At 40.3% G+C, this 144,179-nt stretch overlaps 1 protein-coding gene across 1 annotated transcript; it reads right to left on the bottom strand.

Moving 5' to 3' along the window:
• Positions 1–42,491: 42,491 nt before the first annotated feature.
• anapc1 (anaphase promoting complex subunit 1) lies at positions 42,492–109,725 on the bottom strand. The gene is made up of 53 exons (XM_061965892.2): positions 109,578–109,725; positions 105,076–105,315; positions 103,065–103,229; positions 102,937–102,979; positions 102,766–102,863; positions 100,404–100,486; positions 100,242–100,315; positions 98,129–98,274; positions 97,832–97,989; positions 95,503–95,628; positions 89,233–89,457; positions 87,932–88,036; positions 87,716–87,806; positions 87,316–87,381; positions 87,094–87,231; positions 85,644–85,787; positions 83,564–83,624; positions 79,238–79,293; positions 78,979–79,110; positions 78,803–78,877; positions 76,724–76,846; positions 76,447–76,616; positions 68,509–68,600; positions 68,283–68,431; positions 68,067–68,145; positions 67,644–67,680; positions 67,376–67,452; positions 65,955–66,133; positions 65,727–65,813; positions 65,489–65,628; positions 65,292–65,410; positions 65,031–65,161; positions 64,817–64,957; positions 64,563–64,715; positions 64,072–64,153; positions 63,861–63,952; positions 63,562–63,696; positions 63,380–63,462; positions 62,138–62,216; positions 61,978–62,052; positions 61,849–61,901; positions 59,841–59,988; positions 59,567–59,763; positions 56,075–56,161; positions 54,404–54,521; positions 52,216–52,293; positions 52,034–52,101; positions 51,821–51,959; positions 48,944–49,030; positions 46,517–46,612; positions 46,252–46,441; positions 43,433–43,558; positions 42,492–43,356 (listed from the first exon to the last, which is right to left on the bottom strand). The coding sequence occupies exons 2-53, from the start codon at positions 105,289–105,291 to the stop codon at positions 43,229–43,231; spliced, it is 5,940 nt and encodes a 1,979-aa protein (XP_061821876.2). The 5' UTR covers positions 105,292–105,315; positions 109,578–109,725; the 3' UTR covers positions 42,492–43,228.
• Between the last annotated feature and the right edge of the window lie 34,454 nt (positions 109,726–144,179).

Here is a 144,179-nt window from a genome sequence, read left to right as displayed (position 1 = left end):
GGATCTCAGGAAACAGAGTGGACCGACACCAGCAGATGACATGGCACCCCAAACCATCACCCAACCATGCAAATTTTGCATTTCCTTTGGAAATCGAGGTCCCAGAGTCTGGAGGAAGACAGGAGAGGCACAGAATCCACGTTGCCTGAAGTCTAGTGTAAAGTTTCCACCATCAGTGATGGTTTGGGGTGCCATGTCATCTGCTGGTGTCGGTCCACTCTGTTTCCTGAGATCCAGGGTCAACGCAGCCGTCTACCAGCAAGTTTTAGAGCACTTCATGCTTCCTGCTGCTGACCTGCTCTATGGAGATGGAGATTTCAAGTTCCAACAGGACTTGGCGCCTGCACACAGCGCAAAATCTACCCGTGCCTGGTTTACGGACCATGGTATTTCTGTTCTAAATTGGCCCGCCAACTCCCCTGACCTTAGCCCCATAGAAAATCTGTGGGGTATTGTGAAAAGGAAGATGCAGAATGCCAGACCCAAAAACGCAGAAGAGTTGAAGGCCACTATCAGAGCAACCTGGGCTCTCATAACACCTGAGCAGTGCCAGAAACTCATCGACTCCATGCCACGCCGCATTAACGCAGTAATTGAGGCAAAAGGAGCTCCAACCAAGTATTGAGTATTGTACATGCTCATATTTTTCATTTTCATACTTTTCAGTTGGCCAACATTTCTAAAAATCGCCTTTTTTGTATTAGCCTTAAGTAATATTCTAATTTTGTGACACACGGAATTTTGGATTTTCATTTGTTGCCACTTCAAATCATCAAAATTAAATGAAATAAACATTTGAATGCATCAGTCTGTGTGCAATGAATAAATATAATGTACAAGTTACACCTTTTGAATGCAATTACTGAAATAAATCCAGTTTTTCAAAATATTCTAATTTACTGGCTTTTACCTGTATATGCAAAGAGTGCTGTGCTGTTTTGGAGTGTTCACTGCAAAAATGAGAGTCAAAGATATTTTATATGACAGGAGTGCTGGGCTGTTTTTAGAAAAATACAACAATGCTATTCAAAGATCCTCTTTATAAAAAGGAGCGCTCTGCTGTTTGTGACGATGTATTGCAAAAATTCAAGTCAAAGATCCTCGATTTGAAAATAGTGCTGTGCTGTTTTTAAAGATGTACTGCAAAAACTCAGTCAAAGATCCTCTATATAAAAGAGCAGCTGTTTTGAAGGACCCGTGCCAAAAATGCTAGTCAGAGATATTTTTATATGACAAGAGTGTTGTGCTGTTTTCAGAAAAATACTACAACAACTCTATTCAAAGATCCTCTATATAAAAAGGAAAAGGGGTGCTTTGTTGTTCAAGAACATACTTAAAAATGCCAAGTCAAAGCTCCTCTATAAAAAGAGTGGTGTGCTGCTTTCAGAAAAAATACAACAATGCTATTCAAAGATCCTTTATATGAAAGGAAAATGGGCGCTTTGCCATTTAAGGACATACTTAAAAATGTCAAGTCAAAGATCCTCTATAAAGGAGTGATGTGCTGTTTTTAAGCACCCACTGAAGAAGCCAAAGATCCTTTCTTTGGATGACGATGTCAGACACTTATGTCAGTGTGATGTCATCGGTGGGTTGGTGTGAATTTGTAGACGTGGGATTTTTTTGGATTTTTGTCAATTTTCCGCACACTTGGTGGTCTGCATCATGGCGGCGACACACACACACACACACACACACACACACACACACACACACACACACACACACACACACACACACACACACACACACACACACACACACACACACACACACACACACACACACACACACACACACACACATCTGGTCCAGGTGAGTCATGCTGTGACAAATCCTTCTTGGAGACCCAGGACCTCTTCCTGACCCACCCTAAAGTACTTGATGTCAGTGAACGCACCATTGACTTCATTAATTAAGGCAAACCTCATCCGGTCTTCCTAAAATACGTTCTTGTTTTTAACAGCAAAATAGACGTGGAAGCTTGTGTGACTACTTTTAGATACTACTAGATTTTGGGTGTACTGTTCCTTTAAGACAAACTATCGTTATTATTAGCTGTGTGAACCAAGTCTTGTAAGCTTCTCACCAAATGGTCTCATTACAAATCAATAATAATCAATACAGCCAGCTGACACCAGCTGAAATCAATCAAAAAAGCCCCAACTGACAAAGAAGGCGGGGCTTCAAGAGGTTCAGCCATACTGGGAAACATCGCCCTCCTGTGGCAGACATGAGGAAACACACTTTCAACAGAAAAAATACTTACAAAAATAAATAAACAATAATAATTCTCTTTTTTAATGAAGTACCAAATCAACAATATGTTATTATTGTATAAGTACCTAAACACACGTTACTCAAGTGGGGAAAAATAAAAAGTGCAGCACATCTAACATTTTCAACAATACGTTAAAAATGTTAGATGTGCTGCACTTTTTATTTTTAACGTATTGTTGAAAATATAAAAATATAAAACTAAAATATATTCAATAGGTGGGAATATTTTTTTAAAAAGGAGGACATTTTTGGGGGGCGTTCACTAAAAAAAAAAAAAAAGTGTCGTTTTCCCATTCAGCCAGCAGATGGCGGCAGAGCTGGACAACCATGCAATTATCCATGCTGCCACCGAGAGGCGCTACAACACTACTGTGGAAAACAAACAACAATATGGGACTTTATTGGCGTTCTGCATTTTCGATATGATTTTGAATCCTGTTGGGAATCACCTTTATTCAACAAAAATATTCATGAAAACCATTTTTTTTTTTTTTTTTACAAAACAATGTTTGCTAAATGCCAATATTGACACTTTTAATGCGAGGTGACATTCGCCTCGTGATCCTTTATTTGTTTATCCAAAGTAAACCATATGATAGGAGTGCTCTGCTGTTTTATGGAAATCACACACACACACACACACACACACACACACGCTCTTGTATTTGTCACCTTCTTGAGACCTCTGAAAAATGCCTACCTCTTTAGGACCACCCTTTCTAAATATATAAAGCTTTGTATTTACAACATTAATAATATTAACATACTATGCAAATATAAAAAAGCGTGTTGTGGAAAATGAGTTGGAAGTTTACAAGAAAAAGGTCACAATTTCACAAGAAAAACTTAGAATTTTGGCAGTATTATAATAAGTCATCATTTTACTCAACGGAAGTCACAATTGTACAAGAAAAATTGAACATGTGTGCGATATGATAACATTTGGAATCTTACTCAACAGTCATGATTTTATAAGAAAAGCTTAAAATGTTGGCAATTTTATGAAAATAGTTGTAATATTACTCGACAAAAGTCACAATTTTACAAGAACACTTTAAAATGTTGGCAATATTATAATAATAATCGGAATTTTATTTGCCAAAAGTCATAATTTTACTCAAAAAATGTGACTATTTTACAAGAACAAAACAATTGGCAATATTGTGATAAGTCTGAATTTTATATGACAAATGTCACCATTTTGCATTAAAAAGTAATAATTTTACATTAAAAAGTAATAATTTTACGAGACAATATTGCAATATTACAGAAACAGAAAGAATATGAGAAATTGTTTCCAATTTTATAAGAAAAAAGTCGACACACTGTGAGAAAAAGACTACTATTAGTTAATTTTTATTCATTTTATTTTTTTTGTAATTGTTTTTCAATCTTCATTATTTACTTCAAGTTATTACAGTGTGTCTCTATATACATATTGTTTTATTTATTTATTTAACTTAATTTTGGCCAAAAGAGGGCGCATTTCAATTTCTTACACACACTTGTTATTTCATATGTTGACCAGAGGGGGAGCACTTTTAAAACCACACAGTCAATTTGAAAAATCCCTCCTTTTTGGGACCACCCTCATTTTGATAGATTTTACCACCAGGGGTGCAAATGAGACATTCTCTATTAGATGCAATGGTTTTCCGTATCGGGACCATGATTTATGTCCTCATATGGAAGGTACTTTTCCTTGTTGATGTCTCAAGAAGGGTAGAAATACAAGAACACACACACACACACACACACACACACACACACACACACACACACACAAAAGTGTTTTTAACACATTTAAAAACACCCCTCATATGACAGGAAGTAGCATCTGTCCTCTGCAGCTTTATTACTTTTGACACACTGTTAAATTGTAGTGGAAAAAAGTCAACAGTAGTAGTAAATAATAGTACAAAATAACCATAAAGTAATGTTAATAATCTTAAAGTATTGATAACATATGCGAAAACAACAATACAAGCCTTCTTAAAAACTTTAAAATGTCTGCAAAATTGTTTCCTGCATCGCTAGACCTGACTTCCTGTTCCTGCCGACTCTCCCTGTCCTTTCTTTTCCGACCCAACAACACTACCAGTGTACGAAAGCCTATTGTGTGTCTTTAACCAGTTTTGTAATGTTCCTGTGTCTTTAAGTTGAAAGGTCGATCTGTGACGTCATTTCCTCTTTAAAGCACGTCTTTGTCAGAATAGCCGGTTTTCAATCAATGGTGGCAGCCAGCCTTGTGTGCGTTGACGACTAAATACCACACACACACACACACTAAATACCACACACCCACACACACATTCACATCTACCTTTCAGCAATAAAGATGATTAAAGGATTCTCTGGCCGGAATCTGTCCATAGTGTCCCAACTCTAAAAGAACTACTATCCCTTCCTTACATTGATCCTTCGAGCCGGATAGAGTTCCACCATCAGACACTATGGAGTCATCACCTGCTGATCACCAGCCCTCTGTCAGGCCAAAGAGAGACATTCGACTACCACAGCATTTGGCCCCTTACGATGTCACCCTCCTTCCCTCTCAACTGCCTGCTGCCCAAATCTCCTCACTACCAGTAGGACAACACGGTGAAGCAAGGCCAACCAGAGCTAGGAGTGCGTCAGAGTACCAGTCATCTGCTTCATCACGTCGATCCTCTCGGCGATCGCATGGGCTTCAACTGCTCCAAAATATTCCGGATGTTCAAACAGCTGCCCTAGAGGAGCGAATTAAAAGGTTTGGAGCTTGCTGACCTACAGCAAGAAATAGAGGAGGAAAGGAAAGCTGATTTGGAGGCGAAGAGATTGGATGCACAAGCTAAAGAAGGACAAAGACTACAAGAGGATGCTCACCTTGCCAAGGAGAATATGGCAAGGGAAATGGAACGGCGCAGACGTTTAAAGAAGCTGGAAAAAGACTTACACATTGCCCGTATTGTCAAGTCTTTCCTGTCGGAGTCTGAAGATGATGCAATGTCAACAACGTCAGCTCCGCCCTCTGCTGACATGCTTCAGCTCCCATCAATAACTCCAATGAAATCCGCTGCCGCTATCCCGATTACACAGCCATTGACAACGATTCCCATTCCTGTCCAAGGTGCACAAACTTGTGTCCCCACTTTAGTCATCCTCACCTCAGCGAGCAATATAAATATCAAGTTCTACTAAATCAGCTCAAACTCCCTAACGCTCTGCAGTTAGCCAAGTCATTCATGTATGACCCAAACCCGTACACGGCTGCGCTAGGGGCTCTACAAGACAAATATGGCCAGCCTAGACAACTAGTACAGAGTGAACTAGGAGCTATTCTTAACTCACCAGCCATCAGAGTAGGGGATGCAGAAGCTTTCGACACCTTCGCTCTCTCAGTTCAGACCTTAGTTGGTATGCTGCGGACTTTGGAGGGACCCCTTGGATACGAGCTTAAGTGTGGTTCTCACGTTGACCGCCTCATTAGTAAAATGCCTCCTGCTCACCGAGATGGATTTATGGAATACTGTCTTTGTCGAGGCATCCTACAGCCAGGTACCAACCAAACTTACACCCTGCCCGACCTGGCATCCTGACTCCAAGTTAAAGCTCAAGCTAAGCGCCTGGCCAGTCGAGTCACTCACCTCTACAACCCGGGGCCTCCTCCTGCCAAGAGGGAGCATAATGGTCCATGGCCCAAACAAAGAACAGCATCAGTTCTTCTATGTTCTGGTGAGACCGGTAGGAGCCAGAGCACCAATCTGACAAAGTCACAACCCTTTAAACCTAGTCCTTATTGTCCATTTTGCAACAGTAAGGAGCATTATCTCAACTCATGTCTGGACTTCAAGAAACTGAATACCAGTGAGATCAATAAGTGGATCCAAGAAGGTAACAGATGTTGGAAGTGCGGTCGTGGCCACAAAGCTGCAGCATGTACGCTTAAACACCCTTGTAACTTATGCAAAGAGACGCACCTCACAGTACTGCATGACACGATCCAAGAGTCATCTCAACAAGTCTTGATGATGAGTAACCAAACCCCCACAGCCTACCTGGAACAGCCTCAAAGCCCTCAAAGAGTTTTGCTGAAAGTTGTTAAAGTGCTCTTACAAAATGGAGACCGCACTCTAGAGACATTTGCTGTGCTCGATGATGGTTCTGAGAGAACACTCATCCTCCCCTCTGCAGTAGAGCAACTACAACTTGCTAAGCATCCTGAAACCCTTCACCTGAGAACTGTTCAACAAGAAGTGAAAGTGCTCAATGGTTCGTCAGTCAGCCTTCACGTCTCCCCCATCTTCAAGCCAAGCAAGAAATATTGGATTAAAAATGCCTTCGCAGCTGAGAATCTGAGCCTATCTCAGCACACATATCCAGTAGCGGCCCTCCAAAAACTCTACGAGCACCTCAGAGACCTTCCTTTGCTGCCTGTCCATCGAGCGCAACCGCTACTCCTCATAGGTTCTGATATGTCTCAGCTTCTTGCTCCTACAGAGCCGGTGCGAGCAGGCCCATCTGGTGGCCCCATAGCAGTCTGTACCAACCTGGGCTGGTCCCTACAAGGTCCGTCTGTGATTTATGCATCTTCCCATCAGCCTTTCTGTCTGTACATTACCACTGAATCCCCATATACCAAACTTTTCAAGAATGTGGAACGTCTCTGGCAGATCGATACTCTCCCTTACGTCAGCGAGAAGATTGCATCTCATTCCAAGCAGGACCAACAAGGTCTCTTTCTTTTACAGACTGACTCTAAGCGTGTACCTGTTGATGGTATCCAGCGCTACGCGACACCCCTGTTACGTCGCCAGCCAAGCACTATGCTATGTGCACCCTCAGATGCTGTAATGCCAAACTTGCGTAGCATAGAACGCAGGTTGCCCAAAGACCCTCACCTTGCAACCTCTTATCGTAGAGAAATGGACAAACTTATCAAAACAGGATATGTTGCTGAGATCCCTTCAGAGGAGGCAGCAAAGAGTACTGAGTCGTGGTACGTACCGCATCATATGGTGCACCACAATGGGAAGGACAGAGTGGTCTTCAACTGTTCTTTCTCCTACAATGGCCAGTCTTTGAATGATCATCTCCTCACTGGACCAACGTTGGGCCCTACTATGATTGGGGTCCTCTTGCGGTTCCGATGTCATGCAATAGCCATAAGCGGGGATATCAAGTCAATGTTTCACCAGATCCGCTTACTTGACCATGATAAACCACTCCTTCGATTTCTGTGGCGAAACATGGATAGGGAATCTAGAGCGCAGATCTTTGAATGGCAGGTCCTACCTTTCGGAACAACCTGCAGCCCCTGTTGTGCAGTGTACGCCTTACAGCAGCACGTCAGGGACTATGAGCTACCAGACTCTCTGCTCATGCAAGTGGTTCAGCACTCCTTCTATGTGGACAATTGCCTCCACAGTCTGAGTAAGGTAGAAGAAGCCAAAGCTCTATGGGTTGTACTTGTATAGCGCTTTTCTACCTTCAAGGTACTCAAAGCGCTTTGACACTACTTCCACATTTACCCATTCACACACACATTCACACACTGATGGAGGGAGCTGCCATGCAAGGCGCTAACCAGCACCCTAATTGACACTCTGCGTGAACTTCTTAGCAAGGGAGGTTTCGAGATCCGACAGTGGGCTAGCAACATGCCAGAAGTTGTGGCCCATCTACCACCTGATGCACGATCAGCAACTAGTGAGCTGTGGTTATCCAAAGCAAGTGATAACCTCCACGAACCCACTCTTGGACTATGCTGGGATTGTTTGAATGACACGCTGAGTTTCAAGCGTCACACAACAGAATCATCAGCTGCCACTCTTCGAAATGTCTACAGTGTCCTGGCCAAGCTTTATGACCCCCTAGGATTCATAGTACCATTTACCACTCGGTGTAAGGTGCTCATTCAAGATATGTGGAAGTCCAACCTCGGCTGGGACGACCAGATCCAGCCTGCAGATCTCCTTGACAAGTGGTCAACCTGGGTACGTGAGATTCCCACTTTACAACAATTTAAGGTGCCCCGTTCCTATGTACCTTTTACTGTGAACACTCCCACTGCAACCAGACATATTCACATCTTCTGCGATGCCTCCGATCACGCCTATGGGTCAGTGGCCTTTATGCAGTCAGTAGATGACAATCAGCACACCCATGTGTGTTTCGTGTTCGCCAGATCACGAGTTTCACCGAAAAAGCAACTATCCATCCCGCGACTAGAGCTCAGTGCTGCACTTACAGGAGCACAGCTGGCCAAAGTGATAGAGACAGAGCTCGGTGTCCCTTCAGATTGCATCACGCTATGGTCAGACTCAACGACCGTGCTGCACTGGATCAAATCAGAATCGTGTTGCTTCAAAGTATTTGTGGGGACTCGCATCACCAAAATCCAAACCCTAACAAACCCCACTCAGTGGCGTTATGTTGATTCTCTGAACAATCCAGCAGACGATATCACTCGTGGACTCACTCTGCAGGAAATGATCCAAGAGCACCGCTGGAATAAGGGCCCGCACTTCCTTTACCTGCCAGAAAATGAGTGGCCCAATTTGCCTTCATCTGAACTGGAACCGGATGCTACAGAGCTGAGGAAATCCGCCTTCGTTGGAACTATTACCTGTGCTTCATGCACTCAGCTTACTGATTTCAGTAAGTTCTCCACATGGAAACAGCTTCTACAAGAAACAGCTAGCTCCCTTCATGGGGCGGCTGATGCTGGTGCTTCATCCCCACCTTCCGCCCTGGATTTTCTGCAAGCCGAAAAACTTATATTGCAAAGGGTTCAAGGAGATTGTTTTCCAGAAGAGTTGAGAGCGCTCAAGGCTGGACGGTCTTCGCCTTCAGACAGTCGACTTGCATCACTTTCACCAGAATACGAAGGAGCTACAGGATTGCTCAGAGTTGGTGGACGGTTGCGGCATGCGGAGAGTTTAGTTTGGGAGAGAATCCACCCTATAATCTTGGATCCAAGCCACCATGTGACAAAGCTTGTCATAAAGGAACATGATGAAGTACTGTTGCACCCTGGCCCAGAAAGAGTTCTTGCTGAAATACGACGCAGATTCTGGATCTTAAGGGGCAGAGAAGCAATACGGAAACATCAGTATACATGTCTAGAATGTCGTCGTTGGAAAGCCAAGCCTGACATTCCTAAAATGGCTGATTACCCCCCTGCTCGACTGCGACTTCATAAGCCACCTTTCTATTCAACCGGAGTTGATTGCTTTGGACCTCTCCAAGTGAAAATTGGGCGCCGCACAGAGAAAAGATGGGGTATTATCTATAAGTGCATGACAACTCGCTCTGTACACTTGGAACTACTGGAGAATCTTGATACGGACTGTTGGAATAATTGTTTGTAAGTTATCACAAAAGAAATGTTGTATTATGAATGCTGTATTTCAAATGTTGTATTATGAATGCTGTATTTCGAGGCCTAACAAAAGGATGAAGTCTCGGGAAACGCCACTGTGAGTTCAGCACGGACAGATGGCAGGATGTGCTCAACTCCTGGAGGAACTCTCTTTGAAGTGTTAAACGAACTCTCTTTGAAGTAATTCACAAACTCTCTTCCCTCTATTTGGTCAACGCTATTTACGACACGCTGCCTTCTTGAAGTCACTGTGGACAGGAGACGGGAGGGGTTGTCCATTGTCCTCCAACTCTCTTCCAACTATTTGGTCAACGCTATTTACGAGACGCTGCCCTCTTGAAGTCACTGTGGACAGGAGACGGGAGGGGTTGTCCATTGTCCTCCAACACCTGCCCCAGCTGGATCCAGGAAGAGCCAAGCCCGAGAAGTCCTCTTCTTGGACTTCAAAGCGACCAAAAACAATGACTGTTTTACATACCTCCCCATTCCTATTGTGACATATGTTGGTGCGTGAACATGGAAGATCTGAATTAAAAGAGGAGACGAGAACCTTCTTGGTCAGAGCGTGGTGCAGGACTGTGCAGAGAGTACAGTGACCATGTCTTTCCTCAATTGAGTCCAAATTGAATTCTGTCTCTGTTTGATTCCTTGCCTTTTGTCTTGTGTAACAGATGTCCTGTATTTGAACCTGACATCTAATTGGTCCTTCGAGCCGGATTCCAACACGTCTGACGATTCCAGCATGAGTGAGTGAAACCAGAGGACCATGGCAACCAAATCCTGATTGAGGAACTGCTTTTTCTTCATTTCGGGCTGGAATTGAAAGACTGACGGAAAATCCGAGGACAAAAGGAAGGAAGGCAGAGAGCAGTGAGTACGTTTTAAATTGACGAAGAAAGAAACGACTGAGAGAAAGCGTGTGACTGAGGGTTACGACGCATAGACAAACCCTGTAAATCCTAGGCTCTAACAGGTAAAACAAACCCTGTAAATAACAGGTAAAAAGGCCAAATTAGAGGGACGTCGGAGTCCAACGTCCGTGAGTATTAAAATTTTAAATAAAAACTGAATTAAGAAAAAAACTGAAGAGGCCAAAAGACTGCAGGTAAACGGAACCGCGAAAACTGGAATCCGTAATATCCATAAACAAACATACTAGGGGGTGTCGGAGCCCACAATAATTTGAAATATCCGTGAACCATTATCCTGGGGACGTCGGAGTCCAACAGACCTAAAATGGTCTATTCAGAATAAAAAACTGAATTTTGTCCGTGAAAAAACAATAACCTGGAGGGCGACGGAGTCCGCATGTAATATACATTGAAATTTCCGTAGATCAATATACTGAAAGGTGTGAATGTGAGAGTGTGTGGGAGTAATCGCCATTAGGCTATCACTCCATATGAAAGTTGTGAGAAGTAAATAGTGGGTTATTGTGGATGCTCTAGGCAAGACACCTCCACTGGGGAACCATCTCCAGTAGAAGCGACGTGTACCACAATAATAAATTAAACCACTATCTTACAACAAAGACAAAATTAATCCTTATAAGTTTCGGCTCTGTAGGAGGCGACGGATTACTCCAAATTCTCAAAATGGAAAGAGGGACACAAAGAAACGCAGATCTAATATGGTCTATTACAATCTATTTAAACCAAAATAGAAGACAACAACCACAACGTCAGCGGTTAGACCCTACTGCATGTTGGCGTTGAAGCAGAGAAGGACATTTTGCAAGAAACTGTCCTGGGAAAAAAAAAATCAAAGTAACTCAGCATGACTGTTAAAAGACGACACCAATTAGTCATGTTGTCAGCGTATGCCATTGGTGGTAAGATCGCTGCAAATGTGTTTGTTTGTTTGTTTGTTAGTGTGTGTTTAAGTGTGTATCTTTCCAGGTACAAATTGTGTAAAAACCCTGGAGGTTCAAATAAAAATAAAAATAGGTTAAAGGAAAAAGCAAATAGGAGAATAATCTCAAAGTGCTAACGTGAGAGAAAAGTAAAAATAAATGAAGAAATGGGGAAAAATCAATAAGAATTAATGCAAAATGAAATAAACTAATGCGAAAGAGAGATAATGGGGGTATTGAAATAAGAGATGAAGAAAAGGTAGACTGAAGATATACATGTATGTTTGGATATATAAAGAGCGCTTTTATATATACAAATATATATATGTATAATTAAATAATGGAACAAATAAAAACCTAGATTAATAACTATAATAAGAGTTGAGAGGTATAGTATGATAAAATGATAAAGTGGGTTACATGTTTATTAGCTGAGGGAAGAAAAAAAAAAAAGGAGAGAAGCTCAAGTGTTGCTGACCTTTGCCCTAAGAAGTGCACTCACGCCCTCACACACCACCTTGTGTGTGTGTGTGTGTGTGTGTGTGTGTGCGTGGCGCAGTGGGGGAGGTGTGGAAGTGAATTTATTACATGTAAATTTAAAGTAGGTTTAACTTTGAAGTGTAGTATAACATTCTTAAGTTAGATTATGGGAAGAATGTAAATTCAGAGTTTAAAAGTATAGATTAAGTAGCATATAGACAGTTAAGTGAGTTTAAAACATTACTTAAAAAATGCATAAAGTAATATGTATAACAAGCATTGTCCTGAGGTTCCATGCAGATCTAAACAAAGGCAAAATAATGCACCTTGGATGATAAACAGTTTGAAAAATGCATGTAAAAAGAAAAATAAGACTTTGTAAGGCGTTTATCAAATCAAGAACAGAGAATGCTGAAAAACGCTGTAAGAACTACAAAAACAAGTTGACCAATATATTGAGACAAGCAATGAAAGGAATACAAAGAAATTATGAGGATGATGTTGAACAAAAAAGACATCTATGTATGTCCAGACAATAAACCAATCTTACAAAGAAAAATCGGTATAAGTGAGCAGCAATATTGAGCCAAGGTTGAACTCATGGCTCAACAGGAGGGATATGAATGTCCTTATACAGAAGTACTATACTTCCTATAGTTTAATTCTTATAAAAAAAATTGTATAAAACATCTATGCAATTAACTAAATAAGAGTGAAGGAAAACATTATTGTCTGGTCATAGTAGATGCATTTTCAAAGTAGTTAGAAATATTTCCTAAAGGAAAAGCAGATGTGCTGACAGTAGCAAAAGCATTATGCAAATATTTAGTAAAAATGTACATTAACATTACAAGTACAACAGGACTAACACCGTTTGAAAGATAGTGGAAAGACCAACCTGGGTACACTTAGTACATTGTAAAAAGGTCATTTCTGTTGAATCATCCAATAAGGAAAGGGAAGCAAAGTCTGGTAATAGTGTGGACGCACACGATGACTAGAGTTGAGCCAAACCACTGACCTTGGTAGAGGAGTGAATCAGCAGAAATGACACCCCAATGGCTCAGACGGTCCATAACATATGGGTTAACGATATTGGTACTGGTCGGCCCTGCCCCCCTAATATGGTTCACTTGGGAATCTGAGTAAAATGTAGAACTCAGGAAACAAAATGATACTGCACCCATAGTGAACCCAAACCACTGGCAGAATCAAGAAGTAAAATACACTCACAGGGGAGGTCGTATTAGAAGACGGGCAATGGGAGGATTCGGAGTAACCCCATTAGTGAAAAAAATGCCAGAAAACCCATGCCAGAAAAACAGTAATGGGAAAAAGTATTTGGGATTGTATTTAAAAAGGTCATATAATGGAAAAAAAGTATTTGGAATTGTATTTGTGTTATCAAAGGGACATGTTAACTAGCACACTACAAATTCCACTGTGACAAAGTTGTAAGCATACCATTTGATGGTGTGTCAAAGTTTGTTAATAATTGGTTCCTGTTTTGGTAATTAATTTGTTCCTTATGGCGGAGCAAGTGGGAAAGGCTACAAAAACTGATTGTGTTGTATGTATAAGCCCAGACAATTACTCAAGATGAGTCAAAAAAAAGTTGAATTGAAGTAATGAGCAAAACAAAATTGACCCTGTAGCTAAAGAGACAAAACAGAAACCAATATTTGATAAATATGTGAAAAAAGCTAATTATACCTGCATTAATATGCAAGGCTCTGTACAACAGTTAGGAAATGTATCATCAGATAACTGCATACACATAGTAAAAGTATCAATATTTGTACAAGAATTGTTAACACGCCTGAACAGTTTGATATCTGAACATTGGAAAATAATTAGACATGATGTAAACTGGCAAAGTGTTGTAGATCCAACTTATATTGATGGGTGTCCAAGAGGTGTATCTGACGACTATAAATTGGTAAATCAAGTTGCAGCTGAATTTGAATCATCCGTCTACTGGTGGTGTACGATTAACAAGAATGTTGACAGAATAAACTATGTCCACTACAACGTACAGAGATTGGGAAATTGGACACAGGCCGGACTTGAAGCAGTCGCTGATCAACTCGCCGCCACCTCCCTTATGGCCTTTCAAAACCGTATGGCGCTGGACATGTTGTTAGCGGAAAGAGGGGGTGTGTGCGCAATATTTGGTGAACAGTGTTGCACGTTCATACCAAACAACACCGATGCAGAAGGTAGCCTGACCAAAGCACTGGAAGGCCTTCGCACCCTCAACGGTAAAATGAAAGAGCACTCAGGCATAGATACATCTATGTGGGATGGGTGGATGGACGGTTTCGGCAAATACAAGTCTTTGGTATCATCAATTCTAGTATCTATGGCCGTGTTTGTAGCAATACTGACGTTGTGTGGATGTTGTTGTATTCCCTGTCTGCGTTCTCTGCTTAACCGTCTGACTACCACAGCGATTAGCCCAGCAGATGATAAAGCTGTTCAGATGCACCTCCTGGCGGACGATAAGGAAGATGAATCTGATGATGAGGATACCTACCTGGATGGTGTTCCTGATCTGTTTCCAGACCCGAGTAACGATGAAAAAAAAATTGATGTTGAACTCTGAGTGTAAACATAACTTTGTCGTAAGGAAATTAACCATTAACTGAAAATTGCAAGAAGACGTTATTAGGGATAAGGAGATTATGGGAGGTTTTTGCGATAAACAGGGGGGAAATGTTGGAATAATTGTTTGTAAGTTATCACAAAAGAAATGTTGTATTATGAATGCTGTATTTCAAATGTTGTATTATGAATGCTGTATTTCGAGGCCTAACAAAAGGATGAAGTCTCGGGAAACGCCACTGTGAGTTCAGCACGGACAGATGGCAGGATGTGCTCAACTCCTGGAGGAACTCTCTTTGAAGTGTTAAACGAACTCTCTTTGAAGTAATTCACAAACTCTCTTCCCTCTATTTGGTCAACGCTATTTACGACACGCTGCCTTCTTGAAGTCACTGTGGACAGGAGACGGGAGGGGTTGTCCATTGTCCTCCAACTCTCTTCCAACTATTTGGTCAACGCTATTTACGAGACGCTGCCCTCTTGAAGTCACTGTGGACAGGAGACGGGAGGGGTTGTCCATTGTCCTCCAACACCTGCCCCAGCTGGATCCAGGAAGAGCCAAGCCCGAGAAGTCCTCTTCTTGGACTTCAAAGCGACCAAAAACAATGACTGTTTTACATACCTCCCCATTCCTATTGTGACATATGTTGGTGCGTGAACATGGAAGATCTGAATTAAAAGAGGAGACGAGAACCTTCTTGGTCAGAGCGTGGTGCAGGACTGTGCAGAGAGTACAGTGACCATGTCTTTCCTCAATTGAGTCCAAATTGAATTCTGTCTCTGTTTGATTCCTTGCCTTTTGTCTTGTGTAACAGATGTCCTGTATTTGAACCTGACACGGACGCATTCCTGCTATCCTTAAGAAGATTCATCTCATGACGCGGCAAACCCTTTGAACTCCTCATGGACAATGGTACCAACTTTGTTGGTGGAGAACGAGAATTACGTGAAGCAGTTGCTTCAATGGAACCACAGTTGAGAGAGCAACTTGCAGTGCACCAGATTTCATTCCGATTCAATCCTCCAAGTGCACGGCATTTTGGGGGCACATGGGAGAGAGAAGTAAAATCCATTAAGACAGCACTCAGAGTTGTTCTCAAAGACCAAACAGTCCCTGAACCAGTATTACTGACAACATTGATAGAGGTTGAAGGCATAATGAATGCTAAACCTCTTGGTTACCTGTCTTCGGACGCCTCAGACCCAGACGCTGTCACGCCAAATCTCCTTCTTATGGGCCGTCACGATTCATCTCTACCTCAAGCAATCTACGATCCCTGTGGTCTCGGAAAAAGACGTTGGAGGCACAGCCAAGTCCTAGCAGATCACTTCTGGTCGTCTTTCATCCAGCATTACCTGCCAGGGCTTCAAGAGCGTAACAAGTGGAGGAACGATGGCAAGACCCTTTTGGCTGGTCAAGTTGTCTTGATAGTGGATCCCCAACTCCCCCGAGGATCGTGGCCTGTAGGACGGATCACTCAGACACATCCAGGAGCAGATGGACGGGCCTGGACTGCCAGAGTACAAGTGAAGAATCGCACCTACCTTCGCCCAGTCGCCCGACTGATCATGCTTCCACCTCTTGATGACGAGGACACTACCTCATAGACTTTCTCCTGGTTTCAACTGCCATACGGACAGTTGGGGGCGGCTGTGTACGAAAGCCTATTGTGTCTTTAACCAGTTTTGTAATGTTCCTGTGTCTTTAAGTTGAAAGGTCGATCTGTGACGTCATTTCCTCTTTAAAGCACGTCTTTGTCAGAATAGCCGGTTTTCAATCAATGGTGGCAGCCAGCCTTGTGTGCGTTGACGACTAAATACCACACACACACACACACTAAATACCACACACCCACACACACATTCACATCTACCTTTCAGCAATAAAGATGATTAAAGGATTCTCTGGCTGGAATCTGTCCATAGTGTCCCAACTCTAAAAGAACTACTATCCCTTCCTTAAAACCAGTGTTTGAAAATTATGCCAACTGATCTGGAAGGACAGCCCATCCAGTGTCACATGAGTCGCTACAAGAACCCTACTGAGTTTAAAAGGACGTGGATCAGGTTTTGGGGGGCCAAGTCCAATGATTAAAGACATAGATCCTTTTAACTAATGCCACTTTATTATTTTTTAGGTACAAGATCACTACTGATTTTAGTGGGTATTCTGACCAAGGGCTCTAGAACCCTATTGATTTTAATGTGCTAAGTCTATGTAGTATGCCAGAGGTGTCCAAAGTGTGGTCCGGGGGCCATTTGCGGCCCGTAGATAATTTTTTAACGCCCTGCGGCAGGTTCTAAAAATAGAATTAAAAAAAAGAAGACAAAAACATTTAAAAAAGTGGAAAAAAAGAGCATAAAGGTGAAACATAACAAAAAAATAATAATAACAAAAAATAATAACCCATACATCTTCTTCCGCTTATCCGAATGAATCAAAATCAATGTTGTTATGAATTTTTGACCTAATAAAGGCTCCAATTACTTCACAAAAAAATTGCAGGGAAAATAATGCAGATTTTGTGTGTTTTCAATAAAAAAAAGCTTTCTATGACAAAAAAGTGGATTGAAAAATAAGACATTAAAAATTATACAAACTTATAATCGACAGATAGATCTGAAATTTATCGAAAGATTTAAATGTTGAAAGTAAAAAAATATATATAACAACGTATGATATATTTTTAACACTTATATGAGTGGGGCCCTTCTGGGTTTGTATATTTACAAAAACATTTTTTGTTTTTATTTACTGGATCCAAACATGAGGGGAGCCTTAAAGGTTAAAAAAAAAAAATAATAATAATAATAATAATAATAAATAATAATAACAATAAATAATAATAACAATCAGTATATTGTATTAGTAATAAAAATGATACAAACGTATAATCGACGGATAGATCTGAAATTGATATAAAGATTTAAACGTTGAAATTAAAAAAAATTATATACAATAACGTATGATTTATTTTTAACACTTATATGAGTGGGGCCCTTTTGGGTCTGTATATTTATTTTTTTTATTTTTTTTTACTGTGTCCAAACATGAGGGGAGCCTTAAAGGTTAAAGAAAATAATAATAATAACAAATAATAATAATAATAATAATAATCAGTATATTGTATTGGTTATTCAAATGAAAACTATCAAAATGGCCCCCGCAAGCTTTAATTTATGAGTGTGCGGCCATTTGTGGCAAAAGTTAAGACACCCCTGTAACTTGGTAAATGTTCGACAGCACCCTGAAGGATTTGAAGACTTAGAGCAGGGGTATCGAACGTAGGACCCGCGGGCAATGAGCCAAAACAATTTTAAATGAAAGAAACTGCTGTTCTAAATGTGTCCACCAGATGTCACAATAGCAACTACTTGTATCCTTGTAGGGGATGCTACATATGTTAAAAAAAAAAAAAAAAACACAACAAAAAACACATGACATTAGTGCACCAGTCGATGAAAATTAGCAAACTACATAAATAACATCTTGTAATTTGATTTTGATATTTTTTTATCTTGATAGATTGAAAATGAACACCAATGAGTTGACTGATGAACATTATCACATCATTTATTCAGAAAGTATAAATAACGACAAATAAAGATAGAATACTATTAACCGCAACATTTAAGTGTAAATGCTTTTGAAAATGACGTCAGACCAAAACGCAGTGCACTGTTGCTATTGGCAACACATGTCAACTATTCCCCATTAAAAAGGCACGATGACGACGTCACTTCATTGATTTTAAGAATGGTTTCTAGTGGGTGAAAGGTCACGTCGGTACAATTAGGAGGCGTCGACTTTCACCTGAGTGTACGTACACGCACGCACACGCTTGACCTTTGCTGGGGTGTTTTGGCAGCAGCGTGGAAACGACACCAAGTCTCTGGAGTTGCCACGGACGCACGAGGAAGCGGCCATCGCAACGCGCAACAATACAAAATGTCACGTCACAGAACAATCATGTCTAAATAAAAGCACATCTATTGTGCACATGTGCGCGCACACGCACACTATTGTCAATGGAGGAAACGTGGAAGCCCCACGTGACTCATTTTTGGAAAGTCACATCCTGCTCCGCGTTATAGTGATGGTGGAGGAAGTTGAGGGGTTCAAATACCGTTGGAAATGTGAATATCAGAGCGAAACAAGGGGAACCGGTGCCCCCTATTAACCAGCAAAATGACTAAAGTACAATTTCCTCTCAGTTGCCTCGTATATCATATGAACAATTGTTTGCTTAGTTGATAGGCAACGGGACACACACATGCTGTGTCAATATTTGACTATTTTACTTGTGGTCAAATTATTTCTAAGACTTTGGGAATCACGTTCAAACGCGATATTTAAAAACAGTACAAAACACAAAATGGAACGTTCAAATAAAAACCGAGATTAGTCGTTCCATCCATCCATTTCCTACCGCTTGTCCCTTTCGGGCTGGCAGGGGGTGCTGGAGCCTATCTCAGCTGCATTCATTTGTCTGAAATTAGTACTTTCCGATAACATTCAACGCACCATGCCCCAGTAACTTCCTGACCTGAAGCGTTTTATCTTCTTCAAAGTTTACACTCCCACAGTTATTTTTTTAATTGAGTGTATCCGTCACATGACACACACTTTTTTTTGTCAATGTCCAAGAGAGGGAACAAAAAAAAAAAGAAGTGACATTCTCGGAATGTCACAAGGAAATGCAGGCAGCACGCGGTGACGTCATGCCAGTGACGTGTGGGAGGATCAGCTGAGGGGTGTTGTCTTCAGGGTCCACTTATATCGTTTAGATCAAGCTCGTAAATGGGAGTTTTGGTAAGAAAAAAAAAAGTGTTCGAACTTGTTTCACTCTCACACACACTTCCTAATACATCTACACGCATTCTTCTCGGTGTGTATACAATTCAATGCAAAGTTTGACACCGCTTCCTCATTTTTGACGTAGCCTGCATTTGTTTGTAAACGTTGTGCTTTTTAATTCATTCATTAAAAAAAAGAGCGAAGTGAGGGACTTACCTAATAACATCACTAGCGGCTTTGGGCCCCAAACTTTCCTGACTTGTGCTTTCTTTTTGGAACATGCAACTGGAGTCAGTTTCTGTTTTAAGTTTGCACTGGGGAACGAAACAAAAAAAGAGGCAGGAAAAGGCAACGCACCAGTCGGAAAAAATGCTTTCTTCAATGACTTAATCTGCAAAAAAAAAAAGAAAAAAGAAAAAGTCCTGCGTGTTGCAGCAGAGTGGAGTCGTCAAACGTCTTTTAGAGCTGCACCATTCAGTCTCTGCGTGTAAAATCCACTTCTGGTCAACCACACCCACAAAACAATCGCCCCTCCCTCCTCCACTCCCATGAATGGAAAGCGTCACCATTTATTGACCAATAGCCAATCATGTGACAGTTTTGAATTAAATTTAAATTTGTAGGATTTAAATTTTTTTTTTTTTTTTAAAGACCTGAAAGTGATCCTAGAACAGGCGTCGGCAACCCAAAATGTTGAAAGAGCCATATTGGACCACAAATACAACAACAACAACAACAATCTGTCTGGAGCCATAAAAAATGTAAAGCCTTATATAAGTGTTATAATGAAGGCAACACATGATGTGTCTATATTAGCCTACTATCAAAATGACTATGTGTCGCAGGCTGATGCAAATCTTCTTTGACAGAAATGTTAAATAGTAATATTTATTCTACATTTTTACAACATTGGTAATAAAACAAAGGCTTTTCAGAGGGTGTGATAACTCCTGGAAATGACTGGCTTAGAATGGCCAAAGGTAAAAATGTGTGTGTTCAAGTTGAAGGAAACGGAAACTACAAATAAAATGCCCTCAAATATACCTACAAACGAGGCATAATGATGCATTATGTACATACAGCTAGCATAAATAGCATGTTAGCATCGATTAGCTTGCAGTCATGCAGTGACCAAATATGTCTGATTAGCACTCCACACAAGTCAATAACATAAACATAGCTCACCTTTGTGGATTCACGCACAGCATAAAACGTTTGATGGACAAATAGAGACAAAGGAGGAAAACGCGTCTTTCCGTGGCAGCATCAAGGAAAGTTGTACATGTAAACAAACTACGGTGAGTTCAAGGACTTGCGAAATTAGGACAAAATGGCGCGCGCCAAATACTCTCATCAGTGAAGCATGTTTACAGTGGGATTTCTAACAATTAGGAAGGTTCGTGTCATGTTTGGCCTCCTACAGAAACCATATTAAAACAAAAAAATATATATTTTTCCTCATCTTTTTCAATTTTTGCAAAAGCTCCAGGGTGCCACTAGGGCGGCGCTAAAGAGCCGCATGTGGCTCGAAAGCCGACTCCCGTCCTAGACCCAATATATCAAAAATTATATATTTTACGATTCAATTCCTTTAATGTTGACACATTTAAGCATCCCAAAAATGTTTGTATAGGTTTATTAAAAACGCCAACGCAGCTGTTAACGCAGTGTTCTTTGTACTACCCAATTCTTGTCCAGAAGAGGCCCCCGCCCTTGGACAAACGTAACACCCATTCTAGATTTGACAAAAATGGAGCCTGAGTATGCATTCAACACAATAATAAATACTGAGCTCTATAAAGAAATACACATTGACTTATGCAAAAGTTGTGTGGGGAAATATCGGGGCCCAAGTAGTAAACCCTGAGGTGCACCATCAGTGTCAGCGATGCAGTTTTCTTCAATGCTCCTGTCATTTTAAGGTTGTAAGGCGTGTAATAAAAACTGTAAACAACAAAAAAATATAAAAACATAGACATAAGTCAGAAACTTTCAGGAACACCATGAGTGTCAGTGATTCTGTTTTTTGGGGTATTGTTTGTTGGAAAGAGTTTAACAAGTATATAAAAAACATTTATGTGCATCTAAAATGACAATAAATACTAAAAACTCTGTAAAAATACATATAAATACAGTATAATAAAAGTCAAGGCTCAAGAAGTGACCCCTGAGGTGCACCATGAGCTTTATCTTCAAGCTGCTGTCTAATTTATGTAAAAATAAACCTATAGATAAATATAAGAAACAACATAAATAAACACTAAACCTACCGGTAATCAAATATGGGAAGTGAAGAGGGAAAAAGTGATGCTGAAGTAGTAAACCCTGAGGTGCACCATGAGTATTTTTTTCCTTCAAGGTTTAGTCTATTTTTGGTCTTTAGGATGTAAGAAGTTTAATACGTGTAAAAAAAAAAACCCCTATAGATAGAGAAATATTCCATAGAATGGGAATAAACACTAAAAACTGTACATACGTAAGAAGTGAAGGGGTAAAAAGTGATGCTCAAGTTGTAAATCCTGAAGGTGCACAATGAGCTTTTTCTTCAAGGTGTAATCTTTTCTTGGCCTTTTGGAGGCAAGAAGTTTAAGAAGTGTACAAAAAAATAAACCTATAAATAGAGAAATATTCCACACAATGTAAATAAACTCTAACAACTCTACACATATGAGAAGTGTAAGGCATACTTGCCAATCTTGAGACCTCCGATTTCGGGAGGTGGGGGTAGGGGGGTAGGGGTGGGCGTGGTCGGGGTGGGACGGGGGCATGGTTGGGGGCGTGGCTAAAAGGGAAGGAGTATATTTACAGCTAGAATTCACCAAGTCAAGTATTTCATATATATATAGATAATATATATATATATATTTATATATATAAATAATATATATATATATATATATATATATAAGAAATACTTGACGTTCAAGGAATTCTAGCTATATATATATATATATATATATATATATATATATATATATATATATATATATATATACATATATATATATGTATTTTATTTTATATATATATATATATATATATATATATATATATATATATATATATATATATATATGTAATAAATACTTGAATTTCAGTGTTCATTTATTTACACATATACACACACATAACACTCATCTACTCATTGTTGAGTTAAGGGTTGAATTGTCCATCCTTGTTCTATTCTCTGTCACTATTTTTCGTACCATGCTGAACACCCTCTCTGATGATGCATTGATGTGTGGCACGCACAAAAGTGCTTTCATCAAATGCACTAGATGGCAGTATTGTCCTGTTTAAGAGTGTCACAACATTGCTGTTTACGGCAGACGAACTGCTTTACGGTAGACGAAAAACGTGACTGCTGTTGTTGTGTGTTGTTGCCGCGCTGGGAGGACGTTAATGAAACTGCCTAACAATAAACCCACGTAAGAAACCAAGAACTCGCCCTCCATCATTCTACAGTTATAAAGTGATTGGGCAGGTATGCTGTTTAAATTGTGGGTTAATACTCAAATAAAATATTTGTTATTATGGACCTGAGTCCGCCTGAATTTCGGGAGATTTTCGGGAGAAAATTTGTCCCGGGAGGTTTTCGGGAGAGGCGCTGAATTTCGGGAGTCTCCCGGAAAATCTGGGAGGGTTGGCAAGTATGGTGTAAGGAGAACAAGTGATGATCAAGTAGTAAACCCTGAGGTGCACCATGAGCTTTTTCTTCAGGGTTTTGTCTTTAGGATATAAGAAGTTTAATAAGTGTAAAAAAAACAAAAAACAACCTATGGATATAAAATATTACTAGCAATCTCAATAAACACTAAAAACTACTTAGCATATTAGTATATGTAATTAAATGATAGTGTGAGTTCTTTGCCCATGCCATGTAGTAATATGATGCAGTTTAAGAGGTTGTTCAAACAAGTGTTTACAAAGTACTATGAAAAATAATGATAATCGTATTGAACTTAATAAAAAATATATATTCATGTCATTATGTAAATTATAACTGACTGGACTATTTCTTATTGTAAGAGAACTGCTGATGTGAATTGTGTTGCAAATTGCAACCAGGAAGTGATCAAATGTGTTAGTAGTTGCTATGAAGTGGAAAGGGGAAGGATTAAATAAGCTTCACTTCTTCCTACTCCTTTACGGACATGTTAAGAGAAACGAAAAAAAACATATGTAAAATATGTGAGTGCATCATGTTGAAATTGCACACATCTTCAAAATAATCTTCAAACAAACCTACACCTGTGGGAAATGAAGGGAGAAAAAAAAGTGATGCTAAAGTAGTAAAAACCTGAGGTGCGCCGTGAGCTTTTTCTTCAAAGTGTTGCCTCTTTTGGTCTTTTGGAGGTAAGAAGCTTAATAAATGTAAAAAAAATAAAATAAATAAACCTATAAAAAAACAAATAATAAAAACAATGTTACGGTTGTACAGGAGAAGGAGACGGCACAGACAGGAGGGACGTCGTTTTGGCTCTATTTATTATAATATATATATATATACATACTCAATAGAATGGAGTGTGTAAATAATCCAAAATGTGTGTGTGTGAGACCATGTGTAGGACTTAACTGCTGGGAGTGTTGAGCGAGAGGTCCGGAAGTCCAAGGGGGGGACAAGACAAGCTCTGAGGTCCGTGAGACAGGCAGGAAGTCGGAGCTACAGCGAGGCCTCAAAGGCGGGAGGTCGAGATCCAAGATGCAGCCAGGGAACCAGAGGGAACACGGGGAGACGGGACAAACAGCTCGTGACGTGGGAATAAAGATAGGCTGCTGGAAGGCGACAAGGAGGAACACGAGAGAATTGATCACGGACGGGGAGAAAACACAGAGAGAGCAAGAGTGCATAGAGCTAGATATTCGACTTACTGTACTGGAACAGATGACTACGTTCTGGCCCAGGATAACAGGTTGTGCTGGCCTATGAAGGCAGGGCTTCTCGTCAGCGACAGGTGCGTTGATTGCAGATAACTGACTGCAGCTGCTTGCCGCAGCCCGCGCCTGGTGCACACATGAATGTGCACCGGTGTGTGCCCGGGCCGTGACAAATGTCAATGAACACAAAAAACTCGACACGTGTGGGAAATGAAGGGAGAAAAGCGATGATCAAGTAGTACACCCTGAGGTACTTTTTCTTCGAGGTGTGGTCTGTTTTTTGTCTTCAGGATGTAAGAAGTTTAATAGAGAAATAATACAAACAATTTAAATAAACATAAAAACTCTACATATGTGAGAAGTGATTGGAGAAAAAGTGATGCTCAAGTTGTAAACCCTGAGGTGCACCATGAGCTTTTTCTTCTGCCTATTTTTATACTCCAGGACGCAAGTACCGTATTTTTCGGACTATAAGTCGCAGTTTTTTTCATAGTTTGGCCGGGCTCCAGTGCGACTTATATATGTTTTTTTCCTTTTTTATTATGCATTTTCGGCAGGTGCGACTTATACTCCGGTGCGACTTATACTCCGAAAAATACGGTAGTTAAATACGTTTTTAAGACGGAACATTTAAAGAGAAAAATAATACAAACAATAAACACCTAAAACTTTACAAATGGGTAACATTAAAGGAGAAAATGTGGTGCTAATAATAATACCCAGTAATACCGCAAACAGCACATATACTGTGGTATTTCCATGTCACCTAAACGAAGAGTAAAACTATCATATTTGGAGGCGATGTTTGCTAATCTAACTTCCTCTTGATATGCAGATGATATTTAAAGCAGCTGAGTCACACGCTGCAACATTCTTTTGATTTTCATGTTCACACAGAGGAAGTCAAATAAGTTCCTCCGTGCTCTTATTGGACTCTTACGGCACCACAAACCTCAAAGACAAGTGGAATTACACTGCTCTGTTTTAACTAAACTGTCATCATGTCATCACCTGTTTGTTTCTGAGAAAGTGTGCAACCGACTGGAAGTTGAAGTAACTTTTGTGTGTGTGTGTGTGTGTGTGGTGACCTTCATTTTGGGGTGAGCAGGTGGGGGAGGGGGGAAGTGCAGATGTGATGACATCCTCCCACATTACACATTTGGCTCTTGAAACACTCTTGAAAGCTGTGTATTTGTGTCGTAATAAAAAAATATATATATATAACATTACAATGTTATATGAAAAAATACACAATTCGTAATAAAACAAAATACTAAAAATTCATATAAATATAAAAATACACGTTAGGTCGGGAAAAAACATAGAGGCTATTTCATCCCTACAAGCCTGTTTCGCAGGCTTCCCTGCTCTTCAGGGGATTTTATTGAAGTGTCTGTGGTTGTTACACATATATATATATATATATATATATATATATATATATATATATATATATATATATATATATATATATATATATATCAGTGACGTGCAGTCACTAGAGGCAGGTGAGGCGAGGCCTCACCTGCCATCATGGAAAGAAAAAAAATGTAAAAAGAAAAAAAAATTATTAAATTGTTAAATGTATCCAGTGATTATACTATAAAGTTATTTTCCATTTAACTTCACCAGTTTTAGATTATTTTATTCAAAATCGCTGAATTTTCACATTTGCCGTTCAAATACTGAGAAGAGACGGTGCGGTGAACAGCAGCCAGTTGAGGCACGTCACTGCGTTGTGCCTCAACATGGATTGCGGACTCATAACTGCTGGCCTGCTGTGCAGTGAGACCGTATTGCTATATGAATTATATTATACATTTCCATAGTTTAGTTAGCTGAGGTATATAATGTACAGTGTATTTTGTCAACAACTTTATGTGTGTAACGTATTTCTTGTGCTGAGCAATCATAAAACTGCTGCGAAGACGCACTGTGTGAGGCTCGCAGTAATCCCGCCTCCTGGTGGTAGAGAATGCACGGGAGTGTTATATCACCTAAATCCCACACTTAAACTTTCCACGTGCAAGATTGAATCTATTTAAAAAAAATTATTTAATAAGAAGCCAAAAAATGCAAAAACAATAATGTTCATGTTGGAGGAGTTGTGAATGACTGCAGGGCCACAACATTAGGTACACCTGCAGACTGCAGCACGGATTTCATATTTCATTCATTCACAACTCCTCCAACACGAACATTATTGTTTTTGCACTTTTTGGCTTCTTATTGAGCTGCTGCATTTTTTGGTTGGGTTGTTTATTTCTTTTGAGTAACTTACTTTTACATTTCTAAAAGGGGAGGAATTTAATAGAGTGATCTATGTTTGTCTGTTGCCATCTCCTGGTTAATGTTGGCTATAGCGTACTGTGGTTACTTTTTGGTTGGCCAACGATTTACGTGGTGTTGCGCACCTGACGTCAAGTGTGTTGAGTCTGTTCTGAAGTCTACAGTAAAGAGACGTACTTCATCCCCTCGCCTGTTTATTGCCTCCAACTCAATATATTACATAAAGGTAAGACCATAATAACGTTTTTTTTTAATTAAATGTGTTTTTTGTGTGCTACAGTTTGTATGTGTAAAGTTAAAGTTAAGTTAAAGTACCAATGATTGTCACACACATGAGGTGAGGTGAAATTTGTCCTCTGCATTTGACCCATCCCTTGATCACCCCCTGGGATGTGAGGGGAGCAGTGGGCAGCAGCGGCGCCGCGCCCGGGAATATTTTTTGGTGATTTAACCCCCAATTCCAACCCTTGATGCTGAGTGCCAAGCAGGGAAGAATGCTGGTATGAGCTTTTAAACATAACCCGTTAATTTCTGCCAATCAAATGGTGAATAAGATACTCTTTATGGTTCATATGTTTGTAAATCTGACTGTGATGAAGTCAGTGCCTCACCAGCCATCAACCTCACCGCACGTCACTGATATATATATATATATATATATATATATATATATATATATATATATATATATATATATGTATATATATATGTATATGTATATATATATATGTTTTCTGGGGGATGCAAATGGCCCATGTTTAATGTTTTATTCCAGCGATTTTTCAAACGGTGATACGTGCACCATCTACTGTTACGCCAAAGGATCACTTAACTAAACATTCAAACACAGTGTTACTGTTCAAAAATGTGTTTACTGTTACAGTGGCCCAACATATTAAATAATAAGTATACAAGTATAAATAAAACCCCTGCCTTGTTTTTAATTAACACGTAGGCCTACTACGCTACTGTATTTCAATGTTGGTCACTATGGTGGCACTTGGGGAGCAAAGTGTTTTCTGAGGTTGGGAGTTGGTGAAAAATGTTGAGAACCACTGTTTTATTCTAGACTTGTCTTACCTGCAAGGAGAGCTGAAGTGCACGTATCCGGGCTGAGAAAAACAATTAGGATTCGATTGCGTGTAGACAAGGAAGGTGGCAAACATAGTGAAAAACTTGGCCCCAGGAGATAGTGAAGAAGCTAAATTCTTTAAAAGTCAAATAACTCTGAAACATTAAGGCCCAAATCTAGTGTTAACCATATCACTCCCCGATGGACAAATTAGACCACCCAATGCCACTGTTCAACACATCCTGCTGGGGTTTCCAATTATGGGCATGGTCAAATGGACCATACCCATATTTCCCGGTGATTGTTTGTATAAATCAAACCATGCGCAACACCGAACAACCCAGAGTGAACACCTATACTAAACGCGCTGGATTCACAGTTGTAAGCGTACCACTTGATGGTGTGGATAAATGGTTCAAAGCAACAACTGGTGTGTAATAATTGGTTCATTTTTAAATGAACTCCAAAATGGCAATGCCAATCAAAACTAGGGCTGCCACTAACGATTATTTTGATGGTCGATTAGTCAACGATTAGTCGACTAATCGGATAATAAAGCGTGCACATATTTAATGGGTATATTTTTTTAAATCAACTTCTAAATCCAAAGACATGCACCTGGGGATAAGTTGATTGGCAACACTAAATTGGCCCTAGTGTGTGGATGTGAGTGTGAATGTTGTCTGTCTATCTGTGTTGGCCCTGCGATGAGGTGGCGACTTGTCCAGGGTGTACCCCGCCTTCCGCCCGATTGTAGCTGAGATAGGCTCCAGCGCCCCCCGCGACCCCAAAGGGAATAAGCGGTAGAAAATGGATGGATGGAACTTCTAAATACAGCTTAAGTCATTTTAGGCTTGTGCTTACTAACAACAAAGAAGACTAATTCATTCATAAATATTTATTAATACTGTAACTGTGCTGCGCAGTCAGCTGTTACAAATGACTATTAAAATGTTGTCAATATAAAAAAAAGGACAGGCAAATTGCTAAAAGAAAAAGAAAAAAATGAACCTTTTAATGTATTACAAAAAACAGTTATAATAGCAGCAATGAAAACAAACAACAAAACACAAAATCTAACTTCCTCAAAAAGAAAATCATTTTGTGATGTTGAAAAAGTTGAACACTGATATATTGACTATTGATTAACTCTTGGCATTTAGCACTCTGATAGACTCAATGTGTAGAATTATATATTTGATTAATTCTTAAAACGTTGGTCATTTAATAGATTGTATGTTTATTCTTATGATACCTCTGCAATTGCGCCTGTCAGTCTTTTTTACACCATTGCAAATCGACGCTGCTTTAAAAACATACTTCAATTGATGTACACAAAGTTTAGCTGGTTAACTTTGGCTAAAATGATAGTTTAAGTTATTTTTCACACAACTTCCTCTCACTCTTATTCACCAGCTAACACTCTTACCGAGACTAAGATGCGTCCTCCCTCCAAATGTCCGACATCATGTCTCCGCTTTAAATGCTGGCGTATCACGTACTGACATAAAGACAAGGTCCGCTTTGCAAAATCAGCAAGGTATTCACGTTTTTATCAAAAAATCTGAGGAAATATCCTCAAAATGTACATGTTATCACTGGAGATGTTTTTGGGAGTGACCCACTTCCGGCGGGAAAAACACAAATGATGACGTCAGGACTATTGTCTACAAATATAATTGTCGGCGACAAATGTTATTGTCGACAATGTCGACTAATCATTGCAGCCTTAATCAAAACAGAACATTATTATCTCTGTCAAGCCTGATTTGTATTGGATCTTGTTTTATTGTGCATGAGTGTGACGAGTATGTGTGCATACACTGCAAAAAGTTAGTGTTCAAAAACAATTTTAAAAATTAAAAAAAATTAGGGGTATTTTACTTGAACTAAGCAAAATTATCTGCCAATTGAACAAGAAAATTCGGCTTGTCAAGACTTTCCAAAACAAGTAAAATTAGCTAACCTCAATAAACCCCAAAATACTTTAAAATAAGTATATTCTCACTAATAACAAGTGCACTCTTCTTGGTAGAAAACAAAATTAGACCTTTTTGTTCAATGTGTTGAAAAATATTCTTAAATTAAGTAAATGCTAGTGCCATTATTTTGACATAATGACATGCGCTCGGCATCATGATTTATTTGTTCATGCTTGAAGTAAGAAATTATTACTTTAAAAAGTAGTTTTATACTTGTGAGTGTTGATGACACAGCTTTGCATCAGTTGATATTCTAGTTTCAAGCATGTTTTACTCAATATAGGTCATAAAATCTCAGCTACAAGGTGTAATATCTTACTGAGATAATTTAGGACCAAAACCCTTAAAACAAGTAAAACACTAACATAAAATCTGCTTAGTGAGAAGAATTATCTTATCAGACAGAAAATAAGCAAATATCACCCTTATTTGAGATATTTAATCTTACTTAGATTTCAGTTTTTGCAGTGGTGTGCAGAGAAGTTAAAGTACCAATGATTGAAATTTGTCCTCTGCATTTGATCCATCCCCTTGTTCACCCTCTGGGAAGTGAGGAGAGCAGTGGGCAGCAGTGGTGGCAGCGCCCGGGAATCATTTTTGGTGATTTAACCCCCAATTCCAACCCTTGATGCTGAGTGCCAAGCAGGGAGATAATAGGTCCCATTTTTATAGTCTTTGGTATGACTCGGCCGGGGTTTGAACTCTCAACCTACCGATCTCAGGGCGGACACTCTAACCACAAGGCTACTGAGTAGGTTCGTAGAGTTTTTTAGTCCCAGGTGTTTTTGTGTGTTGATTTTTGGTTTAAAGGGGACCTATTAAGCAAAACCAACTTTATTTTACCTCTTTGAGTCCCGAAAATGTGAAATCAAACCATGAAGGCAAGGCGTAGATATTTATACAACAATCTTGCCTTCCTTCGTACTTCTTAAATTCCATACGGATTTTCCCTATTTGTGATGTTTTTCCCTTTGATGACGTCAGCGGATATCTCCATATATGGTAAAGTTTTACGCGGAGAGTCAGCCATTGTGGGTCAGACCTTGTACCTTCTTTTTCACTCTCCTATTGTTGTGCGGCAGACCGGCTTGTACATGCACATGCATCCTCCGCTATTGCCATTCCTAATACAAAGTAGCGTATAGTTCTAACCTATATCTTGTCAGTAAAATCAATATGGAAGCACTGAAATCTACAACATAGCTGACGAGGAGAAGACACAGTCGAAGTGGAGGAACAGACAATAGACCGCGTACAAAACGGGTTATCTTGAAGAGACGGCCAGAAAGCAGCTTAAAAAACAGTCTGTAAAACATAATCTATGCCAGTGTTTTTCAACCACTGGAGATGATCTAATTTCACCTATTTGGGTTAAAAATATTTTTTGCAAACCAGTAATTATAGTCTGAAAATTATGTGTTGCCGTTGAGTGTTGGTGCTGTCTACAGCTCGGCAGAGTAACCGTGTAATACTCTTCCATATCAGTAGGTGGCAGCCGGTAGCTAATTGCTTTGTAGATGTCGGAAACAGTGAGAGGCAGCATGCAGGTAAAAAGGTGTCTAATGCTTAAACCAAAAATAAACAAAAGGTGAGTTCCTCCAAAAAAAGGCATTGAAGTCAAGGGAAGGCAGAACGAAACTAAAACTGAACTGGCTACAAAGTAAACAAAAACAGAATGCTGGACGACAGCAAAGACTTACTGTGGAGCAAAGACGGCGTCCACAATGTACATCCGAACATGACATGACAATCAACAATGTCCCCACAAAGAAGGATAAAAACAACTGAAATGTTCTTGATTGCTAAAACAAAGTAGATGTGGGAAATATCGCTCAAAGGAAGACATGAAACTGCTAGAGGTAAATACAAAAAAAAAGGGGAAAAGCCACCAAAATAGGAGCGCAAGACAGGAAATAAAACACGACACAGGAAAACAGCAAAAAACTCAAAATAAGTCATGGCATGATGTGACAGGTTGTGACAGTACACCTACTTTGAGACAAGAGCTATATTGATGCATGCTTGGTTATGGTTTAAAGTCATATCCAACAATTGCGACAAGGACTTTTTACTGACAATTGAGTTTCCGTTTTTAAAGATTTCTGCTGGTGGTGTGCGTCTGGCTTTTTTCAACGCAAAAAATGAGCCTTGGCAAAAAAAAAAAGGTTGAAAAACACCAATCTATGCATGGAAGCGTTTTAAATGTAAAAAACAAAATCATAACATTACCGCTTTAACGCACCCGTGCTGCGTGGTGAGAAAAGTTGCCAGCTATGTTCCCAGCTTGTCTTATTGTGACGACAAACAAAGCACGTGTTGTCTTACTGGACGCAGTGTGCATGAAGTTGTTTGCAAACACACACAAAAAGCTCAGTGTCGTTAGGAAAGAAAGAATGCTATGATTATGATGTGCTTTTATTAAAGCCCCCTGAGCGCGGACACGGTGTTCTTTGCTTACCCATCCCCAAGCAGTTGGACCGGTATTTAATGCATTTGGAGAACGCCAACTGTTCCAGAATGACTTCCCAGTTAGAACAAATAAGGAAACAAGACTTAAGATTGCAGCCAGTCAGTGCAAGCACTCTTACTTTTTTTTTTAAAGATCTACACAACATGGTTAAAGTATGAAGCAACAGTGTGTCGCAAGGGTGTGTTGTAACTACTCATCAATTCTTAGAAGGAAGTTATTAAAAGTATGCAGGCATATGCAAACTTCAGTGGCTGCAGCAAAACAAAAAGCAAACATTGGAATAAATGAGTACAAACCCAGTGTTGGGTTAGTTACTGCAGAGCAGTAACTAGTTACAGTTACTTCATTTCAAAAGTAACTCAGTTACTAACTCAGTTACTTACACCAAAAAGTAATGCGTTACTGTGAAAAGTAACTATTTAGTTACTTCTTTTTTTTTTTTTTTTTTTTAAAGCTCCCATTAATGCCCTTTTAGCCTTCATTTCAGTACTGTTATTGCACTGGAGAATAATACAATGTGTTGATCAACTTGACATGCATTTGCATCACTCAACTCTGCTAAGCAATGTGCTCTACATACAACACACAAAGACAAAGATATGTTACAAAGGCCAATTTGTTTCTGGCCAGAACAAATTGACAAAACTATTTTAAATAGCTGCAACATAACGTACATAAGTAACAAACAGCATAATAACAGCATCGATGTAAACCAAGAAAGGCACACACTACATACACAAAGCCTAACCAGGCATTTTCTTTACTGAGCAAAACTCTTTATTGTCGGCCATAAACACATCACCAAAACATTAGTAAAAAAAATGATATCTAGCAAAAGTGGTCATTTTCTGCAGTACAAACCAGACCAAAAGCAACTTTGTTATATCAACAGCAGCCACTCGCTCTTTCTCACGTGTGCCAACACTTGCACATATGGCCAGTGATGCGTTTACAGCCACACAAAAAGTCAGACAACTCCAACACCACACATAAAGTGTAATTCCAGGTCGTTACTCTATGATTTACCAATCAAATGTGTGCTTATTCTAGTGTCATTTATTAGGAATCTTAATTTATAAATATTAATTATTAAATGCTGTTAGTATATTAAATAAATACTAATAAAAATATATTTTTTACAAACAGGAAGTTGCAGGAATGTACACATGATCCCCTGCTTACATCTCATTGTGCAACATGTGAATGTTTTAATGGGAACTAAATGAAAGGGGTACAAACTATTTCCAAAGCAGGACCTCCACCCAGACAAACAATACAAGTACACAGTTCATGAAAAACAATATTTGTTGTTATTGTCATTGTAAGTGGGCCTAAACACTTATATTAGAAATGGAAATGACTGCTGTCATTTGATTATAATAATAAGAGAATGTTGTCTGTGTATCTGTGTTGGCCCTGTGATGAGGGGGGGACTTGTCCAGGGTGTACACTGCCTTCCGCCCGAATGCAGCTGAGATAGGCTCCTGCCACCCCGAAAGAGACAAGCGGTAGAAAATGGATGGATGGATGGAGATTGAACTTGTTATTTAGTCAGGTTTGGGACAGGTGTGCTGCTGGTGTAGCCACAGTGTGCACGTCTAAAGTTGCTCACATGGGCTCCACTCATGCTCAGGGAGTTTTTGCGTTTGCTCACACACATGAACAATTAGAAGGAACATTGATTGACAGAGTGTGTACCTTCAGCGGTGAATGATGAGAAGAGGCCAAGTTAATCCTTAAATGGTGGAGGTGAAGTGGCATCAGAGTCTCTGTCTCTCTTTACTAGCTTCGTCGAAGCATGTTGCTTATGTAGCTTGTTTCAGCAGATTTGAATTGCTGTTTTGGGCAGTAGATGGCATCTTTGATCCAAAGCACAATTTACATTTAACTAAAATGTTATTTTCTTTGTGCTGGACAAAAGAAAAGTAGTGAAAATATCTCCATGTTAGCAAACTCGACTTCTGGCTCCGCCATGATCAGACACGCCCCCCTCCCCTCCCCTCCCCTCCCCTCCCCTCCCCTTCCCACACACCCACACAGAGCGCACGTCTCTCTTCTCCGGCTTGTGACACAAGAAGAATCAGAACGACAGCAGCGCTCCGATAAAACACACTTTATACTACATAAAAAGTAACGCAAAATAACGCAGTAACGCATCATGTAGTAACGGTAACTGAGTTACTGAATATAAAAAAATAACGCGTTAGATTACTAGTTACCGCCGAAACTAACGGCGTTACAGTAACGCGTTACTTTGTAACGCGTTAGTCCCAACACTGTACAAACCAGACAAAATGGAGGAAATAAAAGATTGTCTGCAGAATAGGACTGGACAATTGATAAAAGTTGGACTTCAATTATGGCTTAACACGATCATAAAAATTAAATAATATTACAAAATAAAAAAAAGATTAATGGGCCGAACAACATACAGCACATGGAAATTTTGGAGCTTGAGACGGTAAAACAGATGAGGAGGGAATGCTTGAAAAAATTGCCACATCTACTAGAAGTTTGGAATGTCACGATGGTTGCTGTTTTCTATTTGACACAGGGCTAATACGCCCAATCAATAAGCAATAATCACTAAAGTCAACAAAAAAAATAAGGCCATATGATTTCCGCGTTAATGTTAACGGGGACGGAATCACAGAATTGGCCAATAAAACGGAATCCGCTGTTAAACGCAGAATATCAGGGAAATTGACATAAATATGAGTGAGGAGAAAAAACATTGTTGGGGGAATATAACGGTGAGTGGAAAACACTGACTAAACAAGGAAGCGAAAGGTAGCAAAAACAATCCATACACTCACAACACATCTCATCTGCGTGTCGTTGTGAACGACATTATGGATGTAAGATCAATGTACAAACACGACAGCAATCGCAACTTGAGAGTTTGAGTCCCCTCAAAACTCACCGAGCTCAAAACAACAGCACAGTAACAAAACTGTGTGCAACATCCGGTCTGACTTCGCAAACAAAATAAAGGTTTCGAAAAAGTGCCAAGCATAATGTACCTAAAAAAACTAATTCATACATTAGCAAAATTATTATGCTTTCACTTAAAATACTCGTCAAAAGTTTCCAAAGATTATGGATTTTATTAAACATAATATGACACAAAAATGGTGGTAAAAAAAAAAGAATACAAAACAATAAATAACAAAAACAGAAAAAATGAATGTCATTGTTTTTTAAATTGCTATTGTTATAAACATTTATTGTTATTACTACTATTATTAGTTGTGGTTTATTTGTTACTAATGTATACACTAGCATGTGTTCTTTTACACTATATTTAAAGTTGAGTTTTTGTGGTACAATAAATATTTCAAACTAATGAATAAACGCATAATTAATCGTGATTACAATATCAATCAAAATAATCCTGATAATGATTTTTTCTATAATCGTTCAGTACGTCTTTTGGGCAGTCTCGTGGTCCTACGTGGGAAGTTAGACACTGGAGACTCTTAAAATCTGGGGTGTCTAAAGTGAAGCCAGAGGGATATTTTTGGCCTGATGTTACTGGCCGTTGGCATATCGTAAAAATAAACAGATTTAATGACTAATTAGTTATATTGTTAGATATATTACACTAAATTGCTTTATCATTCATAACATGGTTAAGATGAAAGTGAGCATGTATTGACATAAATCGGATTGGTTTTAGCACCTTTAAGGCACAAAATGCATAAACATACTGTTTTTTTAATAGAGGACAATGCTGGAAAAGGTTTTCTCTAGGGGTTCACGGTAAATATCAGACAGGTAATTATCGAGCCGATATGAGGAATTATGAAGTCATACAGATAAATCTGATAACAAAAAAAAATTGTTTCAATATGTAAATACATTTAAAAAAGCTCTAAAGAAGCGAGATTCCCCATATTGTGTTGTAGGTGGGTTAGGGTGAGCAAATAAAGCGCTCTTTTTCTTTGACCTGTGCCGTGCTGTTAACGGCTTCTCCCCTGAACGTGCTGTAAACAAACGTGGTGTGGATCGTGTGGAACCCCTGTCAATGTTTCTTCACAGTTTTGCATGCTATTCGCATTGTTAAGCAAATATTCCGTGAGGAGGGGAAAAAAAACATCACACTTCAACACATCAAACCTTATCTGCCTCGTGAAACGCAAGTATCATTACGACAGTGTTTTAAAAAGCCAAAGAAGACGCTGACTTTGTAGTAAAAATAGTAGTTCTATATAAGTTATTGGTATCAGTCTTCAGAAGTTATCGGTATTGCCTTGAAAAAAAAAAATTGTGCATCCCTAATTTAGACATCTCTGACCGACTTCACAAAAAAAAAAACATGCAGCACTTTGATCATGAGACTTTCAGTTGGAAGTTAGCGTTTCCAAAAGTGCTTAAACACTTGTCATGTTTGTAAAGTCAGTCAGTGTGGTAAAGTGTGAACAACCCTAGTGTGCACCAAACAAGCAGACCCGGAGCGCTTACAGATGGGTCAAGTGTGGTTTGGTTTGCCTGACCTCAAATGTGAACGCTACATGTGACTAAATACACAGACTACTGTTAAAATGACAGCGTGAAGAAATGACAAACATACAACATGTGTTGGAAGTGTTGTGTCTCTACTCTACACTGTATTAAAATACATTTTATCCGGGTGTTCCGATACAACTTTTTCACTTACGATACGATACAGATCCGATATGATATCAACAATCATACATACTTTTAGTAAATACTATAAAAATGGGACTCATTACCTCACTGCTTGGCACTCAGCATCAAGGGTTGGAATTGGGGGTTAAATCACCAAAGATGATTCCCGGTGCAGCCACCGCTGCTGCCCACTGCTCCCCTCACCTCCCAGGGGGTGATCAAGGGTGATGGGTCAAATGCAGAGAATAATTTCGTCACACCTAGTGTGTGTGTGTGACAATCATTGGTACTTTTTTTTTTTTAAATAGAAGTTTAGAAAGGGCTAGATCAAGTTAAAGAAGTCAAACAGAGAACAATGGCAGGTATAAAAAAATACTAACCTATTCATTATTAACTGTCTGGAAAGAACTTATTCTCCCTGTAATTAAGTTAAAGTGAAGTGGTAATTTTTTTGGCAAAATAATTCATTAACTTTTGTTACTGGATACTTTTTAATACTGTACGCTTCTACCTTGGAGACTTTGTATGTGTCAGTAATATGCAACTATAATTATTTAATACTTGTTTACAATAACAAATGTTGAGTTTTGGACTGCAATATTGTTAAATTAAGGCAATGTTTCTCAATTACTTTGTCATGCCCATTTGGGGACATAATTCTTTTCACGCTCCCTTAAATTGGTATACGATTGAAAACCTGATAAAAATGGACTTATTCGTACGAAACCACTCTGAGTTACTGGCAGCGGCACCTCCATGCCACCTATCTGAAGTAGGGCTGCAAATAACGACTAATTTGATAATCGATTAATCTGTTGATTATTACTTCGATTAATCGATTAATAATCGGATAAAAGAGACAAACTACATTTCTATTCTTTCCAGTATTTTATTGAGAAAAAAACCCAGCATACTGGCACCATACTTATTTTGATTATTGTTTCTCAGCTGTTTGTACATGTTGCAGTTTATACATTAAGGTATATAAAAAAAATTACAAAAATAAAATAAAATAAAATTGCCTCTGCGCATGCGCATAGCATAGATCCAATGAATCGATGACTAAATTAATCGCCAACTATTTTTATAATCAATTTTAATCGATTTAATCGATTAGTTGTTGCAGCTGATATAATACGATACTACCAATATCAGTATCAAATTGGGACACCCCAAATATTTTAGAAATTAGTTTTTTTTATAAAATATTGGTGGTAAAAAAAACGAATATAAAAATAACCCATATATTTGACCCAGCAGACCACATTTTTGTTAAAAATAATCACAAAAGCTGCCCAATCAAGTCCTTTCTGCATATGTTCTTTACTGTTCAGCCTTTGGGGGCCTTGACAAAGATAAAGTATTTTAGGTCGGGACAGAAGTACAAAAGTGTTAACGCAGTCTTAAAGACCAGATTAAATAACTTGTGTTTCCAGGAAACCGCGCACACGCACGCACTGTCAGTCAGCGCCACGCTCAGCAAGCCGTTGAAGGTCTCACTATCTTAACAGAACTGTGACTGAGATAGTGTATAGTGCAGAATGTTGCATGGAGCAGCATTACTGGAGTAAAGTAGAAGTCTTGACTTCTAGCCCAGTCAGCAGGGTGTGGGCCGCTTGCTTGTTTGTTTACATGCCTCTCATTTGCAGAGGAATGTTCTCACAGATGCCAGCAACTCTGGATTTTCAACACAAGCTCGGTCTGGGAAGTTCTAAGCGCATTAGTGGAATGCACACACCTTTCAAAGTTATGCTTTGTGTCTTTTTAAGAAATGATTACTTTGTAATCTTAAGACTAAATAAAGGTCTACTGTACATAAAAGACTTGTGGAATGCATTAAACATGGTCTTTATGTACAAACCTCCATATCATCATTGTTACAAAAGTTAAAAAATTACACACAAAATGTTGGTAATTTTATACCCGGGCAAGACTCGAAGGCATGTACATTTCTCTTTAAAACCACTGTTTCGACCATCACTGGATTTTTGGAGATATTTCTATCCTCATTTGGCAGCGTTTATGTCAAACACTGTATGTGGCATCAAAGATTACAGGAGGACTCAAAGTGAAAGTTAAATTTAATTTTTTTGGGGCATTTTACTAAAATTTTAATATTATTTTTCAGCTCTGTTTAAAAAAAAAAAAGTATGAAAATGTATTTTTTTTTTTAGGAATTTACCGGTACTCTTTAATTCTGTCTGTTTTATTTTAATGTAATTACATTTTTAGCACTTTAATTCTATTCAAATCTGTATTACAATTGTATTGCACATTCATTTTCATCTGTGGCTCCAAAACAAAAAAGTTAATTAGCGAAAAAGTGGAACAATTTTATGGAATGGGAGATTTTTAGAATTATTATCCCTAATCTGTGTTTGATGTCATATCTTGTAATCGTCTGGTCATTTGCATATGTTTTGGTGAAAGTAATGCAGAATGTAACAAGTCACAATTCAGAAACAGTCATATCATGAAGAACTATTAATTTTTAACTGACGGTAAATGCTCCCGTCCAAAAGCAGAACCTAGTAACTCACTTCTAGCTGATTTTGATAAAACAAACGAAAACCAATCTATTTTATATTAAAGTCCCATTCATTCACAGAGATTTGATTTCTGCTTTGTTGATGTTAATTGGTATCCGCAATTCCAGCCTGCAATTTTCGTTCAGAATGTCCCTAAAATTTGGCGGGAAAATGAGTTACTGGGTTTTGTCATAGTAATTCACGGAAGGCATCAAAAATATTACAAAGGTAAATCCTAGTATAGTGAAAAATACACTGATTTATTTTTTCAAGATGTTTGTAGAACATAAAACGAACGTGTCACTCTATGGGAACTACAATGTTGCATTTCGACTGAACCATATATCCACATTTGCGTGCACAAATGACAGGAGCGTCAGCATTTTATCAGGGTTAAGCCAATTTGCCGCTTTGTCACTACACTGTTTATCTTACGGACCCTGCCAAGTCACTGACATCTCGGTCAGGAATATCCAACCAGAAGAGCCTCTTTGTAGGAGGAGCAACGCGCAACAATTTAACTATTCCCTCCTTCTTTGATGGCGGAATGCCACGTGGTTCTGTCCGTCTGGGGGGAAATTCCGCTGTGACATCGAATTTCGAAGTCAAGAAATCAACTTCAGTGTAATGGTCAGCGAAGTCCACTTTGTACTGCATGGTGCGCCTTCCTTTAGTGAATTTTACTTCACGTACATTCCCCAACAGCGGCATCGTTGTTTTCTTTCCACTGCGAGCACGTTGTTTGCCGCTGAATTCAAAGAACTCACGATGTTCCATGACAACGGGTTTGATGGTTCTTGATGCTGTCTTACAAAGATCTACAAAGTCATCAAACGTATAGATGTTTTCTTGACCTTTCATTTTCTTGCCGATTGAGCCATGGATTGAATCTGCTCTCATGAACGTGTGTCCTTTCTCCAGATATTTTATCACAATCTCGTGTGGGCCCCATTCTGCGTTTGTACATTGGGCAAGAGCCGAATACAGTGTCCAGTTTTTATTTTGACCTCCACAGTTATCTGCCCAAAAGAGTATGCAAGGCGAAGAATCAAGAACAATACATTTAATGAAGGTACTTGCAACGTCCTGGGCCAATCGTCCAGATATCCCCTCGTGCCATAATATCACATAATCAGGTTGACCGTCGGCCCCCATTCGCGCAAATGTCTCATTAAAGACAATAAGGCGACTGACAAAGAAGCTCTCTTTGGTCGAAAGCTTGGGCAAAAGTATTACCTTTTGCATATCGACAGTATAAACATTAAACTCAGGGGGGATTTCCTTTTGATACTCAATTCGAGCCGTTGTGTACGCACGTTCATGGGAGCGGCCATCAATGCACACCTCACATGCTTGCGAATCATGATCATCCATGCTACTTGATTTGACGCAGTGCTGTTTATAGGCTAGACAGGATTCAACTGCGTGGACGCGATTTTATAGCCATTCTGCGCAAAATACGGGATTGATTTCACTCACCTTACATTTTCCAGGGCTAGAGCCACTAATCTTTTTCCTCTGCTCCAAGACATACTTCCGAATAAAACAAGTAAGTAGCTGGACCAAATAATCTTCGTCTGACAACCTCAATCAGTGAATATGCTGCTGGGCGCCGCCATCTTGCCACATGACTACAGCGTACAATCCGATTGGTCCCTTGAGATACTAGGTTTTTCTGTTGTATCTACGCAGTTATGTGGTAGTTGCTAGGTCCTGCCATGCGCGTAACAGCTTACTTACGGAACAAATTACAATATCGCATACACTAATGTAAAGCATATCACCTAGTAACTCCAAAATTATTATCAGCTCAGTTTTGACCAAAATTGAGTTACTGGGTTTTGCCTTTGGACGGGAGAATAGTACCGTATTTTCCGCACTATAAGCCGCCCCGGGTTATTAGCCGCACCTTCAATGAATGGCATATTTCAAAACTTTGTTCACCTATAAGCCGCCCCGGGTTATAAGCCGCGCCTACGCTGCGCTAAAGGGAATGTCAAAAAAACAGTCAGATAGGTCAGTCAAACTTTAATAATATATTACAAACCAGCATTCTAACAACTCTGTTCACCCCCAAAATGTAATGTGCAAATGTGCAATCACAAAAGTAGTAACACTCAAATTAGTGCAGAGCAATAGCAACATCAATAACTCAACGTTGCTCGAACGTTAATGTCACACAACACACAAAATAAAGATTTAAAGCTCACTTTCTGAAATTATTCCTCATCCATAAATCCCTCGAATTCTTCTTCAGTGTCTGAATTAACAAGTTGGGCGAATACGGCATCCAAAATGGCCGGCTCCGTCTCGTCGAAGTCATCAGAGTCAGTGTCGCTGTTGTTGTCCAGCAGTTCCGTGAATCCTGCCTTCCGGAAAGCTCGGACCACAGTTGAGACCGATATATCCGCCCAGGCATTTACAATCCACTGGCAGATGTTGGCGTATGTCGTCCGGCGCTGTCTCCCTGTCTTAGTGGCGCAGGTCATCTTGTTGCTTCCTCTACCTACGCACCATTTATGTTCAATTCTCTTGCTGCTGCTCTATTTCCGTGTTCTACTGCGTGACTTATTGCCTTGAGTTTGAATTCTGCGTTGTACGCGTGTCTCTTAATAGGAGCCATTTTGTGGTCTTTACAGATGTAAACACACAAATGAAATGAAACGTAATATCCGCGCGCTTCTTCTTCTACGGGGGCGGGTGCTTACCTTGGCGGTTGCTTACCGTAGAAGAAGAAGCGCTTCCTCTTCTACGGGGAAAAAAGATGGCGGCTGTTTACCGTAGTTGCGAGACCTAAACTTTATGAAAATGAATCTTAATATTAATCCATATATAAAGCGCACTGGGTTATAAGCCGCACTGTCAGCTTTTTAGAAAATTTGTGGTTTTTAGGTGCGGCTAATAGTGCGGAAAATACGGTAGTATATAATGTATTACATTACAATTGTACAGATGAAAGAAGTTCATCAAGTATATACAAATGATTATTAAAATAAGGGTTTTGATTGCGTCCTGTGAATGTGTGTGAACCGGAATCTTTTTCACATGCATGTGCATGGAGGTTGTTTTGAAAGCAGCATTACGCAACTAGTGGGCAAATGTGTCACAATAAAAGCAATCTAAAGGCGTCGATTTGTTAATTTATCACCGTAGTAGAGTCCAAGACACAGAATATGTTAAATGTTAGGACGAGGGAATACTACGAGTGCCGTCTAGTGGGTTAAGCACCCGGAATGAAGCCCCAGACCATTTTGCAAATATGAGAATAAAGCATGTTTAATGGTAAACTGTGGAGATGTTTAATTCTCCTTTTGACATACTTGAAGAAAGGCCTGCTTCTTCCAGATCAGGGGGGTCCAAACGTTTTCCACTGGAGAGTGTGGGTGTGGGGGGACATGCTAATAGACACATGTAAAGAAAAAAATTGTCTCATTTGTGTTTTAAGGTATAAGTGACAAAGAGACTCATTGTTATTTTTACTATTATATTTATTATTATTCTGGGAACTAAACTACATGTTGGAGGGCTTTAACATACCAAACAATTACCAAATATTGCTCGCATGTGAATGCTGACAAAAATTGCACACACGTTCATGGTATTTTGAGGGTATTTGGCCATTTCCGTTTTTCTTTGTTTCATATGTAATGTTATTTTTGTTCTTAATGTGTTTAATTTTGTCTGTGGAATATGTGGCCAATGAATAAACAAGCTGTGGGCCGTAAAGAGACCCCCGGCTGCACTTTGGACACCCTTGATCTAGATGAACAATCTGCATTTAAGCCGCATTGACTTCTTTTGCCGAGCAAAAAAGATGGCCTTCAACTTTACCACATAATATTTACAACAACAACATAGTCCTTGAAAAAAAAAACTAGAAACAATATATTACAACAGGCCTCATTCACAGAGGCAAGCAGCTAAGTTACCTGTAAGAAGTGCAGCAAGGCCTTCCTGCCCTGAAGAACGAATAGACTAAGGCCATGAGTTATTATGTTCAGTGCGCTAGCAGCGTCTGAAGGCCAGGTCCAGCTTCTAGGAGGGCAGGGGCGAGTCTTAGTAGGTCTCTGAGTTGGATTCCCAACTTACTGCTCCTGGACAACAAGTCTCCGAATGAAGTGCAGCCTAGAAGGACAGATGATGTGACTTAACGGGCCTGGAGGTCAGGTTGAATGTGACAGTGAGGTTGATTATCGCTAACCTTGCAGTTGTGTGTTCCTGAGATAAGGCAGGGAGCGGGATACTAGGAAACAGGCCAACATGGGCGAGCGGGCGTCCTCGGAGAGGGTCTCGCCCCTCATGTAGGACATCAAGGCTGCGCTGTTGTCTGGCGGAACAAACACACATAAGGGCATCCTTCAGAGTTTGCTACTTCCTCCCTTAATATCTGACCATAGCAGGTGATGTTGCTTCAAGGTGCCTTAATAAAAAAATATTTTCATGTCGTCCGGAAGGAAAACCTGCCTTCCTCATGGACATGATACCGTTTCAGACAGTATGACACACTTCACTAGGGAAAAAAAGAGAGGCAGGTTTCGCGACAAATCCTAAATTGACACCTTGAGCTATGCCAGTTATTAATCAGTCAGTTTAATCATTTTCTTCTGTGAGTAGGCTAACCTAGCATGATTCTGCAGTTAAAAGTGAGCGTAATGTTAGCACTGTAGGTCACATATCTATGCTAGCGCTGCTAACGTTTGTGTCCTGTCCCACTCCTTAAATCCATCCATCCATCCATTTTCTACCGCTCGTCCCTTTTGGGGTCGCGGGGGGTGTTGGAGCCTATCTCAGCTGCATTCGGGCGGAAGGCGGAGTACACCCTGGACAAGTCGCCACCTCATCACAAGGCCAACACAGCTAGACAGACAACATTCACACTCACATTCACACACTAGGGCCAATTTAGTGTTGCCAATCAACCTATCCCCAGGTGCATGTTTTTGGAGGTGGGAGGAAGCCGGAGTACCCGGAGGGAACTCACGCACTCACGGGGAAAACATGCAAACTCCACACAGAAAGATCCCGAGCCCGGGATTGAACTCAGGACTAATCAGGACCTCATACTTGCCAACCTTGAGACCTCCGATTTCGGGAGGTGGTGGTGGTGGTGGGGGGAGGGGGGGGGGGGTGCTGGCTAAACGGGGAGGAGTATATTTACAGCTAGAATTCACCAAGTCAAGTATTTCATATATATATATATATATATATATATATATATATATATATATATATATATATATATAAGAAATACTTGACGTTCAGTGAATTCTAGATATATATATATATATATATATATATATATGATTGCCCTCTCAACGGGGGGTGTTTACAAACATCAGTTGTTTACCAATCTAAGGAAAAACGCAAGGACATTAACACATCCGACACTTGTGTAGGATTAACCGAGGGAGAGTTTAAAACCAGATGGAACAATCACAAGGCTTCTTTCAGGAACCAAAACCTGCGGAATACCACAGAACTCAGCAAACACATTTGGGACCTCAAAGACAATAATGTTGAATATTCAATAACATGGCAAATTCTTGCATCCAGCACACCTTACAATAGTGGTAATAAAAGATGCAACCTATGCTTGAAAGAGAAACTGTTTATTATATACCGTCCAGACCTGTCATCCCTCAACAAGCGCAGCGAAATTGTATCAGCATGCCGCCACAGACGGAAACACCTCCTAGGTAACACATGAGCCAATCACCACGCCCCTACGCCAGCCTGTACCTACCCACTCTGTGCCCTATATAAACCATGGTATGTGAATGCTTCCATTAAAATCTCCTGATGATTGAGGGAACCCCTCATGAAACAGGCCTGTAGAGACGAAGTAGTCTTGTGATTTTTTTCCCCCACACATACATATATATATATATATATATATATATACTTATATATATATATATATATATATTTATTTTATTTTATTTTATATATATATATATATATATATATATATATATATATATATATATATATATATATATATATATATGTATATATATATATATATATAAAATAAATACTTGAATTTCAGTGTTCATTTATTTACACATATACACACACATAACACTCATCTACTCATTGTTGAGTTAAGGGTTGAATTGTCCATCCTTGTTCTATTCTCTGTCACTATTTTTCGAACCATGCTGAACACTTCTCTGATGATGCATTGATGTGTGGCACGCACAAAAGTGTTTTCATCAAATGCACTAGATGGCAGTATTGTCCTGTTTAAGAGTGTCACAACATTGCTGTTTACGGCAGACAAACTGCTTTACGGTATACAAAAACGTGACTGCTGTTGTGTGTTGTTGCCGCGCTGGGAGGACTTTAATGAAACTGCCTAACAATAAACCCACATAAGAAACCAAGAACTCGCCCTCCATCATTCTACAGTTATAACGTGATTGGGCAGGTATGCTGTTATATTGTGGGAGGACCTGAGTCCGCCTGAATTTCGGGAGATTTTCGGGAGAAAATTTGTCCCGGGAGGTTTTCGGGAGAGGCGCTGAATTTCGGGAGTCTCCCGGAAAATCCGGGAGAGTTGGCAAGTATGGTATTGTGAGGCACATGCACTAACCCCTGTTCCACCGTGCTGCCCCACTCCTTAAATATGGCATCTAAAAGTAAACAGCAGTGCTTTCTGGGAAACAGGCATGGGCAAACACAGCTCATTAGCATTAAAGCTACCGGCACACAAAATGGCGTGTTACCGATAGGTCTTAAATAAAACACTTTTTAACGGTTTAGGTTCCAGTATCAAGGCTATACTTTTGACAACAACAAACTTCCAATACTTTTATATATCATGGTAAATTATAAAAAATGTTATCGCCAACCCTTAGCCCCTGACCAAACGCAACAGAATAGGCCAAGAGGAAGGAATGCAGATCTACCCTTTACGCACTGAGATCCATATATCATTTTAAAAGCATTCCATGTAAATGTTGGACATTTAAAACAAGTACCTATGAACAAGCTCGTAAATCCACTGGAGATGTTTACCTTTGAGCCAGCCATCCAGCGCCACATCCACCTTATTCTTCATGATGGGTAAAAATTCTGAGGAGAGCAGGGCATCGCGGCAGTTGGCGGGGCGCCTGAGCACCCTGCCGTCCCACAGGTCCAACACCAGCCGCATCTGCCAGAGTGAGAAGCTGTGCTGCAGCTCCCCGCGACACAGAGCACCTACCACCTGGAGGACAGAGAGACCCTATTAGTGACACGCTTTCCTGTTCTTTTGGACCACCCAGTGCGTGTGTGTTGTTACCTGCTCAATAGCGATGTACGTTGGCAGCATCTCGGGACATTCTTGTGTAACACATTCGTACAGCATGGTCGAGAACAACGCCACTGTCTCTTCTCGCTGCGAATAGAGTGAGGACCCAATCACATAGAGAAACCATATTTTTCCAAATACATGAACTGAACTTGCTTTGAGGGAATAGAACAGCAATACTTTTTTTAAGCAAATTAAAAAATGCATAAAAAAATGGGAAAAAATTGCTTGTGAGTGTGAAAAATCAGGTCATTGTGTTTTTAAAGTGAAGTTAAATAGAGTATGGATTAAGTGTATTTAACTGAGTGTAAAATGAATGTATCTATTGCAGCACAACATCCAGTTTATAGGGCAATCAGAATCAGAATCAGCTTTATTGTCATTACGCAGGGTAACGAGATTGAGGCCATTCCATACAGTGCGATGTGTGCACGCAAGAAAACAATGTGTAAATATATAAAAATATTAAAAATATAGAAGTGCAAAAAAGGTGTGGCCCACAAATGTGACCCTGTACACTCTATACAGTGGGTGAAATGAATATATACATGAATATCTACATGAAAAAAAACAGGGTGGTTGGTGGAATGGGTTATTGCACCGAAGAGAAGGCAGTTATGAGGGACAATGGGGCAGTTCGTTCAGGGTGGTTATGGCCCTGGGGAAGAAGCTGTTCTTTAGCCTGTTTGTCTTGGTTTTAATGCACCTGTAGCGCTTCCCAGAGGGCAGCAGGTATGTGTGTGTGCATCTTGGAAATGAAACTTGAACGATAAGACGAGAAAAGCGATGTGCCGTTTGAACAGATTAAAAAAACGCTGCAGGGCCAGACAGGATTTTAGGCTCTTTTTTATATGTAAAAAAAAAAAGACGTGGTCACATATCACGCCACTTTGCAACTCAGACACATATAAAAATGTGACACGCCAGGGGGATCAGGTGTAACGGACACAATTGCTGTCATATTAATTCGATTAAACGGTGTTACGTTACAAAATGACCATCATCCTCAGTTAAAACGGGTGGTCCTTGTAAAACCTATTGTCATGTTTATTTACAACAGGAGTACCGGTATAATGAAAAATCAAAGGTGCCTTGCGCCATTTTGATATTTTTTTAAATGTTCTAATAGTTTTATATAAAACAGGCTGCATCTTAGCATATTCTTATCATGCTGTAACAAGTACAATATTGTGTCTATTTTGTTTAGATTTGTTAGTTTACCTGGTACAATGGAACCTGCTTTGCTCAGGCAACCCTAGGGGCGTCAACATCACCAAAATTGAAACTAGCCATTGCACATTTACTTGTGACTTTGGCCAGACACATCAGGATAATACTGTAGGTAATAATAAAATATTTTTTAAGCAACAAGATTGTTGACATGTTTTTTCTCCATTTATGCATAATTTGAGCTAGATTGTTTTGTTTTCATATGATTGTTTATGCTCTTATCTAACAGAGTTGCTGGGGTAATTGTATTGTGTTGAGACTACAAGGAATTACTTTATAAAAAATAAATAAATAAATGCATGCATTTTGTTACATTCTGTGGTAGAATCCATGATTTTACTTTGAAGCTTACTTAACGCTAAATATGAAGTCACTGTGTGCCTGTTTTAATGCATGTGTAACTAGGCAGTAAATATGTCGCTTGTCATTTCAAGCTGCTGAGCAAAAATGAGGAAGTTAACAATAGCAGAACACATACCCAAGATAAACGAACCCATTTGGCTGCCAAATTTCCTGTCGACAAAAGCGACCAAAATTGTGTTGCGTCGACTTACGCGGGCACTTTTAGGTAATAATAATAATGTGAGGGACGAGGACTTGATGAGTTGGTCCATGTCGATATACGGTAAATGTATGTGCTAAGTATGAACCAAGGACTGTATTTTCACTTGTGGCTGTTACAGTCCACTTGCATCAGTGCCTAGTGGGGCACTGACTTAAAAAATGTGGGCAGCTGTTTTGGTAATTAAAATTCTCTAAACTAATCCAACTTAGATTTGCTAAAAGTTATAGATGTCAGCTTCGAATCCCATATTTTTATTAGTAGAAAAGTGTCAACTTTAGCCCACCATCTCTTTTATTTAATTTTGGTTGTTTTTTATTCATAGTTTTCTTGTTTAATTGTATTCTTAGAATTTGCCACAGGCCAATAAAATAATGACCTGCAAATTACCATAGCAGGCTGAATCTTAAGCTCTCTCCTGTTGTTTAGCTCCCCCAGCAGCACAATTTGATGACATATCTTTAACCTACAAGAAATCTGTGCTACATTATGTTTTAGTGAAGCTCAGAGACCATTAAGGAGTGCAGTTTACCTCTAGCACCATCGTGAGGCAGACGTTAGCTCTCGCACCGCTTCCTACAGTACCTGTTTGTGGCCTCAAGGGATTGTGTTTGTGTTCAACTCACATGCTTCATTCCATCGGACGCCTTGCAGAAGAACTCGGCGAAGGAGAGCAGGGCGGGCTCGGAGGTGAAGGTAGAGATGGCCTCGAGCTGCACAAAAACACACAGTGCACATAAATGACAAGCGGGTAATGTAAAAGAAGCCTTTAACATACACATGGAAACAAATACCTCTTTGATGTATAGAAGATCTAGCATTCATCCATCAATTTTCTCTAACATTTTTCACTTCAAATGCATTAATCCTGACGGCACAGCGTTAAGCTGCTAACCCATACTGTCTAACCCAGGGGTGTCCAAAGTGAGGTCCGCAGCTAAATTTTGAAAGGCATGTGGCAAAAAACATAAAAAGTGGAATAAAAGAGCAAACAGGTGCAAGGTAACGAAAAAATGTTGCAATATTGACACTAATAACACAAAGCTGCCATGCAGGCAGTTTTTTACTTAAAAACTGGCATTGCTCGAAAAATAGTAAAATATAATAACATTATAATCGACGGAGAGGTCTGAAGTAGATCCAGAGATTTAAGTGTTGAAAGTAAATATAATATATATTGACATATGACTTATTTTTAACACTTTTATGAGTGCGGGACTTTTGGATCCCCGAGACCTTTAGTCAGATTTTTTTCTAAACTGTCATTGTTCAAAAAATAATAATGACTTAAAAGCAATGTTGTTATGAATTATTTACCTATTTACGCTCTAATTACTTCACATCAAATATTCCAGTCCATCCACATATTTAATCATTAAAAAACAGGGGTTGCCTTGACATAAAGGGCATAAACCATCCATCCCATCCATCCATTTTCTACCGCTTATTCCCTTTGGGGTCGCGGGGGGCGCTGGAGCCTATATCAGCTACAATCGTAACAAAAGTAAAACTTAATGTCAACGGATATATCTGAAGTTGTTCAATAGATATATTAGCGTTGAAATTAAAAACATTTGTATATATGACTTGTTTTTAACACTTTAATGACTGAGACACTTTTGGGTCCCTGCTACCTTTAACATTAACCAAAACTACGGGGAGCCATCATGGTTACTATATATTGTATTGGTTTTGAAAACGAAATATATCAAATTGGCCCCCGCATGCTTTCATTTTTCAGTGTGCGGCCCTCAGTGGAAAAAATTTGGACACCCCTGATCTAACGTGTTCAGATTTTGTTTCAATAAGAAAATAATTGGTACAAATAAAAGTAGGGCTAATGATTCCCGGAATAATAAAAAAAAGTCTACTGTTACGCAGAATATCAGAGAAAGACATAAATGTGAAATTCTGCGTAAGGAGACCGCTCATTCATCCCTGAAGCACTCAACCGCCCCCCTCCCAAACTAAAACAATGTCCAAGTATGTGAATAAACTATGATGCTATTTGTAGCCAGAACAACCCATACTCCTGCCACACATCTCATCTGCTTGTGTTGTTGTGGTCAAGACCACCGATGCTAGCACAATGTACAGGCAGGACAGCAGCTGTAACTTCAAAGGCATTCTTTTTGTATTCTTTTCTACACTCTCCAAAAAACAAAGCAGCCGTCAAGCTCCCAAAAGAACTGCAGTACACTTTTAGCCTTCACAATGACATTGATAACAAAATAAAGGTTTTAAAAAATACCCTACGTAAGCGCTTTGTATTTAAAACACTCATTGGCACGGTTATGTTACAAAATTATTAACAGACATTAAAAATTAACAGACATTTTAAAAAGGTTATTATTTACACAAAACACACACACTATGTTGGTAAAATTAGTTAAAGGTAAAACCAAATTTGAAAAAAAATCTAAATAATTTCATATGTTACAGCCTTATTACAAAATAGCACAAATTAATTTTGTCCTCGACATTCTACAGACGATACCCCATTTGATTGTGAACAAAGATTTTTTAAATTTAATAAAAATAAAAGTGCAAAATATTCACATGCACATAAGTATTCACAGCCTTTGCTTTGTTGATGCACCTTTGGGAGCAATTACAGCCTCAAGTATTTTTGAATACAATGCCACAAGCGTGGCACACCTATCTTTAGGCAGTTTCGCCTCGTTCTCCTTGCAGCACCTCCCAAGCTCCACCAGGTTGGATGGGAAACATTGGTTTTCATCCAGGACGTCTCTGTACATTGCTGCATTCATCTTTCTCTCAAACCTGACGAGTCTCCCAGTTCCTGCCACTGAAAAACATCCCCACAGCAAGATAGTGCCACCACCATGTTTCACTGTAGGGACGGTATTGGCCTGGTGATGAGCGGTGCCTAGTTTCCTCCAAACATGATGTCTGGCATTCACGCCTAAGAGTTCAATCTTTGTCGCATCAGACCAGAGAATTTTGTTTCTCATTGTCTGAGAGTCTTTCAGATGCATTTTGGCAAACATGTTACTAAGAAATGGCTTCAGTTTGGCCACTCTAAAATACAGGCCTGATTGGTGGTCTGCTGCAGAGGTGGTTGTCCTTCTGGAAGGTTCTCCTCTCTTCACAAAGGAATGCTGTAGCTCTGACAGAGTGACCATGGGTTTCTTGCTCACCTCCCTGACTAGACTAAGATGAATGCACCAATGTACAGAGACGTCCTGGATGAAAACCAACGCTTCCCATCCAACCTGATGGAGCTTGAGAGGTGCTGCAGAGAGGAATGGGCAAAACTGCCCAAAGATAGGTGTGCCACGCGTGTGGCATCACATTCAAAAAGACGTGAGGCTGTAATTTATGCCAAAAGGTGCATCAAAAAAGTAGTGTCCATAGAATTTTGAGGACAAAAATGAATGTATTCAAGTTTGAAATAAGGCTGTAACAAAACAAAATGTGTAAAAAGTGAATTGCTGTAAATACTTTCCGTAGTCACTGTATAGAGCATTATTATTAGTCACCTTAAATGCTCTGACTCCAGAGTTGCGCTGGTTGATGGCTGACGTTGGCAGGCTTTTCCATCCCTGAGGGTCGTCCTTGTAGGACAACTGTCCGGCTCGGAGTTTCACATACAAAACCCCATTCCTGGAGAGGACCGACCTGTTGCAATATGGGAGAGATGTAAAACCTAAATCAACATGAAAGAACTGTGTATTTTTCACATCGCTGCTCACTTGAGATGCTGCGCGCCTTTGTTCAAGTCTATAGAAAGCTCCCAGTAACGAGGACCTTTCACTCGGACCTGCAAGAGGGTCAGAACAAGAAATCAAGGCGTGCTTGATTTATCTACACTGTGAAAGTATACGTGTGTTCCCAAGCTTGGTGCACCTAGTCGGGGTTTGTTTTGGTTTTTTACCCGTCTGAGAAGGTGCAGCTCAGGCAGCATAGTGGGAGCCATCAGCTCCACCGTCGTCTCGGCGTACCACCTGGTCTCCTGCGACAAGAGCGACATTGGTGTTTCATTACGAAAGGCGAAACACAGTACGGCTTGTGTCACTATGTAGTACTGTACATTACTATTAGTTATTATGATTATACTACTACAAATGTAATAAATGTGCGGTAATATTGAATAGGTTTCACTCCTACTTGAGCATGTTAATGCCATGGTGATAAGTGCATTATAAGGAAATACATCAATGCATGTCGAACAGAAGTAGGTTAAATGTTGTTTTAAAAACTAGTTTTAATAGTCATGGATTATTTTGTTTTAACAACACATTTTTGTATCTGAGTAACATCGGTGCTGATTTAATAAAGGACCGCAGCACAAGTTGCAGCAACAAGCTGATGCCACTCTCATCAAATGCTATTTTGTTTGCTGAATCCAATAAAAACTCCATCCATCCATCCATCCATCTTCTTCCGCTTATCCGAGGTCGGGTCGCGGGGGCAGCAGCCTAAGCAGTGAAGCCCAGACTTTCCTCTCCCCAGCCACTTCGTCCAGCTCTTCCTGTGGGACCCCGAGGCGTTCCCAGGCCAGCCGGGAGACATAGTCTTCCCAACGTGTCCTGGGTCTTCCCCGCGGCCTCCTACCGGTCGGACGTGCCCTAAACACCTCCCTAGGGAGGCGTTCGGGTGGCATCCTGACCAGATGCCCGAACCACCTCATCTGGCTCCTCTCGATGTGGAGGAGCAGCGGCTTTACTTTGAGCTCCCCCCGGATGGCAGAGCTTCTCACCCTATCTCTAAGGGAGAGCCCCGCCACCCGGCGGAGGAAACTCATTTCGGCCGCTTGTACCCGTGATCTTGTCCTTTCGGTCATAACCCAAAGCTCATGACCATAGGTGAGGATGGGAACGTAGATCGACCGGTAAATTGAGAGCTTTGCCTTCCGGCTCAGCTCCTTCTTCACCACAACGGATCGATACAGCGTCCGCATTACTGAAGACGCCGCACCGATCCGCCTGTCGATCTCACGATCCACTCTTCCCTCACTCGTGAACAAGACTCCGAGGTACTTGAACTCCTCCACTTGGGGCAAGATCTCCTCCCCAACCCGGAGATGGCACTCCACCCTTTTCCGGGCGAGAACCATGGACTCGGACTTGGAGGTGCTGATTCTCATCCCAGTCGCTTCACACTCGGCTGCGAACCGATCCAGTGAGAGCTGAAGATCCTGGCCAGATGAAGCCATCAGGACCACATCATCTGCAAAAAGCAGAGACCTAATCCTGCAGCCACCAAACCAGATCCCCTCAACGCCTTGACTGCGCCTAGAAATTCTGTCCATAAAAGTTATGAACAGAATCGGTGACAAAGGGCAGCCTTGGCGGAGTCCAACCCTCACTGGAAACGTGTCCGACTTACTGCCGGCAATGCGGACCAAGCTCTGGCACTGAGCATACAGGGAGCGGACTGCCACAATCAGACAGTCCGATACCCCATACTCTCTGAGCACTCCCTACAGGACTTCCCGAGGGACACGGTCGAATGCCTTCTCCAAGTCCACAAAACACATGTAGACTGGTTGGGCAAACTCCCATGCACCCTCAAGGACCCTGCCGAGAGTATAGAGCTGGTCCACAGTTCCACGACCAGGACGAAAACCACACTGTTCCTCCTGAATCCGAGGTTCGACTATCCAATAAAAACTCAAATTATTTAAAAAAAAAAAAAAAGAAATGTGTGAGAGCTAATAAGCTTTTATATTGGGAATGATGTAGTTTTTCTGGCTTACATGAATTTTGATTTTGTACTTCTTCTGAAAAAATGACCAGTTTCAAAATGAGTAATCATGGAATTGTAATATATATATATTTTAGAAAATATCCCAATAATACAGAGAATCAGCAGCCTAGAGCTACTTTGGACTGAATGCAAAGTGGGTGAAGTGAAACCAGCACATGTTGCACATGACTTGCTTACCGAGGAGGAAGTGTCCCCCATGAGCAAATTTGACCCCACTACAAAGAGGAAGTATGTCAAACGTTTCAATAGAATTATCGTTGACTCAAACAATTTTTTTCTACTTGTGCAAACTCATCTTGCAACATCCCGACACCGACTGTATAGAGGGAAACTGGCTCAGCTGGCTCCCTAACCTTATAGGTGACTTCCAAAAGGGCGTAACAGGGTTTGAGGGAGTCCACGTCCACAGGGACCAGTAGGCGGGGTTCGGCCGCCAGCACGGTGAGGTGCCTGAGAGCCTGCAGATGGTAGCTGCAACAACAAAATCAACACAAGAGTCTTAACTACGAGCTGCTAGAACACAAATGCAATAAAGACTGGCATGTCACCTGTGTGAATAAATGCCTTCATTGCTTTCACCAAGGGAGGCATATGTGTAACAGAGTGGGTTTGTTTGAACTTTCTTACTCCATACTAAATCAACATGGATTTTTCTCCTGATCAGTATGTATTCTTAAACGGATTTACACATTCAATGTGAGAGGGTGAAAACGGACCACAAAACGTCTAGCAAGTTTTTAAAATTTCTGAGTCACTTCGTCCAGGTTTTACACTTAAATGTTATTGGGAACTATTGGGAATTAACTATATTTTAACTACAAAACAAAAAAGGCTTTAAGACACACCTTTTTAATCAAGCTTTTTACTTATCATGTAAAACTCGTACGTTGTTTATTATGAATTGTGTTGTTTTCTATCTTAATTATTGATATTACTACTAATATTCTGTCAATGGTACATTTTTATTAACTTAATAATGTATTTTTTATTTGTACACATATTTTATCATATAATTCATACTACCGGTACTTATTTAGATGGCATTAATTTTTGTTATTTTCCGGTGTGGACACCTAAAAGGTGGTGTTTTTCCTCAAATCCTCAGTGCCATGCCATGTTTCGTTTTGTTAATGTCAATAGTGCTGTGTGTTGGCTTCTCTTCTTTTCTTTTTTTTCGTACAGCACTTTGTTTGCCACTTGCTTGTATATAAAATGTGCTGTATAAAATGTTTGATTTGATCTGAAAATTAAACATTTATACATTACTAACTAAAATTAAATATCCATCATCTATCCCTCCATTTTCTACTGCTTGTCCCTTTCAGGGTCGCGGGGGTGCTGGAGCCTAACTCATTCAATAGTAAAATGTATTTAAAATACATCATTAATAATAATTTTAAATATATTAAAAGATGTACAAAAATACTACATAATTTATTTATTTTGTGTCAAAATCAGATACAAACTGACATACTATTTCCTTTTCGTAAAAAAGTTTAAAAAAAGGAAAAAAATAAAAAGCAATGTAAAAAAAAAAAAATGGACTTTGTCTTAGTTTTAAAACACTACAATGATTACAACTATTACATCAAACAAACAATTTGTGTCAAGTTTATTCCCACTTAATTTCTTCTAACTCCGTTATTGTATTAATTTAAATTCAAGTTAATGGAACATTTTTTACTTTGAAAATTCTTGGGGAAAATAAATATAGTATAAATAAATTTTATATACCGGTACTGTATCTATTATTTATCACTAAGATAATTGCTCGATTAAATTATTATTGCTATTACCGAGAACAGTGCTCATATGTTTTCCCCCCACTTTCGGGTTTTGTCGTCCCATCGAGTTAATCGCATGAATGTGTTTGTCTTTGTTTTACCCCGGATTCCCTTCCTGACGCATCAGAATCGAACCCTTGCTCCCTGCCATTAAAGGCAGAAGCATGTACCAATAGTATTATTTTTATTATCAGTAGTCATTGTAATATTATATTGATATTGTTTGTATGTGTGTCTCACCGGTTGTCAGTGCTGTGTGAGGGAAAGTGTGGGTAGAGGGCACACAGCAGAGCAGCAATGGCCGAGTTGGAGGTGCTCAAGTTGTACCTACAAAATGTATAAAAGAAACTAACATCATTCTTCTCAAAAAATTATCACTAAGAGCAAGCCACAAGCGGCAGAAGAAGCATACCAAAAAATGTGTGCACACATCATACACAGATAAGGTCAGATTTTAAGTTATGCCACTGTTGTTTTCTGGCTCTGTTTTGATAATAAAAGCAGTTATGTGTTGCGTCATCACAAGCCACAATTGAGCCTCTCCACCATAATAGCGGCTGGTGTTCAAGTGTGTGCTTTTACCTAAAGAGCCACTACTATTAAACATGAAGGGAAAAGGTTAGGTCACACATGAGAGGTCACTTGTCAGCTTAGTTTAATAGTTGTTTCTCCAAAATGGCTGCCTGAAGTGTGTTTAACATCTGTTCTCAGTCACATGCTTTTTAACACTTATGTTGGTGCATGGTGATGCTAAACAGACGTTGTTTATGGAATCATCAGCACCCCACAAATGCTAAATGGACGACGGTGAAAAGACAAATCAATCACAAGTGCATCACAGATTTAGTGGAAGAGATCATGTGAACGGTCCAAATGAAACTGTGAGACAATCCATTATAAATCTGCGGGAGGGTGTGAGCAGGTTAGAGGTAAAGCAGCGGTGGGAAAACAAACAGGGAATGGTGACAAGACGAAACGATAATGTTAACAAAACAAACATGAGTGAAAGCAGACTGAATGAAGGGAGCAAAATGAGTCGAAAATGCAACAATGACTGGCTGGGTTTCACTTTTCAGCTTCACTCGTTGACCCCTGTGGACCCATATTCGTGTTATATGGCGAGTGACATTCAAATTTATCCGCCAGCTAATAGAGTCAAAATAAATATGAGAGGAATTCAGCCCAAAAGGTCAGTCAGATGTTGGCTGTATGGCACCTTTGTGTGTGTATGGTCAACCTTTGATATCACTTTCAAACAATGCAAAACAGAAAATGTGTGTAAGGCGTCATGCACTCAAAAAGTAAGGACAGGTTTTGCTTTGAAATAATGCTGACCCACAGTGGCTGTTGTTATTACTTTGATTAAATAGTTTATTATTTCATAATTCAATAACATAATATATATAATTTACATGCAGTCCTCATGTTAGGATGTTTAGTGGTTATGATGTTCACCCAAAAATCATTAATACTGTACAAAAAGAAAAAAAACATGCTACGGAAGATGTCACTTTTGTTCTTTTTAGTGAACTTTTTTCCCTTCATTATGTCACCTGAGTGTGAGGCTGACTCTTCTGATGGCAGTGCATCAAAGAAAAGGGGAGTGAAAGTAAAAAATTAAGTGAAATCAGACATTGTGAAACGATCAGAACATGGCGTGATCTACATCGGCTGCATGCTCGGTCCAAGCCGCTAAAGAGGCTGCAACCAACATCAAGGGTAAAGATGGCATTTTTTGATCATATAAAAAGGGCCACTCCTATAAATGGATAGTGATATAACTGAGCAGCAGAGTGGTCTCATTTATAAGACGGCATCCTAATAAGTCTGTCTTTGCACCGCCCCTTCCAGTGAGAAAGACCATCATAGTAAGTCCATCCATCAATCCATCTTCTTCCGCTTATACAAGGTCGGGTCGCGGGGGCAGCAGCCTAAGCAGAGAAGCCCAGACTTCCCTCTCCCCAGCCACTTCGTCCAGCTCCTCCCAGGGAATCCCGAAATTTTGGCCACTTGTACCCGTGATCTTGTCCTTTCGGTCATAACCCAAAGCTCATGACAAGTGAGGATGGGAACGTAGATTGACCGGTAAATTGAGAGCTTTGCCTTCCGGCTCAGCTCCTTCTTCACCATGACGGACCAATACAGGGTTGGCATCATTGCAGACACCGCACCGATCCGCCTTTTGATCTCACGATCCACTCTTCCCTCACTCGTGAACAAAACTCTGAGGTATTTGAACTCCTCCACTTGGGGCAAGATCTCTTCCCCAACCCGGTGATGGCACTCGACCCTTTTCCGGGCGAGAACTATGGACTCGGACTTGGAGGTGCTGATTCTCATCCTAGTCGCTTCACATTCAGCTGCGAACCGATCCAGTGAGAGCTGAAGATCCTGGCCAAAATGAAGCTATCCGGACCACATCATCTGCAAAAAGCAGAGACCTAATCCTACAGCCACCAAACCGGATCTCCTTAACACCCTGACTGCGTCTAGAAATTCTGTCCATAAAAATTATGAACAGAATCAGTGACAAAAGACAGCCCTGGCGTAGTCCAACCCTCACTGGAAACGCATCCAACTTACTGCCGGCAATGCGGACCTGGCTCTGACACCGATCATACAGGGAGTGGACCGCCACAATCAGACGGTCCGATACCCCATACATTCACTCTTTTATTACATTTTGATACATTTTCTCTAATAACTTGTTACATGCTAATTACTGGACGTTTCTTCCTACTTCTTTTCGGACATGTTGAATTGTATAAACACAATGTACTTCCTTCTAACTGTTAAGCATGTTAGAAAAAACTAAACCGTTACCAAAAAGTAGAAAAAACTAAACCGTTACCAAAAAGTAATCTGTGTTAATATAATACACTAAACATTCTGGAATATAAGCCGCTAGTTTTTTCCTACACTTTGAACCCAGCGGCTTTATATAACGGTGCGGCTAATTTATGGAAAAAAAACAAAACAAGCAACTACACTGAAAAGGTGTGTTATTGTTTGTGCTATGGCACCATCTGTCGGACGAGTTTCTTCACTGTAGGTGCTGCAGCGCTCTTCTTCTTAGAGTTTTCAACCGTAAGTAAGTTCCTTCTGCTAGCCGTCTATAGCATTTCTACTCGAAAAGATACTTCATTTATCACTCCAAGCAACGTTTGTAAGTTTTACAATATAACAAACAATTTGTGCTTACTAAACTGTGATGTCTGTAGGAGTGTTTATGTATATTCGTAAAGTAATGAAGCTAGTGTTATTAGCATGAGATAATATGCTAATACGTTTAGGAGTGTCTGTATTAGCAGTATTAACTTACAATGGCATTATTTTTGTATTGTTTCAGTTTTAAAACATTTCTCTGTAAATTCACCAAGACGTCAATGCGGAGTTGGTGAGTATATTTAGCTGAGAGCTCGCTTCAGCAGCTAGTGGGTCCATGACTATGACTTCTGTCTTGTTTGATCAACCATTTAACTGTTGTGTTATAAACACCGTTTGGGAACAATTAAGGTATGTAAATAAACATTTACAAAATCTTTCTGTGTAAATGACTAATTTCGCAACATATATATCTGTGGCTTATAGTCAACTGAGGCTAATATATGGGGGAAAATGTTTCCCAAAAATGCAATTGGTTTGTCTTATATATCGGTGCACTCTATAGTATGAAAAACACAGTAATAAATATGGCTGTGTGTAAATTGTGAAATTGTCTTGTCATCTTACCTCCCTCCTCCCAGGAAGAGCATGCCAAGCGCCATGTGATGAGCCATGTGGAAGCCATAGTTCATCTCGCCGCCGGTTCGGTAGTGCAGGAAGCGACAGAGCTGCAGCACCTTCAAGTCGCCAGTGCCGGACATCACCATGGACATGGACAGCAGGATCATGGACAAGGCGGTCTGCAGGTTGTAGTAACCTGGCTGCTGCGGGACCCGGAGCGGTTGTCGTGAGAAAAAGCACATTTTGAGGACTGGGACTGTCTGAAGGTGTAAACACTTACCGCAGCAGCTGCCCCGGAAAGGGACATGGCCTTCATGAAGCTCTTGGCAAACTCGTACAGGCAGTCGAAGGCGTCGGAGTTGGCGGAGCCGGCGAAGCGCAATCCCAACGCCATGCAAGCACCTGCTGTGATGTAGTCCTGCGCTTGGCTAAGAGAGTGAAACAACATGACATCATCACTGAGTATACTGCTAACAAAGTACAGATTAAGGACGCAGCCACAACAGGTAACTTCTATTGTGCGTTGTTGCCACCCCTTACCTTTGCTCCAAACTGACACTACACTACACACAGCTGCTTTACGATACAAGTCTGCACACAACAACTTCCCTGACTTTGTGGATTATTTTGAGTGGTGATGTTTAATTATATTGTGAAAAGCAGCAGTTATTAAAACCCTAAGGCCTAGACCAGGGGTCTCAGGAGCCGCATGTGGTTCTTTTAACCCTATTTGTGTGGGTCCCAAACTTCTGTGTACTGTCGTCACTACGCTGTCCTTGAGTCTTTTCCAGTTTTGCATCAGCCATTCAATTCTAGGGACTGTGTTTTCTGGTGAGAAACCATGACACTTTACTTGTCATGATTTAGCTTCTTAGTTTCCTTAGTTGCTAATAAACAATGGTAACTAGCAGGGCTGTGAAACTTTGGGAACCACACGATTCGATTCAAAACAATTCTTGATTCAAAATCAGTACTTTTTTATGAACATTGGGTGCCAGTTCTATGATTAACTGCATTCCTCCATAAAATAGATTTAAAAAACTGACAAATGTCTGTATTACTTAAAAGAAAAATGGTTTTGTTTAATATAATTCTACCCAAACATTTAATAAAGTCAAATACAAATAAGGCTACAAGAGAAGAATCCCACACTTTTCTTTTCTAAAGTAATTCTGTACACTAGATATCAACAATATATACATATATATATATATATATATATTCTAATCTATTTTGGATTTTTTCAAATTGATTAAGAATCGTTACAGGTAAGAACCGCAATTCATAAAAAAAATAAAATAAAATAAAATGTTGACACCCCTAGTAACTACAGAGGGATTGAGTGATATTGGAACTGGTGCTGTGATAAAATATTTTAAATTGTAAACAAAGAAGGCATTTTTGCGAAGGAGAGCTGTATGCCTCTTAATTAAATCGCATCAACACAGGACAAGTACTAAAAGTCAACCAAATACGGCCTGTGCCCTGTCGCTGCTACGGAAAGTTCGCTTTTTTTTAAGGCATACATCACGCTACACAAGAGAATTTGAAGGGGGACGACAGAGCTCGCCTTATACCATGAATTGATTTACATGGACCCCGACTTAAATAAGTTGAAAAACTTATTCGGGTGTTACCATTTAGTGGTCAATTGTACGGAATATGTACTGCACTGTGCAATCTACTAAAACAAGTTTCAATCAATCAATCAATCAAAACACAGCAGCATAAACAAGTTGTAGATAGTATAGAGAAAATATACGGAACCATGGAAATACTTAGTAAAGGAGAAACATGGAAGAAAAGGAGAGGTGTGACAAGTAGTGTTAGACACAATGCCGTTACATACTAACAGCGTTACCAACACACACAAGTTGAACTACAACGGGGAATAATTAACAACAATTCAATGAAGTGATCATCATGAAATCCCACGATACCCTGTGTGTGGACAAGGGGAGATACAGCCACCAAAGCACACTCAATCCCTGTATTAACTATAAATATTTATTTTTCAAAGTAGTTTGCCTAACACTGGTGACAATACAACAGATCACAAAACAAAAATCCAGCAAAGGTGGATTTTGACTGTCAGGTGGCGACAGGTGGAAAGGAACAACTAGAAAAAGAAAAACTAGAAAAAGAAAGGACTAACATGAAATAAGAACAATGCACTAGTGTAACATGACAATAAGTTCAAAAATACTGTATGACTTCAATATAGTGATCAAATTGGTTCTGTGGTTTTGATTTGGTAGAAACGGGCCCACAATGGCCTAGACACTCACGTCCTCGTCTCCATGTTGATGTCTTGTGAAGAGTCCAAAGTGCCCCTTATGATCTGAGCAACAAACAAAAAAAAACACACAGTTAACAAAATTTGACAAAGCAAATCATTTATGTGCACATTTTCTTACCTTTGGTATATTACTTTTAACCCACTCCGTATTGGGGAGGATGTCATCCCACATAATGATGCACCTAGCCAGAGTCTGCGTGAGCAAAACGACAACAAACTGTTTTGCTAGGAGGTATACAATGGCACAAATGATCTCACACTGTTAACACTGTACTAACCCTCAAAAGAAGAAACTCAGGTTTGATGAAATCCAACAGAAACCAAGTGTCTGGAGGCTTCAGCCAGTCAGCTATAGACCTGTTGGACCAGAAGGTGTTAATACGCTCCTTCGACACACTCCACAGGAAAGACGTACATAGCCGAGAATAGGAGCCTCTCGACTCACTCAGTGGTGAGATTTTGTTTCCACCAGGCAGGTTAGGATGCTCCTCTCGATTTACCACACCCATACCTCAAAATACTAAATGATGCCTTTACCTGAGAGGTTTCATTTTCATCAAAACGTAATTGTCTGTCCGCAGATATACAGTCGTGATCAAAAGTTTACATACACTTGTAAAGTACAGAACTTTCCTTCAGAAGGTTTTATCTTTGTCCATGTGAGGTCAGAAGAAACAAAAATTTAACTGTTTGGCCACAATACCCAGCAATATGTTTGAAGGAGAAATGGTAATCCCAGGAACACCATCCTACCGTCAATCATGGTGGTGGTAGTATTATGCTCTGGGCCTGTTTTGCTGCCAATGGAACTGGGGCTTTACAGAGAGTAAATGGGACAATGAAAAAGGAGGATTACTTTCAAATTCTTCAGAACAACATAAAATCATTAGCCCGGAGGTTGGGTCTTGGGCGCAGTTGGGTGTTCCAACAGGACAATGACCCCAAACACACGTCAAAACTAGTAAAGGAATGGCTAAATCAGGCTAGAATTAAGGTTTTAGAATGGCTTTCCCAAAGTCCTGACTTAAACGTGTGAACTATGCTGAAGAAACAAGTCCATGTCAGAAAACCAACAAATTTAGCTGAACTGCACTAATTGTGTTAAGAGGAGTGGTAAAAAATTCAACCAGAAGCTTGCCAGAAGCTTGCGGATGGCTACCAAAAGCGCCTTATTGCAGTCCGTTCTAATTTCCAATGGCTCAAAAAAAATATTTTTACTGAGCATTGTTTGATTTTGACATTTGAAAATGTCTCGTAAAGTGATTCTTACGATATGTTCAAGTGCCTCGTTTGGGAAGATTTTTTTTATGAGAGCTGGATGTGTGCTAATAAGAATGTGATTCTGTCTCAGTTTGACAAAACTAACTGAACGAGTGCACCATTCCCAGGGCGGGTGAATAGTGAGTTGATTTCAGAACAATGCAGCTATTGCATACAGAGCTTTAGGGTAAAAAAAAATGGTCAAGATGAATACCGATCACCTTGTGAATAAAAAAGATACTGATATAAATTATACTCACCGGTTGTTAGTCTTCAGGTAGATCATGGCAAGGGCCAGTGTGGCACCAGGACAAGTCACATCCACATTGATCGTATCACCTTCCTGTAACGACCATTATAAGAATGACTCTTTAACACATCATGCAGCGCGGTTATCATCGGACTTAAAGACATTTCCACAAATCCATTTGTCCCGCTTTACCTTGATCTGGTAGCTCGGAGACTTGTGTCTTTCCCTGCTGGCCCCGACCTGGGCCCTGCGGTGCCCGCCCACCATGTACTGGTACATTTGCTCAGGGACGTTGAGGTCACTCATTCCGATCAGGTTGCTGCCTTGCTGCCGGGAGAGCGAGTATAGAGGAGAGGACAAAGCAAAAGAACAAAAATGGGCCGTGTGAGTAAAAAGTAATGAGTCAAAAAAGCACAAAATATGAAGACAACATTGGGGTTAATTTAAAAATTATTTGCTTGACAGGCTAAGCACATGTCGATGTGACTTACTCCGAGGCAGACCATGCCCAGAGCGAGCCCTGCAGCCAGGGAATAGGACTCTCTGTCTGTGCAGTACTCCATTTCTGGTCCTGGAGGTCGACCTGAGGTGCGCATACATAGAAATATTCACACAACTCAGGATTGATTTTTTTTTTAGGTTTTAAGGTTGACAGAACAGAATAATAACGTTACTGAAATGTTTATGCAAACATGCACGCACCTATCTCCGATTGGAGAACTTCAGCAATGTGTCGGTGTCCCGTTCCCTGGTACACAAGCCCAATACCTATTACAGAAGCAACCTACAGACAGAGAAGAGAAGATGCTCAGTGTTTAACTGGCTCAAGGAATATTCTAGTAATACAATCAAACATGGTCCTCATTAGAACATTGCAAAGGAGTATTTTGGACACAAAATGGAATTAGCTAGCACCTACAAACCTCTAACTGCGTCCTGTCATGATGGACATACAGTATGTAGTGGATAGAAACATTTTCACCAAGATACCGTTTGCAAAATTAGCTTTGTAACCAATAACATAAATCTGACATGTGTATTTTTCTTAATCTTTTTTTGGTTGGGCATAGTTGTCAGTCAGCAGCTTGATTTTTATGTGGAAAAAGTTTGAACGCTCATGGTGTACACTCAAAAAAATGAAAATAACAACAAAAGATTGGTAGTTTTAAATCACTAATGCCTTTTAATCAGACCTGAATGTTGTGTGGAACATCCAGCTCAGTGGAGGTAGGGGGGAGAAGAGCAGGGATGTGTATGCTGAGCAGGCGGGTGGTTGACATGTCCATTGTGCCGATCCTGGCTGCAGCCACACCCAGCAGGAGGCCGATACTGGTCATCTCATGGCCCTGATACGGTGACAGGACCAAAGGAATGAAAACTGAGGTAGTCGAGGACCTAACTGGTGGATGCACAAATGTTACAAGTATGGCCTCTCAGTCGTGTTCACCTTGGTGAGGTAGTCATGAATGTTGAGTGTGGCCAGCTTTGTGAGGTGTCCGTTAAGGCCGAGGGCCATGAGGAAGCCAGCGTGCTCGTTTGCCATCTCTTGGCTTTTGTTCTTATTGTAGACGATCCAAGCAGAGTCCACCTAAACACACAAGTAGAGGCTCACGTTTATTTGTGAGTGACTACGGGATCAGTTCAGAGGTTTGAAGACGTACCTGTGAAGCAGGGGCGATTTTGAGTCCAGCAGCTACGCCGTTATGGAAGCTGGGCCAGCTGGTCATGTTGGCCGGAACGTCAATGTTCCCACTGTTCAGGTCCACCATGGTGTTTCTGGGTGGGGCACGACCTTTGCCACAGATTTACAAACAAGTGACTTTGTGTGCACATTATTTCAAAACACATTTTCATCTGTATTTATTGTAAATAGTAGATACTTTTAATCAAAAGATGATTAAAATGTGTAAATATGTCATTGCCTGTGAGGTTAAGTTTAGGGATGGGTAAAAGTTCAGTGGGAACAGGCTGGTAAGAGAACAGAGTGAACAGGCCTCTTCCTACTGGGAGCCCCATGGTCCTTTGGCTCAATTGTAGCAGTCTGAAAAAGGTGGAGGACACGTCACTGAATATACTGTACATAAGAACAACCATACACTGTAAGTATACGAAATCATACTTGTTCTCTTTCTCCTCAATGTACTCGTGGTCAGAAACCTCGGGCAGCTGGACAACGCTTACTCGGACTGGCCTGGAGCTCTGCAGGAGCCTTCTGACCTCTTGGACCCTCAGGTCCTGACTCCAGATCAGTCCTGTAACCTATTGGAATATGTTTGAGAAATACAGCCGGCGTGCATACCAAATCTCTGGCCATTAAAGTAACACGTGGCCAGTAGTAGCAGACTGTGGTACTGTACCTCCTGGACGATGTCTGACATGCCATCCTCCTCCTCGTCGGTCTCTGTGGTCGCAGGAGGCTCCAAGGACAGACTTGAACTTAAAGACTGAAATCCAAACATTTTCAGACAGCCACAAACAGTATACCATCCAGACCAATTGAACAGAGTAATTACAAATAAAGGTTTGTAGACTACAACGTAGCCCACAAGTCAGCTTTTTATCCGTGTAAGCTATTTGAAACTCACAGCTTTGTTCTTTGCCAGGCTCATCTTGTGGGCCTGTCTGGTGCGGTCCTGTCGGCCAATCAGCAGGCAAACCTCCTCTGACCAATCAGCACACGGCTGCTCCCGACAATGGTAGATGGCGTCTCTGATGGGCAGAGCCACGCCGAACGGGACAGACTCCAAGTCCTTTAGGGTGAACCCTAAACCAGAGAATGTAAAGCAACATTTTTTCTATATCGAGCAACAACACCTTTATTGGAGATTTGTGTATTGGTTGATACCAATATTGAGCCGATATCAGCAAGAATAATACATACTTTTTTTTTTTAATTTGTAGTGTGGAATGTTAGAAAAATTTAAGTGAAATTAGTCTAACTCAAACAGAGAACAATGGTAGGTATGAAAAGAAAAAACATATTTCTATTCTATTGGTCACAACAATTAATTAAGTCAATCAACACAATAAGCTGAATGATGCAGACACATTTGATACTGGATGCTTTCTAATACGCTTCTGCCTTGGAGACTTTGTATGTGTAAGTTATATGCAACCAGAAATATTCAATACGTGTTTCTGTTGACAAATGTGCTGTTTTAGACTGCAACAGTGTTCAGTTAAGGACACAATGTCTAGCTTGTGTGCTACAGTGTGCTTAGCTGTTGTGTAACCTATAGCCGACAAAGTTGACCTTTTGTACAAAATACAAGGAAATTGCTAAATGGAGGACATTTAGATGTTAACTGATTGTCCAGCTTCGCACAAGTAAATGCGCTGCAAGACGATTCGCATCGGAGGGCTTATATTGGAGATTTTAAGGAACCCAGTACTTGTTTTTTGGCTTCAGACAGATATCCGATACCAATATTGGATAAGGGACACCCCTACAGTGGTGTGCAAAAATATAACACTTGTCAAATCTTAGGAAACTGGTGTTGTATTTGTTCCCAGAGCCTCAATTGCACTTTATTGCTATTGTGGAAGGTAAAGGCAAAGGCACTCAGAATATTTCACCCACAAAATAATCGGTCCAGTCCTTTTTTTACACTTTACTCTAATATTTAGTGAAGCCACTTTTGGCAAAAGTCAGAGCAGCACATCTTTCAGGCATTGTGTCAAAGTATTTTCTGAGAGTTTCAACCTCAATGTCATTCCACGCTCTTAGAAACCAGTTGTAATGCATATAAAGGGAGATTTGACTTTTATTCTGCATTTCCAAAATGCAGTATATTTCCCAGAAATTTACAAAAGATATCATGCAGGTGTCTGTGGAACATCCATTGTGCAATATTAGTATGGTTGAAGGTTCCATTATATAAGAATCAATGTTTTTTTTCATTGAAATACGACTTTGTTTTCCAATTCATGGCAAGTGTTCTACTATTTTTGCACACGTCTGTATATTAACGGGTAATAAAAGCTACCAAAAATTGATTTTGCCTACCTTCTGAGGTGAGCCAGACAACTAGCTGCTCAGCCAGACTCTCGCTGCAGAATTCAACTTGATTTACGCTGCTTTGCCTGAAAAAAACCCAAAATGACAAATACACATAATTACAGCAAACATCAGCCTTTGTGTATTGATCTTAATTCTGTCTGATTCTAAATGACATTGCCATTTAAAAAAAACAATGGTTGAACTTTAGGGGCAATTTCCGATTCAGAATGCCCACACCCTTTATCGCTCTTTACGCTAACGCGATTCTATTTACCTTTTGTATTGCTGTTCACTGGCACAGGACTTTTGGCCTGAGGAGTGGAAGACAGAAGAGGTGCAGGCGAGAGGTCAACAGTGTCAATAATTATCTATTCCATATATTGTTTGTATTCAGCATGCACAAATTGAACAGCTGGGACACTCAACCTGCAGGTTCAATGCTCAATTGTTCAAATGCTTTCATACTGCATACAAAGTCAGCTTGCAGTCTTTTGTCCATAGAGAAATGGCTGATCAAATACTAAAGTGATGGGACTGTTTTGTTTTTCCCCCCTCAAAGCAAAATCATGTGACAGCCAATTCTACGTCACATGCCTTTATTTTTGCTTCCTGGGCCCTGAAGCAGGGAGCTGACAGCTAATAAGGGCTGCTCGTCGATAAAACACATGCAGTTGACGTCTGAAGAGTGCAAACCGACCTGCGGAAAGCTTTACTAGGTATTTGGCCACATTGGATGATGTGGCGTTGTCGTCGCCACTGATGTAGAGAGCATAACTCTGATAGCAGACACACAGAGACAAAAGAAAGAGAGAAGGTGAACATAGAGTTATTGTATAACACATCTGCTAAAGGTAAAAATAAAAAATTTTTGTGTTTTTCTTAGGCTGTCTGAGGTCTTGTACAGCAAGCATACCAGAACCAGCAATCGGATTCTGTGGCAGATGCCGGGCAGGTAGGGGAAAGGTGGGGCCTCCTCGCCCCGAAGGCAGCTACTGAGCCAGCTGAAGACGCAGGGAGGCTCCGCCCGCAGGAAAGACGGATGCTGCATCTGACCAATCAGAGCTGACGACAGAGAAAGTAAGGTTAAGGTTTTTCCTGCACACCAGGATGGAGGATAAATGCAATTAAAGGGCTCTTACTCTGGTCTATAAGGCAGCTCTCTGTGAACCCACTTATTAATGAGGGGTAGTCTCGCCAGTATAAATCCACATACTCCTCCAACTGCAGGTCTCTGCACAAACGCATACCATTTTGACATGATTTAGGTTATGACAAAACTTTTTCTATCCTGGTTGTGGTCTGATAAAGACAAAGAAAAATGAGGTCCCTATATATATATAGTCAAACCTGTGTTAGCGGCCTAGAGATGCGCGGATAAGCAATTATTTCATCCGCAACCGCATCAGAAAGTCGTCAACCATCCGCCATCCACCCGAGCTAACATTTGATCAGAACCGCACCCGCCCGTTGTTATATATCTAATATAGACGATGCAAGGCATTAGTGAGGTTATAAAGCTTTTGCCTGTTAAAGAAAGGAGACTGATCCAATGCAAGACAGACATTCGCGTGCCACGCTGTCACGGCCCAGACGCACACCAGTGCGCAATCATATGGGAGCCGCGCTGAGCGCACCTCCAAGCGCGTCTCGCTGCCGGCGACGGCCGGGTATGGGCCCGACGCTCCAGCGCCATCCATTTTCAGGGCTAGTTGATTCGGCAGGTGGGTTGTTACACACTCCTTAGCGGGTTCCAACTTCCATGGCCACCGTCCTGCTGTCTATATCAACCAGGGTGAGCCCCACCCCTTTCGTGAGCGCACTGCGCGCGGAGTGACCCCTGTTACGCGCCCCCGGCAACAGGGGTGGCGGGCAGGTAAGCTGCGCGGGCGGAGCGCGCGGAGTGACCCCTGTTACGAGCCCCCGGCCACGGGGGTGGCGGGCAGGTAAGCTGCTTACCTGCTGCGCGTGACGCCGGCCGCGGCGAAGGCGGACGAGGCGGGGTGTCGGTGCGGTGGGCGCGGTGGTGACCCTGGACGTGCGTCGGGCCCTTCTCGCGGATCGCCTCAGCTACGGCTCCCGGTGGGGCCCTCTCGGGGGAAGGGGCCTCGGTCCCGGACCCCGGCGAGGCGTCCCTTCTCCGCTCCGTAAAAGTGTCCATCTCTTTTTTTTTTTTTCTTCTGTTGTGGCATATGCAGCAGGTGCCTGCTCGTTTTTCGTATGTGGGTAACAACATTTAACTATGTATATATATTTCCGAATTGGTTTAACTGCCACCCGCCTGAATCTATTTCAAATCTAATTTTTTTTTTTCAACCGCCCGACCCGACCCGCGGATAAAATCTAATTTTTTTTAATTTCATCCGCCCGATCCGCGGATAATCCGCGGACTCCGCGGTTGTGCCCGCAAACCGCGCATCTCTATAGCGGCCACAAAAATCTCTCCCGCAGAGAAAAGTAGTGTTATAAACTACAGTAGGGGTGTGAATCTTTGGACACCTAACAATTTAATACGATTCCAATTTCTGGGGTGACATTTCGATTCAAAAACGATTTTCGATTCAACACCACTCTCGATGCAAAACGATTGTCGCAGTGTATTATTTGTGTAATAACAATTATAATGAAACTTTTTCACAACAGGTTACATGTTAGAAAAGCTTCTTACTTAGGCTTTCTGGCCTAAAAAATGTTTTAAAAAGAAAACAAACAAAAGTATTTTTTAAATAGAATCGGAAAGAATAAAAATCGCCATTCGGATATAAATTTAATTTTTTGCGCATTCCTTCTATAAACCATATAGCAGTCAGTAATATCAAAATTAGCAGCAATAATGCATGATGTTGATAGACTGAGTCTAACCCCGAGTACATTTCACACACATACATACATAAATATACATACATACATACACACACACATACACTATAAAAAGTATTTGGCCACCCATCCAAATGATGAGATTCAGGTGTCCTAATCACTTGGCCCGGTGTATAAAATCAAGCACTTAGGCATGGAGACTGTTTCTACAAACATTTGTGAAAGAATGGGCCGCACTCAGTGAATTCCAGCATGGAAATGTCATAGGATGCCACCTGTGCAACAAATCCAGCCGTGAAATGTCCTCGCTCTTAAATATTCCAAAGTCAACTTTATCATAAAAAAAGTGAAGAGTTTGGGAACAACAGCAACTCAACCAGGAAGTGGTAGGCCACGTAAACTGACAGAGGGGGTCAGTGGATGCTGAAGCGCATAGTGCAAAGACTTTGTGCACAGTCAGTTGCAACAGAGCTCCAAACTTCGTGTGACCTTCCAATTAGCCCGCATACAGTATGCAGAGAGCTTCATGGAATGGGTTTCCATGGCTGAGCAGCTGCATCTAAGCCAAACATCACCAAGTCCGATGCAAAGTGTCGGTTGCAGTGGTGTAAAGCACGTCGCCACTGGACTCTAGAGCAGTGGAGACAACTTCTCTGGACTGATGAGTCACGCTTTTCCATCTGGCAATCTGATGGACCAGTCTGGGTTTGGAGGTTGCCAGGAGAACACTACATTTCGGACTGCATTGTGCTGAGTGTGAAATTTGGTGGATGAGGAATTATGCTGTGGGGTTGTTTTTCAGGAGTTGGGCTTGGCCCCTTAGTTCCAGTGAAAGGAACTTTGAATGCTCCAGGATACCAAAACATTTTGGATAATTCCATGGGAGGGCACTTCAAGTTCATATGTGAGTAAAGGCAGGTGGCCAAATACTTTTGGCAATATAGTGTATATATATATACAGTACATACAAGCTCTCCTGTAACTTTGACAATAAAGACCAACATCTAATTCCTACAGTAAAAAGGATGCTGGTTCTCCAGAATATACAAAATAGGACTAATAGTAAAGGGAGAAGTCTGGCCCCACAGTCTTTAGTTTTCTGAAAATGTGCCTCCCCAAACAATTAAGTTGACTATCCCTTCTCTAGACCTTTCTTACCCTATTTGAAAATGGTGACACATCAACCCAGGAAGGAAAACATGTTCTATGACAACAATCAATTACAGTGATTGTCAGTGTCAATATGTTGTGTGAATACATTATCAGCAATTGCTTAACCAAGGAAAATGGATTGAACTAAATAAGCTCTGCTTCTCCCTACTCCTTTTTTGTCATGTTGAAATATGCTAGTAGAAACGTCATGTAACTTGTTAATCATTTCCGAAATAAATAAACATTGACCATGAATATTGCACTAAAACAGTTAATGGGTTAATAACACCAATAACTCTGCCTGTCACTGGTCAACTAAAACCTTTATTTACATCACGTGGAAACACATATTTAGACACGTAACCCGAGAGATATTAAACTTACAATATGGTGCTCTCCCCTGCACGGTTCGTTTGGTACGGCAAGTTAATTGTTCTGTCACTTGCTATGCTATAAATATTTCACCTGCCTTTCCCTTCATCTTCACGCACCAAGTGCAGCCTGGGAGTTGACAGCTGACCTACAGGATGACGATTTCAGTGTGAGGAACAGCTTTTTGAAACCCACAAAAAGGCCTCGGGGACAAATACAGACATACCAGTGAGGAACTACATGTGCTACCAGCGTGTAGCACATACATACATACATATATATATATATATATATATATATATATATATATATATATACATAAATATACATATATAAAGTATATATATATATATATATATATATATATATATATATATATATATATATATATATATATATATATATATATATGTATATACTGTATATACACATACACACACACACCATGCATATAAAGACACACATATGTGTGTATAAATCTCAGACAAAAATCTACTCTCCTCTCTTCTGATATTCTGCTTGCTGTGGCGTGGTAATTAAACATATTCTGAATCAACCACATTTTTTTTTACTTTAAAATAATCAATATTTTTTTAATTTGGCAAAAAGCCCTTCCTCCCACGCAGCCCCCAGTGTCTATTTATCCACCAGAGTGACTTTTAAAGAGAATAATGCGATTTAAAAGTAAATGTGGTACAATTAAACAAATCGCTTTGGATGATGCACTTAGCATTATGGTCTAGTGGTTAGCACCTCAGCTTTAGTTTGCATGTTCTCCTCGTGCTTGTGTGGGCTTCCTCCTGTTAGACACCACTAAATTGTCCATAGCTTTTAACGTGAGTATGCATTTTTTTTTTTTATCATTTTTTATTTGCCCAGTAAATGCCAGTCCAGGGTGTCTGCCTCTCACCCAAAAACACCTGGGATTTTCTGCAACTCACTTATGACCTAATGAGGACAGGTGGTAATGAAAATGGATGTCCACATGTATATCTGACATAATCGCTAGGATAAGGTAATATAACAGAACAGAAGAAAAAACGTTGTTTAGTGTTCTCTTCTAAGGAGGAGCATTTAAAAGAAGAAGAAAGAGCTTCTTTCGTTCACCGTAAGCTGATTGGCTGATGTTGCCATCTTGTTGTGTACACTTCAACAACAAAAAAACGACTTATGGAGGAAAATAAACATTCTCCGAATATCTCCATCAAATCCAAAAGACAAAATGTTAAGAGTAAGTACAAAGTCTAACCAAATTACATGTGGGTCCTCACAGCACCCTGATTGGCGTCGGTGCCCTTGTGAAAACTGTTGCATGCCAATTACGCTGAAGAGCGCTTTAGCCTCCCACTCCACATTCGCTGTCATTGTCACCAATCACGGCGCTCACTTAACCTTGGGAAGTTTATTTCTCGCCACGCATCAACGCTGAAGGGCCGTGATTGCACACAAGCCTTTGGTGGGAAAAACGTTGCGGTTCGTTCAGGGAGGTGGCCAAATTTTAACGATGACAAGAAGAACAAGTAGAGAGGACTCTGGGTTGGCTTTCAGACCTGATGGGCATTTCGTCTTATGTCACTCAGTTCACTAACACAAATAATGTAGTATGTCTACACACCCAATGTGGACCTATGCCATACTTGCCAACCCTCACGGATTTTCCGGGAGACTCCCGAAATTCAGCGCCTCTCCCGAAAACCTCCTGGGACACATTTTCTCCCGAAAATCTTCCGAAATTCAGGCGCTTTCCCACAATATAAACAGCGTACCTGCCCAATCACGTTATAACTGTAGAATGATGGAGGGCGAGTTCTTGGTTTCTTATGTGGGTTTATTGTTAGGCAGTTTCATTAACGTCCTCCTAGCGCGGCAACAACACCCAACAACAGCAGTCACATTTTCGTGTATCATAAAGCAGTTCGTCTGCCGTAAACAGCAATGTTGTGACACTCTTAAACAGGACAATACTGCCATCTAGTGCATTTGATGAAAGCACTTTTGTGCGTGCCACACAGAAATGCATCATCAGAGAGGGTGTTCAGAAAAATAGTGACAGAGAATAGAACAAGGATGGACAATTCAACCCTTAACTCAACAATGAGTAGATGAATGTTATGTGTGTGTATAAGTGTAAATAAATGAACACTGAAATTCAAGTATTTATTTTATATATATACATATATATATATATAATAAAATAAATATATATTTATAGCTAGAATTCACTGAAAGTCAAGTATTTCTTGTGTACCGGTATATATATATATGAAATACTTGACTTGGTGAATTGTAGCTGTAAATATACTCCTCCCCTCTTAACCACGCCCCGCCCCCAACCACGCCCTCCGCCTCCTCCCGAAATCGGAGGTCTCAAGGTTGGCAAGTATGACCTATACTTTATCATTTACATACACACATTCCAGTCTGTCCATTCAAACACTCACACCCATGTCTGTATGTCTGTTTACATACACATAACGTAAACTACTATCTGCCTGTCCATTAACATAATAGTGTACATGGGTGTTAAGAGGGTGTTTTTGTTTAAATATTTATCAATGCATGGTACAATAGTATGCGCGCAATATGAATGACTTATTACACATTTTTAGTTTTTCATGGCTTTTTACTTTTGTTGTTGTATGTAAAAATGGCACAGCTGAAGTGGAAGATAGTTGCAGCAGTTCCTTTGTGTCCTTGAATGCAACCACATAATTTCTGTTTGTCTATTCAAACACACAAATAATGTTAACATCTGCAAGTCACTTCACATACTGCAAAAATCTCTGCACATCCAATGCCAAATGCCTTTACATTCACATACACACGATTTAAATGTCTGTCTGTCCAATCACATAGGGAAAAATATCGGTATATTCAAATTGAAATTCTAATAATTTATTCTATGGGTGCATTCACACACCTAATATAGACATACAGTACACAGTATGCCCGTCCACTTGCATACAGTATATCCATTAGGGATGTCCCGATCCGATATTTGGATCGGATCGGCCGCCAATATTTGCAAAAAAATGCGTATCGGCAAGGCATGGGAAAATGCCGATCCAGATCCAGTTTAAAAAAAAACTCCGGTCCGTGTTTTCCAATGCACCGATTTAAATAATACATTCCACTTTTCTGCTGCTCCCTAATTTCCATTCCGCATTTTCCAGCACACCTTCAACACATCCACAGGTCTGTGGATTCTCACGCAGTTGCTTTTAGCTGCTGGCATTACACGACAGGCTATTCTCACTCTTTCCTGTGTCTCCCTCTCACAGACAGCAAGCGCACCTTCTTACACACGTCACATACTGTCACGACATACGTCACATACTGTCACGTCATACGTCACATACGTATACGCCCTTTCCCAGCAGAGACGTAGCAGTATGGCTAACGTTAGCTGTGATGCTAGCGCAGCCGTGCGACCAACGTTCCCTTCTAAGCGCATTGCTCAAGCGTCCTCTGCGCACGGCAAATCTATGCCAAGCACAAAATCAAAAAAAAAAAGTGCATAACAATATTTTCGACACACGGACACGACAGAGAAAACAGTTTTCGTCATCATTGTTCAAATGTTGTAACGTCTGTCGAGACGCTTATCTCCGTTCGGTGCCACACGTCCACACCATCAAAATGCCGAGGCAAACATTTCCACATAAACACCGTATGAAAAAAATAGTGATTTTTTTTGTTGTGATTTCCTTCTCTGCATGAAAGTTTAAAAGTAGCATATATTAATGCAGTATGAAGAAGAATGTTTTAATGTAGACATGCAAGCCTTGAAAGAAAATTTTGAAAATCAAGACTACATTTCCTGCAAATGGGTGCATTTCTACCCTATATTTTAATTTTATATTTATTCTCATATCAAACTCTTTTGGCTGTCTTTTTGACACTTACATTCGGCGCCCCCCTCCACACCCTGGATTATAAATAATGTAAATAATTCAATGTGATTATCTTGTGTGATGACTGTATTATGATGATAGTATATATCTGATAGTATATATCTGTATCATGAATCAATTTAAGTGGAGCCCGACTTAACCAAGTTGATTCGGGTGTTACCATTTAGTGGTCAATTGTACGGAAGATGTACTTCACTGTGCAACCTACTAATAAAAGTCTCAATCAATCAATCAAAACACATAGAATCATCATACTGCTGTGATTATATGCATCAAGTGTTCATTCAAGGCTAAGGCAAAATATCGAGATATATATCGTGTATCGCAATATGGCCTTAAAATATCGCAATATTAAAAAAAGGCCATATCGCCCAGCCCTAGTTTCAATGATGCCATTTCTGTTTGTCATGTATAATTTTGTCTATTTTGTGTTTATCCTTGAATAAACAGGTCAGTTTCTTGTTACCAACCATTGTGTATTATTCAAACTCCCCTAATTCAGCTGGCTTGTTGTTATCAAGAGTACTAAAACCCTTTTCAACATGATTCTGACAACTAAGTAGGCTAAATAACTTTAAACTTTAATACATGCTCGGATAGGCCAGTATCGGTCAGAATCGGTATCGGTCAGTATCGGTATCGGATCGGAAGTGCAAAAACAATATCGGTATCGGATCGGAAGTGCAAAAACCTGGATCGGGACATCCCTAATATCCATAATACAAACTGTTAGACATGATAGCAGGGCTAATAGTCACTGATATGATTGGAAAGTGACTTGCGGAACAATTAAGCAAACAAAAGAGTCGGGTGAGCGGTTACCTAGCGAGCTGCTGCAGCAGACACACCAGAGACGAGGCCCTCTCTCGATGCAGCTCGTTGAGCAGCAGCTCCTGGTAGAGCAGGTGGAGAACGTAAAAGAGCGCGGGCATGTGAGCAAAGAGAGGCGCCAAATTGTCCAAGGTGGGAGACGTACTGGAGAGAGACGACGACTGGAAGGACAAGCAGAGAGCAAGAATTTAGAGCGCAGTTTAGATTTACAGCGTGCTTTCTCTGACTTTTTAATCTCGTAGTGTGTGGACATGTATGAGTTAAATACCGAGGACATGCCCTCTGTGTCTGCAGTGGCGGTCTCTTTGACGCCACTAGAGTCTGCTGGTCCAAAGCCCGAGAAGGAACTCATCTGGTGGTGGTAATGAGATGCCAGCAAGTATTCCCAGTCCTGAAGACAAGGCAAGTCGAGGAGAGGGGGACGCAAAGAGCACACAATATTCGTATTATTTACATATTAAGGGAAAAAAATGTTATTTTTTTTGCATCCACACTACAAAGTTGTTGTGTCTGAACAGAACATGCGTTGGAACGATTTGAACGCCCCTCAGGCAAAAACGTGCTAGACAAATAGCATCAGGTCAGCAGCAGGGTTAGGTTTTGTGTGACTCATGTGTCACTCAAACACACAAACGCAGAGAACAGACAGCAGAGCACAGTCTGAGCCCCTAGCTGATTGACATTTGACAATAATGTTCCCCTTTAATGAGAAAACCAACATACACAGAAGCATCCTTCCACAATGTTAATATATGCTAAAGTTCGCAAACAAATGTGTATGTAGGCTATAGTAATTATTTTATCAAAATGTTAATTTTGTAATAGGGGTGCCAGAAAAAAATCGATTCACATCCGAACCGCCATTCTTATCTATTACGACTCTGAATCTATTGTAAATTTTCAAATAAATTTTTTTTTACCATCTCCAGGCTTATTCGTTACCATAACTTGCAACCCGTTTTGAAATGGTTCTATTATCATTTACTGTATGTAACAAATAATATATTGTGACAAACAGAGAATCAATTCTGAATCGAATCGATTCAAATCAAGTTAAATCGTAAGTTGTTGCAAGATTAACACCCCCTCGTAATAAGTAGAAAGGATTGACTCTACACTATTACCAAGGCATGACCGTGATGCCAGAAGAGTCACGTGAGACAAAGCCTTTTTCATGATGGCATTTTTTATATAAATATTGAAGAAAAATATTAATATATGTCCACTGAACTGTGTTATAAAATGTATTTTTCGTATATAACCAATTATTTTAAAAAACAATTCACATTTCCTGATCAAATACAGGGCACAGACCTTATAATAATAATAATAATAATAATAATAATAATGGATTAGATTTTATAGCGCGCTTTTCTATTATTAGATACTCAAAGCGCTCACAGAGAAGTGGGAACCCATCATTCATTCACACCTGGTGGTGGTAAGCTACATTTGTAGCCACAGCTGCCCTGGCGTAGACTGACGGAAGCGAGGACCATTCATCATTCATTCACCAGTATGAGCGGCACCGGGGGCAAGGGTGAAGTGTCCTGCCCAAGGACACAACGGCAGCGATTTGGATGTCAAGAGGCGGGGAGCGAACCTGCAACCCTCAGGTTTCTGGCACGGCCGCTCTACCCACTACGCCATACCGCCCCCTTATATAGGCTCTCTCTCTCTCCTCTTTGCTTAGTGCATAAGTGATCTCACCTTTTAAGCGCATTGCACTAAGTACACTATGTAGAATATGATGAATTGTCGTTTTTGGTTGTAAGCCTGCCGCCAAAGTAATGTTTGCAGGAGTGTTGAATCGGAATCAGAATCAGAATTATTTGTATTGTCATTGTTTGAGAACGGGTTCACAAACTAGGAATTTTTCTTGGTGACTGCATACAACGACATTTTACAGTACAGTATGTGCAATGTATTTTTGATGGCATCATTATTCTTGTTAAACAGACAATAAACTGGAGGTCAGTCGTACAATGAGGCACGCGATTCCCTTCCTCACCATGAAGAGGCGGGGGGAGTGGGCTGACAGGTTGCTGTCTTTCTACAAGGAGGCACAGTTATGGTGCCCAGGAAGTGCAAAAAAGAAACTTTTAGAACTAAAAGTAAGTAAGGAGGAGTTTCACTAAGTAACCGTGCTTCCTGGAGAAGAATAAGCCTAAAGAGAATTATTTTCTTCTTTTTCTTAAAAACTGTATAAACATTGATTAGAGCACAAGAAGAATGCCAGTGCCCCATCAGCTACGAATCACATTGAACATCACAGATCTAGAGAATATTTCCCTTCATGTTTTGTAATAAAACAGAGTACAAAGCAGTTTATTGGTCAGCCACACACCTCATCAGAGCCCGCATCACAGGGACGAGCTTTTTTGGCTGCAATCACCGGCGAGAGCGGCACTTCAAATTGCAGCTGGAGAAAAGGAAGAAGTAAAGTGAGTGGGAGTTACTGATTTAAACTTCGAAATGATCTCCTTTCTGTTTGAAATAGACATAACGTGGCGGACGACTTACGTTCCGCGTCCAGGTGAGGCGCTCCGTGTTGTAACCCATCAGCGTGAGGAAGCACGTGACGAACAGGTTCCACTCTGCGTGGGCGCTGATGCCACCGGGAGCGTTGCAGATGGTGTACCATTTGACCAAAACCTACAGCATGACAAAAACTGCTTTTAGACATGAAAGTATCTGAATAATGTCATGGTTTTAAAATGTTGTTTTCAATGCAACAACAAGTAACGATCTGGTTTTGAGTGATCAAAAAGTGTCCAGAAACCTTCATGGCAGCTTCTTTGGGCAGGATGAAACGGATCGCCTGAAGACATTTCCTCACTAAGAAATTGAAGAAAGAAAAAAGGGGGAAGAACAAGTCCCTTTACATATACCGGTACACATAATGCAAACATCGGTTTGTCCATTCACATATGCATATACCGGTAATGTAGACATACGTTTTCCCATTCACATACAAACATTAAGTAAACAGACATACAGATAGAGTGGTACTTCTGGGATACGAGTGCTGCAGTTTTTCGGCATACAAGCTGACTCTCTGCTAATTTTTGTACTTTAGGTTGCAGGTATTGGGACCCTCTCTTTAGCAGTGACGTGTCTTCCCAGATGCTTTAGTTCTAAGGTTGTCTAAATTAGGAAGTGATTAAAATTGAAGATTAACATTTATTTCTATACAAAAAAGGAGTAAGTACAGATTATTGTGATACCAGTGCTGGAGAGAGAACCATCCGTCTAAAATGGTCGCTCGCCTCTCATGCTTTTGTCCACCTTGCCTGCTCTGCCTTGGCAGGGCTCAAAACTGTAAGTTAACTTGCTGGTGTGTGCCGAGCACACACAGATTCTTCTCCACTTTCTCTCCCGCACCTGGTACTTCATGACACGATTAAACTAGAGAGAAGAATATACAATGATATACAGAATAACATATTGGTCTGTGTACATAGACAACAATCAGGGTGAGCTTATAGTGTGTATCTCTTTGAGCAGAACAAATGCCAAAGGTAGTGATTTCTAAGGTATTCTATTCTGCCAAAAGGAAGGAAAATATTCCGCTCAAACGGGCAAAAATTGGGGTTTGGGTCCTTCCAACCACTAGTTATGCTAGCGACTCCCACAGTGACACTCGTGGGATCCGACCAAAACATCCGTTTTTACTCGCTAGCATTAGGTTATAGCTAGTAGGGATGTAAGTATATCAAAATCTCACAGTACAATATTGTCACAGTATTAAGGCCACGGTACAATATTATTGTATTGTCAAAAAAATAAATGAAGGCTTTGTAAAAATGCCATAGTGTGTAAAATTAAGTGGCAGGAAGGTTAAGGATAAACACATGTTCTAATCATATTTATACAAATAAAGTGGTTCAAGTAACTTAGGTTGAGCTTCTTTAAAGTGACAATGTAAACATCCAGTTTGCCAATGGTAAAACAATAATGTTTAGTTTAGTGTCTTTCAACTTTTAACTTCCTGAGAAGCATTGTCCTCTGCAGTTGACATTTTTGTGTTCATTAGGAAAATGCTGATTCTCTGGTGTTACATTGACAATTTAACTTTTAGTATGTAAATACCTCACAAATTGATGTTTGGCCTCACTGGCTTCTTGGTTGCACATAAAAGAATATATTCCAGGTACCGGTTCATCAAGTGACCTATTACTCATATTTCTTGTTGTAGGCGTCACGGTGTGCAGTGTATTTTTTTGCACGTCGGTGCTCCCACTTGAGGATTTATGCTAAAGGAAAAAAAACTGCTTGTCTGCTTATTCATCGGACCGACAAGAGACTCCAACATTATGTTTCCTCCTCTATCGTTTTATAGAGAAAACCCAAACGTGTCCATACTTCTGATTTGAACTTTACAGGAGAGTCTCTGCTCTGCGCAAGAGATCATGGGAGATGTAGTTTGCTTCTCAGACCAGCCAATTTCATAGCGCCAGAAAAAAATGACACTGACGGCAGTACTCGTTTGATACAATCACATACCATGGCATTATTGCTAGCATTTTGAAACCGCAATATTTACAATACAATTACATCCCTAATAGCTACAGATCGACATAGGTTTTTCCAAGTATGGGAAAGAAAGAAAGTGAGTGTAAAGGAAGAGCTGAGAATACTCATTTATTAAAAAAAAGAAACAATTGAAAACATGACAAGTCGGCGAATCAGTTTGAGCACTGACAGTACTGCACCATACTGAAGTAGAATGAGTCAATAACGTCAGCCAAGGACGTTAAAATAATATCTAAAGGCAGACATTTATCCATGATATTATGGAGAAGCAGCTCGAAGGAGATACCGTAGAAGTCCTCTCTGCAAGGTAAATGCTATACATTATTATTGCATTACCTCATAAAACTACTGTAGTTGTTAAGTACATTATATTGTATTGTTTTTCATACAATATTTGTTGTCCAAAAGTTTGTTTTACCTTTTAAAAGGCATGTTACATGTTAAAATTGTGGGACTGGGCGGGATAAATGGATTTAAATTGTATAAGGTTTCGCAATACAAGTTTTTCGAGGAACAGAACTAATTAAACTCATATCCCAAGGTACCACTGTATAACGGAAACGGGAAAAAGCTTTCATTATTTATTCTGGATGACATTAACGTGGAAATGATTTATTGAAAGTAGAAAAAATGCATTATGCCTCTTTTAAAACTCCACTATCAAACAGAGAAATAATCTTTCATTCACTTCTACAAGAAACGTATCACTTCATATTTTGTAGATTTTTCTCACAAAAGCAATAAATGTGATTTCCAACAGCAGAGAACGAAAGGAAAGTGAACAACCAAGAACCACCACAACGGTAATGAATTTTAAGCAATCACTTTGACCGTCACCAGAATATCTCAATTGGACATATGGAGTTGAAAAGGTCAGCTGCCGGGCAGATAAATGCCATTTCATTAGGGTAAGGCTGAAGCCTCATTTGCAAGACGAATTGCTAAATAATGGGAAAAAAGTCAGATGTGAACCAAAGTTCTACAGCAACAAGAAAAATATATAACAAAATGTAGATTTAATGCAAAAAGTTTGCAAGTGTGACAAGGGGGGTAAGTTGGCTTCAAGCAGAGATGAATCAGTAGCGATAGATTACGAGGTGCATGTACGAGAGATCCTGTAATAGGAGCCGTTAGTCTATGTACAGTACATTACATTTGCAGGGCCGGAAAAGGCACATTGCTTGCGCGCTGCATTACACCACATTTCTCTTTATGAGCGGAACAGGAACTCACAGATTGCAGGTTATCATCTTATTTTTGCAATTATTGGTTTCCACTATGCAGTAATGTGTGGAAATACTGTATATAAAAGCAAAGGGAAAATTGGTGTGATGAATTAATAAAGGTTTCTTGCCAGGTGATAACTCATAGGAATTACGGATTATCTGTTTTAATGTTTATCGGTGCACGTGTCGGCCTTGTAATGGCATCCTCAATGCATTAAGTCTATACGTCACAGACTAAAAATGTAGGGGAGGTCTCAAACCTAATTTTCAGGATGTTCTGACTCACCCAAGTAGTGTGTGTGTATGTGTGTACGTGGTGAGTGTGTGTTCGTGTGTCTGTATGTATCTGAGCAAATGACAATAAAAAAGTAGCCGTTGAATTAGCTGGTTAGGAATATAGCAACATGAATAGAGTATATTAGTCACAGCTCTTGGGGAAATGATGTCTTCCTCCATATGACGTCTGTTGTGTGTCTGGTTTACACACGTGTCAGTGGCTTACGTTTTTATTTCCTTTAATTTAATTAAGAATTATGTTCTTGGACTCTACACTGACTTGTAATTATGAATACACTGTGGTGGTGTGCGAGCACTGACGTGACCGCTTAGAACTTTGTCGCACACTGAAATAATCAGAAGGAGTTTATTATTAAAACATGATGGGCCTGATCTGTTAAGGTTTAAATACACCGCGCTAGCGTGTTCAAACTATGAAATAGCGTGTACAATTAATGGTCATGTTACGTGTGATCTACGAAGACTGCGTGTGCGATTGACAAGTGGTGTAGACCGCTTTATTTAAATGAGGTTTTTCCATGTACTACTGGCGTTATGGGCCCTCCACTAGAGATCGATCGATTAATGGTGCCGATATTTGGCATTTGCACTGCATGAGAAAAGTTGCCTTTTTCCACTTAAACGTCCCCAATCCCCTCACTTTTAGACTCAAAAAGTATACATTGTAACAATGCTTCTTAACACACCTCAAAAGCACATGGTCTGCCAGAGAAGAAGAAGATGCGATCAGTATTACCAACTTAGCCACTTTGTCACTATATTCAGCAGGTATTCAAACCCCTTTTCATTATTTTATAAAAAAAAGCAACTTGCGACAAATCTAATGTCTTTTTGGAAACCTACCGGTACATGAAAGCGCGTCTCTTCTCAACAAGCAGCCGGTGCTTTTTGTTTCTCACAGGGTCCAGTGTGCAGCACCATCTTCACATCTTCTAACAAATCTATTTCCTTGCTTGCTAAATGACTGGTTGTGCTATTAGCAGTATCTGCCTTCCAAAACTTATCGAGTTCCTGCAGCCAAAAGACAGCTGAAAATATGCAAAACCTACCTAGTTCTGAGGTAGCAATGTCAGGAATGGAGATTCTCAGCATGGTTCCATTGCTTAGCTCCTACAGTGAGATACAGAAAGATAAATGAATACGAAAAAAATCATGTCAATGACTTTAAAATCACTAAACCTAAAAGGAGTACATGGGGGAAAAAAATCAAATAAAAACACAATAAAACATTTGAGACACTTTTACAGTGCTGTGATTCATTCTAAAAAGAGCAGTCAAAATGATGTTGACCTCAATATAATAACCTAAATGTATTGGACAACATTCTTCTCAGTGTTGTGGACTGCTCAATTCACACCCCGCTTATTCGTTTTCTTCCGACAGAATCCATGATGAGGAAATAAAGGAGCGGCCCGTCATGAAGAGAGCAGCGTGCTGGACTGACGAACAATGAGCCTCCAAATTGCTGCACCGAGGAGACGTCCGGCAGATCAATGAACAGAGGCAGCAGCTTGCAGACATATTTGGAGTAACCTGTCAGAAGATGGCAAAACAGGGCCCTCTATGTTTGTGTGGCTCCTGCTCAGGGATATTAAAAAACATGAACTGCACAAATACACAGAAAAAGGACTCAAGATTCTTATTAGACGGCTAAAAGAAGCAAAAGTTGCTAACTATCAACCCAATTTGTTTAACTCTCAGGAAAGGAGAGACATAGAAAAAGCAGGCGAAGCATGATGATGCTCCCTTTTCAACTTGAGCCGAAAGTGTAAGCTTCAAACTGCCTACACATCTTCAAATGGAGAAAATCTGTCACATTAAAAAAAAAAAAAAAAAACTATGACAATGATGGAAGGCATGACATCATCTTTCTATTGCTGGAAAAAAGCTAATTGTCAGTCAATTAAGCCTTAACAGCCATTTGGTTGCAGAGGAAGCTGGTTAAAGGTAAGACAGCAGTGTCGTCAAGTGGCAAAATGAGGCAAAGAGGCACACCGCGGCTTTGAAAGGCAACACAGGCCTGACTATTTACTGTCCATATAATACATAATACATATAATACATTTTCCGTATTTTTCGGACTATAAGGCGCACCAGATTTTTTAGGCGCACTGCCGATGAGCGAGTCTATTCAGGAGTATTTTCATCCAAAAGTCGCACCGTGCATTATAATAATAATAATAATAATAATAATAATAATGGATTAGATTTTATATAGCGCTTTTCTAGACACTCAAAGCGCTTCACAGAGAAGTGAGAACCCATCATTCATTCACACCTGGTGGTGGTAAGCTACTTTCGTAGCCAGAGCTGCCCTGGGGTAGACTGACGGAAGCGTGGCTGCCAGTTTACGCCTACGGCCCCTCCGACCACCACCTATCATTCATCATTCATTCACCAGTGTGAGTGACACCGGGGGCAAGGGTGAAGTGTCCTGCCAAAGGACACAATGGCAGCAATTTGGATGGTAAGAGGCGGGGAGCGAACCTGCAACCCTCAGGTTTCTGGCACGGGCGCTATACCCACTACGCTATGCCGCCCCAATTATAGGGGTCATATTATGATTTTTTTTAATATATTTAAAATACTTTCTTGTGGTCTACATAACATGTAATGTTGCATCGATTATGTTTTACAAAACCATCTACAAGCTGCTTTCTGACTGTCGATTCAGGATGCACCGTTTTGTGGGCGGTCTTATTTATGTGCCTCCACTTCTACAGCATCTTCTTCCTGCCACTTTTGTTGGTAGTTTGTAGCGCTTCCATAGCGAGTCTACTGACAGATATGTTAGCACTGTACGCTACTTTATATTAGAAATGGCAACAGCGGAAAGTGAATGACCCACAATGAGAAAATAGAGAAACAAAGGAGCTCGTAAATTATAACTAGGCCTCGCCTAGCTTTGAAGATAAATAATTATGCTTATTGCAAAATTTGTACACAAATTTACATTCTAAGTTTTACAAAAAGGTTCATTACAAATGTCAGCATTTTTACTTAACAAAACCATAATTTTCCGTACTCATATTTTATATGTTTTGGTGCTTTTAAGCCTGATGTGTTAATAAACTGTTAAAATGTAGTACCTAAAACTAGTCTGCACTCTAAAGGGTTAAGCAAACATACCAGAGTCACGCGGTTGCAGACGGGGTCCCGCAAGGCATGGATGTATGGCGTGGCCTGCTGGAAGGTGTAATCGTCCAAAAAAGACCCTTCCTGGTGTTTCATGTATGCACTGCGAAGTTCTGACACTGGCGATGGCATCGCAGCCTGTGGGATATTGTTAGACTGAATTAATAAATGTCAAGAATGACCCACAACTACACATACAGTTAGGTCCATAAATATTTGGACATTGACACAATGTTCAGTATTCCAGCTCTGTACAACATCACAATGGATTTGAAATGAAACAATCAAGATGTGCTTTGAGTTCAGACTTTGAGCTGTGCAGTTCTGGAACAACATCTTATGGACAGATGAGACAAAGATCAACTTGTAGTAGAATGATGGAAAGAGAAGAGTATGGAGAAGGGAAGGAACTGCTTAAGATCCAAAGCATACCACCTCATCAGTGAAGCATGGTGGTGGTAATGGCATGCATGCCTGCCAGTGGAACTGGATCCCTTATATTTATTGATGATGTGACAGCTGACAAAAGCAGCAGAATGAATTCTGAAGTGTTTCGGGCTATATTATCTGCTCTTATTCAGCCAAATGCTTCAAAAGTCATTGAACGGTGCTTCACAGTGCAGATGGACAATGACCCCAAGCATACTGCGAAAGCAACCAAATAGTTTTTTAAGGCAAAGAAGTGGAATGTTCTGCAATGGCCAAGTCAATCACCTGACCTGAATCCGATTGAGCATGAATTTCACTTGCTGAAGACAAAACTGAAGGGAAAATGCCCAAAGAACAAGCATTAAGTGAAGACAGCTGCAGCAGAGGCCCGACAGAGCATCACCAGGGATCAAACCCAGCGTCTGGTGATGTCTATGTGTTCCACACTTCAGGCTGTCATTGACTGCAAATGATTTGCAACAAAGTATTAGAAAGTGACAATTTGATTTATGATTATGTTAATTTGTCCAATTACTTTTGGTCCCTTAAAAAGTGTAAGGCACATATAAAATGTGTTGTAATTCCTACACCGTTCACCTGATTTGGATGTAAATACCCTCAAATTAAAGCTCAATGTCTGCACTTAAAGCACATTTAGATTGTTTTATTTCAAATCCATTGTGATGTTGTACAGAGCTGGAATACTGTAAATTGTGTCAATGTCCAAATATTTATGGACCTAACTGTATAATCAATGAGGATGGTTGTGAGCAGCATGAAGGAATAATCATAAAACGGGAAGTGAATTCAGTTTTTACTATGACCAATTAGCGAGACATTGCCTTTCAGACTGTGCAAAACTGACTTCGGCACATGTACAGGCAGCAAAATGAGACATGTGTAAAAATATACAAACAAACTCACAGAAAAAATATACAAGACACGGTTGCTTTTCCTATTATGCTGTACAAAATTATACATAATTGCGCTGAGAGCAATCATATTTATAGCCCACCTCGTCCAGTCTTTGCAGGCGCCTGCTGCCTGCATCAGTTGGCGTGCTAACGTGCTCTAGCGGCATGTAGAGGCTGGCCCGGTGGTTGGTCAGACTGAAGGTGGACGACAGGAGGCCGGGCACAAACACTGTGCTCACCTTGCGGGACAAACAAAACAATTATAAATAAATGGCACGTGTGCAAAGCCATCCTGTAAAGGCGCCTGTATGAGTTCTCCTTACCCGGGTAATGCCAGTGTAGAGGACCAAGCTGCCACAGGCCTCCAACACCAGCATGGCATCTATATTCTGGATGGACAAATTTGCACAAAGAAAAAAAACATTCAACATATTTTTAACAACACAAAACACATTTCCCTAATTAGAATTTGATGCTGCCTTCGTGCAGTGGTGTCCAAAGTGCAGTTTGGGTGCCATGAAGTTTGTAAATAGGTTTTTAATGCTATAGCGAGAAAAATATTCAATGTATATTTAATAATTCCTTATTTATTGTGGTCATGTCCTGAACCAATAAACAGTGATAAAGGAGGGACGACTGTATATCAAAGTGGCTCCCCAGCATCCTTACATCCTTCTGTAAAAGTCTGAAAATGAACCCCGCCGCCTGAGTAAGGACATTTACCTGCAGAGGCGCTGCATCTTTGGCAGCAATGCACGTGACCGAGGCGAAGATGAATTGAGATTTATCATTGCTCTCCACAAACTTCACGCACCTAGGCGAACAATGACAGAGACGTCAGTCTAACAATGGTGATGAGAGGAGGAGCATTGAGATGATGGAAGTGGAGGACTCTCGCAGACATACAGTAGATGTAATATTCCTGCGTTTGATTCTGACCTGAGCTGTTGGTGCGATTCCACTAGGAAACAGAGGTAGCGGTTCTCGCAGACGTCAGAGGTTAGGAATACCTTGGATGCTTGGCTACTCATCTCTCTGTCCATGCTGAAAAAAAATACACATACAAAAAATATAATAGACAAATACTTTCATTTTTGACGCAAATTACATTTCTTGCAAATATTTTATGATACAGGGAACCTCTGAGAATAACAGCTTACACATTGGTACCTCAGGAGATGAGTGCCCAAGCTGACAAGTTAATTGAGACCTAAAAAAAGCGTCTTTTCGTGTCTTTCTTGCTATTTCCGGGTATAAGTATACCTACTCAGTGGCCTAGTGGTTAGAGTGTCCGTCCTGAGATCGGTAGGTTGTGAGTTCAAACCCCGGCCGAGCCATACCAAAGACTATAAAAATGGGACCCATTACCTCCCTGCTTGGCACTCAGCATCAAGGGTTGGAATTGGGGGTTAAATCACCAAAATGATTCCCGGGCGCGGCCACCGCTGCTGCCCACTGCTCCCCTCACCTCCCAGGGGGTGATCAAGGGTGATGGGTCAAATGCAGAGAATAATTTCGCCACACCTAGTGTGTGTGTGACAATCATTGGTACTTTAACTTTTTTAACTTTGAATGTCAAAGTTGACCAACATTTCAATTTATGGCAACAACCTTCTACTATACAAGTGAGAGGCATTATTTATGATCTAGCACAAACTTTTACCAACTCAGAGTCGATGCAGCAGCTCACGGGGAGGCTCAGTAGGTCAAAAGCTGTCGATAAGCGAGTTACCTCTCTGTGATCAACGTGCCGCTAAAAATAGTTAATCCGCGTTAGCGCTTATAATAACAATATTGCTAATACTTGGTTAATATTCATGTCACGACATGTAAATGGACTATTGTTGGCGGTTTTGGGATTTTTTTTTTTGAGGGATTTTTAGAGGGATTTTTGGACGCAATAGACGCAATGACACCCATTAGCTTCATTATAGTCACCGTGACCTCCTACTTTCCGAATATTACAAATTAGAATGAATGAAAAAACAGACATATGTGTTCTTGTCTTACATAGGGATTGTGAATGATTTGCAAAATTGCCCCAAAAAAGTGCATTTACCCTGTTCCCCTTTAATATAACCCCTTTTACGGCAGTTACTGAATTACTGTTTATTTGGGTTTTATCGTTGTATGGTTTCTTTTTCTGTGATATGGATCCCCCTGGGTCTGAAATAAAATGACTACTACTACTACTACTACTACTACTACTACTGGATTGTTAGCAAGCACCCGTTTCGAACCTGTTAAATGTGGCAGGTGCCGCGGCCATCTCACTCCACAGCTGCTCCATGCATAGGTCTGGTATGATAGGCTCCAGCTCCGGCAACAGCACGGTCTCGTTGGTGGTGCTGTTGGGAGAGTGCAGCACGCCGTGGTGGCCACGGGGCGACGAGCTGTGGAGGGTCGTGTTGAAACGAGCCATGCCCGATAAGGATGGGGCCGCCAGGCCCGGAGAGTGGGCGCGACTGCAGACAAAAATACATAATCAAATACAATTAATCAAACTGCAAAAAACAGTATTCAAAGATTGTTTTTGCTTTTTTTTTTTTTTTTAAACATATACATACATATATTTATACAATCATATGTACACATACGTATATAGGTATATACACACATATATATATATATGCACATATTTAAACACACATATATATACACACATTTATAAATATATACACATATACACACATATATATATATACACGTATACACACATATGTACACATTTAAACACACATATATATATATACACACACACATATATATATATATATATATATATATATATATATATATATATATATATATACATACACATATATATATATATATGTATATATATATATATTTATATATATATATATATACATATATATATATATATATATATATATATATATATATATATATATATATATATATATATATATATACATACATATACACACACACACACACACACATACATACAGTCGTGTATGTGTGTAAAGAACATAATGTCATGGCTGTCTTGGGTTTCCAATCATTTCTCCAACTCTTATTTTTTCGTGATAGAGTGATTGGAGCACATACTTGTTGGTCACAAAAAACATTCATGAAGTTTGGTTCTTTTATGAATTTATTATGGGTCCAATGAAAATGTGACCTAATATGACCACAGAACTTTCCTCCAGAAGGTCTTATCTTTGTCCATGTGATGTCAGATGAAACAAACATTTAGCTGTTCGGCCACAATACCCAGCAATATGTTTGGAGGAGAAAAGGTGAGGCCTTTAATCCCAGGAACACCATTCCTACCGTCAAGCATAGTGGTGGTAGTATTATGCTCTGGGCCTGTTTTGCTACCAATGGAACTGGTGCTTTACAGAGAGTAAATTGCACAATGAAAAAGGAGGATTACCTCCAAATTCTTCAGGACAACCTAAAATCATCAGGTTGGGTCTTGGGCGCAGTTGGGTGTTCCAACAGGAAGATGACCCCAAACACACGTCAAAAGTAGTAAAGGAATGGCTAAATCAGGCTAGAATTAAGGTTTTAGAATGGCCTTTCCAAAGTTCTGACTTAAACCTCATTGAGAACATGTGGACAATGCTGAAGAAACAAGTCCATTTCCTAAAACCAACACATTTGGCTGAACTGCACCAATTTTGTCAAGAGGAGTGGTCAAAAAATTCAATCAGAAGCTTGCCAGAAGCGCCTTATTTTAGTGAAACTTGCCAAGGGACATGTAACCAAATATTAACATTGCTGTATGTATACTTTTGACCCAGCAGATTTGGTCACATTTTCAGTAGACCCATAATAAATTCATAAAATAACCAAACTTCATGAATGTTTTTTGTGACCAACAAGTATGTCCTCCAATCACTCTATCAACAAAATTTGAGTTGTAGAAATTATTGCAAACTCAAGACAGCCATGACATTATGTTCCTTACAAGTCTATGTAAACTTTTGACCACGACTGTATATGTATGCACATATTTAAACACGTTTAAATATGTCCATTCCACATATTTACACACATATATAAATATATACACACATTTAAACACACATTATTAAATATATACACGCATATACACATACACACACACACACACATATACATACATACTGATATATGTATATATATATATATATATATATATATATATATATATATATATATATATATATATATATATATATATATATATATATATACATATATATATATATATACACATTTATATACTATACATACATGTGTATCTATACATATACATATACAATACATATACCGTATACATATATAATACATACCGTATTTTTCGGACTATAAGTCGCAGTTTTTTTCATAGTTTGGCCGGGCTCCAGTGCGACTTATATATGGTTTTTTCCTTTTTTATTATGCATTTTCGGCAGGTGCAACTTATACTCCGGTGCGACTTATACTCCGAAAAATCCATCCATCCATCCATTTTCTACCGCTTATTCCCTTTTGGGGTCGCGGGGGGCGCTGGAGCCTATCTCAGCTACAATCGGGCGGAAGGCGGGGTACACCCTGGACAAGTCGCCACCTCATCGCAGGGCACTCCGAAAAATATGGTACATATATATGTATACACATATAATATACTGTATATATGTACTTATATAGCTTATACTGTGGTTTATCCGTTTAACAGTGCTCAATACCGGAGTACAGCGGAATATCATAAAACTCACCTGAAGAGCAGGGAAACCTGCGAAACAGGCTTGTAGGGATGAAATAGCCTCCGTGTTTTTTTTTACCCGACCTAAGATATATATATGTACCGGTATACATATATAATATATATATACATATCTATACACAAATACATACATATATATATATATATGTATATATATATATATATATATATATATATATATATATATATATATATATATATATATATATATATATATATGTATGTGTGGGAAAAAAATCACAAGACTATTTCATCTCTACAGGCCTGTTTCATGAGGGGGGGTACCCTCAATCGTCAGGAGATTTTAATGGGAGCATTCGCATACCATGGTTTATATAGGGCACAGAGTGGGTGGGTACAGGCTGGCCTAGGGGCGTGGTGATTGGCTCATGTGTTACCTAGGAGGTGTTTCCGTCTATGGCGGCATGTTGTTACAATTTCGCTGCGCTTGTTGAGGGATGACAGGTCTGGACGGTAAATAATAAACAGTTTCTCTTTCAAGCATAGGTTGCATCTTTTATTACCACTATTGTAAGGTGTGCTGGATGCAAGAATTTGCCATGTTATTGAATATTCAACATTATTGTCTTTGAGGTCCCAAATGTGTTTGCTGAGTTCTGTGGTATTTCGCAGGTTTTTGTTCCTGAAAGAAGCCTTGTGATTGTTCCATCTGGTTTTGAATTCTCCCTCGGTTAATCCTACATATGTGTCGGATGTGTTAATGTCCTTGCGTATTACCTTAGATTGGTAGACAACTGATGTTTGTAAGCACCCCCCGTTGAGAGGGCAATCAGGTTTCTTTCGACAATTACATCCTTTGTTGGTTTTGGAGTCGTTCTGTCTGAGGGCCGACGGCTCATTTGCAATTGTTTTGTTGTGGTTTGAGATGATTTGTCGTATATTGTTCATGCAGCTGTAGCTCAATTTAATGTTGTTCTTGTTGAATACTTTTCTTAGGATGTTGTCTTTGGGAAAGTGTTTGTCAATCAGATTGAGGAATTTGTGTCCAATGTTCGTTGAGACGTTTTTGCTGTATGGGGGGTTGTACCAGATGATGTCGTTCCGTTTTCTGTTCTTTTTTGGCTGGTTTCCTGGCGTGGGTTCATAGGTGAGGGTGAAATTGTATCCGCTTTCATCAAGGGCTTTTTGGTACGGGGGGGTTGCTTGGTCAAATTCAGCTTTGCTAGATGACAGCATCGATAGCCTTTTATTGATTCCGGTAGGTATTCTTTTCGTGGTGGTGGGTGGGTGGTTGCTGTCATGGTGCACGTATTGGAGTGTTGTGTTGGGTTTCGTGAATGGTTGGTAGCTGTTATTTCTCAGGTTATATATATATATATATATATATATATATATATATATATATATATATATATATACACATATATACAGTACATATACATATATGTATGTATTTGTGTATAGATATGTATATATATATATATATATATATATATATATATATATATATATATATATATATATACATACATATATATATATATATATATATATATATATATACACATATATATGTATGTGTATATATATATATGTACAGTATATATATATATATATATATGTGTATATACAGTATGTATATATACTGTACATATATATATATATACATACATATATATATATATATATATATATATATATACACATATATATGTATGTATATATATATATGTACAGTATATATATATATATATGTACAGTATATATATATACATATATATATGTACAGTATATATACATACTGTATATACACACACACACACACATATATACATATATATATATACTGTGTATGTATGTATATATGTATATATATATATATATATATATTTATATATACACAGAACATATACACACATACATACATATATATATATATATATATATATTTATATATACACAGAACATATACACACATACATACATATATATATATGTATATACTAGAGATGCGCGGATAGGCAATTATTTCATCCGCAACCGCATCACAAAAGTCGTCAACCATCCGCATCCACCCGAACTAACATTTAATCAAAGCCGCACCCGTCCGCCATCCGCCCGTTGTTATATATCTAATATAGACGATGCAAGGCATTAGTGAGGTTATAAAGCTTTTGCCTGTTAAAGAAAGGAGACTGATCCAATGCAGCATGCAGAGACATTCAATGCGTGCCACGCTGTCACGGCCCAGACGCACACCAGTGCGCAATCATCTGGGAGCCGCGCTGAGCGCACCTCCAAGCGCGTGGAGGTGCGATGTCCCTCGCACCCGCGGCGGCTCCACCCGGGCTCGCGCCCGAGGCTTCAGCGCGCACCGCGGTGGCCATCCTACTCGTCGCGGCCTAGCCCTCGCGGCTCTCGCTGCCGGCGACGGCCGGGTATGGGCCCGACGCTTCAGCGCCATCCATTTTCAGGGCTAGTTGATTCGGCAGGTGGGTTGTTACACACTCCTTAGCGGGTTCCGACTTCCATGGCCACCGTCCTGCTGTCTATATCAACCAACACCTTTTCTGGGGTCTGATGAGCGTCGGCATCGGGCGCCTTAATCCGGCGTTCGGTTCATCCCGCAGCGCCAGTTCTGCTTACCAAAAGTGTCCCACTCGGCTCACCAGGGTGAGCCCCACCCCTTTCGTGAGCGCACTGCGCGCGGAGTGACCCCTGTTACGAGCCCCCGGCCACGGGGGTGGCGGGCAGGTAAGCTGCTTACCTGCTGCGCGTGACGCCGGCCGCGGCGAAGGCGGACGAGGCGGGGTGTCGGTGCGGTGGGCGCGGTGGTGACCCTGGACGTGCGTCGGGCCCTTCTCGCGGATCACCTCAGCTACGGCTCCCGGTGGGGCCCTCTCGGGGGAAGGGGCCTCGGTCCCGGACCCCGGCGAGGCGTCCCTTCTCCGCTCCGTAAAAGTGACCATCTCTTTTTTTTTTCTTCTTCTGTTGTGGCATATGCTGCAGGTGCCTGCTCGTTTTTCGTATGTGGGTAACAACATTTAACTATGTACGGCGTGGCGCAGTGGAAGAATGGCCGTGCGCGACCCGAGGGTCCCTGGTTCAATCCCCACCTAGTACCAACCTCGTCATGTCCGTTGTGTCCTGAGCAAGACACTTCACCCTTGCTCCTGATGGGTGCTGGTTAGCGCCTTGCATGGCAGCTCCCTCCATCAGTGTGTGAATGTGTGTGTGAATGGGTAAATGTGGAAGTAGTGTCAAAGCGCTTTGAGTACCTTGAAGGTAGAAAAGCGCTATACAAGTACAACCCATTTATCATTATTTATATATATTTCCGAATTGGTTTAACTGCCACCCGCCTGAATCTATTTAAAATCGAATTTTTTTTAATTTCAACCGCCCGACCCGACCCGCGGATAAAATCTTTTTTTTTTTTATTTCAACCGCCTGACCCGCGGATAATCCGCGGACTCCGCGGTTGTGTCCGCAAACCGCGCATCTCTAGTATATACACATACATACATATACATATATGCACACACATACATACATATATATATATATATATATATATATATACACATACATACATATACATATATGCGCACACACACATACATACATATATACATACATACATACATACATACATATATATATATATATATATATATACATATACACACACACACACACACACACACACACCTATATATATATATATATATGTATATATATATATACATATATATATATATATATATATATATATATATATATATATATATATATATATATATATATATATACAGTATTTTGAGCTTACCTGAGGGCAGCCATGTTGGATATGCTCGGGGAATGTATACGGGAATGTATTCCTGGCGAGGACATGAGGATTCTGCTCTGGTGGTTATGCAGACTGCTGTAGTGCAGAGGTGAGCTGACAGCACCGCTAGAAATAGGCAAGGACAAAAAAAAATACTATAATACAATAGAATAGAATAGAAAGTACTTTAAAATGTAAATTGTGCAATCACATGATGTATACGGTACACAGCATATACTATATAGATCTCATATGCTTTACTTTGTAGGAACAGTTTGAGGAAGGCCCTGTAGGTGGCGGTATACATCGTAGCACATGCCTCTTAACTCATACGCATCTGGCTTGCCAGAGAATAAGAGGATGGAGCAAAATAGATCATCTGTGTAGTGAGTAATCATAACCCCACTTGATTAAGGATGGGTATTGGTTTACATTTCAACCGATGCTAGTACAAAATCAAGTGCCTGAATCGGTACTTAAGAAATGAAAATGCGCATTTTGTAAAAAAGTTAATTTATCATAATTATTGCCGCAATAAAGAACATAAAGAACGTGCAAAAAGCAACTTTTTTGTATACTAATATTCGTACTCATAGTTACGGGGGTTAATGAATGCAACCTCACCCACGGTAACCGTCATTGGCTCATAATAAAGTGCTGTGTTGTTTGTGTGGCTACTGCCCAGCAATGCTGCGATGCTAGCGGTGCTATGAGGGTTGTTGTTGATGTGTGTATAGTCTCTTATTTACGTACTATTGGCTATAATAAGTTTGAAAAACAGATGTATGATTTTTTTCTACATTTAAAACACTTACTTGTGGTCTACATAACATGTAATGGTGTTTCTTTGGTCAAATGTTGCATAGATTATGTTTTACAGATCATCTTCAAGCCGCTTTCTGTCTTAAGAATATGCCGTTTTGTGGGCGCTCTTATTTATGTGCCGAAATCCTCCTCCAGGCTACGCCTTCTTCGACTGCATCTCCACATCGTCAACCATGTTGTAGTTTTTTAGCGCTTCCATATGGAGTCTACTGACAGATATACTGTAAGTTAGAACTATACGCTACTTTGTATCAGAAATAGCCACAGCGCAGGATGCATGTGCATGTACGAGCCAGTCTGCCCCACAACAAGAGGATGGAGAAAAAAAAAAGAACAAAGTGACCACAACTTCGGACTACAATGGCGAACTCGGGCAAAGATCTTTGGGTGAACCTTTACCATATATGGCGACATCTGCTGATGTCACATGTTGGAAAACGTCACAAGTCAGGGTAAATCTAAAACAGCTTGTTTGGAACAAGTTTGGAAGAGGGCAAGATGGTTTTATAAATACCTCCGTCATGCCTCCTTGGTTAATTTCACATTGTCAGGACATATGGGGATCCCAAAAACACACAAAAAAAGTTACCAAAGTTACCAAAAAAAGACCCATTTGGTCAGCAATTAAGTTTTAAAAGAGCGTGGGACTTCTATTAAGACATTATATCACTACTGATTATTACATATGTTACTTGCACAACATCAGCGCCAAACACTTTTTGCAGGTGTCTAGTCTGCAGTCCTTTAGCATCGATAGCTACTTATTTTTTCGGTCTGGTTACTACTGTTTATATTGGCACCGGTGCTATTATGCAACCAGATTTCAGTGTCCATCCATATTCTTGATACTCCGAAGACCGACTCGCGACAAACATACTGAAGAGACTTTTGAAGACTTTCACATGAAAGCGCGCATTGCTCTAGCAGGCTTGTATTTGACATAAAAGAGGAAAAAAATACAAAAGTTAATTTACAGTTCTATACCTATTTGTTTTGCTCGTTTCTTGACTCACATTTTTCCTCCCACACCATTATTCCTCTCTTCTGTAGCGTCCATTACTATTACATGCAAAAGCACCATGGCCAGGATGTTATTCTGTCACTCCAACCTGCCGACAAACTGCCACAAATAGATTGCTGTGTGAAACACTGTTTGGTGGGGAAGAACTAGAGCGCAGATGGTCAGGCCCAAGTTCAGTGACCCAGACAACAAGTTCTACTCCCAACACCTTGTAGAACAATATTAATTGGCAATGGACACAATGGCAACATGTCCCAATATTTTAAGTCCAAAAAGTTCATTCAAACAGCTCATCCCTCAACAACAATTTGATATTCAGCCTCTTGCTTGTGGTATTGATCCCCAACCTTCCGACGTCAGAGAGAGCCACAGTGAGTCATAGGCGATGGTCTGTGACAGCAATGACTCTGCTTGTCTACACACCGACATCTACGTGTGCAACTAATCGACAATCTTACACGCCTTGAAAGCTAACCCTGTTACCTTGGGGCAGTAGCGGGATTAAACCTGGTTGGCTTGCTGCCACCTGGGGAGTCCAGGCGGGAGAAGTTACGCAGGTGGGACATCAGGAAGTCTGTGGCCAGGAAGCCCAAAGGTCCACTGAAAGGCTCCGCGGGACACCGAAGCAAGGTTGAGCGCTCCTAGTGGAGGTAAGAGGTTAATGCTGAGGTATATCTTTGTCATCCAGCGAAACCAGCGACAGATAGCAACATCCAGAAACATGGAGGCGTGACATGAGATATTTCCAAAGTAAAGTTGACTGTGCTCCATTGTTTTCACCTCATGTGTGACTTTCCGCAGGCTCCACACGGAGTGCGTTCCCTGCACGGTGTCATAGGAGACGACTATTGAAGGCTGGCAGCAGGCAAAGACTATTTTCATTGTGGTGTCAGACATGTACTCCACACAAGTGCCTTCCATCGAGCCTGGAAGGTGCACACGTTTGCAGAGGATCAAACCAAAATACAGCACAGACTCTGAACTGTACCTAAAACATCAAGAAAAAAAAGACCTGATGGCTGAAACGCATTAATTAAAAGATTAATTAAGAGTGCCTTTTTTATAGTTTTCTTAAATGTACGTCCCTATTCCAAAGAGCACCTTTTTTGATGATCTTTTCACTTATTTTAGGCCCAAACTGTGTTCCTTTAACTATTTTTGATCAAATACGAGACATATTGTTATTACAGGGTATCCCTAGCCTACAAGTCTTTATCTTTTTTTGTCTTTTCTGCGTGTTAAGACACTTTCATTATTGTATCATAATAGGTATACGGTACCCTAGTTTTCGTACGCACCGCTTTTTTTATGATAAGTTTGTTAAGCAAATGGGTTGCTCACTCAGTTCTTGTACTTTTTTATTGAATACGACTGCAGAATAAGCCACCATGGGGCAAAAGAAAGTTGTGAGTGGCAACACTGACAAAAAAGGTGAGAAACACTATTGAAGTTAAGGAAGACGTACACAGGTGGTGTCCGTGTGGCTATTTCTCTTCGCTCACCACCGTCTTTAGTAGCCACATGTAGATGGACAACAATATTTAATTTGATCATCATTCGGATTAGAATGGTACTGTGTACATGGACGCTCAAAAAATTATCTGATTATGACGTGCATTTTCATGCATCACACCTTAAATCGGAATACTTTACTTTGACATGCGCAGAACCTAACAAACGGAAAGGTGTGTTTATTATTTATGCTATAGCGCTATCTTTTGGACGAGTTCACTCACTGCAGGTGCTGAAGAGCATTACACTTCTACTGTTAACAAACATTGATTTGCATATTTGTGCTTGTCCAACGTTATCACGGTATTTATATATTTTTCCTTCTATTCACTACTTTTGTTTTAACTCTCTTTTTGAAATGGAACTGTTCTGTGTTTTTTATGTTGTGATTACGTATGGGTTGCGGTGCATCTTCATGTTAGGACATTCTGTGTTTGAGGCTAGCAGTTAGCACTTGGATTAGCTGTAAACTCGTAAATCAAACAGCTCGCTAAGACGACAACTGGATCCCTTCTTTTATTGTTAAATCGACACATGACACTCCATACCATACTTTTGTTTTTGCTAGTCTCGTTTTAAAGCAACAAACTCAACAGTATATAACGCTACTTCTGTACATGTTGAATGGGGGGAGACAGCAGCAAGACAATTGCTTCATTGAGACTATAACATTTAGTCCCCGCTCCACCACCAAAGTATAGCTGACATCAAAGACATGCGCAGAAATGATCATTCTAACCCGAATTTCGGAAGATGTGTTTTCATGCGCTACAATCTGAATAACTTTCCGCATAAACCACCCGTCTTGATCCAAATAAAATTTTGATCCGAACATGTGTGATCAGGTCAGAATACTCCGAATGGCGCTTTTACATGAAGCATTTTTATTCCGTTTAGGCTTTTAATCAGATTAAATCTATCCATGTGCACATAGCAAATAAAAGTAAAATTAATGTTAAATGTTTATTGATAAATCTTATTCCTCTCTTATACGTATTTCACAATGTTGTTTGCATGTAAAACTGGAATTATTCTCCAATTCTGGTTGTTTGAATCAAATTAATTGGATTTACATTATTTCTTCAAGTAAAAAAGTATCCAGTTTTTGTCGAATTTGATTTTGTTAGATCTTTTGTAACAGATTACAAAAACCGAGGTACCAGTGTACATGAATTAATAAAAATGTCTTTGTAGGACATAGGACTTATTTTTGTACTAACATGACAATAAACCTTACCAAAAATTGACTTGTGCAGTTATCAATAAGGGTGAATCCATTATTTGTTATGGGGAAAGTGTGCTTGCATTTCAAATGCAAGCACCCTGTTTGACCACTGAGGGTTCACAATGTTGAAAAAGAGCGTAGAAGGTAGCATATAACCTGTTGATTTGCAAACTACTGGTGCCACCTCATCTATCGGATGCAGCATGCTGAACACTGTGGGAAGAGACTCGCTGTGGAGATGGAAAAAAACACCAGTCAAAAATATGTGCAACTTTTTTTTAAATTGCGAGTCAAGTCTGTTATGTGTTATGCGTGTACCCAGGCGCACTGAGTTGTCCGTCGGCTGCTGTAATTTTACGCTCCAACATGAGTCCAAACTTGGTTGGCCAGACTTTTGACACCTGTTGGAGACAGAAGAGGTTCACACGAATACATTGTTGCTTCAACTTAAAGAGTGTTTTGTGGTGTAAGCAGTCTCTTGGCTAATTGTTAAGTTGCAAGCAAAAATTGGAGTGGCAAGCATCCCCGCGATTAGTTGGTGTACCATATGCAGGGTTTCCCCTACATGTAAACCAATGCCATTGCAAGATTAACGCCGCCAAGCCTTCAAAATACGTTTGTTATTTGGGGGGGTTTTTTAAACACTAAACATGAAAATAAATTTAAGTGATATATTGTATGAATGGATATACTGTGTATAGTCTCTTATTTACGTACTATTGGCTATAATAAGTTTGAAAAACAGATCTGTTATCATAAAAACGTTCCTCATTGCTACATTTTGGAGAAAGAAAACATGCATCGGAATCGTTTGTCAGAAGCGCGTCAGCTGGTTGTGCACCAAAACGAGTTGACACCTGACCAAAGTAAAGAGAGAAAGTTGAAGAGAAAGGTACTTTAAGCTAATTGATGCATTTCTTTTTCAAGCTGGTGTTAATTACCCAAAATCTTTTTACATTACTACCGACAATAACGTCTAACTTTACGTCGTGTGCGTCTTTGAACCTCTGTTTGGACATCACTGTGTGGAGTGTGCATTTGCCCCTGTGCGTGTGTGGTTTTCTTCTGGCACTCACATTCCAAAACTATTCATTTTAGGTTCAGTGGACTGCAAATTGTCCATTGATATAAATGTTATGTGCCTGCAAATGGCCATGCTAATTTGAGTTAGCTTTTTTATGAGGTAGTCCATTGTACGTTAGCATTAAGCTAGTAGCATTTGGAGCTCCTGCATAATTGTATTGCTTTTTTCAGTTTATTCCAAATTATATTATTAATCCAACGTGACTCCTACATGTATGTGCACTTCATGTGTATGTACGTATAATGTACTTTAGTGAAGAATATCAACAAAACACCTAAAGTTGTTTTTTGACAATCTAACTCAAAGGACTGTTTACATATTTGGCAAACTACCTTGCAACATTCAGGGAGGGCAGAATAAAGTGAAGACTGTGTTACGTTTTACAATAAGCAGCAACAATTGAAACTGTTGAACAAAGAGAGCACAGTCATCCAAGTCCAAAATCCTTGTGTTAAAGCTGATTGTGATTCTGATAATATAAGAAAAACATGTTAATATTACTATTATTCTTATTATTGGTAATATTAATAACTAATACCACTAATATTGGTTTTTATATATACCTAAAACATTTGTTTAGCAACAATTGAAACTGCTGAAAAAAGAGAGCACAGTTATCCAAGTCAAATTCCTTGTGTTAAAGCTGATTGTGATTCTGATAATATAAGAAAAACATGTTAATATTACTATTATTATTATTGGTAATATTAATAACTAATACGACTAATATTTGTTTTTATATATACCTAAAATATTTATTTAGCCTTTTTAAAGAAAATGTATGCATCATTGCAAATCAAAATGATCATGTCATATATATGATGATGTAATATTGACCACGCCCCTAGCCACATATATACGGGCAATCTAGGGGAAACCCTGAAATGCCACAATGACATCGGAAGGAATAAAGTGTGTGTGAAGAACAGTGAAACAGAATGTGTCGATAACGCCAGCCAAGGATGTTGAAACAATATATAAATGGCTGACATTTACCCATAAAAATATGGAGAAACAGCTGGAAGGATATACAGAAGAAGTCCTCTCTCCAAGATAAATGCTGTAATTATTACTTTACTTCATAAAGCTAATGTAATTGTTTGTTGTACAATATGTTGTATTGTTTTTCATACAAAAAATATTTATTTAAACGTTTGTTTTTCTTTTTAAAAGGTGTGTTACATGTCAAATTTGTGCTGTTTTGGGCGGGTCAAGCACGGATTAAATTGATTTGAATTAATTTCATTGGGCGGAGTTGATTTGAGATACAAGTGTTTTGACTTAAGAGCTCCGTCACAATGCCAATTAATCTTGTAAATTGATGTACTACAGTACTTTAACTGTTATTTTAAATGCACAATCAGCAGGAATACATGTATTTATTTAGGACTGATACCACGGGATCAAATAACCAAGTGGCTAAGTTTGTATTGTACTGAATATGATATTTTGCTTCTTAAAATATGTAAAGCAGTATCGGAAATTTTCGTACATGTTTATGTCAGGGTTATCCATACATTTTTTCAACAAGAGCTGCCAAGCCGGACTTTGCTTTTAGATACAAAATTAAACATTCCCAAGCTGAGTCTGTCTTACCTGGATTGGCAGAGGCGAGAGGAAATCTTTTCCGGTGACACTGTGAATGTTGACGCAGCCATTCTGCACAATACACACGGTGTGCTCCACTTTTTCTTCTATTTAACACAACCAGGATCTTCTTTAAAGCTTCTCCACAATGATGACTTTAATAATGCAATGATACTTTACCGTCATTCTTGCTTTGAGGAACGGCAAAGTTGCACCACAAAGCCTGCAGATTGAGCCAAGTTTGTCACCACTTTGACTCAAACAAGTTGAAAATGAGTATGGTAGTACTGTAATCCTCAGAAACTAACCTGTTCCACTGGACCGTCAACAGTGAAAGCCTTGTAAACATTAGAACCTTGTGTCCGGCTGCCCTGGCTCCACACGACCACATTTCCCGCGGCGTAAAGCTCCTCTTCAAATTCCACGTCCTGCTCCAAGGCGTCCACGCTGCCCTTCCTGAGTTGCCAGCTTTCCTGCCAACCACAAAATTAACACAACTAATGAAGACCTTTGTAAAGTTGCCCCCCTTGTCAAAATCTTCCCAAACTTGTCCAATCGTTTGTGTTGCAAAATTTTCGATTGTGTCGTTACGGTTTTTACATTATTCTCAAACACATTTTCTGACTAGTGATCTCATCACTTTCCCTCACCTTGTCCAAATCATTGTGCCATTCCTTTGTACTTTTTATGTCTGTTATAGTTTTTAAGTTAACGTTTTAATATTCATAATCCCCTCGCCCCCACACACACACCTTGTCAAACCTCCCCAAACCAGTCCCAATTGTTTGTGCCACATTTGTGCTGCACAAATGTGTGGTCTATTGTGTGTTTTGAAGTTATTAATATTTCATCTAATTAATATCGTTTTTAAGTTATTATTGTTTTATGTTACTAACCTGTAATAACGTGTTATTAATCAAAACTAGACACCAACTACATCAAAATCTCCCCAAACTTGTCCCATTCGTTTATGCTACGATTGTACTTGTTTGTGCTGCAAAAATATTTGGTCTAATTATTATAGTTTTTAAGTTATTAATGTTTTGTGATTCACCAATGTGAAGTTGCCCCTATGTAATTACCGTGTTAATAATCATAACTTGACCCAACTATGTCAAAAGCTGGGTCCATTCGTTTGTGCTGCAAAATATTTGGTCTAACTTTTATCATTTTTAAGTTATTAACTAATTATGATTAAAGGGGAACATAATCACCAGACCTATGTAAGCGTCAATATATACCTTGATGTTGCAGAAAAAAGACCATATATTTTTTTAACCGATTTCCGAACTCTAAATGGGTGAATTTTGGCGAATTAAACGTCTTTCTATTATTCGCTCTCGGAGCGATGACGTCGGATTCAAGTTGCACCAGTGGCCCAAAGATGCGAAAGTGGCAAGAAATTGGACAAAATTTGTTCAAAATACGAGGGTGTGGGGAAAGCCGACGAAATGGTCAGTCGTTTGTTCCGCACACTTTACCGACGAAAGCTATGCTACGACAGAGATGGCAAGAATGTGTGGATAACCTGCGACACTCAAAGCAGATGCATTTCCAACGATAAAGTCAAAGAAATCTGCCGCCAGACCCCCATTGAATCTGCCGGAGTGTGTGAGCTATTCAGGGACAAAGGACCTCGGTAGCACGGCAAGCAATGGCGGCAGTTTGTTCCCGCAGACGAGCGAGCTAAACCCCCTGGATGTCTTGGCTCACACCGCTTCTACCGTCCCTTATGCCACCGAAGATAAAATGGTAATAACATAAAACAATAATAGTTACACACAACATGTTTGCAAAACAAACAGCACAAACAAATGGGACAAGTTTGGGGAGATGCTGACATAGTAGAGGGTCTCGCTATAATTAATAACATATTAAACATGTTAATTACACGTCAATAACATAAAACCATAAAGCGGTAATTACTTAAAAACCATAATTGTTGACAAAAAAAATTGCAGAACAAATCAGCACAAACTATTGGGACCGGTTTGAGGTGGTTTTGACAAGTTGTGGGGCTGGTTATGAATATTAACACGTTAATAACATAAAAACAACAAGAGTTAGACAAAAACATTTTTCAGCCCAAACATAGCACAAATGAATGGAACAAGTTTGGCATGATTTTGACAAGGTGAGGGGGCTTAATGACACCATTAGTCAGAAGATGTATTTTAGAATAACTCAAAAACCTTAACGGCACAGACAAAACATTTTGCAGCACAAACGTAGCACAAATATTCGGGACACGTTTGGGGACAACTTCACACAGGTCCAATGGAGCTTGCCATCTTCATGGTGGTTCTTTGAACCACTTACCTTCTCTCTCTCCTGGAGACTGACTTCCTGCAGGGAGCCCACCAAGCCGGCAGCGCAGTCCGAAGACCACAGCTCGGAAGCCGGCTGGAGCTCCCGCAGCTGCAGGTTGAAGGCATTGGGATGGTTCTTGCAGTGATCACGGCCAAACGGGACAAACGACTGCAATTCCCCAGCGGCAATCATCGTGGCTGTCTCTTCATACACGACTTCCGACATGAGTCCCAGATATCAGCATTATTTCTGCAACAGAACAATGTGCATTAACTTAGAATGTCGCAGCACACAAATTACGTTTGTGTGTGTTCGCCGCTGGCTGGATCTCTGCAGTGGTCACTTATAGAGCGTTTCACGCTTGATCGCGCCACCATGAGTAGCGACCAAACCACTGTTTTCAAAGTTCAACTGCGTTTGTGTTGTTTTCATCATCACTGCACACTAGGGATGTAACGGTCTTGCAGATACCACGGTTTCAAAGTCTTCACAATATTGCTGTGACGTTTCAAACAAAAACTTGGTGAGTGTAATTTTTTTTACTAGCGCTTTAGCGTTGGCCTGGTCTGTAAATAAACTACATCTCCAAGAATCCTCCGCACAGCGTGGGACCGCCAAGGTGGGAGCGTAGAACGCCATAAGCAGGAAGTGAAGTGTGTTCGTACTCGTAGTAGATAAGAGGTATTGTTTTTTTATGGACATGTTCCTGAGAATGTCATCAAAATCTGTCCACTATTATTTGAATTATGTTGCTAACAAACAAACAAACAAGCCCTGGCAAAAACATAACCTCTTTGGCAAAGTTAAGAAAGTCTGCAGTCTGCAAAGCACGCCACTTTTTCGTCTCAAGCGTTTCCAAGGCGAAACAGAGCCAGCCGGTCACGTTGAGGTATTTACATTATCCATCCATCCATTTTCTACCGCTTGTCCCTTACGGGGTCGCGGGGGGTGCTGGAGCATATCTCAGCGTGCATTCTGGCGGAAGGCGGGGTACACCCTGGACTAGTCGCCACTTCATCACAGGGCCAACACATGTTCAAAGCTAAATTGTTAGTTAACTTTTTTTTGTTCAAAGTGATATAAACAATATCCACTGTAGAGGATGCTGCTTCTCATAAAGTAAACGTAGAAAGCCACTAAAGTGAACATTATTGTTTTACATTCATTACACACAATGTTTACATATTCACTTTAAGACATTCAACTTTCTTGAAACAGGGGATGTTCCTACACTATTATTTGCATTTAAAAATATGTGTTAGTAGTGATAAATATGATTAGAACCTTTGAGCATTATATTATTATTATTATAGAGGTTTATTTTAAATAGGGACAGATACAAAAACATAGACATCTGAAACAGTTATCCAATCATAGTGTTTGTAGCCAAAGCTAATTTACAACACTTGTCCCCAACAACAACAACACAGATCCAACATCATTAAAATAGGAAAATAAAAAGTAGAATGAGTCGATGATAATAATGATAATAGTAATAATATAGACAAAGTGCAAACTAGATAAAAGCCAATAATAATAATAACACTGACAAAGTGCAGACTAGATAAAAACCAATTAGTAAAAATTAGTAAAAACTAAACATGGGAACACGATTGCTGCTCAACTAGCCATCATTTTGTTTGTTTATTGAAAGTGACAAGTTCAGGTATACTTTTCAAAGTGTCCGGTAAAGAGTTCTATAGTTGTGGTCCTTTTATTGAAAAGGCAGTCTGGGCAAAAGATGTCCTACGAAATGGAACACAACAGTTGCCTTTTGACGTTGCTCGGGTGGTAGATCTGGTACCACTTTGCAGTCTTGTAATTGCCTTGCAGAGCAATTGGGGAGCAGAGTTATCCAAGCATTTAAAATCCAGTTTGACTGCGTGTAACAAAATAAAATTGGTAAAACTTAAAATATTGTATTTGGTTAAAATTTGGCGATGATGATATCGTATACTCTTCTAGTCTAGTACTTTCAAGGTGCGGTTATAAAGACACTCAATGGTCTTGATTGATGACTGGTGTGCCTGGGACACCAGATATGTGTGTTTAATGCTTCTCAAATATTTTCTGTTACGCCACCCCTAGAAAAAAGACAATATTTTGCGCCCCCCCCCTACTCTCCACCCTAGCTTTAAATAGTATAATTTGTCTATAAAATTGTTATAAGTATACCTCTGCATAACATTTGTAAGCTCATTCACATTAAAGGAAAAAACACAGCGGTCTTTCCTCGACTCCCACCATGGTTGTAGCGAAACCAAGTGCTACATACGCTTCATCTAATTCTGGTACGGTGAAAAAAACATGTTCCCCAAGGTCACACCGCACCCGGGGGGGGGGGGGTCGCCCCACTATTTGAGAAGGACCGAATTACAGTAAGTGTGTTTATCCTAAACATTCCTGCCACTTCATTTCACAGACTATGACATTTTTACCAAGTCTTTTTTTTTTGACATACACAACAAAATCGTACCGTTGCCTTAATACCTTGATAATATCGTACTGTGAGGTTTAGACACCGTTACATTCCTGCTATACACCAATTCTCATAATGTCGAACACATATCCTAGTTTACCCAGAATATCGATAAGTACTCACGCCACAAAGCACTGACAAAACTCCCCTGCAAAAAATCTATGCTGAGTGTAATTTTCATTGAATCCCTATAATAATATAAACTATACATTTATCTATGACTCTGCCAAATATCTTTTAGAATGATCGATTCGCACACTGATTTTTTGGACTGGCCTAGCTGTTTGTTTTGTGACTCACAAGACAAGTCCGAGCAGCCATGTTTACTCAAATGTTCCATCACTTCCAATGCTAATTACATGTACTTAATCGATTAAAAATACACTGTAACTGTGAAACCTACTTTTGTCAGTTTTTTTGTTTAGCGGGCTTTCCAATGATACCAACCTTTTCAAAATGGGGTCAATTTTTAAAAAGTTATGACATTTTAACAAATCGGTCACACCTAAAAGAAGAAGTTAACCACAAATGAGTGCATTTTCACTGGCTTTAAAAGTCCATAACTTTCTTAATATTTATCACAGAAAAATTATACTTACCGTATTTTTCGGACTATAAGTCGCAGTTTTTTTTCATAGTTTGGCCGGGGGTGCGACTTATACTCAGGAGCGACTTATGTATAAAATTATTAACACATTAACGTAAAATATCAAATAATATTATTTAGCTCATTCACGTAAGAGACTAGACGTATAAGATTTCATGGGATTTAGCGATTAGGAGTGACAGATTGTTTGGTAAACATATAGCATGTTCTATATGTTATAGTTATTTGAATGACTCTTACCATAATATGTTACGTTAACATACCAGGCACGTTCTCAGTTGGTTATTTATGCCTCATATAACGTACACTTATTCAGCCTGTTGTTCACTATTCTTTATTTATTTTAAATTGCCTTTCAAATGTCTATTCTTGGTGTTGGCTTTTATCAAATACATTTCCCCAAAAAATGGGACTTATACTCCAGTGCGACTTATATGTTTTTTTCCTTCTTTATTATGCATTTTCGGCAGGTGCGACTTATACTCCGGTGCGACTTATACTCCGAAAAATACGGTATATCTCTAGAATCGTCTTTACAAGACCTGTCTGATAATATTATTTCTTTAAATTGTACACACGCCCTTACACAAATGTCCCATAACACGCTTTCCATCAAACAAAGGCTAAATATAATTTCCACAAAGCATTTATTTGAAATGTAAAGTCTTATCGGTTTACAGATATACCTTACAGCAGTGTTTTTCAACCTTTTTTGAGCCAAGGCACATTTTTTTCATTGAAAAAATCCGAAAGCACACCACCAGCAGAAATCGTTAAAAAATGTAACTCGATATTGACAATAAAAAGTTGTCGCAATTGTTGAATGTGAATTTAAACCATAACCAACCATGCATCACTATACTTGTCTCAAAGTACTGGCATGACCTGTCACATCACATTTTTTGGTGTTTTTCCTGTGTGTAGTGTTTTAGTTCTAGTCTTGCGCTCCTATTTTGGTGGCTTTTCCTGTTTTGTTGGTATTTTCCTGTTGCAGTTTCATGTCTTTCTTTGTGCGCTATTCCCCGCACCTGCTTTGTTTTAGCAATCTAGACTATCTCAGTTGTTGCTATCCTTCTTTGTGTGGACATTGTTGTCATGTCATGAACAGACGTACTTTGTGGACGCCATCTCTGCTCCACACGCTGTAAGTCTTTGCTGTCGTCCAGCATTCTGTTTTTCTTTAAGTAATGCTTACAGAGTTTATTGGACCGTTAATATCCCACTACTTAACAAAAAGTACCATCAATACAGATGTATATTATTTAGTAATACAAAAACTAAACTTGACAATTAGTTCACGTTTGTTGACACTTTATTCGGGCGAACAACTAGTGATGCGCTCATGGTTCTTGCCTAGCATGCTAACAATGCTAATAGGAGCCTCAGCTAACATTCACCCAGCAGGAAAGACAATGAGCTACTAACCTGATAATAACAAATATTCTGGTTCTTATCGCGGAGTCCTCGACTATCTAACGCGTCAGAGAAGCTGCCAGAAGCTGACACAAAAACACACTCGGTACCAAAAAAGGGACTGTGGCAAGTTTTCAAATGACCGCGGACATGTTTGCTGCCCCGGCAATCCTCTACTTCCGCCAGTCCACCAATCAGAGAGGAGCGTAGCAATGACGTCACGACGTCAACTCAAGCCATATTGAGCAATAACGTTTTTATTGTGCACAAAACAAATAATCATCTCTAAATATTAATAATTATGATACTAATAATATAACAAAACAAATACGATAAGAATACAATAATGTATATAGTCCTACAATTATTGTGAATAATTAGAAACAATACATATATATATATATAATATAATTTATATATATAAAAAATACAACAAACTGATAAATAAATATAAAAATCGATTAGTAAATATTTATTTCGATACAGTGTAAAAAAAAAAAAAAAATTATATATTGAAGTACTCCGGCTTCCTCCCACCCCCAAAGACATGCACCTGGGGATAGGTTGATTGGCAACACTAAATTGGCCCTAGTGTGTGAATGTTGTCTATCTATCTGTGTCGGCCCTGTGATGAGGTGGCGACTTGTCCAGGGTGTACCCCGCCTTCCGCCCGAATGCAGCTGAGATAGGCTCCAGCACCCCCCGCGGCCCCAAAAAGGTACAAGCGGTGGAAAATGGATGGATGGACATTACAGTTTTTTCCAATTGCTTACACAGTCAATTTTAAATGTTCACACAGTTAACAAAGTCTATACACAGTAAACAAAACCCCTGTGCAGATTTGCCTACTATTAGGCAGAGACTCTGCTTCACAGTTTTTGCGAAATATTACACACAATGCTTTACACACATTCCCATCTTGCACACATATAACGATTGTGATACACCCATTTTCACACTTCACACACACACTAGGATTGTGATACACACATCTTTATCTCCAGATTTTTTTTCAAACCTTGCTGTCGTCTAAGTCTGCACATGTAGCCTATACTCTATGCTATAATTTGCTGGGGCCTATCTCAGCTGCATTCCAGTCGCCACCTCATCACAGGGACACAGATAGACAGACAACATTCACACTCACATTCATTCGCTTGGGCCAATTTAGTGTTGCCAATCATTCTATCCCCAGGTGCATGTTTTTGGAGGTGGGAAGAAGCCGGAGTAGTTGTGTGTAGTGTGCAGTGCTGCAAAAAGGAAAAAGTGCATTGCGGAATTGCAACTAAAGTGTCATGGAGCACATTTGTTTAAACCGGGGGTGTCCAAACGACGGCCATCTTCAATTTGGCCCACAAGACGAGAGCACAAGTTCAATTTCAATAAGCAAACTTTACATGCGAGGTGTTTAATTATTAGATTTAAATACTCAGGATTCTGACGAGTTATAATTTATCGCCATTTCTAGCTCTGTGCTCACTCTCTCTCTATCTGTTTTCTCCTCCTCCGTGTTCATTTGTCTCATGTTCCCGTGTCGTTCCAGCAGCATTCCTCCGTTCCCTGACTACGAGTTGTGTGTCTCGTCTCCCCGTATTCCCTCTGGTTCCCTGGCTGCCCTTTTGGATCTCGGCCTCCCGCCTCGACACTGACTTTTGACACCTCGCTCTTGCCCCTGACCTGCTGCCTGTCCCTGGATCTCCGAGCTTACCTTTCCCCCTTGGACTTCCGCCTGTCGCTCAACACTCCTGGTAACACTCAGTTAATCGCTACGCATAGTCACGCCATACACATATTTGGATTAAGTTCACACTTCATAATATTGTATTTAATAAATAGAGCTGAGACGACGTCCCTGCATCTGTGCCCCCCCCCCCCCCCCCCGTACCGTAACAAACTTCAAGTTTTGTTACTTTAGCTTCAGCATGTGGTGTTCAAACAATGGGTGAAAACTGCAAGTATGCAACACGCTGACCAAAAAACGTAATTACAGCAATTTCACGTTATTCAATTTGATCTGCAAGCATCGAAAGAAATGTTGCTTACAGTAACATGCGGTTATTATATTGGGAGTCAGCCCACAGTCAACGTGATGTACGCAACAAAACAAAGCGATGTGATCTGTTGAGCTCTTGGGATGTGTGTGTTTGTGTGTGTGGGTGCATGTGACAATAAAAACAAATAATTACCACACAGCAGTAAGAGTGCTTATCTAAAGACAAAACTAAATGTTTGAAAGAAAACAATACAAACCGTACTGTATATTCAGTGCGTCTTCATTTTGACTATATATGGTCAAGAGGATTTTTTTTTTGTCAGTGTTCATCCCCAATATCTTGTGACTCACACTTCCTGTGCTGCTCAGTCTGTTTCCACTCTGTTTCAGAAGGATTTGACTGCAGGCGGATGTTGACATCTGCATCTTCAGTCACATCTCATTGATAAATAGTTTTTTTTAATATGCAAAGGAAGGTCTTCTGCACGAGAAGAGTTGGGGCGGGGGATCCACAAAAGTTGTTTAATGAATGAATATTATTTCTTAGTAATAGTGTGCATAACCTATTTGGACATGAAATGTAATGTTGCTTAGCCTATATCCTGCATTCAGCCACTGTTTCACACCTGTATTTATTTATTTATTCATTTTAGGGATATGTTTTTATTTACTTGGTTTTAATACATTTTGTTTATCTTTTATTTATTATTGTAATTGTATTATTATATTTTAAATTGATGTCCTTACAGTCTGCAGACTTTAGGGACATCTCCGTGTGGAGTTTGCATGTTCTCCCCGTGCATGTGTGGCTTGTCTCCAGGTACTCCAGCTTCCTCCCACATTTCAAAAATACGCACGCTAGGTTGAGTTTAGTCTTCTCGAATAGCGGGGCCCGCCTAGGAACATGTTTAAAACCCAGCTTCAAAAAGCTGTGCACTACTAAATGCATACATTGTAGACATTAATCCTATCAGCACATGTTTTATACATTTTTGTGTTTTATATATATATATATATATATATATATATATATATATATATATATATATATATATATATATATATATACACGTGACCAAAGTGTGCATTTTTTTTACTAAAATACATACACCTGCGATTAATCATGATTAATACAAATTTCAAAATGTGATTAATCTGATTTAAAAAATTATAATTTGAGCACTAAAAATATATTATATATATATATATAAAACATATAGTTTCTTCTCTTTATTTTAATGTATTTTTATTTGTGTCATATATGTGTCATAATATATGCCAGTAATAAATCATTATTATAATTAGATTAAATATAACCTAATTTAAATTATATTTAAAAAATCCATAACTTATTTACTATTCATTTATTAATTGATAATTAAATATTTTTTATAAACTTTTTGGTGAACAATGTATCAGTAATTGCTGAGACGTGGAGGTGGGGGTTAGAATTGAACAAGCAGCTACTTCCTCCACCTTTTCAGACATGTTGAACAGCACAAGTGTAAACATGTACTTTAATGTAACTTTGTTAAGCTTGTTGAAGATAAACATAATCATTAACGCGCTTGTACATTTTTAACAAATAACACAAAGCCTCTCTTTCAAAGCAGCAATGGCTTTACAAGCAAACAGTGAATCAGGCTCCAATCCAAAAATGCAAGCAAGTGTTGAACCTGTTTAAAACCTCAGATAAAGTGCTGCCTCGCCGTGAAAACGAGTAAATGGGCTTCACTGCAACCTCGTTGTCGTCATTCTGCAGGTTGGCGCAGGAGGTGAGGTCATCCTGCCATAACGCGTACTTTGACGTACTTTGATTTTATTATTGGGAGGCTGCTTTGGTATCTGTGAGCAACACGTGTGAGCGGTGACACAGCGGAGTTGCTGGAGATGGACCAAAACACTCCAAACGAGGGAGAAAGTGTGCAGCAGCACAAGAACCTGCAGAACCACGATGCTTCCACGTTGATCACATTTGTGTAGACTATATCTCCCAAAGAGACGTTTCACATGAACACACGAAAACAATATCATGATGAATGATACACGAGCAAGATGATTTAATCTAGAAAGGTCGGTCTAAATCAGGTGTGGTTAAAGTACGGCATGGAAGCCATTAAGCCTGCAGCTTGTTTCTTTATTACATTTATTTTGCGTAACATTTATTAGCTAATTCCCGTTAATATTGTTGAATGGGCTCTCGCATCTCCACGCAACACACGTCAAAAGGTAACAGTCATTTTTACAGAAATGTTATGTATATACTATATACATATGGCCGATAAATGCGTTAAAATGTAATATCGGAAATTGTCGGTATCGTTTTTTTAATATTTTTTATTTTTTTATTTTATTTTTTTATTAAATCAACATAAAAAACACAAGATGCACTTACAATTAGTGCACCAACCCAAAAAAAACTCCCTCCCCATTTACACTCATTCACACTCATTCACACAAAAGGGTTGTTTCTTTCTGTTATTAATATTCTGGTTCCTACATTATATATCAATATATATCAATACAGTCTGCAAGGGATACAGTCCGTAAGCACACATGATTGTGCGTGCTGCTGGTCCACTAATAGTACTAACCTTTAACAGTTAATTTTACTAATTTTCATTAATAACTAGTTTCTATGTAACTGTTTTTATATTGTTTTACTTTCTTTTTTATTCAAGAAAATGTTTTTAATTTATTTATCTTATTTTATAAAAATTGTAAAAAAGTACCTTATCTTCACCATACCTGGTTGTCCAAATTAGGCATAATAATGTGTTAATTCCACGACTGCATATATCGTTTGATATCGGTATCGGTTGATATTGGTATCGGTAATTAAAGAGTTAGACAATATCGGAATATCGGATACCGGCAAAAAGCCATTATCGGACATCCCTAATATATACAGCATAGGGTTGTACGGTATACCAGTACTAGTATAGTATCGCGGTACTAATTAATCAATCAATACTTTAAAAGTACCGGTTCCCAATTTATTTATTTATTTTTAACAGGCATGACGGCGCATTGCTGGTTTTACGAGCGGAGGAGCATGTTCGGCAACGCACAATCACTGAGTACTTACACGCAGATGCGGTGTGTAGACAGAAAAGGGAGAATGGACGCATTTTGGCCTACAAACTGATGATAAAAGTGAAGTTATAACACTGAAACGCCCTCAGGAAGAGGTGCTTTAAGACATGGCTAGCTAGCTAGCAGCGAACATCCATTCGCAGTTGGCAGTGTTTTAGCTACTTCTAAACAGAGGTGGGACCAAGTCATTGTTTTGCAAGTCACAAGTAAGTCTCAAGTCTTTGCCCTCAAGTCCGAGTCAAGTCCCGAGTCAAGACAGGCAAGCCCCGAGTCAAGTCCAAAGTCAAGACTGGAAAGTCTCAAGTCAAGTCCTAAGTCCTGCATTTTGAGTTTCGAGTCCTTTCAAGTCCTTTTAACCACAGACTAAGATATTAACACAGATTGTGTATGCTTTTCAAACGCTGTATTTATTTATTAAAACCAGTGCATTTTAAATTGCAGGAAAGAAAATTGTGCTGACATTGCACTTTATAATAGCACTATTAACCAGTCATTTTAAACATTAACTCATTCCTTTACAGAACAAACACATTGAAAAATAAAGTGCAAATGTACTTATTTGTACAAAAGTGTTAACATTGAAAAAACATGACATATACGTGAACATAACAAAAAAGTTGTATTTTTTATATGTCAGGGCCCTATGCTGCATTGCATTTGCAAAAGACCAAATTAGCCAAGAGTCTGTCAGTCATTTGTGCACGATGGGGGCGTAGTATGATGCCACCATGGCTGAAAACTCGCTCCACTGGAGCACTGGAGGCAGGCACTGCCAAGACTCTCATGGCCACTCGGAACAGTGAAGGAAGAGTCTTCATGTTCAATGCCCAGAACAAAAGGGGGGAGAGAGTTGTTTTGGGTTGGTGCACTACTTGTAAGTGTATCTTGTGTTTTTTATGTTGATTTAATTAAAAAAAGAAAAAAAGAAAACAATTATTTCTTGTGCGGCCCGATACCAATCGATCCACGGACCAGTACCGGGCCGCGGCCCGGTGGTTGGGGACCACTGAGGTAAACAACCAACAGTATGTCAGAAAGCTAGCTAAAACGGTACACATATTCATAATATAGTATACATTTTAACTGACCTTTATTTTACTATTTTTGTCTTTTTTTAGGTGGCTAAAATACGCGGTGCTGCTGACCGCCGTCTAACGTTACGTGTGATAGATTGACTAACGTAACCCTGCTTAAAAAAAATCACTGAACAAAAAGTATGAATAAGGTAGTGAACTGCAACAGATTCCCGTGTTTGCAATAACGTTATAACGTTAGCAGTGAGTTTACAGCCTCACTGATTTAACTACACAGCAAATAAAAGTCACGTTACTTAGCCAATAAACGTTATCTTACATTCAAAACTTACCGTTCTTTGTGCAACTTCAAATGCCGGACGAAGTTGGAAGTTGTTGCCTCTCCATCAGTAATTTTCGAACCGCATGTGTTGCATACTGCAAACCGTTTTGTGTTGACCACCTCGTAATTTTTATACCCAAACAAAATTATTTTAGGTATAATTTTTTGTTCACTGGCGTGTGGTTTGGACATGTCTTCTTCGTTGGTTGTCCTGCAATTTGATTGGATGAATGCTGTGTGATGAAAACAAAGTAGATCTAATTTGATTGGCTGTTGTACTGAGACCACACCAGCTGACACACGCAACGCTGATAGACAAGTACACAATGAAAAATACGGAGCGCGGCCCGAATAACTTTTTCATCTTTGGGTTTTGGGGAAAGTAGAAAGTCATGTCAAGTCATGTCAATTCAAAAGGCTCAAGTCCAAGTGAAGTCACAAGTCATTGATGTTAAAGTCTAAGTCGAGTTGCAAGTCTTTTTACATTTTGTCAAGTCGAGTCTAAAGTCATCAAATTCATGACTCGAGTCTGACTCGAGTCCAAGTCATGTGACTCGAGTCCACACCTCTGCTTCTAAATGACGGATCCTCACCTCCATGGGGACAAATAAAGTAAGTTTCTTACAAGTATCATCCCTACAGGACGAGGGATAGCTAAATATGCTTCACTACACACCGTATGAGGATACAATAGCTCACTGGCTTCACTGTTAACAAACGCTAGCGCGCCTGAATGTAAACAAATGCCATGGGTGGATCTACACCTGACATCCACTGTAATGATACCAAGTACAATAGCGTATCGAGTCGATATCTCTATGATTACATCGATATTTTTTATCTTCACAAAATCCTCCACACTCACTTTCCTACTTCCAATGATTGGAAAACAAAGTATGTCAATTTACACATATACACACACATGTATATATATATATATATATATATATATATATATGTATGTGTGGGAAAAAAATCACAAGACTATTTCATCTCTATATATATATATATATATATATATACACACACCAGTATGTAAATATAATATATATACATATATACATATGTATTTATATATATGTATATATGTATGTATATACGTATGTTTGTTATATATATATATATATATATATATTTATATATTAGAGCTGTGAATCTTTGGGTGCCCCACGATTCGATTCAATATTGATTCTTGGGGTCACGATTCGATTCAAAATCGATTTTTTTTTCAATTCAACACGATTCTCGATTCAAAAACGATTTTTTTCCCGATTCAAAACAATTCTCTTCTCATTCAATACATAGGATTTCAGCAGGATCTACCCCAGTCTGCTGACATGCAAGTGTCAGGCTTGTCCCTGACAGTTTGATCAAGTTTTAGTTTTTCCTCTGTCATTTCCTGTCAACGCTCTTATTTTGGTTCTGTTTCCTGTTTCTCCCTGAGTGCTGTGTCCTTCAGCTGTGGCTGATTGGCACCTGGCCACACCTGGTGTCAATCAGCCAGCTGCTATTTATACCTGCCCTACCCTCCAGTCACTGCTGGATCATTGTCGTTCCTACCTGTCGTGTCGTTGTTCTTAATACTTGTCGTTGTAGCTCTGTCTACTTCTGGTTTCACTCTGCTCATGTCCTAGTTCCTTCGTGTCACAGTAAGTGTTTTTGGTTTCTTGTCCACAGTTAGCCTCTGTGCTATTTTAGTTCATAGCCAAGTTTGTTCTCCGCCTTGTGCGCGCCTTTTGTTACCCTTTCGTTTGTTGTTTTGCCTTAGTGTTTTATTAAATCATGTTTTCTCGTACAATGCCTTCCGCCTTCTCTGCATCTTGGGGTTCGGCACCTACAAACTCTGACATAATGATCCAGCCATGACTGGAGGAGAAGGCAGGTTTAAATAGTAGCTGGCTGATTGACACCAGGTGTGGCCAGGTGCCAATCAGCCACAGCTGAGGGGAAGCAGCACTCAGGGAGACACTCAGGAAATGAAGACAAAATAAAAGCGCTGACAGGAAACTAAGACAAACAGAGAAAAAACTAAAACATAGTCAAACTGTCAGGGACAAGCCTGACAGTAGCCCCCCTTCCTATAACGGATACCAGACGTTCTAGGAACACCCCCCCCAAAAAACAGTCCAAAGTCACGGGAGGGTGGAGGGAGGACAAGGAGGTGGGCCACCAGGCCAAGTGTCCCCGCAACCAGCGGGGAAGAGTTAGGTGGCGACGGCGAGTTGAACGCCGCCGCAATTGGCGAGGCGGCCCGACCGCCGGCATGGGAGGACCCACCGGAGAAGATGGTGGCGCCCTCTGCTGGCCCACCGGAGAAGATGGTTGCGCCCTCTGCTGGCCCACCGGAGAAGATGGCGGTGGCGCCCTCTGCTGGCCCACCGGAGAAGATGGCGGTGGCGCCCTCTGCTGGCCCACCGGAGTGCATGGTGGCGGCGTCTGTTGGCTCACCGGAGAGGAGGATGGTGGCGCCCTCTGCTGCTGGCCCACCGGAGAAGAGGATGGTGGCGCCCTCTGCTGCTGGCCCACCGGAGAAGAGGATGGTGGCGCCCTCTGCTGCTGGCCCACCGGAGAAGAGGATGGTGGCGCCCTCTGCTGCTGGCCCACCGGAGAAGAGGATGGTGGCGCCCTCTGCTGCTGGCCCACCGGGGAAGAGGATGGTGGCGCCCTCTGCTGCTGGCCCACCGGAGAAGAGGATGGTGGCGCCCTCTGCTGCTGGCCCACCGGAGAGGAGGATGGTGGCGCCGTCTGCTGCTGGCCCACCGGAGAGGAGGATGGTGGCGCCGTCTGCTGCTGGCCCACCGGAGAGGAGGATGGTGGCGCCGTCTGCTGCTGGCCCACCGGAGAGGAGGATGGTGGCGCCGTCTGCTGCTGGCCCACCGGAGAGGAGGATGGTGGCGCCGTTGGTTGTAGACCCACCGGAGTGCATGGTGGCGTCTGCCGGACCACCGGACTGCATGGTGGCGTCTGCCGGACCACCGGACTGCATGGTGGCGTCTGCCGGACCACCGGACTGCATGGTGGCGTCTGCCGGACCACCGGACTGCATGGTGGCGTCTGCCGGACCACCGGAGTGCATGGTGGCGTCTGCCGGCCCACCGGAGTGCATGGTGGCGTCTGCCGGCCCACCGGAGTGCATGGTGGCGTCTGCCGGCCCACCGGACTGCATGGTGGCGTCTGCCGGCCCACCGGACTGCATGGTGGCGTCTGCCGGCCCACCGGACTGCATGGTGGCGTCTGCCGGCCCACCGGACTGCATGGTGGCGTCTGCCGGCCCACCGGACTGCATGGTGGCGTCTGCCGGCCCACCGGACTGCATGGTGGCGTCTGCCGGCCCACCGGACTGCATGGTGGCGTCTGCCGGCCCACCGGACTGCATGGTGGCGTCTGCCGGCCCACCGGACTGCATGGTGGCGTCTGCCGGCCCACCGGAGTGCATGGTGGCGTCTGCCGGCCCACCGGAGTGCATGGTGGCGTCCGCCGGCCCACCGGAGTGCATGGTGGCGCAGTAGGTTGCAGACCCACCGGAGATGATGGCGCCGTCTCTTGCAGACCCACTGGGGCGAGAAGTAGCTGTGCCTCCCCAGCTGCACTGCTACTCATAGCCCCTCCCACAAGGGACGGATCCCAGACGTCCCCAGATAGGACCACAGACGACAGGGGTGGGAGGGAGAGGGCTTGAAAAGCGGCCGAACTTTTCTTCAGATTAGCCATTAAGTCCAAAACTTTGTTAAGCCTCTCCGCCATGGACATCTCTGCGAGATTCGAATTTGGCTGGATCATTATGTCAGAGTTTGTAGGTGCCGAACCCCAAGATGCAGAGAAGGCGGAAGGCATTGTACGAGAAAACATGATTTAATAAAACACTAAGGCAAAACAACAAACGAAAGGGTAACAAAAGGCGCGCACAAGGCGGAGAACAAACTTGGCTATGAACTAAAATAGCACAGAGGCTAACTGTGGACAAGAAACCAAAAACACTTACTGTGACACGAAGGAACTAGGACATGAGCAGAGTGAAACCAAAAGTAGACAGAGCTACAACGACAAGTATTAAGAACAACGACACGACAGGTAGGAACGACAATGATCCAGCAGTGACTGGAGGGTAGGGCAGGTATAAATAGCAGCTGGCTGATTGACACCAGGTGTGGCCAGGTGCCAATCAGCCACAGCTGAAGGACACAGCACTCAGGGAGAAACAGGAAACAGAACCAAAATAAGAGCGTTGACAGGAAATGACAGAGGAAAAACTAAAACTTGATCAAACTGTCAGGGACAAGCCTGACAGCAAGCAGAGTAATAGATTTTTGTAAAAAGCTTTTATAATTGTAAAGGACAATGTTTTATCAACTGATTGCAATAATGTAAATTTGTTTTGACTATTAAATGAACCAAAAATATGACTTATTTTATCTTTGTGAAAATATTGGACACAGTGTGTTGTCAAGCTTATGAGATACGATGCAAGTGTAAGCCACTGTGACACTATTGTTCATTTTTATCTCCTTATTTTTTTTTTTTTATAAATGTCTAATGATAATGTCAATGAGGGATTTTTAATCACTGCTATGTTAAAATTGTTACTAATATTGATACTGTTGTTGATAATATTCATTTTTGTTTCACTACTTTTGGATTGTTCTGTGTTGTGTTTGTGTCTCCTCTCAATTGCTCTGTTTATTGCTGTTCTGAGTGTTGCTGGGTAAAAAAACTAAAATAGAATTAAAAATAAATAAATAAATACAATTAAATTAAATAAAACGATTTTTGAAAAATGAGAATCGATACTGAATCGTACAACGTGAGAATGGCGATTTGAATTAGAATACATTTTTTCCTACACCCCTAATATATATATATATATATATATATATATATATATGTATATATATATATATATATATATATATATATATGGCTGTCTGGTTAATGGTTCGATACCGGCTATTCAAATAATATCGAATTGCTAGCTGCTCCTAATGGGTCATGGTTAGCGCCTTGCATGGAAGCTTCCGCCATCACTATGACAATAAAAGCCTTTTCTATTCTATGTTCATCATGCACACCAGTTATTAGAAGTCATATGTTGCTTAGCGAGTTATTAAATACTCCTCCCGCATCTTATGGAATAGTCTAAAATCCTTCGCAATTCATCATCGCCCGTCTGCCTAGCATCTGTGATTTAAATTGGGGTTCATTTTGACAAAATCACTCAGAAATTTTAATAAAGTTCAACCCCTGCTTTTGGGCCAAAATGACTGGTCCAAACCAAAATGGCCTACTTCCTGTTTGTTGTCAAACATGGGTCCTTAAGACTTTTTTGAGCGTTCTCCAACAGATTTTGTGACAGTCTGTAAAAACTGGGAAAAAAAATTAAATTAATTAATTAATTTAAAAAAAAATTAAAAAAAAAATATATATATATATATATATATATATATATATATATATATATATATATATATATATATATATATATATATATATATATGAAACTTCAAATAATAAAAAAATAAAAATAAAAAATAAAAATAAAAATATATATATACATAATATATATGTATATATAAAAACTACAAATAATAAAAAAAAAAAAATATATATATATATATATATATATATATATAGAGGGCGCTACTGAGTAATATTTGTAAGTGTTTGTGTTCAGAACCTTGCATAATTTTGCTCAACTTATTTATGCAAGTTAATGCTTTCAAAAACAGGGGGAAATAGTAAACATTGCAGTCCCCCAGTCCTAATTATCATATCGGGCGGTATAGCTCGGTTGGTAGAGCGGCCGTGCCAGCAACTTGAGGGTTCCAGGTTCGATCCCCGCTTCCGCCATCCTAGTCACTTCTGTTGTGTCCTTGGGCAAGACACTTTACCCACCAGCTCCCAGTGCCACCCACACTGGTTTAAATGTAACTTATATATTGGGATTCACTTTGTAAAGCGCTTTGAGTCACTTGAGAAAAGCGCTATATAAATATAATTCACTTCACATATATTATGCAAAGCAGGTCCAGGACGCACAGTACGTGACGGAATGTGCTGGGGGCCTTGTGATTTCGCCTAGAGAAAAGCGCTATATAAATATAATTCACTTCACACTTCACTTTGTTCGATAATTATCTTGGTAATGTTTGCGATACATTGTCGCCTGCAGACAGGAGAGACGGAAAAAAAGATGGTGAAATGTCTCCCTTACGCCGAAGCTGGTTGATTGCAATACGACACAAAATGGACGCGATGGATCGACGGAGCAGCCGGATGAGATTTGGGAAATGAGCGGCATTAAATTAATTTACCCGCCACACAAATCCAAACTTGTGTAACTTCTTCCCGGATGGATAGGAGTAGGGTGGGAAACGTTGTAATTGTTGCTTTAGTTGCCAAAAAGCAGGCATATTTGTTCAGATTAGCTTGGCGTTAATGCTCAAGCGCAGAGGACGCCAGACGTGTCCATCAATTAAATATGGAAGGATCCTCGAAATGACCAAATGATATTCCTGGAAGCAAATCTATTCCATGCAAACATGAATTCATGTTGTCGTGCCTCACACTCATCAGTGGCCCCCCTGGAGGATCATTAATGGGGGGCTTGATTTTGGCCTGCGGCCTTCTGGACCCATCAGTTCGAAAACCAGAGCTCTTCATTGCATCCTGAATTAACTAAATACATAAATACATTTGGCCAGCATTCAGGCCCATGGCAGACATTACGCACAGCAATGCACACACACACACACACACACACACACGCATTTGCACTCATTAAGTCGCAAAAAATTCCCCAGAATGCATTTGGGTCTACCTCACAGGCCCAATCTGATTACTTATCTATCCGTCCATCTATCAATGTAGAGATTAAGGCTGTGGACCAAAAGTTGAAAAATATACTTGGTGTGTACTTTTGTGTGGTATTTTTACTGGTGTTTTTGTCACACTTCAAAAACTGAAATCTAAGTAAAAATTAAATATCCCAAATAAGGGTGATATTTGCTTATTTTCTTTCTGATAAGATAATTCTTCTCACTAAGCAGATTTTATGTTAGAGCGTTTTACTTGTTTTAAGTGTTTTGGTCCTAAATTATCTCAGTAAGATATTACAGCTTGTTGCTGAGATGTTATGACCTATTTTGAGTAAAACATACTTGAAACTAGAATATCAACTGTTGCAAAGCTGTGTCATCAACACTCACAAGTATAAAACTTCCTTTTTTAAAGTAATAATTTCTTATTTCAACCATGAACAAAAAAATCATGACTTTGACACAATTGTGTCTCATAATTAAAACAGATGACAGCCAAATGGACTTTGCGGTTTTATTTTCAACGAAACAATAGAAAATACGTACTCATATAGTAGTACAGTTGGCACAGTACAGTAAACTGACAGTTAATATTTAAACATTTAACATTTGACATTTCTAACAATTTTGAACAGAAATAGTTCAGGCACATTCAGGTAAATTATTCAAAATTACAATTAAAAAAATGTGGCTGGGGGCCGGCCTGTATATATATATATATATATATATATATATATATATATATATATATATATATATATATATATATATTCCTCACGCACTAATTGACTGAAAGAGCACGCACTTTGCGCGATGATGTCATGTTATGGATGGGGAAAATGCATTTTTAGACAATATGATTTGCCTGAGCGGCTAAGAGACCCCGAGAGTAACAAGCGGTTGCCTTGTTGCCTTTCCATTAAGAAAAATAAACTAGTTTTTAGCATAAGTTTGCTGGTTTCAAGAAATGTAATGCCGGGCGCATATCATTACGTCAAGATAATGGCTCTAGCATTTACTTAATTTAGGAATATTTTTCAACATATTGAGCAAAAAGGTCTCTTTTTTTTCTACCAAGAAAAGTGCACTTGTTATTAGTGAGAATATACTTATTTTAAGGTATTTTTGGGTTCATTGAGGTTAGCTAATTTTACTTGTTTTGGAAAGTCTTGACAAGCCAAATTTTCTTGTTCTATTGGCAGATAATTTTCCTTAGTTCAAGTAAAATAGCCCTCATTTTTGTATTTGTTTTCTTGTTTTTGAACACTGACTTTTTGCAGTGCACGGGGCGAAAAAGATATTTGCACGAATATCGATGTGATTGGACAGCTCTTGTGACATATTACGTGACCTAATACCTAATTCGTTACCTGTACATATATTATGTAAATATTACGTATATATGTTATATTTTGTATCACTATATTTAGTCGATTTATACCTGCATTGTCCTTTTCATCCTTACACATCATTGTAACTGAGCTACTGTGTGCAACAATTTCCCTTGTGGATCATTAAAGTTTGTCTAAGTCTAAGTCTAAATCTAATCTTCCAAACCAAAATCTCGTCTGTTAGCTTGAATCCATGGCTAAGTTTTTTATATCCTGCTATTTGTACCAAAAATAGACTTTTAAAGAGTTGTCACGAGGGATGTTGTCGAATCTGATACTGATCATCCATGAGTGAGATCAGCCGATACTGTTACCGTTACTGGTAATATGTATTAATTGGGGCAGTTAGCAACATTTACACAGATGCCTAGAGGGCACCAAACTTTCCGATGTATTTTACACAGTATATTCCGCCCTCTTACGACTTCTCGTACGTAATGACATAATTACATATGTATGTAACACATGCACGCTGTCAGAATAATTGTATCTAAGTTATCACAAAACTTATGAGTTCCCGGCGAGCAGACAAAAGCTGTCTTTAATCCTACCAAGCAGAAGGCTTGTAAAACTCCACTGTGTAGGATGGGAAGCAACATGAAGGTGCTTTGTTTCTTTCATGTATTGTAATCAACAGAAAGATATTGTCTTGACCCGAGATCTACAAAGCGAAGAGGAAGCAGGACCTGACTCCCCTACAGGGAGCTCTTCTTTGAACTGTTTTACGACCTTTTCTGTGAACTGTTTACGACCTTTTCTTTGAACTTGACTGATTAGTTGCACCTGTTTTGACGTTGGGACTCACACACCTGTCATCAATCATGTCACTAGTATTTAAGCCTGTCATTTTCAGTTAGTCTGTCTGGCGACATTACCGCTGTCATTTTAATGCCCTGCTTATTCCATCGTTTATGCTTCTTGCCATGCCACGTAAGTCTTTGTTCTGCTCGTGTCACAGTAAGTGTTTATTTGTTTCACGTCCATAGTGTTTTTCCCAAGTGCTAGTTTTGTTTTCTTAGCCAAGTTTGTACTTCCGCCTTTTGTTCCTTTTTATAGTAATAATAAAATCATGTATTTACCTCCAAGCCATGTCCGATCCAACTTTACTTGCATCTCGGGAAAACAAACACCCCATAGTCCACGTCCTGACAGAACTGTTCTGTAACCAAAGGCGATGGCTGTTTACAACCCCCTTCCCTTAGAAACAGCTGTTGCCATGTAATCAGGGAAAGTCCAAATAAAAGAGGAGGCGTCAATCTTTCGCCAGAGCGTGATGGAGACTGTAAAGAGTACAGCCCAGACGTCTCTCCTCAATTGAGCCAAATTTAATTCTGTCTCTGTTTAATTCCTTGCATCTTGTCTTGTTTATTAGATGTCATCAGTGTTTGAACCTGACACACGCGCATTAGCTTTAGGTGTTGTTAGCTAATGATAGCAATTTGGATAGCTAGCGTTAGCTGTCATTGAATGTATATCCTATCATAACAACAACATGCCTGCAAATTGTTTGTTGCTTCTCTTGGACTGTTTTTGTACTTCTTCAAGACTGTTGGAAAACCATTTCAGGTGACTACCTCTTGAAGCTCATTGAGAAAATGCCAAGTGTGTGCAAAGTAGTACCGTATTTTCCGGAGTATAAGTCGCACCTGCCGAAAATACATAATAAAGAAGGAAAAAAACAAATACAAGTCGCACTGAAGCCCGGCCAAACTATGAAAAAAAACTGCGACTTATAGTCCGAAAAATACGGTAAACAGAGCAAATGGTGGCTATTTTGAAGAAACTAAAATAAATACCATGTTTTCAGTTATTTCACCTTTTTTTGTTAAGTACACAACTCCACATGTGTTCATTCAGAGTTGTGATGCCTTCAGTGACAATCTACAATGTAGTCATGAAAATAAAGAAAACGCATTGAATGAGTAGAAGGTGTGTCCAAACTTTTGGTCTGTACTGTATGTATGTGTGTATATATATATATATATATATATATATATATATATATATATAATGTTTGCCTTGGTGCCCTAAAATATGAGCCCTCCTTTAAGGCAACACTTGCCTTGACCTTAAAAAGTTTAAATTCAAGGCCTGCATGACGTCACACGCACTGTAGTGTTTACAGAAGTAAACATCGCTTTTTGATGACGTTCCAGTCGGATGAACGTGACCTGAGCGCAGAAACGTTCACGTACTGTATATATCCGATTTATATCCACATACCAAAAAAAGCCTGGGTCGAATGTGAAAAATTCGGAATTGCACATGAAAAAATCTAATACAGGTCACATATGGGCAAAAAAAATCGGAATTGACCTGCAATGTGAACAAGGCCTTAATGACCCTTTTCCAACATGCACAGACTCTGGTCTGATCAGCCTGTAATAACTGTCCTATAAAGACCTATAAACATCACAGAAATTCACCCCATCAAAACGCTGTGTTGACATTTTTGCCAATTCAAAGCAAGCACGACCTCACCTGGCAGGGATTGTAACTAGAGATGTCCGATAATATCGGCCTGCCGATATTATCGGCCGATAAATGCTTTAAAATGTAATATCGGAAATGATCGGTAACGGTTTCAAAAAGTACAATTTATGACTTTTTATAACGCCGCTGTACGGAGGGGTACACAGACGTAGGGGGAAGTACAGAGCAGTTGCAGTCTCCCAGTCATACTTGCCAACCCTCCCGATTTTCCCGGGAGACTCCCGAATTTCAGTGCCCCTCCCGAACATCTCCCGGGGCAACCATTCTCCCGAATTTCTCCCGATTTCCACCCGGACAACAATATTGGGGGCGTGCCTTAAAGGCATTACCTTTGCGTGTCGGCCCAATCACATATTACCTACGGTTTTTCACACAGCCATACAGGTCACACTGAGGGTGGCCGTATAAACAACTTTAACACTGTTACAAATATGCGCCACACTGTGAACCCACACCAAACAAGAATGACAAACACATTTCGGGAGAACATCCGCACCGTAACACAACATAATTACAACAGAACAAATACCCAGAAACCCTTGCAGCACTAACTCTTCCGGGACGCTACAATATACACCCCCCGCTACAATCTACATCCCCCCGCCCCCACCACCACCTCAACCCCGCCCACCTCAACCTCCTCATGCTCTCTCAGGGAGAGCATGTCCCAAATTCCAAGCTGCTGTTTTGAGGCATGTTAAAAAAAAAAAATGCACTTTGTGACTTCAATAATAAATATGGCAGTGCCATGTTGGCATTTTTTTCCATAACTTGAGTTGATTTATTTTGGAAAACCTTGTTTAATGCATCCAGCGGGGCATCACAACAAAATAAGACATAATAATGTGTTCATTCCACGACTGTATATATCGGTATCAGTTGATATCGGAATCGGTAATAAAGAGTTGGACAATATCGGAATATCGGATATCGGCAAAAAAGCCATTATCGGACATCTCTAATTGTAACACCCATTTTTTTTCAAACAACATATAGTTCTGGTAGAAATCCATAATGATGGATGACCAGGGCCCAGACTGTGGAACAACCTTCCATTATCTATTTGGTCCTCCCAGTCACTGAGCCAATAAGGCTCGAAACATATTTTTACTCCAGTTAGACAGGACATCTTGGTTGTTTTTATTTCTTATTTTATCCTTTTTTATTTATTAATTACATTTTAGTATTTTAGGTGATACATTCTGCACTTCTTTTAAGGTATATATTACTAATGTGTTTGATTCATCCTTCTGTGTTGCAATGTAAATGTGACACTATCTGCCCCTTTTCTTATGTCTGCACAGCACTTAGGCCAACTGGGGTTGTTTTTAAATGTGCTACATAAATAACTGAACTGAACTGACCACAACCCATCTCTGCAAATTGCGCCTAATTGTGTAAAAGTTAGTTCATGATAGTTTCCAAGTCTGGGAAGGGATTGCTGTGAAAAACTGGCAGGGCAGAGTGAAATCGTGCGACGTAATGACATAATGGCGGGTGGAAGCGTTTCATCCAGTTGATGCCCCGCGCCATTGTGCCCGCCGCCCCGAAATGCGGCAGGGCGCGTCATTGACGTGGTTGGCCGCAGCTGGGCCTTTTTGCCGTGACATGTCAAAATGTCTTTGCAGAATGCAGAAATGCGACAGCCGCTGTTGGGGAAATATCACCAAAGAAGGGTTTTTTGGGGGGAAAAAAAGAGTGCACGTGCTATTATGGCATGTATACTTATTTATACATATTAGTATGTATACGTAGAAATCATATACATCATTTCACGGCTGCTGCTGCCGAGGCCTTCTGTCATGATGTCAGCATTCGTACGCCATCGGACTCGCCACTCTGCTAATCGGATAACGCGCCCTCAGAAGGAGCTCGCTCACCGGGTGGGGGGAGGGGGGGGATTCCCTCTCATCGAACGGCACGACCTAAAAGTAGATTGAACGTCTCCGCATTTGATAAAAGCACATGTGACTTCCACGTGGGCAGACTATGGCGTCAAATGTGGCATTTGTTGTCATCCTTTCGACGTAAAGTGACAAAAAGGCGAGCGCGAAGTAAACAGGGCCTAGGTGGCGGTAGTGAGCAGTGCAAGGTGGTTGCCAGCGTCAACCCAAAATGCGATTTGATGTAAATCTTGTTCTTAATCTTAAATAAACACATTTTAAATTATTTCCTAGGCCCAAATAAGGTAATAATATTGATGTAATAGATATGTGCATGTCATTTAAAAAATAAGTACATTTAGTTGAATTTGCACATTATTTTCTATGACCATAAAAGGTAATAATAATTTAAATAATAATTTAAATAAATAAATAAACATATAAATAATAAAAATCAAGGTGACAGAGTGTGTATAATAATTTAAAAAAAATGCAATTTGATTAAAATGTTTTTAAAATAAAAATATAATGCATTTGTAAATGTTTGTAATTCCTTTTAGGTAATAACATTAATTTAATACACATGTATTTGGGGGGAAAAAGTTAAATAAATAGAATGTACACATTCTTCAAATTATTAATTATCAAATAATTAAATAATTATTTCCTACAACTACAAAAATTAAAAATCATTTAAAATAAAAATGGCTGACACCCCCCACCCCAACCCCCCCAAAAAAAATAAAAAATCAAGGGGACAGAAGGCATGTACAGTATTTATTTTAAATGCTAATTGATATAAAAAAAAAATTCAATGAAAAAAAGATTTTGTAATACTTTACTTGGTCCAAAATAGTATAAATATGTGCATGCAATTTAAAATACAGCTAAAGTGGATTAAATCTATAAATATTCTTTATGACCATAAACAGTAATAATAATTTCATAAATATTGGTTTGGAAAAAATTAAACAAAAACCCTATCAGAAAAAAAATAGCTTACCAAACATCCATCCATCCATCCATTTTCACCGCTTATTCCCTTTTGGGGTCGCTGGAGCCTATCTCAGCTACAATCGGGCGGAAGGCGGGGTACACCCTGGACAAGTCGCCACCTCATCGCAGGGCCAACACAGATAGACAGACAACATTCACACTCACATCCACACACTAGGGCCAATTTAGTGTTGCCAATCAACCTATCCCCAGGTGCATGTCTTTGGAAGTGGGAGGAAGCCGGAGTACCCGGAGGGAACCCACGCAGTCACGGGGAGAACATGCAAACTCCACACAGAAAGATCCCGAGCCCGGGATTGAACCCAAGACTACTTAGGACCTTCGTATTGTGAGGCAGATGCACTAACCCCACCATGCTGCCGCTTACCAAACGTATATCGAACAATTTAAGGGTTTCTTTTTAGTCGTCAACACCTGGGTTCACAGTGTGGCGCATATTTGTAACAGTGTTAAAGTTGTTTATACGGCCAGTGTGACCTGTATGGCTGTTGACCAAGTATGTATTGCATTCACTTGTGTGTGATTGGGCCGGCACGCAAAGGCAGTGCCTTTAAGGGTTATTGGCGCTCTGTACTTCTCCCTACGTCCGTGTACCACTCCGTACAGCGGCGTTTTAAAAAGTCATGAATTTTACTTTTTGAAACCGATACCGATAATTTCCGATATTACATTTTTGTGGTGAAGAAGGAGCTGAGCCGGAAGGCAAAGCTCTCGATCTACCGGTCGATCTACGTTCCCATCCTCACCTATGGTCATGAGCTTTGGGTCATGACCGAAAGGACAAGATCTCGGGTACAAGCGGCCGAAATGAGTTTCCTCCGCCGAGTGGCGGGGCTCTCCCTTAGAGATAGGGTGAGAAGCTCTGTCATTCGGGGGGAGCTCAAAGTAAAGCCGCTGCTCCTCCACATCGAGAGGAGCCAGATGAGGTGGTTCGGGCATCTGGTCAGGATGCCACCCGAACGCCTCCCTAGGAAGGTGTTTCGGGCACGTCCGACCGGTAGGAGGCCACGGGGAAGACCCAGGACACGCTGGGAAGACTATGTCTCCCGGCTGGCCTGGGAACGCCTCGGGATCCCCCGGGAGGAGCTGGACGAAGTGGCTGGGGAGAGGGAAGTCTGGGCTTCCCTGCTTAAGCTGCTGCCCCCGCGACCCGACCTCGGATAAGCGGAAGAAGATGGATGGATGGATGGATTACATTTTAAAGCATTTATCGGCCGTGATCGAACATCTCTTATTCTGTGTTTTATTGTTCATAGTTAGTATTGTAAATCCCACTTTTTTATTTTCATGTACATTTTGGGTGTCCCATTCAGTAAAAAAAAACTGTAAAGTTCCATTCCGTTTTTTTGAGCTGGTCTGTCATGACTTTTTTAGAACTCTATCAGACATTGTGAGTTTTGGTATTAGTGTTCTTGGAAAAAAAACACACTTACTGTACAGCAGATTTTTACAGCTAAATGTGTACATATCATTTATACACACATACACATTGGCCCCCCCACATGCATTTTTTTCTCTCAATGTGGCCCCCAGGTCAAAAGATTTGCCCAGCTCTGGTCTAAAGGAACGTTTCCCCTCCATGCAAACATTCCGTCAACATCAACACAATAATGCTGGCTTCCTCTTCCTGGCTTCTGTCTCCAGTCCCTGCTGTCAATTAGAGCAGGTTGTTCTCTGGAGGACTTGGCCTCTAATCTACTTTCTCCCTGGACTGATCACATTACATTTCAGATGGTGCCATCACGGTATGAGAGGCAGGGTGGGGGGGGGGGCGACTGCCTGGTGGCCTGCTGACTCCGAGGGGACACCAACAGACTGGACTGACGATACGTTGCCATGTTGGAATGTGTGGCGACTGTATTTAAAACATGCAAACAATGCATCCGCATTTCATGAAATATAACACGCAGAATGTAGGGACTTGTCGTCATGTGATGCAAAAAGGGCCAAAAAAGAGCAGAAGGCCATATACGCTACACATGGAAGTGACGAGATGCCTCCGAGCAAGGCATTGCACAATGCACAAATGCATGTATTTTGTGTTATGAATTCACAAAAGAAAAAAAATGTAAAAAGAAAAAAAGTGATTATACTATAAAGTTATTTTCCATTTAACTTCACCAGTTTTAGATTATTTTTATTCAAAATCGCTGAATTTTCACATTTGCCGTTCAAATACTGAGAAGAGACGGTGCGGTGATCAGCAGCCAGTTGAGGCACGTCACTCAGTTGTGCCTCAACATGGATTGTGCAATGACTCGGCTTACTGCTGGCCTGCTGTGCAGTGAGACCGTGTTGCTATATGAATTATATTAAACATTTCCATAGTTTAGTTAGCTGAGGTATATAGTGTACAGTGTATGTTGTCAAAAACTGTATGTGTGTAACGTATTTCTTGTGCTAAGCAATCATAAAACGGCTGCGAAGACGCACTGGCTGAGGCTCGCAGTAATCCCGTCTCCTGGTGCCGGTTAATGCACCCCCGCCGCAGAATGCACCCCCCGACGGGAGCGCCACACCAACCAAAGCCCACACCCAAACCCTCCACGTGCAAGACCGAATCTACTCAAAAAAGTCACTTAACAAGAAGCCAAAAAGTGCAAAAACAACAATGCTCGCGCCGGAGGAGCCGTGAACGACTGCAGGGACACAACATTAGGTACACCTGCAGACTGCAGCACAGATTTCATATTTCATTCATTCACAACTCCTCCAACACGAACACCACTGTTCCCGCACCTATAAGTAAAGGTAAGACCATAATAACCTTTTTTTTTAATTAAATGTGTGCTACAGTTTGTATGTGTAAAGTTAAAGTTAAGTTAAAGTACCAATGATTGTCACACACACACTAGGTGTGGTGAAATTTGTTTATCTGCATTTGACCCATCCCCTTGATCACCCCCTGGGAGGTGAGGGGAGCAGTGGGCAGCAGCAAGCACCGCGCCCGGGAATAATTTTTGGTAATTTAACCCCCAATTCCAACCCTTGATGCTGAGTGCCAAGCAGGGAAGAATGCTGGTATGAGCTTTTAAACATAACCTGTTAACTGCTGCCAATCAAATGGTGAATAAGATACTCTTTAGGGTTCATATGTTTGTAAATCTGACTGTGATGAAGTCAGTGCCTCACCAGTCATGAACCTCACCGCACGTCAGTGCTAAAGAAACACATTTTCTTTGAGCAGCCCAATCAAGTTAGTACAAACTTTCAACCATGGAAAATGTCAAGTGAATTAATCCGTTCCAGGGTCAAGCTCTACCAAATAGCTGGGTCGCATATGACGTCATATCCGTTTTTCTTCTTGGGGGCTTAATTCACACTATGGTCACGAAGCTTGAGCGTAGCAATAAAAACAAGTGAGAGTGAGTGTAGAGCAGGCCTGAGCAAATATTTTGACTCGGCGGCCAAATTTTGAGGAAAAAATGTGTCTGGGGGCCGGTATATGTGATTTTTAGGAACACTAATACAAAACCTCACAATAATGTCTGATTAAATGCTAAAAACGTTATGACAGACTGCCTTAAAAACGGAATGGAATTGTACTTTTTTTTACTGAATGAGACATCCAGAATGTACATGAAAATATTGAATATGGGATTTACAATATTAATTATGAAGGATAAAACACTGAATATTGATAACGTATGAACGTCACACCCCCTCTCGATCGACATATTTTACAATCAAACAAAAACGCAACAAACAGCGAAATATAAACGCGAAGGGTAAAAAAAACAAAAACACCTACAATCTGATACATCTGATATATCACCAAGCTTTAGAACTTTGTTATAAAAATCATCTTCTGCGTCTGTCCTTGACACCAGCATTTCAGGCTGGCCGCTCGGGAAACACTCTGTGGAAACGCTCCCCACTCACACTGCTTGGTGCCTCGTCTAAGCTGCTGTGACTTAGATTACCATAGTAACTAGAATATCATGCAAAAGCGCAGATTACAACCATTGAAATACTTTGTATAGTTTAAGACTTATGGTAATTTGAAAACATCTGCACATCATAATGGCAGCTACAGTTTCCATTAAGAAGATGTAAAAAAAATTATTTGGGAATGTCGGGCGGGCGAGATTGAAAAGCTTAACGGGCCACATGTGGCCCCGGGGTCTTAATATGCGCAGCTCTGGTGTAGAGATTGAGCAGAAAATAGCGTATTGCTGTTCTGTTCTTGAGTGTTCTAATCGTTCAAATACAGAGATAGGAAATAGCTTGCATAAAGTCCCGAAATAAGTCTTCCATGAAGGTAATAAAGTCTTAAAAATATCACTTTTGTTATCTTGTGGAATACAATGGGACCATGCTCGTGTCTGCAGTGATCACTTTGTAAAATGTTTGTTTGAGCATCGTGTTTATTCTCTATACTATATTAGTAGTGTTTAAAGATAAAGTACCAATGATTGTCACACACACACTAGGTGTGGTGAAATGTGTCCTCTGCATTTGACCCATCCCCTTGTTCACCCCCTGGGAGGTGAGGGGAGCAGTGGGCAGCAGCAGTGCTGCGCCCGTGAATCAGTTTTGGTGATTAAACCAATTCCAACCCTTGATGCTGAGTGCCAAGCAGGGAGGTAATCGGTCCCATTTTTATAGTCTTTGGTATGACTCGGCCGGGGTTTGAACTCACAACCTACCGATATCAGGGCGGACACTCTAACTACTCTACTATATTAGTAGTGTTTGAGAGCAGACCTAAACGTAAAGAAAGGATAAGAGATCGCATTAGTTTTTGTTCTTTTGTGGTTGCTATGCCTAAATATAACTACAAAGACCTGGTTGTGCAAATCAACTAACTTAAGTCCGTTGTTGTTGTGCAGGAATGCCAAGTGCTTTATTCGACACAGATGACCACATTATAGCGTCTAAGCTGATATTTGTTAGCATCAAGAAAATATCCTTGTGGAGGGGGGCGTGGCCTGCGGGCCTGCAGCGAAGCAGGGTGTGCCAGGACCGGCCTCAAAATCAGTGACAGGTGAGTAGATGGCCCACCTGGGCCTTGTTATCTAATCACCTGTCGCTCTGTTATAAGCAGCAGCCAGGAGGAGAGACAGAGTTGGAGCTGGAGGGGAGCTGGCGTGAGAGCGAGAGAGAAAGAGAAAAAGACAATTGCTGAAAAAGCAGCCTGGGACATTTCGTAAAAATAAAACAATATTGTACCCCTGAAACGGACTCTCATGTCGGTACTGTGGTACTGTTTGTAGTTTTCTGTAAAAAACAATGTTGTACAGTTTTTGCATTTAACCCTGATATAGTAGTATCCCGTAAAATCTACAGTTATTTTTATGGTCAAAAACTAGCATAATTTTGTTGTTAAAAAAACAGTGGTACTGTTTGTATTTTATCGTAAGAAACAAAATGTGGTATTGTTTTTAGGATCAAGTATTTCCTTTTACGGTAATACACCGTGAAAACAACCACTGTAGATTTTACGGATTAAAAGTTCACGGTAAAAAAAAAAACAGTGGTACCGTTTGTATTTTACTGTAAAAAATAAAATAAAATAAAATGTCATACTGTATTTGCATTTAGAATGATATAGTAGTATCCCGTAATTTTATTTTTATGGACAAATCTGGCAGAATTTTGTCGTAAAAACTAAACAGCGGTACTGTTTTTACATTACAATACAAAAATACAGTGGTACTGTTTTTACATTTACAGTAATGCATTGTAAAAACAACAACCGCATGTTTTACGGATTAAAAATTCACGGTAAAAAAAACAGTGGTACCGTTTGTATTTTACTGTAAAAAATGTCGTACTGTTTTTGCATTTACAATAATATAGTAGTATCCCATCATTTTATTTTTATAAACAAAAACTGGCAGAAGTTTGTTGTAAAAAAACCGGTGGTACTGTCTGTACATTACAATAAAAAATGCAGAGGGTACAGTAATGCACTATAAAAATAATATAGTTTATGGTAAAAAAAATAATAAAAGGCAGCTCAGTTACCCGAACTTTACCGTAAAAACAGTGGTACTGTTTGTATTTAACTGTGAAAAAATAAATAAATAAATAAAAATGTGGTACTGTTTGAGTTTTACAAAAAAAGAAAGGTAAGATTTTATCATTTATGGTATTTATGGTGGAAACAACAAGATTTTACAGTAAAAAAAAAGGTTGCTCAGTAGGGGTGTCAAAAAAACAATTTTTCTTATTAATTGCGATTCTTATTTGAAACTATTTTTAATTGATTAAAACAATTCAAAAATCGATTAAAAAAGAGTCTCCCCCTGTCCCCCAAAATGTGTCCTGTCCAGCCACTTCATTGAATGTTTGGGTAGAATTTTATTAACCAAAACCAGCTTTCTTTTAAATAATATAGAAATTTATCACAGCTGTTTCATCTACTTCATAGGTGTCAAAGTCAAGGCCCGCGGGACGATATTTGATTAGTATTAGAACCGGCCCGCAGGCCACAGCCGCCTGCTACTGTTTTGCACGCACCAATACTCCATCAGTGTTGGCGCTAGGAATTTTTCAACATTTTCAAAATGCATGCATTTTTATCAAGTTATATAAATGGGGTCCCACGGTAAATTTTTGGGGTCACACTTTTTTGTAACCGTTTGGAAAACAAATGATAAATGTATGCATTATCCTGTTATATCTCACATTCTATATTGTGTTTTGGAAAAAGCTTGTCAAACGTTACCTAATTCATTAAAGAAATAATACAAAAGAAAACACATTTTTATGCATATGTAAATTTTGTCAGTTATAAACATTAATTCACTTTATATACATTTTTTCAAGTCGTGGATCTAAACTTTACCGCCGTCGGTACTTTTTTCTATATTTTTATTGTTTTTATTAGCACCCCCCCAAGCGGTAGAAAATGGATGGATGGATGGATTTTCAGAATGTGTTCTATTTTTGGCCAAAGTAAGACAAAGTAAACATGTTGTCTTTTTTTAATTGTTTTAATGCCATGATTTTAATAGTCCGGCCCGCTTGTGCCCAGATTTTCCTCCATGCGGCCCCTGAGCTAAAATGAGTTTGACACCCCTGATCCACTATATGGAGGAATTAATCCAGGTCTCCCTATGTCTAGCATTAAAAGATTACAGTTGGTACAAAATGCGGCTGCTATAGACTTTTGACAAGAACAAGAAAGTTTGATCATATTACGCCTATACTGGCTCACCTGCACTGGCTTCCTGTGCACTTAAGATGTGACTTTAAGGTTTTACTACTTACGTATAAATTACTACACGGTCTAGCTCCGTCCTATCTTGCCGATTGTATTGTACCGTATGTCCCGGCAAGAAATCTGCTGTCACACCTGGGTAAAGTCTTGTCTGGGTTTCGTCTGGTTTCATGTTGTCTTGTGGAATACAATGGGACCATGCTCGTGTCTGCAGTGATCACTTTGTAAAATGTTTGTTTGAACATCGTGTTTATTCTCTACTATATTAGTAGTGTTTAAAGTTAAAGTTAAAGTACCAATGATTGTCACACACACACACTCGGTGTGGTGAAATTTGACCCATCCCCTTGTTCACCCCCTGGGAGGTGAGGGGAGCAGTGGGCAGCAGCGTTGAAGCGCTCGGGAATAATTTTTGGTGATTTGTCCCCAAACTCCAACCCTTGATGCTGAGTGCCAAGCAGGGAGGTAATGGGTCCCATTTTTATAGTCTTTGGTATGACTCGGCCGGGGTTTGAACTCACAACCTACCGATCTCAGGGCGGACACTCTAACCATTGCCACGTTTTTTTTTGTACTTTTGATCCACAGGAGATTCTTTGTTTGTAACCTTTTGTCAGGTAAGATTAGCTTCTTAGCATCGCCTCCGCTGGAGCGCTTTTTGTTGTATTTGTTAGTTTTTGTTCTTAGCCCCTTTTTCCCTCCGTTTTGTGTTGTTAATATTTTTGTTAGTTTAGTAGTCAGGTCAGATCTGTTTCGATAGCCTGTTTTGTTTCTCCCGTTTTGGACCCCTCACCTTCTGAGAATAAACAACTGTTTTCAGAAATCCTGCATCTGTGTCCAGAGTCCTAGTCGGGTCGTGACATCTGCGTTCAAAGAACTCCGGCTTATTAGTGATTCCCAGAGCCCCAAAAAAGTCTGCGGGCTATAGAGCGTTTTCTATTCTGGCTCCAGTACTATGGAATGCCCTCCCGGTAACAGTTAGAGATGCTACCTCAGTAGAAGCATTTAAGTCCCATCTTAAAACTCATTTGTATACTCTAGCCTTTAAATAGACCCCCCTTTTAGACCAGTTGATCTGCCGTTTCTTTTCTTTTCTTTTCTGCTCTGCCCCCCTCTCTTTCATGGAGAGGGGGGAGGGGGGGGCACAGGTTCGGTGTCCACGGATGAAGTGCTGGCTGTCCAGAGTCGGGACCTGGGGTGGACCGCTCGCCTGTGCATCGGTTGGGGACATCGCTCTCTCTGCGCTGCTGACCTGTCTCCGCTCGGGATGATCTCCTGCTGGCCTCATTATGGACTGGACTCTCACTATTATGTTAGATCCACTATGGACTGGACTCTCACAATATTATGCTAGATCCACTCGAGGTCCATTTCACCGGTCGCCCGAGGGGGGGTCCCCACATCTGCGGTCCTCTCCAAGGTTTCTCATTGTCCCATTGGGTTGAGTTTTTCCCTTGCACTGATGTGGGATCTGAACCGAGGATGTTGTTGTGGCTTGTGCAGCCCTTTGAGACACTTGTGATTTAGGGCTATATAAATAAACATTGATTGACTGATAATCATAGAACCGGCACCCTATGTTATTAAAAACTATTGATTTTGAATCCAGAATGGTTTAAAATCGACAATCGATGCTGAATCGAATCATTACACCCCCAAGAGTCGAATCGAAGCGTGTGGTGCCCAAAAATTCACAGCCTTACTGCTCAGTAGCCAGAATTTTACCGGACATAAACAGTAATAATAATAATAATAATAATCTCACTGGATCGGTTCGCAGCCGAGTGTGAAGCGACTGGGATGAGAATCAGCACCTCCAAGTCCGAGTCCATGGTTCTCGCCCGGAAAAGGGTGGAGTGCCATCTCCGGGTTGGGGAGGAGACCCTGCCCCAAGTGGAGGAGTTCAAGTACCTCGGAGTCTTGTTCACGAGTGAGGGAAGAGTGGATCGTGAGATCGACAGGCAGATCGGTGCGGCGTCTTCAGTAATGCGGACGCTGTATCGATCCGTTGTGGTGAAGAAGGAGCTGAGCCGGAAGGCAAAACTCTCGATTTCTCGGTCGATCTACGTTCCCATCCTCACCTATGGTCATGAGCTTTGGGTTATGACCGAAAGGACAAGATCACGGGTACAAGCGGCCGAAATGAGTTTCCTCCGCCGGGTGGCGGGGCTCTCCCTTAGAGATAGGGTGAGAAGCTCTGCCAACTGGGAGGAGCTCAAAGTAAAGCCGCTGCTCTTCCACATCGAGAGGAGCCAGATGAGGTGGTTCGGGCATCTGGTCAGGATGCCACCGGAACGCCTCCCGAGGGAGGTGTTTAGGGCACGTCTGACCAATAGGAGGCCACGGGGAAGACCCAGGACACGTTGGGAAGACTATGTCTCCCGGCTGGCCTGGGAAAGCCTCGAGATCCCCCGGGAGGAGCTGGACAAAGTGGCTGGGGAGAGGGAAGTCTGGGCTTCCCTGCTTAGGCTGCTGCCCCCGTGACCCGACCTTGGAGAAGCGGAAGAAAATGGATGGATGGATGCATGGATAAACAGTAATACAGTTTGTAAAAAAAAGAAAATTTACGGTAAAATTCTGGCAACGTTTTTTTTTTTTACAGTAAAATCAACAGATTGTATTTCCGTGTACTATACCGTAGTAAAAATCAGTGACAATACATTATTTATAATTATGGACATATTTTGCCATCCATCCATCCCATCCATTTCCTACGCGCTGGAGCCTATCTCAGCTACAATCGGGCAGAAGGCGGGGTACACCCTGGACAAGTCGCCACCTCATCGCAGGGCCAACACAGATAGACAGACAACATTCACACTCACATTCACACACTAGGGCCAATTTAGTGTTGCCAATCAACCTATCCCCAGGTGCATGTTTTTGGAGGTGGGAGGAAGCCGGAGTACCCGGAGGGAACCCACGCAGTCACAGGGAGAACATGCAAACTCCACACAGAAAGATCCCGAGCCCGGGATTGAACCCAAGACTACTCAGGACCTTCGTATTGTGAGGCAGACGCACTAACCCCTCTTCCACCGTGCTACCCCATATTTTGCCAAATTATCAAAATTATAGGTATGAATAAGATGCATCTATCAATCATTTTCTTACGACTTTACCTTTTTGGGTAAAGTCCTGTTCGAGACAATCATGGGTGGATGCATGGATGGATGCACGGATGGGATGCATGGTCTGATTGCCGGAGCTTATTGCCAGCGCAGAGCCGCCGGGGACACTGTGGGTGGATTCTGCAACACTTGGAGCTTGTGTGGCGTCCTTTTGTCCCGGCAGCACAACAGCCTGAAAATAGACAAGAGCGAGAGGAATAGCATTGTGCTTATTTCCACTGATAATCTGCAAGATCCACTGTGCTGTGCGCGTACACACTTGTGTGTGTGTGTGTGTTGTGTATTGTGTCTGAGGCTCTGGCACCGTTTGGACGTAAACAAAAGGCCACACACACTTCAGGACAGCAGTGTGAAGAATCAAGTATGCAAACGGCGGCGATACAACGGAAAAGTTCCAAAAGAGCTTTGTTTTTGCCGAGATGCACCGTTTAATCCATCCTTCCCAACGCTTAGCACTCAGCTCTATTTTTACATCTTACTGCATAAAAACAGCACAGGGTTGCCTTCATGAAAGTACACTCCTTGTAACGCCACAGGCGTGTATTTCCTTCAAACGTAGTCATCTCCAAGCAAACGGCAGCTGAAAGATTTAAAGCTCATGCAGCCCTTTACGCCAGTGTTTTTCAACCACTGTGCCGTGTCGTGAGATATTATCTGGTGTACCGTGGGAATTTATGCAACTTCACCAAATCAATAATTATAATCTACAAATAATGTGCCGTTACTTAGTGTCTTTGCTGTGTAGAGCTCGGCAAGGTAACCATGTACATACCCCGTTTCCATATGAGTTGGGAAATTGTGTTAGATGTAAATATAAACGGAATACAATGATTTGCAAATCATTTTCAACCCATATTCAGTTGAATATGCTACAAAGACAAAATATTTGATGTTCAAACTGATAAACTTTTTTTTTTTGCAAATAATCATTAACTTTAGAATTTGATGCCAGCAACACGTGACAAAGAAGTTGGGAAAGGTGGCAATAAATACTGATAAAGTTGAGGAATGCTCATCAAACACTTATTTGGAACATCCCACAGGTGTGCAGGCTAATTGGGAACAGGTGGGTGCCATGATTGGGTATAAAAACAGCTTCCCAAAAATATGCTCAGTCTTTCACAAGAAAGGATGGGGCGAGGTACACCCCTTTGTCCACAACTGTGTGAGCAAATGGTCAAACAGTTTAAGAACAACGTTTCTCAAAGTGCAATTGCAAGAAATTTAGGGATTTCAACATCTACGGTCCATAATATCATCAAATAGTTCAGAGAAATCTGGAGAAATCACTCCACGTAAGCGGCATGGCCGGAAACCAACATTGAATGACCGTGACCTTCGATCCCTCAGACGGCACTGTATCAAAAACCGACATGAATCTCTAAAGGATATCACCACAGGGGCTCAGGAACACTTCAGAAAACCACTGTCACTAAATACAGTTGGTCGCTACATCTGTAAGTGCAAGTTAAAGCTCTACTATGCAAAACGAAAGCCATTTATCAACAACATCCAGAAACGCCGCCGGCTTCTCTGGGCCCGAGATCATCTAAGATTGACTGATGCAAAGTGGAAAAGTGTTCTGTGGTCTGACGAGTCCACAATTCAAATTGTTTTTGTAAATATTCGACATCGTGTCATCCGGACCAAAGGGGGAGCGAACCATCCAGACTGTTATCGACGCAAAGTTGAAAAGCCAGCATCTGTGATGGTATGGGGGTGCTTTAGTGCCCAAGACATGGGTAACTTACACATCTGTAAAGGCACCATTAATGCTGAAAGGTACATACAGGTTTTGGAACAACATATGCTGCCATCTAAGCGCCGTCTTTTTCATGGACGCCCCTGCTTATTTCAGCAAGACAATGCCAAGCCACATTCAGCACGTGTTACAACAGCGTGGCTTCGTAAAAAAAGAGTGCGGGTACTTTCCTTGTCCGCCTGCAGTCCAGACCTGTCTCCCATCGAAAATGTGTGGTGCATTATGAAGCGTAAAATACGACAGCGGAGACCCCGGACTGTTGAACGACTAAAGCTCTACATAAAACAAGAATGGGAAAGAATTTCACTTTCAAAGCTTCAACAATTAGTTTCCTCAGTTCCCAATCGTTTATTGAGTGTTGTTAAAAGAAAAGGTGATGTAACATAGTGATGAACATGCCCTTTCCCAACTACTTTGGCACGTGTTGCAGCCATGAAATTCTAAGTTAGTTATTATTTGCAAAAAAAAATAACGTTTATGAGTTTGAACATCAAATATGTAGTCTTTGTAGTGCATTCAATTGAATATGGGTTGAAAAGGATTTACAAATCATTGTATTCCGTTTATATTTACATCTAACACAATTTCCCAACTCATATGGAAACGGGGTTTGTAATACTCCATATCAGTAGGTGGCAGCAGGTAGTTAATTGCTTTGTAAAAGTCGGAATGTGAGACGAGGATGGTTTGTTGTGATCCCAATATGCAGACCACAGCGGGAGGCAGTGTGCAGGTAAAAAGGTATGCAATGCTTAAACCAAAAATGAACAAAAGGAAAAGGAAAAGGCAATGAAGCATAGGGATGGCTATGCAAAACAAAAGTAAAACTGAACTGGCTACAAAGCAAACAGAAACAGAATGCTGGACGACAGCAAAAACTTACGGGGTCCACAAAGTACGTCCGTACGTGACATGACAATCAACAATGTCCACACAAAGAAGGATAGCAACAACGTAAATAGCCCTGCTTGCTAACACAAAGCAGGTGCGGGGAATCGCACTCAAAGAAAGACATGAAGCTGCTACAGGAAAACACCAACAAAACAGGAAGGGCCACCAGAATAGCAGCGCAAGACAAAAACTAACCCATTACACAGGAAAACACCAACAAACTCAAAATAAGGCAGGACGACCTGGTGGAGTTTCATTTTTTAAGGTGTTCTGCTGGTGGTGTGCCTCCGGAATTTTTTAATGAAAAAAACGAAGCCTTGCCTCAAAAAAGGTTGAAAAACACTGCTTTACGCAATACGAGATGTGACAATTCCCGGGGAAATTGTGTGTGAACGCGGGTAACGCTGTCGCTGTTCGCCTGCTGAAGCCGAACTGAAACAGTTAGCATGTGTCAAGTACCCAATTATCATCATCATCGGCGGTCACTCGAACAAGTATGACGATCCTCCTGGTAGGGGTGTATCCCTTTATGGAGGATGCCTGTGCGTGACTTTGTTTTACGTGAGGAGACTGGTGCACAGACAGTCACCACACGATCCTTGACAGAATCCGGTCAGGGTCCAGTGGCATTGAGTCCAAGACGACTGGGGACCCTTTTCTGCTGCAGCCTTCTTCCGCAATCGCAGCCGTTGTGGTAGTTCTTAAATCTATCGTTGTTCGCCTGCTCCGCCGTTGAGGTATTCACCGTATCCCTGGCTAGGGGGCAGTCAGATACTAGGCCTTTGCCAAGGGCCAACTGGGGAAACAGTAGTAAAGGGGTTAACCTCCTAGTGCAGGGGTCGGCAACCCAAAATGTTGAAAGAGCCACATTGGACCAAAAATACAAAAACAAATCTGTCTGGAGCCGCAAAAAATTCAAAGCCATATTACATACAGATAGTGTGTCATGGAATTAAGAGGACTTAAAGGAAACTAAATGACCTCAAATATAGCTACAAATGAGGCATAATGATGCAATATGTACATATAGCTAGCCTAAATAGCATGTTAGCATCAATTAGCTTGCAGTCCTGCAGTGACCAAATATGTCTGATTAGCACTCCACACAAGTCAATAACATCAACAAAACTCACCTTTCATGCACAACCTCAAAAGTTTGGTGGACAAAATGAGACAGAAAAATAAGTGGCATAATACACGTCCTAGAAAGTCGAAGAAAGTTATACATGTAAACAAACTACGGTAAGTACAAGGACCGCCAAAATTAGTAGGACAAAACGGCGCTCGCCAAATACTCGAATCAGTGAAGCATGTTTAATATAAACAGTGTGCTTTGTAACAATTAGGGAGGTTTGTGTCATGTTTGTCCTCCTACAGAAACCATATTAAAACAAAAATAGATTTTTTTTCCCCTCATCTTTTTCCATTTTTCATACATTTTTTGAAAAAGCTCCAGAGAGCCACTAGGGCGGCGCTAAAGAGCCGCATGCGGCTCTAGAGCCGCGGGTTGCCGACCCCTGTCCTAGTGCCCCAAGATATATGACTCTGAGGTGCACGGAGGCAAAATCAGCTAAAAATGTTAGCATGGTAACAGTTAGCATATATAACGTATCAAGTTATA

Source organism: Nerophis lumbriciformis, linkage group LG02 (genome assembly GCF_033978685.3).
Source record: "Nerophis lumbriciformis linkage group LG02, RoL_Nlum_v2.1, whole genome shotgun sequence".
NCBI classification, from domain to species: Eukaryota; Metazoa; Chordata; class Actinopteri; order Syngnathiformes; family Syngnathidae; genus Nerophis; species Nerophis lumbriciformis.
This window is presented reverse-complemented; position numbering and strand designations above follow the sequence as displayed.

Coding starts and splice junctions, on each gene's coding strand:
- anapc1 (XM_061965892.2), bottom strand. CDS start 105,291: ATGTCGGAAGTCGTGTATGAAGAGACAGCCACGATGATTGCCGCTGGG. Junction 65,629..65,726: donor TGTCAGACATCGTCCAGGAG/GTACAGTACCAC, acceptor ATATTCCAATAG/GTTACAGGACTGATCTGGAG. Junction 43,559..46,251: donor GCTGGATGGCTGGCTCAAAG/GTAAACATCTCC, acceptor TTGTTCCGCCAG/ACAACAGCGCAGCCTTGATG.